Source organism: Perognathus longimembris, chromosome 19 (genome assembly GCF_023159225.1).
Source record: "Perognathus longimembris pacificus isolate PPM17 chromosome 19, ASM2315922v1, whole genome shotgun sequence".
NCBI classification, from domain to species: domain Eukaryota; kingdom Metazoa; phylum Chordata; class Mammalia; order Rodentia; family Heteromyidae; genus Perognathus; species Perognathus longimembris.
In genome coordinates this window covers 31299827-31432955 of record NC_063179.1, presented here as the reverse complement: position 1 = coordinate 31432955, position 133129 = coordinate 31299827, and the positions used below count along the sequence as shown (strand labels likewise).

The window sequence follows — 133129 nt, the reverse complement described above, 5'->3', positions numbered from 1 at the left end:
TAGGGATGTTCAACATGTTATAAATAAAGATCAAAATGAGGGCTTTCATATTCTTTTAAATTTTTTGCAGTATTGGGGTTTGAGTTTAAATTCAAACTTGTTTTCTAGGTTGCTTCTCTACCACTTGAACTACTCTCGAGTCCTGCTTTTTTGCTAGCTCTTTAGAGACAGAGTCTAGCAAACCTTTCTGCCCTTTCTGGAATTCCCAATCTCTATGTCTAGAAACTTAAGTACCTAAAATTACAGACGTAAACCACTGGCACCAAGCTTTTCATTTTCTTTTAGTAGTAAACTAAAGAGAATTTACTTACCTTCTTAGCCCTGCCAGGCCTGAAAAGACATTCAAAATGGGAAAAAGTTCTGTGGCTTCAGGTAAGCAATTCTTGCCCTCTTCACATATTAATTTCATTGGATTTTCCCTACAAAGAATTGCTCTCAGCTAAGTACTTGTTTGCCAAGTGTACATTTTGATTATATTTCCACAGTGGTATTATTAATGTTTGTGAAAACAACTAGAATGCTAATTTCCAGAAATGCCTATGCTGTTCCCTGTTCTACTTGTAATTTCCTTGGTTTTGACCTGCACTATCAGGATCATCAATTCAGAAACCCACCCACAAAAAACAAGAGCCACAACATAAGCGAAGAGTCTTGTAATAATTCTAAAACACTAAATAAACACGTTGCAAACTCTTAATAACTTCCAGGATTTAAAAAAAATTGTCACAGAAAGATAGTTTCTAATGAAAAAAGGAAGTGACTAAGCCACATTTTTAAAGGATGTTTGGGAAGACTAATTATGAAAGAAAAGTAACTCAGCTAAGCAAACCTAAAAAACAAACCTCTCTGAACATTTGTACACTACTAGGTAGGGCCAATTCACTCATATCTCTACCCTAGGCTTCTTCACTTTCCAACAGGCAACTCCACAACTGTGTTATCCTTTTCTATCATTTCATCTGTAGAACTGGGTGGCGCAGATGCCTCAGAAGAAAATTGTAAGTCAGTGTAAACTTATTTATGATTAGAATCACAATGAGTTTTCATCTTGCTTTGTAAGATTTTTTCATAACAACAGTACTGCCAGATACATTCTTGCAAAATCTTGGACATAGGCTTTACTAAACCATGAAGTAGGGCTTTCAGTTTGTGGAAATAATAGTAAATAGATGAAGGAGGTTAACTATTTGCAAGCAATTAGACAAATCTATGATGCTGACTTACTTAAAAACCTACTAGTCTTCTTAGTAATTCATAATGCCTAGTCTTATTAATAATTCATAATAGCCAAATCAATGTGCATTTTTTTACAATTGAAATAAAAACAAATTAATTGCATGGAGACGTTTCAAACATAGAAGTCTGAATATGGACTAGAGAGTATAATGTATTATAAAAGTAAATGCTATGGTATATGGAATTTGCTTTAAACTATACAAGCAAAATGTCAGTGACTGCAGCAAAATATTTATACCAGTTTAGTCAAAACACAGTATATTGGGACTCACAAAACTATTCTATTGTCATGGTTGAAAAAGTTCATAATAAAAACAAAAATCTAGGCTAGGGATGTGGCTCAGTGGAAGAGCACTTACATAGCATACATAAGGCTTTGGGTTGGAGCACTGATCTTACAAAAATCTATCCATCATTGTATGAAAGAAAACTACAGGCTTCTTCATAGACAAGCTTTTTTTTCATAGTAGTTACAGTCAATATGTGCTTCTTGCACAGATGACTTAAACTTCATCCTTTTCACTCAGTTTCCCATGAAGGTCCATAACAAGTAGGGTCATTTAAAAGAGACGAGCTGTGGATACCTGTTTTCCTGAAACCTTTACAGGAAAACTAGGGTCAAAATTCTTTGCATAAGAAGCACAGAATTTCATTTGCAGGAATGGTACAATGAGAATGGTGAAAAATTGCTATTTGACAAGGTGTTAGACTGTGTTTCCAAAATAAGAAAACATATTAAAACATTGTTATCACAATTAGAAAATTTCTAAACAAAACAGAGTACTGTTTTTTCATCATTCTGTAAATAAGAAAGATTTTAAGTGAGAGGAAAACTACTAGTATCATTGATTTTTAAAAAGTTTAAATTTGGGTACCAGTGTCTCATGCCTGTAAGCCTAGCTACCAAGGAGCCTGACATCTGAGGACCACAGTTTGAAGCCAGCCCAGGCAGGAAAGTCGATGAGACTCTTATCTCCAATAAACTACCCAGAAAAATTCAGAAGTGGTTTTGTGGCTCAGGTAGTAGAGTGCTAGCCTTTAGTGCAAAGAGGCTCAGGGACAGTGCCCAGGTCCTGGTTTAAGCCCCAGGACTGGCAAACAACAAAAAAGTTACAAGAATCAAAATATTACAAGTTCACCAGTGTTATCATTCTGTCAATTAATTCCTACTAACATTTTGTCTTTACTTTTCTTTTTTTATTTTTTTTAACTTAATTCTTTTTTGGTCGTGGGGCTTGAATTCCTGGCCTGAGCGCTATCCCTGAGCTCTTCAGCTCAAAGCTAGTGCTCTAGCCTTGAGCCACAGCAACACTTCCTACTGCTAACATTTTTACCTCTTTGGTTTAAATGTGTCTCAAATTCTTTCATCTGCTTACATACACATGTATGTGTGTATAAAGAGCTTGTTTCTGAACTATCTAAAAATAGATACGTCACGTTCCTTTACTCCTTAATGTATATTTCCACAAATACACTTTCACATTTACTAACAATAAACTTAGCTGATTACCTAATCTCAGTATTTCAGTTTCATCAAATTGCTAGCTGTGTTCTTTGTAACATTTTCTACTAGTCTAAGATCAGGCATTGCATTTAATTGTCATCTCTCTTGAGCCTGTTTAACTCTGCACATTTCTAGTTTTCTTTGTATTTTATGATGTAGAACTTTCAGTTCACCTGGTGTTTTGTAAGCTCAAGATGTCACATCTGAGGCTATCTGGTGTTCATTTGACTTCCAGTGGTAATGCTGCTTTTGTCAAAATGTTGTCTGACTAAAAAGAATACCAAGAAATTGAAACATGCCTGAGGGAAATCAGGGCCAGGGATGGAGGTGAAAGGAGAGAGGAAGAGTGGGCAAATACAGCCATAATACTCAATGTACATATGTGAAAATAGAACTAGAAAACATTAGGAGATAAATGCCAATGGTGTAGATGGGGAATAAGATAGATGAGTTAGAATGGATGACACCGATCAAGATTCACTATACTCACAAATGGCTGTTACATTCAAACGTCTTTGTAGAACTACTTGAAAATAATAAAAAATAAGCTACTCATATTCACAAAAACAAGATATTGTCTCACTCTTCATCGCCATTTTTACTATGTTTTTGCATGCAATAGTTGGGAAGAGAGTCAGAGACCATGCAAATCTACTCCAGAAACATTCCCACTATGTTTTTAATCCATTGATAAACCTTGCTAGATTCAATATTTTTCAAATGATTTTACTGAAGTATAGTCTATATATTGCAGAATTCACTCCATATACTTGCTTAACTTTAACAGTGTGGGCACATAATCATTACAGCCTTATTTTTGAACATTTCCAACATTCTTCCCCTTCAAATATCTGTGCCTTGTTTTTCACTTTTTTTTTTTTTACCTTTTCACATTTCTTAGGTTATAATTTAAATTTTTTCCTCTTTGATTTTTCCAAGGATGCAGTAATCATCCATAAGGGAATTGTTTCATCTCTGTGTGTTTGAATAGTTTTGGCTACTATTGATTCCTAATTTTTCTCCCATTACACTCTGGTAAGATAGAAGAAACTATTTCAAGTTTTTGTATACATGAAGACTTACTCTGTGGCCTAAAATAGGATATATTTTGGGAAAGGTCCAGGGGAAGTTGAGAATGTATATTTCACAGTTGACGGATACTGTTCTATAGATGTTTGCTGAGTATATTTGACCAATGGTGCAGTTTAAATTGTTTGGTTACTCCTCCCCAACATCATGCCTCTGGGTGATCTACCTATTGATGAGTGTGGTGTTGAAGTCACCCACTATATATCCAGTAGCATTTGTTTTATAAATGTAGTTACACCAACGTCCAGGGGATATGATTTGATATATCATGTATTAATAACATGTATTGATAATCTTTAGTTTTTGGTGGTATTAGGGTTTGAACTTAGAAGCTCTTATTTCCCAGGCAGGCAGGCACTATACCACTGAGCCATACCTTCAGTCCTTTTTGCAATGGTTGTTTTTGACACAATGTCTCACTTTCCACTTGTGCATGTGCCTGGATTGTAAACCTACCTATTTAGGCTTATCTCCATTGAGAGGAAGTCTTGTGAGTTTTTCTGCCTGGGCTTGCCTAGAACTTAACCCCTCCCATTATCAGCCTCTTGTGTCGCTTGGGATGACAATCACAAGCCACTGTACCTACCTCTGGGTTGAGAGGGGTTTATGAACTTGTTTTTGCCCAGGCTGGCCTTGAATCATGACTCTCCCAATACCCTCCAAGGTACTACTAGCACATAGCCATGTATCTTCTTGAGGTACTCCCTTTGTTAATACTTAGTAACGTTATTTCTCTTGATAATTTTGGCTTGAATTCTACTTTATCAGATATGAGTATAGCTACTCTTCCTTGCTTTTGCTTTCTGCTTGCTTAATGTATCATTGTCCACCCTTTCTCTTTGGGTCTGTACCTGTGTTTGCCAGTTAAGATGGGTCTCTTGGAGACAACCAACATTTGTATCTTGTTTTTGAATTCAATCAGCCAATCTAAATCTTTTTTGGGGGGGTTGGATGTTAGGTCAGTGCTGGGATTTGAACCCAAGGCCTTGTGCTCACTTGGTTAACTATTGCTCTACCACTTGATTAATGCCTCTATCCTAGCTTTTTGTTGGCTACTTTGAAAATATAGTCCTGTGGACATTTTATTCTGCCTGGTCTGACTTTAAATCACAATTCTCTGAATCTCACCCTTCTGCATATCTTAATATTATAGGCATGAACCTTTGGTGACTAACTTCATTCCACATATACTCATTGGCATGTTAAGACCACTATGACTATTGTTGAGAGATATTCACTAATTCCTGTGATTTAGCTGGATTTTTTTCAGGTTGAGTATTATTTATTCTTCTTTTCCTCCCTTACTCATCTTAGAAATTTGCTACTTTGCTGAACTAAATATTTTGATTCTTTCCTAAATTTTTATTTGTCAATCTGTTTCTTATAAAATTAATTGTTTCTTGAGTGTTCCTGTTTATGACTTTTTTCCTCTCCTGTGTGTAGGTATCTTCTTCAATGCTGGCTTAGTGGTCATAAATAAATGTAGCTTTTGCTTATCTTGAAAGAGTTTTATTTATCCAACATTTCAAAGGATAACTTTGCTGGATATAGTAATCTTAGTTGGCAGTTGTTTACTCTCAGGGCTTGAAATATATTGTTCCATGTGTCTCTGGCTTTTAGAGTTTGTACTTAGTGGCCTTGTATAATCCTGATTGTACTTTCTCTAGAAGCTTTATATATTCTTTCTTTGTTCTGTAGTCAGCATTTTAACTATAATGTGACATGGAGAGGTTTACTGGTCGTGTCTACTTGCAGTTCAAAATGTCTCCTGTATTTGGATGTCCCTATCTTCCTTAGATTTAATAATTGATTTCAATGACTATATTTTCTATGCTTTTAGTTTGTGTCTCAGCTCCTTCTACACCATACATTCTTAGATTTGATATTTTGACAATGAAGGGAAGAGAAAGATTTCTCATGCAGCATAGGTATGTCATGGGAAGAGGCAATGTAAGTATTTCAGCCCATCTTTTAGGTACAGACATGGAATTTAGATTTGAGTAAAGTAAGAATTAGGTAAGAGAAAAATATACATAATTATTAAACAGTTTGAGTCACAATGTGACTTGGCTGATTGTTACTGCTGTTCTGGTTCTGAGAGGCTCCAAAGAATTAATTTTCACTGTGTCACTCAATTACTCCTACTCCAGGATGTCCTCTCATCAGTTGAGGTAACTGTCCTCATTTAAAGATGAAGATCTGCTGTTCTTTTCTTTGGGAATAGTGTTGGTTCTTGCCTAAAGATGCTTTGGATCAATCTTTTCTTGATTCCAAGGTGATTGTAGGAGAGAGTATGGCTCAAAGCAAGGGTAACCAGATACAAAATGACAGGGTAATCTTTACTGTCCACATTTGTATCTCCCAAAAAAAGCTGAATTAGCAAGATGGTAGGCCTTTTCTAACCTTTCCCTTTTCTCCCGTCAACTAATTCTGAAGGCTTCTATACTTTGTTTCTGGTGTAGTCACAGAAATAATCTTACTTCTTGGTACCAACTTTGAGTGTTAGTCAACTTTCTGTTACTGTAACAAAATATTTGAGGAAATAAACTCATAAATAAGGAATGTTTATTCAAACTGTAGCCAGGTGTCTCTGTTCCAAGGTTGTATGTCATATCAGAGAGAGCACAACAGAGAAAAAAGCCACTCAGCTCATGGGCAGGAAAAGTCTAGGGTCCAGATACTCTCTTCCAAGTCATGTCCCTAAATGACCAGAAGACTTCCCACTAGTCTCCCTGTCTTAAAGTTTTTACCCCTACTCAGTAATCCCAATCTGGGGACCAAGGTATTAACACTTTGGGCCTTTGGGGACTATTTAAGTTCCAAGCCATAACACCCATCAAAATGGGATGAAGCCATGATATAGTTTTGTTGTTACTGTTCTTGCCTTTTTTCAGATACATAAGGGAACTTCTGTTTATGTATACAGATTTACTTACACACATAGCTGTATACATTCACAAACATATATTAGTTATCAGTTTATACTAATACATTTAATATCTAGGTCATCCCATTGAAATTCTTTCTCACCTTTCCCTATTTTGTATTTGTGTATTTCCCTTTATTTAACTAACAGTTTACCTCTCCCAAAATATCAATACACTTATTCAAATGCTCAGATACAGCTAATAAATCTAAATTTCAGAATTTTGTTGCCTATACTGAAAGGATATGTCCCAGCCATCCCAGGGGACCATGTGGAGATAATCACAGACAGGAGAAGAAGGTTCATAAGGAGGTTTATTAGTGGGGCCATAGTTCATATGGGAGAGGGAGCTACATGGCGTCTGCACCTTATCCAGGTGGCAGCTTCTCTCTCTGGGGGTAAAGGGGAAGTAGGTAGTTAGTGAGTAGGAGTGGTTCATTAGGTATGGGTGGATCCGGGGGCTAGTGGGAGGAGCATCATACCACCACGCTCTGATGAAAGATTTGTCTGAAATTCTTCCCCACTTTCCAACCCTATCCAGTATTATGGTTATAAAATCAAATAGTGTGCTCAGTGTAACTTGAATACTTTTTTCTTCCTCTTCACTGATAGTACACTTTCATCTAAAATGCACGTTGGAGAGGCTTTTTGTTTTTTATTTCCTTTTTTGCCTTTTCTCTCTCCTCTGTTGCGTTTTTTTTTATTTTTTTTTATTTTTGTATCTCTTGTATGTATGTTATTTCATCTGTTTGGGGGAGGGTAAAAGGGAACACAGAAATGGTGGGGGGAAAGGGTGAACAAATGCAACAGTTATACTCACTAGATATTATGTTGAAAATGAACTATATACAACCTGTGGGGGAGGGGTGTTGGGAGAGAAAAACTGGGATGGGAAGCTGGACAAAAAGTAGTGATTGTGTCATTTAGCATTCTCAACAGAAATGCTCAAGAAATGAGTGTGGTTTTTCCATAGCCTCAGAAAACAAGTACTGTTTGCTTTTTTGCCCATCAGATGATCACTAGAATAAATGCATCTTCCCATGCAGATATATAAACAGAAAACCAAATCATACCAAAAAAACAAATGCTTCATTAAATAAGGTATGTTAAGAATTTCATTTTGTTTTGTTTTTGTGCAATTATGGAAAACTAAAGTATCTTATTCTCTGGTGTATGCAGATGTCAATTTTGAGTAATACTTCTTCCAATATTTCCTCACTTTGCCTTGCTCTGCACAGACAGACCATCCTTGTTATTGTACAAATGATTGAGAACGAAAAAATCTGACTTTTAGATTATTCTATATGTGACTTCTAACACTATATTCCCAACTATGCACCCAATTAATTCAAGTAATTTAGATATGATACTGATTTCATCTGTTCTGTAGATTTCTGCTCTTGATTAAAAAGTTCTGTCACTGGGCACCAATGGCTCACATCTGTAATCCCAGCTATTCAGGAGGCTGAGATTGGGGATCACAGTTTGAAGCCAACCCAGGTAGAAAAGTCCCCAGTAGACTCTCATCTCCAATTAACCACTCAAAAACTGGTAGTGGAGCTATGGCTCAAAGTGGTAGAATGCTAGCCTTGAGCAAAAAGCGTAGGCCCTGAGTTCAAGCACGACAACTGACCCAAACAGTACAAAACAGGCCAAAAGATCAATGACTAGAAAACCCAGAAATGAAGTCACGTACACTTGTCTGGTATTTGGCAAGGGAGCCAAAAATACATGCTGGTAAAAAGATAGCCTCTTCAATAACTGGTGTTGGAAAACTAGACGTCCATATGGAGAAGACTAAGATCCCTGTTTGTTACCATGCACCAGTGTCAACTCAAAGTGGATCAAAACCTCGGTGTCAGACCCGAAGCTTTGAAACTACTGTAACATTGAGTAGAAGCATTAGAATACATGCGTAGGAATTTTTGAAGTCCTAGGGTCACAGTAAATGGAAGACTTGATAGATGGGATTAGATAAAAAATAAAAAGTTTATACATAGCAAAGGGCATAGTTACTAGAGAAAGGCCTAATATCCAAAATAAACAAGGAGCTTGAGAAATTAGTCCTCCCGAACTAACAAACCAATAAATAAATGGACAAAGAACTAAAGAGAGACTTCTTAGAAGAACGGCAAATAGATACATGGCAAAATGCTCAACATTCCTGGCCATTAAAAAAAAAACTGCAAACCAAAATAATTTGAGATTCCTTCTCACTTCAGTTAGATTGGCCAACAATGAGAATTAGAACAACAAATGCTGGCAGGGATGTGGGGAAAAAGGAAACCTATTGCACTGCTGGTGGGAATGTAAGCTAGTATAACCATTCTGGACAGTGGTCTGGAGAACTTCTCTATGACCCAGCCCTGTCACTCTTTGGCATCTACCCAGAACATTAAAAGTCAGGATATGGTAAAGACACTTGCACATCCATGCTCACTGCTGCACTATTCACAACAGTCAAGTTATGAAAACAGGCCAGATGCCCAAAAAATAGACGAGTGGATAAAAAAAAAGTAGTACAGGTACACAATGGAATTTTACTCATCCATTACAATAAGATTATATCATTTACAGGGAAATGGATGGACCTAGAACAAATCATGTTAAGTGAGGTAAGCTCAGAGAGACAAATGTTTTCTCTCATAGAGAGAACTAGATCCAAAATACAAGTAGACATAGTAACTTGCGCAAAACGTTAGGCATTCACCCATGAACAGTCAGACAAAAGGATACGCTTAGGGGAGGAACTCAAAGGCACAATTCTGCTAAACATTTAAAATACTACTTACTGAAAAGAATTCCAGGAAATAGAAACATGGTTTTTGTTGTTGGTGGTCATGTTTATTTTTTATTTTTATTGTCATTTTAAGGCAGAGCAAGAGGGAGGCACAAAAGTGGAGTAAAGGTGCACAAATGCACTTGTGGTATTCAGTATACACTGTGTGGAAAATGAACTATGCAACTCATGGGCAGGGACAGAAGAAGAAAGCTGGGGAAAAGTGAAGAAAGGGGTGACATTGTCCAGAAAGAATTATACTCATGACCTGACTTATGAAATAACCCCTCTGTATCACACCTTAATGATAATATATTTTAAAAGTACTGTATGTATGTCTGTTTGGTCCTTTTGGTTTTGCAATTCAAGTATAGTCATTCCTATTAATTTCTAACTGAACTATCCACTGTTAAAAGATACTGAAGCTCCCTACTATTCTTCCTACTTACCTCTCCTTCAGCTCATGAATATGTTTTCTATATTCAAATAGTTTTAACATTAAATGTATATGTACATATTTTTAATGGTTATGTTCTCTTAAGAACTGATTCCTTGGTCATTAAGTAAAGATGTTTGTCTCTTGTAGTTTGACCTTTGTCTCTACTCTGAGTTACCATCTGCATGGAAGATCTTGTTCTTTTCACTTTAAACTAGCAACTCATTAAAACTTACAAGGGTCTTTTACAGTCAGCATGTAAGCTGAGTCTTTTTTTTTTTTTTAAATAGAACTACTCTTTCTTTTGACTGTAGTATTTAAACATCAACATTCAAGGTTGTTACTGATAGGTAAGAAATTACTACTGCCATTTTGATGTGTGTGTGTGTGTGTGTGTGTGTGTGTGTGTGTGTTACAGATTTGCATGCGTGAGGTGGCTATGAATTGAGATCCTCAGATATCAGCCTTCCAAGTAGCTAGGGTTATAGTCATAAGCCACCTGTGCCTAGCTTTCTGATAAAGTCCCCTTTTCCTTTTTTCCTTCCTCCTTTTCTCCTTCCATTTCCTTTTCTGTCTCTCATTACTTTTAGCATTTTTGACTTTCAACCTTTGTAGTAGTTATACTGTTACACACCACTCTATTTAAATACATCTCAGCTTTATGCTTTCACATGTATTCATGACACAATTGTTGTCCTTTTACTTACACTCAGACTTCTGTAAGCATTTCTTATAATGCTGGTCTATTGGTAATAAATTTTCAGCTTTTGTCTGAGAAAGATGCCTGAATTTCTGAAAAACAGTTTTACTTGTTATAGTTATAGTCTGGCTGATTTTTCTTTGAACAAACTGTCATCACATTCTGTTTCTGTTCAGAAATCTGATCGTCCTAATGGTAATTCTCATATATGTGACATGATGCTTTTCTTTTGCTTTAATCATTTATTTTTTACTTTAAAGATAGTTTTCTTATAATGTGCCTTATGGAGTAACTTTTCAAGGTTGAATATATTTGAAGAATTTTGGGCGTCATGTACCTTAATATGTCTCCCAAGACTTGGATTTTTTTCAGCAGCTGATTTTGCCTGCTGTTAGAGCTCTAAATTGTATTTTTATTTCACCGACTTCTTCAGCTTTCAACATGTTTTGTTCTTCTGTGTTGAACTTCTCCTTCAGATCAAATTGCTTTTCTGATTTCATCAAGTATTTGTGTTCTCTTGTATCATTCAATTTGCTTAAGATCCTTAGTTTCCTTCCAGGACATTTGTAAATTTGTGTATCTCTGGAATCAGTTACTATTCCTCCGGGCTCCAGTGACTTATACCTACCAGCTACTTGGGAGGCTGAGATCAGGAGGACCATATTTCAAGGTGAGACCAATCAGAAGAGTTTATTAGACTCTTCAACCAACTTCTGGGCATGGTGGTGCAGGCCTGTCATCTCAGATGTGGGAGTCTGAAATTGGGAGGACCGACGTTCTATGCAATCCCATATAGAAAAGTTCATGAGATGTCTCAGCAGTGAGAATCTGAACATAAAATTTCACTCCTGTTATCCTAGCTATGATGGGGAAGCCTAAAATAGAGTTGTGGCTCAGTGCTAGTGCCCTTCTAGCAAAGACAAGGAAGTTTAAACTCTGGAAACACACACACACACACACACACAGAGGAAAGTTTATTGGGCATTTCTTTGCTTTATAAATTTTCTTATATTCTGTTAAGGTGGAAAAAAATTCACCTGAAGATGGGCCAAAGTATGTGGGCTGGGAAAGAAGTGGTGGTTCCTTGTGTGTGCAGCAATTGTGATCAATGTCAGCAACGATTGTGGGCATTGCAGTGGTCTAGGAGCTACAGGGCCTCTAAATAAGAACAGCAAGCACTTTCGAGATCTTTCAGTTCTTGTCTTCCTCATAGGTGGAAGTCATAGTTGAGAGATCACTCTTGATGTTGGGTCTGACCTTTTAGGACAGCCACAAGGGCCTTGGGGTTGAGTGTTCACAACAGTGGCTCCTGAACTCAGAATTTTGTGACAGTCCTCTGGGGCTTGAGTCCCAAGCCACGGAAGAGCCTAGGTTTGATGCCCTCAGGTACACTTCAGCAGCATAGGCCCAGTACAGTGGGAAGGAACCCAGTTTCTCACCTAAGAGGGCAGGAAATGGCACTTGCACAGCTTAGCTTCAAGGAAGAAAGGGCACTGCAGAAAGTTGAGATCTTTCTCACTTTTTTTCCTTTTTCTTTTGTTTGCCAGTCCTGGGCTTATCTTGGGACCTGAGCACAGGCTTCTTTTTGCTCAAGGCTAGCACTCTACTTCTTGTGCCACAGTACCACTTCTGGCTTTTTCTGTTTATGTGGTGCTGAGGAATTGAACCTAGGTCTTCATGTATGCTAGGCAAGCACCCTTCCACTAAGTCACATTCCCAACCCCCTTTTTCACTTTTTGATATAAGCATGTATTGCTTTAATCCCTCTTAAAAGATTTTGCTGAACAAGTTTTGTATGTTGGGATACTATTTTTTTCCTCAAGATATATATATATATATATATATATATATTTTAAGAGTTGTACCTTTTACTTTTATTATCTTCAATTACCCATTGGTTTGGACAGTAAGGAGAATTTTAATTTATGTGTATTCATACATTTTACAAATGTTAACTATTAATTCTTTACAGTAATTCCTCAAAAGTTTACCCTTCATGTAGAGCAACAATCTAAGAGTTAAAACATGTACTTTTTCAAGTAAATAATATTTTTTCAGGTAAAGTGTAAGATAGCCAAAACACGAATTCTAGTGTCTTCTTCACATATGTAATTATACAAACAATTCACTTGTAAAATAATATGTTCAAGTAATATGTAAGCTAAAATATGAAAGATCTACTGCTTTACCATGACAATTAGTAACCATTAAAATCCCTATTCACGAGTTCCTTTATATCTTTCCTGAAATATTCTGCCTACAGACGGAAGCATTTGCTGCCGCTCCTCACTCTTACATATGCCATCTATTTTTTATTTTTTGCACTTAAAAATATACCTTTTATATCATTTCAAAAAGCATATATATACATGCATACATATATCCTGTTGTTTTTAACAGCTATATTCAACTCTACATGTTTCCCATCCCTCTTTTAATATACATTTAAATTGTCTCAATTTATTAACTTTTAGAAAGAATTCTGCAGTAAATCTTTGTTACTGATTTCTGCATCAACTTTAGGCTAACAGTAGATTTTTTTCTTTTAGAATTAAATAAAGAATGTATTTAACATTTTGAAAAAGTACTGCCCATGTGTACACATTTGTACTCTGCTGCATTTACTTGAGATAAACATACTTTTTAGTTGGATTTTGCAAAATCCAACTGTAAACAATGTACCCTTTGAAAGATCATACAGAATAACAATGGAAAGAAATTATCTGTCATAATGAAAATCCCTAACAATGATCTAATTTTTATTTTTTCTGAAGCAATTCCTAAGAATAAAAAAGAAATTCTTCTCTAGAGTTGAGCATGGTGGTGAACATTTATAATTCCAAAATCTGAGTGAGGTAGGAGGTTCATGAGTTCAAGGCCAGCCTGCACTATTATAGCAAGACTGCCAAAAAGAAAAAAAAGATCACTGAAACCTCACATAACCATGAAGAAATTAGAATGGAACACAATTCAGTTTGACAGAACCTTAGAAATATAAAATTTTTGTACAGCTTAAAGAGAAGTTAAACAATATGGAGATTTAATTTTAGGTTTATCAGATTGTAACATGCAAGAACAAAAGTATTTCTAAGGTTTTAAGCAGCATTTTAACAATGAGGGCTGATAGTTTATAAACATTTTTAAGCCAGGGATGGTTGTAAAAAGCAAGCTTCAAACATCAAGGCTGCAGCTGATTTCAAGCATTCCTTTAACAGATTCTAAGTACCGAAAGTTCCTAGAGGTATGAGCACCTCAAATCTTCTCTCTATAGGGAATTTTAACATGTTCAATTTGAGACATCAAAAAACATTTTAAATAGAAACTGTACAATGTATCCGAGGTTTGAAGGTCAAATTTATTAGGAGATTAAGAGATGCATTATACATGGACTATAAATACTGCACAGCTGACTTTATTCACAGTCAAGCTAAGTTAATAGTCAGTGCCAACCTATTTTGTGGACACTCTAGTTCTTTTGTTCCAAGAAAAGTTTGCACCGTAAGACTTGGACTTGGGTTTCGGAACCTTCTTCTCTTCCACGTCATAGCTCCATCCTAGATGGAAAGAAAAACCCAAAACAAATGAACAAACAAAAACCAAACCCGTAGAAACAGAATTAATGAGGATACTTGAAAAACAGAAATTAAGAGGCTAAGTTTTATAAATGTTCATTAATCAATAGGAGTAACTGTTACCACATCTGAAATATAAATACTTGCTTAGTAATTTGTTCCCTTATAACCCTGTGTGGCAAGAGTCCATTGCCTGATGATGATTTATCGTATCTCAAATTAAAGATAAAATTATGATTTAATGTTTTCTAATTCAATATTCTTTGTTCTGATACTGATTACATTATCCCAAATTAAGATTTCTCTGTGACTTAACAAGTGAGGTCTTTAAAAACTACAATGAGGAAAAACTAGACAATATAACATATCTCACTGTTCTTTTAAAATCTGCTGTCTTTACAAATAGCTTGAGACTCATTTGAAATCAGAGGGGTAAAATATATAGCTGGACTCAGTCATGACAGATTATTACTTTCAACCTCTTTACTAACTAAATTCCCAGAAGGTTCAACAGTTGTTTCAGGGACCATCTTACTAGGTGGAATCACAAGAAGTACTCGATAACTGCAAATTCTCAGACCTGACCAAAAGCTGGCTGTGTGATCAGACACTTTGGTGGGTAGCTAAACTAATCTTAAAAGGTTACTTTAAGTGCAGAAGCTTCACTTAAGCTCTCAAGATTTTTATGCACAGAAAATTCTGAGCTACTGGTCAAAACTGTTTATTCTTTTCTGAGTTTTTAATCTTCTCTCTAAAGCCTTTTCAGTATTTTATAATTTTGAAAACTGGATTTACATGTCTATCTTCTCATTTAAGTCCTGTTCTTCAGTTCTCCCAAGATAAAGGTAACAACCAAATCAACATCCTCTGTCTTGAAAATGTATTAAGTGACTCACCCATTCTTTTCCCAGGTTAAGCAATGCCTGGAACTTAATCTTTCTAATATCTATTTTCCTAACCATGTAATCTGTTACAACTTTTTTTTTTCAGGGTTTTTTTTTCGGAAATCCTGTATAAAATATACAAGCTGAGCTTTATATTGTCAAAATAAGGGAGCTCCGAATCTTATATGTTTTAATGAATTTTAGTGTCTCTTTATGAGTATAGTACTTCCTGAAATGAAGCTTATATATCAACAATTTCTCAGCTGGAATTACATTTTGTTATAAAAACCCACAAAACTCAAGCTGTCAAAGCATACTACTATGATTTTCCAAAAAAGGAAAATTGTAACATTTAACACAATACTTAAAGCATACATTTTCACTGCTGAACAGTGTCCCTTGAGGAACATATTTACTAGTCTCACTATACATGAATGTAGTGTTTACAGAATTACCAATGAACTTTGGCTAAAGGACAAAATAAAGAATAAGAACATTTAAAAAGTCAAATATGTACTTAATGATAGGCAAGTTACATTAATGACACTCACCTTTTCTAGTTCCCATTTGAAATATGATTCTCAACAGGAATAATGTAATATATTTAGCAAGAAAGAGAGTATGGAAATGTATGGAAATGTGCAAAATGTCTACATTTCTATGTAAGAATATCATTTTCAATTCCAACCTTTTAAAAGAAATAATCCAAACTTGTGTTTTGAAATGAGGTCTTGGGAGTTGCACTCTGTGAAGAATGCATATATAAAGGTGTAGTCTATGACAATGGTCCCATATGTTGTCTTACAAGGATACTCAAAACCGGCTCCTGTTCTTCCCAGCTGTGCAATAGAAGATCAAAGCAACTAAGTCCAAGGCAGCTGCCCCAGAGATAGGGTAAAGCTCCCAGCACTGCCATCATTTCCCACTGTGGAGAGTAGCCATATGGCATGGATTAGCCACAAATCCAACCACTAGCACCTAATGACAAGACGCTGACTCGCTTTGCTGTTTCACACATTGGAATGCTTTCACAAAAATATTTTGAACTTTAAGCTCTAGTGTTAGAGAAGTACATCTGGTAAATTCTTTTAGCAAACTTAAAATGTGATCTGTAATATTCAATGCCTGTTCCCTCCCCCCTCAAGAATTATGTTAGCTTGTTTTATAGATCTCTTTACTGTGTTTGAAATATTCTATTTCCTTTGATTTTTCTTTTAATAATCTTTCAAACACCAAAAATGAACCGCAAACAAAATTAAACCATAAAAAATAACCAAAAACTTCTTCTATGAGACAGAAAAAGGAAATGCCCTTTATTTTTATTTACACACTCATTTCATTTAAGGATTGGTAGTGAAGAGATATAGGGGGACACTCATCAGTTCTTTTATTGCTTCTAGTAACCTCCATTCTGTTGCTGTGAAAGGTCCTTCTCCTTAATGATATGACCAAAAATCCTGACTTTAGTTTGGATGTGCACAGCTTAATAATTTGCTTTAGAACAGTATCACACATGTGACACAAAGTGGCATAAATGAAAGTGACTGCTAACCAACTCATGGACTCAGAAGCGTGAAGCTTGGGAAACTAAAGTAAGTTCACTGGTAGTTGGAAACTTTCAATGCTTCACCAGGTGCAAACTGATGTCATACCTAAATGAAAGCAAACCATAGCCCTAAGTTATAATTTCATGTCAGGAAAGAAAAAACAGCAGCTTTGTCAAGAATTTCACAATAAAAGCCCTTCAACTTTGCTTAGTACCTAATATGGGGGTTGGAGTAGGAAAGTTTAGAATAAAGATACCTTTTCTTTTTGAAAATACTATGGAATATGATTTTTAATAAGATCTTTGAAATATTGACAAAACAACTGTATGAAAATTACATACGATTCAAACAAGCAAATAAGACAAACATGGGACACTTGTTATAGCTGTGACACCTTAAGAAACAACAATTCAAACATATTACATGTGATCGTCAACGATCCCTTTAAATCTTATCTCTTCAAATAATAACAAATCTTTTCAAATAACATCGTTTCATATACTATTATTATGTATAAAGCAGTAGTTGGAACCACACTATTCAGAATTTTTAACAAAATGAATTGGGATATTAATTAATTATTGTAGCTTTTAAGTTGTCAGAGCATACAATGCCCCTTGGGGAAACAAACTATAATCAAGTCAGTCCCAGAGATTTTGATACTATTCATTGGAGTGTAAACTATACATAGGGATTCCCTGAGTTCTATTTAACCCATATTATACAAGAAACCACACTAAGCTACTACATATAATTCTACCATTATGAGAAAAAGTATTTCAGAGTTTTAATAGGAGATCTAAGGAATAGCCCAGTTTCTTCCCTCCTTCCTTCTCTGCCCTCTGCCCTTCTACATTCTAGGACAAGGGATTGGGAAGAAAGCTAGGGAGGGAAAAAAAAAAATCTTTACAAATTGTAGGTATTCACAAATCCTCACTTGCGAATTCAATTACTCATTAAAATTTATTTGTAACCCCAAAATTAATACCCGTGATACTTCTGTGGTTATTTATGACATGCACAGAATGGAAAACAATTGGGTTGCCCAACACGCACATTTCTAGCTGAGGTCAAGCAAGGTTGCAGCCTTGTTGCAGCTCTCACACTGTAAACAAGTGCACTTTTCAAGGTCTATTTAGAGGTGCATTTTTGTTTTGTTTGCTTCCTGATGGCTTCATTGTTTACAATGGTCCCTAAATATGAGGAGACTGAAGTGACAATACAGTATATATAAAGTAAGCTGTCTTTACATAAAGTATATAAAACAAGTAGTACTGTTCAGTTGCTGAAAGAATGTGACTAAAGGCTTGAAGGAATCTAGCTTAGCATTTTCTTCCTGTTCAGTATTTGCTAGTATAGTGTTTCTAGTGACTTTATAGAACACGATTATCATGAAAAAGGTGAATGGCTATAACTGGCAGAGATCTACTTCTGTCCTATCAAATTGTGATTTAATTGGCTCTTTTTCTATGGCCCTAATAAAATCAGTTTTGCCTCCATTAGTAATTTAGTTCAACATCCCCTTACTTCGTATACATTTGTATTGTGTTGACTAATTCTTTGTTTGGACAGTTTAAAACATCTTGCTTAGCTCCTTTATGTCACATGAGCAAAATAAATTCTTCAAATCATGCTCATTTTGTAATTAACTCATGATTGGTTTGTTTTTTTTTTGGACATTTTCTCTCAACCATTTTGGAGGTCTTCATGGGATGTCCAATACTCACCAACCAAAGGCAGGAAAACTTTTCTATCAAAGAGAGTGGATCTACACTTAATAAGCACAAACACATCTTTTTTGGTTACAAGAAGAAAATCTAGAGCATCAAGAAGTGTTGCTGATTCTGTTTTTTCTAGTTTTAATTTTGTGATTTATTTTGAGAATTAGTCTTATAATCTGACCATTGATGATCCAGGTAAACAGCATAGTTGTTTAAAGGGATTTTATTCTCTACTCCATGAGAACAAGAGATTCTATTTTGAGTTCAAATTAATCACAAATTTGTACTCATTGAAAAGACAACAGCTTTTTGCCATAAACCAGTTAAGTTTCACAGTTGTGTGGTTATTAACTCAGGTCTGAAATTCCAGCATTAAAGCTATAAATTCTGTGTCACTGTATATCATTAACATGTTTATAATTCAGAAAAGCCTTTACTTCTCATTGTGTGCAAAGGCTAGTATTTTTCTATCTCCAGATAGCATTAATAAATTACATTATGAAGTCTCTTCACAAAGAAGTTTGTTCTGATTGGCTCATATGAAAAAAGGCTACTATGTAAATTGAATAACCCTAAAATTCTTAGTAAATGAGAAAAATTTCTAATATCTATATTCTAGATTTTAAAAGTATCTTAAAGGAGCTAAGACAAGCATTTTAAGAATTCACGTTTGTATGATGTAGGTAGTATTTAGCAATAATATTAATTTAGTAATTTTGGTTTAATTAAAACCAGCTATGTTTTCTCTGACTTATCAGTGTTAAACAGAAGCACTGATTTTTATTCTACTTATATTCTTTGACCTTATTGAAGGCCAGCATTAATTCTGTTTAATGTTTATAATCATGAAAAGTTTTTAACTAAATTCATCAACTGTTCTGGCAATTTTATTTCAGCAGTGATTATATTCTGCAGTATATTTTAAATTTTTTCAAGATTATTAGTTTATTAAGTTAGATAGTGCTGTATATTTTTTAAATACCTAGATAATTTCTAAGAAAAGTGGAGTACTGAACCAACACATATTATTACATTCAGTACCTTGAATAAGCACCTTGGCATTTGAGCTAACAGAAGATAAAGAAAGGCCATGTCAAGCCCTTGTTCACTGAAGCAGATCATTAAATGGTTTTATGTCCTTCCTCTGAAAGAGGTCGTAAGGACCCTGTATGTTCTATATGCATGCAAAGGAATATCATAGAAAGATACAGAGAATAAGCTGAACAAATAGACTTGGCTAAATTCCCCTAGCTCATGTATCATTAGATCATACTCCCCCCAATACAACATCACTTTTGCACAGCTATGCACTACTTCATCAAACTTAGCACAAAGCACATATTGGAGTCAAAGCGCCAATGTCACATAAAATTCATATTGAATAAATTTTTGTGCTTTCTCTTCAATCTGTTCTTTGTTATAGTGGCCCTAATCAGGAACCTGTTGATGGTTAAGAGACCTTTATTCCCAATAATGACTAAATAAAAATTTAAGCTTATATAATCTTGTTTCTCACTTTTACTAAAATGCTATAGATAGATATTCCTTTTAGTTAATAAACATGTTCATTTTTGCCACTAGGAGAACTAGACCATAAGGAATCCACATGGCCACAGAAAGTAATTTTGTATGTACTGGTGATTTCTACTAGTCAACTAAAATGCTTATTGTGAAAGTTTTTCATTATCCTGGTTTTTCTATTAAATCAAAAGTAACTGTGATTAAAAGATGATCATTACATAGGTGAATTAAATCCTACTACAAGTAACAGTGGCATAGAGGTTATACTTTCACATGGAAGATAGTGAAATAACTTTGTAAATAAGGTTAATGTGTGATTTCCTAATTGTTAGTAAAAGGGAATTCTTAATGTCCTAAAGTAGAATGCCTGCACCAGAAAAGCAATTGTAAAGGACTAAACCTGAGTGGATTCAGAACATTATATAATTTTTGAAGGGAAGAAATTATATTTCCTTTGAGTTACATTTTTAATTACTACGTGCAAGAAGTAAGTTAAAAAACTATGATGTCTTAAAATTTTATTAAGGTTTACTCTATTTTGTTAGACTTTTTGCTTCTTTAAATTTACTATGTAATATGAAAAGTAATTCCAATATCTAATCTGCCTAGGATGTAAAAGTCCTGGCTTATCATAATAACTTTAAAAGCTTTCTGTTGACTTCATGTTTTTGAGATACACACACTCACACACACGTGTGTGTATATGTATGTATATATATGTGAGCAAAGGTCTTCTACTACATTACCCTCTGTATTTCTAAGTTTTATTATGACTATCATTTCATAGTCAGCTATATACTTTCGTAGTAGGCTATACACTTAGCCTAATGCCTATCTCTGGCAACTTCTGATTTATTTTTGTGGTGCTACAGGTCAAACTCAAGGCAAAGGTACATACTAGCTAAGTGCTCTACAGATAAGCTACATCTCTAACTCATAACTTTTTTTTGAATGTCACAGGGCTTGAACTCTGGGCCTGGGCACTGTCCCTGAGCTCTTCAGCTCAAGGCTAGCAAATGACCACTTGAGCCACAGAGCCACTTTCAGTTTTCTGGTGGTTAATTGGAGATAAGAGTCTCACGAACTTTCCTGCCAGGGCTGGCTTTGGATTGCGATCCTCAGATTTCAGCCTCTTGAGTGGCTAGGTTACAGGCACGAGCCACTCTAAGCCACCAGTGCCTGGCTTAGCTCATAAATTTTGATTTTTTATTTCCCTGAGCAATTTTGCTCAAGGCTATCACCCTACCACTTTGAGCCACAGTGTCACTTCTGGTTTTCTGGTGGCTAACTGGTAATAAGAGTCTTATGGACTTTCCTGCTCTGGCTGACTTTGAACTGTGAGCCTCAGATCTCAGCCTCCTGATAGCTAGGATTACAAGTGTGAGCCACTGGCTGGTGCCAGGCTATTACATCCAAAATGTTAAAAATAAAAAGCAAAGTAAAACAAATTTTAGATTCCACAGATGGCCTCTGGAAAAATCACAGAGATATATTCTCTCACTCTGTGAAAAAAAATAATAAACTAGGTTTATTAATTTATTAATAAATAAGCTAGGTTTAATAAATAAACTAGGACAAGTAGTTTAAGGTAAGGTATCAAGTCAGAAGAAATGATTACGCTGAGGTTAAATTTGATGGGTAAAAAGTGAACAAGTATTTTTGAAATTGTGTTCTATAAGTTAAATTCCTAGAATGTCAATATCCTTATTGTCTATGATACATTCCAACTATCAGAGCCCTTATATTGTTTTGCCTGATAATAAACAACTGATTATTTTGGTTATTTTTTAAAAACGTTTACATGGTTACATCTTTATTTCTCCAGTTTAAATCTTGCATCTTTAAGGCCACTAAATATTAATTTAAGAATCTACATTATTTGCTTGAATTTTATTAACACACAAGCAAATATTTATGACCTACTCTGGAGAAGGTTCGCTGAATAATCTCTTTAGTTAATGTTTTTCCTGATTTTGGTATATTCTGGGTATTTGTTTGGCACATTCATTTCTCAAGAATTTTTTCTCCGTAACGACTGAGAAAAATATCCTTAAAATACAGCACTTTGGCATGCCAAATACTTTGAATTGAGGGGCTCTGACACTATCTTTTTGACAAGCTCCTCACCTTCTATCTTTTGTTCCTTTTTGTCCCAAGGCAGGCAGGCCATAGAAACCAGAATTCTTCCCCAAATCTGTTCACAAAAATGAAAATTCTGTTCCACTCAAACTAGCCTTACAACTATTGAAATGTTACTCAGAACTCCCCCTACTCTTCTGTGTAAGAGCTAACCATAAGGATATTCTGAGACACTCCTTCCGGAAGGGGACCTGACCACTACCCAGGGAGGAAGCAGTGCCACATTGAGTAGCAAAGAATCTGAACAGGAAGACCTCCTGGATTCCCCTTTGAGAGTATAGGCTATATTCCTTTTGTTTAATCACATTTCTACAGTTACCGAATTTTTACCAAACAAAAGCATAAAATGTTTTCATTGAGTTTTTCAGTCTTCATGCTGTGTTATGCAAAATTTTGTTCTTTTCTTGGCTTTAATAGTTCCCTGGAAGTTCTTTCTAGCAGCTATAAGCCACAGTGTTCCACCCCTCCCCCCATTTTTTAAACAAATACTGTCATCACAGAGTCCTATGGAAAAGCACTGCACCAGAAAATTTAGGGGTTTAATACCATCAGTTAATTTTAGGACCCTATCACTAGATTATGTCAGTGCTTTCAGAACTCTAGTTAAGAAGCAGATAAATTTGTGATCCAGTAGAACAAGAATTATACCAGATTAAACAAACTGATGAGGGATAACTGTAGTTTTATGTTTAAAATAACAATGATACAGTTTTATTGTCTGTTTTTTGCCAACATATTAGCCTTTTCTTCTTTCCTCCTAAGGTAGCTATAGAACTCATTCTAATTAAGAAGTCTGCTTTGTAAACTGAAATATTTGTGTTCCTTCTCTGGAACTGGGAAATTTGTAGTATTCACCATTCTTATTTTCATGGCAATTAAAGCATCTACATAAGTTCAACAACAATTTGATGCATTGATTATTGCACCAAAGCCTTACCTAGAATGACATGTTTGAGAATGATACTCATTTGAAGATATGAACAGATACTTTTAAAGAACTAAGGTAGACCTTATGGAGCTAACACAAATCCAGGAATTTGTCCAGTGATTTGTCACTTGCCCTACAGAATTCTCAGCCTTCCAGGTAACCTTAATGTGAATATCTTAAGAAGGAAGGGATGATATACGCTACTCAACAGATATTGCAGAAGAAATCTGGTGGCAATTGGTTTGGCCTCCTAACAAGAGACTTAGAAAATTGCAATCTGAGATTTGTTATGAAAAGGACCAGTGATGCAAACTTAAGGTTGGACAAATGAACACATTTGCCTCACCTATGTAAGTAACCAAGGAAAATGGTATACCAATCTCATCTAATCATTCTTTGAAATTATTTTCCTATCAAAAATGGAAAAGGCAAACACCTTTAGAGTGTGTGTGCTGAGGGATACACTTGGAAGGTTAACTACTACTACTTGGGAGGCTGAGGTAGGAAAACCACTTGAGCCCAGGAGTTCTAGATTGGCCTGAATAACATAGCAACACGATATTTCAAAAGAAAAAAAAATTGAGGGAGGACAAAATAAAATATTTTACTTTAATAGGGAACTACATACCATCTCTAGCATACCTTTTCTCTTCTGCATTATCAGATTTTTGGCCTATCTTTCAGCTGCTTTGCAACTCTTTGTGCCAGTAGTGGGGCTTGAATTCAGGGCCTTCTACTCTTGCTTAGCTTTTACTGCTCAAGGCTGGCACTCCATAACTTGTACTATACCTCTCATTTTCTACAACTCTTTTAAAGTCATGCATACAAAAACTCTTGTCAGGTGTCCTACTGTTGGGATTTAAGTGCCATTCCCTCTTCTCCAAGAAAAAGACCGATTTTTATCTCCATTTTGTGTTCTCCTAAAATTCATTTTGCTTTTTATAACATCTGCTTTGTTTTGCGTAAAATAAAATCTTTCATTCACATTTTGTTTCTGTTAGGAGAGTCAAGAATCTTACTTGTTTGCCAAATTGTCTTTTAACAGCCATATGAAAGTGACATTCTCATAAGAAGTTAAGGTAGATCGAATAGATGCTACTGAGAGTATCCACTCCTGGGAGAATTCTAAGTCCTGAACTGCTTTTTCCAACTGACTTTCTTCAGGATCCTCTGCACTGTTTTCTTCTTGGCTTCTGCATTCTATTTCAGAGTTGGGTTTTCCTCCCCAATAGACTGACTGAAAACACAATGCTTTCTCACAGCTTGTCTTCTATCCTTATTCTGGAGAGAAACTTTGTTTGAAGAATTTCAAGGAGTTATATATACATATATATGTATATATATATACACACACAAGAAAAACAGAGGGGGTAAAATGCTATATTTGAGAAGAGTCACAAAGTTTCAAATCAGATCAAACAGGAGGAGTGAAATTTTTTTCTAGTTTTCATTAGTATGTAAATTGTAATAGTCTTCTACCATTCAAGTTTTCTACATCTGTCTTCTACCTCCTCTCTCCAAGATATATCTTCCTCCCATCCTTCACAAAAACACAAGGAAAGACAAAAGCCACCAGGGTGAGAAAGGTAGACCTTTTAGTTCACAAAGCACTAAAGTTCATCTACATTTCAGAAGAAACACCACATGTTCCTCTGTCTCTCTGTCTCTCTCTCTCTCTCTCAATCGCTCTCTCTCTCTCTCACACACACACACAAAGGCTATCTTTGAAGAGGTCCTTAGAACAAAGGTTGAGTTTAAAGGGGGATGATTAGGATAAGGCCCTGGGTTACAACTAGAAGACATCAGGATCTTCCTATATTCTTGGCTTTGTAAGTATGTTGGGGACTGGGAAAAGTTGGTAGAGTAGATAGATAACAAAGGAGAAAAAAGAAGACAGAAGCCATTCAGTCTTTTCTTCCTTCCCACTTCCCAATTTCAGAGAACCAGCCTTCCTAAAGAACTGAGGCATAAAAAGAATTATGTTAAAGAAGACAGAAGAAGAGGGAACATTGTAGGACCTATCAACAGCAGAAGGAAGAAGACTACTTTTTAGTTTTACAGGAAAAGGCAAGTGTTCATAAAAAACATCAACCCATACAATATCTTATTTAGTCAATATATAAAAATAGATTAACAAGAATGTTAATATAATATAGGTTTCTTATAATTATTGTATTTCATTATCATGTGTAAACATAAAATTTTACTTATCTTTGACTTATCAAGTAAGGTTCTAAGGAACTTCATTTCTTAAGATTTGAAGCCAGATGTGGTGACTCAGGACTGTAATTCCAGCTATTCTGGAAGCTGAAAGGAGGGGATCAAGTTACAGGGCCAATCCAGGCAAAAGAAAGTGTGAGACCTCAAATTTACCAACAAAAAACAGAACTCAGTGGTTCCTAGCTGTCATGCCAGATACAATGGGAAGCATAAGTAGGAGGATCACAGTCTAGGCTGCTTGAGGACTCAAAAATAACCAAAGGCAAAAGGGCTGGAGGCCATGGCACAAATGATAGAGCAATCTGCCTAGGAAACATGAGGCCCTGAGTTCAACCTCCAGCATAAAAAGTATCCAACTTTCCAAGTTGGATAACATTTTCTTATTTCATATATAGAATATACATATATATATATATAGTATTGCTAAAGACAGATTCAGTGCTGTCTAACAGAAATATAGGATGAGCCATCTATTTAATGTTTTCCAGTACCATGTTACAGAAAAGAGTGAAAAGAAACAATCAAAAGTAGTTTGAATCATAGATTTTACCTAGAACAAAATATTTAGAATATTATAGTTTCAAAATGTAATAAAAATTAGGGGCTGGGAATATGGCCTAGTGGCAGGAGTGCTTGCCTTGAATACATGAAGCCCAGGGTTTGATTCCTCAGCACCACATATATAGAAAATGGCCAGAAGTGGCGCTGTGGCTCAAGTGGCAAAAAGAAGCCAGGGACAGTGCTCAGGCCCTAAGTCCAAGGCCCAGGACTGGCAAAAGAAAAAAGTAATAAAAATTAACAATGACTCTATCAAATATTTGAAACCTACTGTGTATTTTTATATTGACAGCAAATCTCAACTAAGTAGGCACATTCCGAATGCTAAAGCCACATGTGGCTAGTGATTAACATACTGTACAATGTACATCTAGATGATTAATTTTTCAGTTTTATCAGCTTTGTTCTATCAAAGAAAATGCTATACTTGGAAGCTAAAGACTTGGACACTAACAATTGGTAGTGGTTGATTGTGGGCTTGTTTTGGTAACAGCTCTAGATGTCAGTATCCTTATAGAAGAAAAAGAGTTCAAAACAAGTAGCATATATTTAGAAAGAACTCACATTTTGACAGGTTCATCCTTAAGAATGTTGACATACTTTAGGGTGTTCACCCAAACCTCCCTTAAACAAACTCATCAGCAAAATATTTGTTTACTGTATTTTGCACACTTAACCCCATGCCATTGTTGCTCAGAAAGTTATACCACAAGGAAAAGTTCTTTAGCATGCTGAGCACTTTAAACAAAGAAGCAATCTCAGAACACACTGGCCTTCTCTGCCATATTCTTTGAATTTTCTCCTGGACATGTCTATTAAGGCTTGGATGTTACGCGTGCCCCAAAGGCTCATATAATAAAGGCTTGGCTGCCAGTAGGTGGCACTGGTAGGAAATGGTGGAACCACTAGGAGGTGAAGCATATTTGAAAGAGCTCGGGTCACTGGGGGTTTGCCAGCCACCATGAAGTTTCTTCCACTACACAATCCCTGCCATCACGTACTTCTTTACCACAGGCCCAAAAGCAACAGGGCCAACCAACTGTGGACTAAAAACTCTGAAACAGGATCCAAAACAACTCTCTTTTTATTTGCCCAGGTATTTAAGCTAACTAATGCACTAAAAGAAATCCCTACAATAGAACACAACTTTCATGACCCTTCCCCTTGGAATCCTATCAGCCAGAGAACATTAAATGTATCACAGGAAAAGAAACTTTACGTTGGGGGTCTACCATATTCAGACTTTGGCACAGCCTATCTATTACCTGCTGTTGAGACTTTATCTTCACAACAGTAAATTCCTTGTTGATTGTATATTTCCTCCCCTCACCCATCTATAAGCTATCATTACCTTCCCCTAAACACTAAGCTCTTACTCCTTTCTGTAGCTTAGGAAACGAAGATTCCCATTCCCTGGACGTTCTGTTCACCTTATACTTTATTGTCTGCTCATTTCATAGACTCATCAAACCTTCAGAGGGCAAAGAAAATTTTAATTAATTTTTCAATAGTTTTCTTTTCTTCAGATTTCTAATTAGAGGGAATTAACAGCTCTACTAGAAGATAAAAGCAGCAGCAAACTAAAGAGATTTATAGAAAAGTTTATAAATTACAGTGTCACTAAATTTACTATTCTAATTCACCAGTATTATATATTAAAAGGTAAAGATGAACAAGACTTGGTATATTCCCTGATGGGCAGGATAAAATATTATAGTTTATATATGCAGATTAGGCCTTATTTAACTTCTTCCTAGAGCCTAGCCACACAACACCAGTATACAAGAATACTCTGACCATTTGCAATGCCAAAAAATAAATTATAAAAGCATACTACAACGGTTTTAAGGGAGAAATTATTATAGAAATTTAAAGGAAGTGGGAATAGGCAATAGAGTAATGGAGAAGAGAAAGAAAAGGGATCAGGGAGCTGTGGGTACAACTATGTTATACTGACTGCCTCACGATGCAGGCCCCTGGGTTAAATACCTGGCAAAACAAAAATAACAAACAACTAGAAGCCAAACAGCATTTTCTATGAAGGAGAAAGTAGTAATTACTCTTAGGCTCTGGGAGCTATATGGTCTTTATTGCAACTACTCATTATCATGGTAGCAAAAAGCCATCACAGACAATACATAAATGAATAAACTGACTGCTCTCAAAAGTTCACATGTATGTAATCACATGTATGTAATCTTGTTCCTTAATTTTATTTATGTCTGTAAACCTGTTTCCTTGAGCTATAAAGTGAGAAAAACAGCTGTTCATGCTTCAGAGTTGTGAGGATTACAATATTGTGATATTTATTATCAGTCTCAAAATAAACTTAAGACACTAAACTCATTTTCTAAAAGTAAATTCACCTGAAAACCTTATTCCTTCTTGTACTGATTCTCTACACAATCATCTGTACTGAAGAATATGAGAACCCTGACTTCTTTTGTTGTCTTCTTCTATTTACTTTTTAACATTTAAACAAAAGGAAAATGAGGAAATTGTTTATTTTCAGGATATTCCAAGTATATAAATTATGCTGTTTTGTAATAACAATGATTTTTGTTTTGTTTGAAAAGCAATCATTTAATGTCTGTAACTCCACACATGACCAGTACCATCACAATTCTCTAGAGTATACAATGAGTAGATGACTCATTGGGCTGGAAGGTAAGAAAGACGTATGAGCTGGTCTATGGGCTTAACATAACTCTTTGAGTTTTACTGAATCCAATTTTTCAGGTCAAAGATGAAGAAACAGGTTTATCAGAACCTAAATGTAGTGAAGCATGCTTTATTCAAGTTCTCCTGTGAGACAGACAATAAAATTAGAATTCTAGTTACACACCTCTTAATCTTGCAGTCTTTACACTACTGGTTGTTGGGTTTTTGTTTAAATTACCATAACAATGGTTTATCCAATCTTCGAAAGCACAACCTCACAAGAAAATCATATTACTCAATCTGGGGAAGAGTTAATTTTTGTATTTCTCACCATGTTTATATACCCAGGGAGAGTAAATCAGAATGGAAGGGATTGCTGAGTGGTTTGGGAAAGATCCTCCACTCTGGTTTATTTAGATCTCCCTTATATGATAGCTGTAGAAGCAGGCCTTATCTCTTTACAGATACATAATGCTAAGTATTGAATAAACATGTAGGTCACAAGTAACACAGTGTCCGGCACTGGTGGTTCATGCCTGTAATCCTAGCTACTCAGGAGGCTGGGATCTGAGAATCATGGTTCAATACCAGCCTGGGCAGGAAAGTCAATGAGACTCTTATCTCCAGTAACCCACGCAAATCCAGAAGATTATCTACTAAGAAATCATATTCTCACCTTTAAATCTCAAGGATTTTAGAAATTCAGATTTTCTACATTTTTCTTAAACAGTGACTTCTATGAGTTTTCATTTTCTATGTCATTGTCCACTGAGCCTTTTCAAGTTATATTTTCTATTAACTTTCATACTGTTCTTCAATTATTTTTCATACCATCAATCAGATTGGAAAGCCACCTGACTTCAACAGTACATCACACCTACAATTCAATTAACATGGCAATGGTCAACATGCAGTTCTGTGACCACTTAGAGGAAGGCTAAGCAGGGATTTAACAGTTTAATTAGATTTACTGCTACTAAACTCATATTACAGACCTTAAAAGAGTAATTTTCAAGGTGTCAGACATAAAATATGGTAGGCTAAAAGGATGGAAAACATTTAAACTGTTTCTGATAATGTTACCAATGAAGTAAAGTATTTTCATTAATAAAAAACTGTTTTGATAGTATTATTTTAAATCAAAATACTAATTTGAAGAGTACATAAACACTTTGAAACAATGATTAAATTAATAAATTTAGAAATTGCCAAAAACATGTCAATAAGAAACTATACTTAGGAAATATTTCTTAGAGAAAGGTTGTTAGAAAAAACATCATAGTAGGATATATTTATATACTATTACTTACTTGCTGCCTGTTAGGCCCCATTCTAATCACTTTGATTTTTATTAACTCACTTAATTCTCACAGTGAATCTCATTTCATATGTGAGGAAAATGGAAATAGAAAGTAATAATTACCTAGAGTGGATTTGAATCCAGGTAGTCTGGATTTAGACTTTCTTTGTGGCACAGTGCTGAGGTCCAATCCAGGGCCTTGTATATGCTAAGCACATGTTCTATCTCCTATTTCTTACCCTTAGTTTTAGATTTTAATAAGCTATGTAACAGTAGAGGAGAAAGCACATGTCTTAGATAATTTCTATACTATGTTAATATGTGCCAAATGTATTACAAGTTACTATTAATATGAAATTTTTTAGTGCCTTATAGTAAACAATGCACTTAAGACATTATCTTATCCAACTAGGTAACTAATATCCCACTGAAATTTAATTTGAACAGCTTGAGTATCTTTATGCTAAATGGGAGTTTTTCTAAAATGCACTGTCATATATAATGCATTAGTGACAAATACCCAGTGGTGTGCATTTCAATCTAAGGGAACAAAAAGCACAAATACCAGGTGAAGAATGGAGAGAATGAGAACTAATTATAGCTAGGTGTCTGTTATATTAGGAACTATCCCAGATATTCCTATTTCATAAGGTTTCCTATTTTGATTATGAAGAAAAGAGTCCATTATGGAATTACTCCAAAATCACAGAGCTTCAAAAGAGATTAGAATTCGGGCTGGTCTGGCTCCAAGCTTCCTTCTACTACTACATGTGTTGATTAAACAGCAGAAAATGACAAAAAGGGATATTTACATTTCCGTTGATAACAAGATCAACATAAACCAAAGGAGTATCACATTATTAGTGGGGTAACATGGTTATCCCAAGAGCTAACATATTCTTAAGGCTTCAGTACAATTGTATTGGTGAGATTATGCTCATTATAAAGAAAAGCAGCAAGTGTAGACATTTAGGCTTAAAGGAAGACTTTAGAGTAAGTAATTAAAGAGCTGAATATCAAAATTGAGAGACAAAGGATAAAAAGACAAACGACTCCAAAAGCAATACTTGCAAAACTGTTTGGTGTAAACCAACTGAACAACTCATGGCGGGAGAGAGAAAGGGGGAGGGGGGAATGAGGGAGGAGGTAACGAACAGTACAAGAAATGTACCCAAGACCTAACATATGAAACTGTAACCTCTCTGTACATCACTTTGACAATAAATACAAAAAAAAAAAAAGCCGAGAAAAAAAATACTAGGCACCAAATTTGGGTTCAAAATAAGAAAATTAAATAATAGAAATGTCAAAACAGGAATAAGCCAAATAATGATATAATCAATCAAATGTTAGTGATTTTTCGGGGGGGGGGGGGTAAGTCAGAAGTAAGGCAGGTGGTAGATGAATGATCTTATTCCTTGCCCTACTTCAAAGTACAGTTTGTCTTTTACATGGAACATTCTGCATTACATTTTGTTTTTTCAGGGAGGTATTTTGATATAGTATAAAAATCTTGGGGCTGGGGATATGGCCTAGTGGCAAGAGTGCTTGCCTCGTATACATGAGGCCCTGGGTTCGATTCCCCAGCACCACATATACAGAAAATGGCCAGAAGTGGCGCTGTGGCTCAAGTGGCAGAGTGCTAGCCTTGAGCAAGAAGAAGCCAGGGACAGTGCTCAGGCCCTGAGTCCAAGGCCCAGGACTGGCCAAAAAAAAAAAAATCTAAAATGCTGAATCATAATTATTAGTAATTAATCATAAAATACTGAATTAACATGTTGAAGGATTTATTATAAACCAGGTGCCAGTGGCCCATGCATATAATTCTACTTACTCAGGAGACTGGGATCTAAGGATCCTGGTCTTTTTTTTTTTTTCAATTGTTATTGTCAAGGTGATGTAAAGAGGGATTACAGTCACATATATAAGGTAGTGAGTACATTTCTTGTCAAACTTGTTACCTCTTCCCTCGTTTTTCTCCCATTTTCCCTTTTTCCCATTTCCCCCCCTCCTAATTTGTACAGTCAGTTTACAACACATTGTCTTGTAAGCATTGCTGTTGCATTGGTTCATCTTTTACCTGTTGTCTCACCATTTTGATTTCCCCCTTTCCATCCCTAATTCAAACAAACATATATACAATACCCAGGGTATCAAAATCAAATACAGTGATAACAGGGGCTAAGCCATAGGGAAAATAAACAAAAGAAAAAGAAATGTTCACATAGTACGTTAAAAATAATGACAGCAATGATAAACTGCTTGTTTCCATATCGTGGAGTTCATTTCACTCAGCATCATCTTTTGTGATCATATGAACATAGCTATTGAGCTACTGTGATCTTCTCCTAGGACTATCCTAGACATTTACTAATAAAGGAAACCACATAGTCTATGTTCCTTTGGGTCTGGCTCAGTTGACTTAGTATGACTTTTTCCAAGTCTTTTCCAAGACTTTTTCCAAGTCTTTCCATTGTGCATACCACATACTACAATTTCTTGATCCAGTCATCTACAGAAGGGCATCTGGTTTGCTTCTCTCTCTCTCTCTCTCTCTCTCTCTCTCTCTCTATATATATATATATATATATATATATATATATTTTTTTTTTTTTTTTTTTTTTGCCAGTCTTGGGCCTTGGACTCAGAGCCTGAGCACTGTCCCTGGCTTCTTCCCGCTCAAGGCTAGCACTCTGCCACTTGAGCCACAGCACCGCTTCTGGCCGTTTTCTGTATATGTGGTGCTGGGGAATCGAACCTAGGGCCTCGTGTATCCGAGGCAGGCACTCTTGCCACTAGGCCATATCCCCAGCCCTGCTTCTATATTTTAGCTATGGTAAATAATGCTACATTGAACATGTTTGCGCTGGTAGCTTTAGTATGGCCTTGTTTGTGTTCCTTCGATTTTTTTTGTACTCCTGGGTCTTTATTAAGAAAGTTTTGACTTGTGCCAAAGAGCCCTAGTATTTCTCTTATTCCTTCCTGCAAGCAGGGTATCTGCTTTTACTTTGAGGTTTTTTGAGGATCCTGGCTTTAAGTAAGCCTGGACAGACAAATTAGTGAGACTATAATCTTTAACGAGCAAAACGGCAGAACTAGAGACATGGCTCAAGTGGTGGAGAACAATCTGTGAGTAAAACAGGAAAGAAAGAACACGGCTCCTGAGTTCAAACCCCAGTATTGGCACAAAAACTAAATAAATATGCTAAGTGAGAGTGGCTCATGCCTTTGTAATCCTAACTATTCAAGAGGCTGAGATCTGAGGATCATGGTTTGAAGTTAGTCCTGTGAGACTCTAATTAAGCATCAAAAAAGCTGGAGATGGAGCTGTGGCTCAAGTGGCAGAGTGCTAGCCTTGAGCAGAAAAGCTAAGTTAAAGCCCCAGGACTTGAAAAAAAATAAAATATAATAAAATGAAATAAAATAAAGTAAAAATAAATAACACTTTTTTCAAGTCAAATACTTTATTCCTAAGTGGTTACGAACATAAAACTGGTATGTCAACTCGTTTGCTTAAAAAAAAAAAAAAGGCTTAAAAAGTAAAGAGAGATCAATCCTACCATTTTTTTCTGCAAAAGCAATCGCATCTTCTTTAGTACTGAAAGTTAGAACCATGTTGGACAAAGGATCAGCCCTGTAAGAAAGAAACATTTTCTAAGATTTACCATTAAGCTTCAGCCACACAAATTAATGTTTAAAAAAAAATCAGAAAATATAGTTACTATGATGTCAAATAGGTACACCATTAGATGAATGCTGGTATATTAGATATAAACCTAGGATCTTAGTTGAAAGCTAGCCTGAGCAGTAAAGTCTGAGACTCTACCTTCCAAAATCAGCACAACAAAGCTGGTTTGGAGGTGTGGCTCAAATAGTAGAATATCAGCCAAGCAAGCAAAGACAAGTGAAAGGCCTGGAGTTCAAACCCCAGTATCAAGTCCCTTGAGTTCAATCCCCAGTAAATGCACAACAACAATAATATAAATATTTCTTTTTACATGAAATAAAGTATTTCTCTCAATAAAAGGAAAAATTATAGGCTAGGTATATGCCTTAGAGGTACATGCTGGGCTCAATCTCCAGTAACATACACACACACAATTATAAATCTACACTAACATATCTAGATATGTTAGTGATATTGGACCAGGCTCTAAATATTTTTCATATGCTCTACATACAAAATGATAAAATTAAATATAAGCAGATCGAGAACCCAAACTACAACCAAGCCATTAGTTTGAACTATAGATTCCTTAGTTAAATGATGAACTTATTAAATTGGTAATGAAACCTTTGTTTCCAATTCCAACAGTAGTAATTAATTATGAAGTATTTCAAAACGTAATTGTGCTATTTCTACAAATGTTATGATGATCATGTGAACATTTATGCAGGCATAGCAAAATGATAATTCTTTAATCTACTGAAAAGCGTTTAGGACATGCTACCCCCAAATATGGCATCTTGGCATTGAGAATATAAAGAGCAAGATCTCTATAGTGTTCTCTTGTCTTTCTTGTGTGAAGCAGGATATAACAAAATTCTCTGACTTTCCTCTGAAATAGGCTTTCAGATCCCCATTATAAAAGTACCTACTTGGTACCCAGAGAAAGAAATACCTTTACCTCTGAAAACAGAAGGATAAAATCAAGAACCTAAACAAATGGGCTTAGCTAAGTTCCCTCAGTATATACCATTAGAGTATAGCCCCTTTGCCATCACATTTCTATACAACTGCATCAAATGTATGTTGAATACCACTGACTTCTCTGTTTTTTAGTTCTTTATTTGAAGGCTCCCATGACATATAAAACAAATAAATCAGTATGCTATTCTCTTGTTAAGCTCTCATATATGTACCTCAGCCATGAGCCATTCATGGATTTGAGGAAAACATACTGTTTTTTCTACTTTACAACACTCTATCTTACCTTCCTCTCCTACTCTCCCTCCCTCCCTCCTTTCCTCTTCTGAGACAGGGTTCCACTATGTAGCTCAGCCTGGCCTCAAACTCTCAGGAGTACTAGGAATACAAAACTGCACGGACATACCTTATATACTTACATAGTGATTTACCCAGAAACAAGAATATACCTTGCAAAAATAAACAATGGCTTATCACTGTACTATGCTGAAAATACATTCTATAGTGAATCCTAGAATAGACAAAAACCCATTAAAATCTTGTAAACTCAAAATAACAAGAACACTTACATTTTGGGGTATAAAGAAAGTTATACAAACAGCTGACATTTCTAGAAGCATGTGATTTACAAAATGACTACATGTTGCCTAAGACATAAAATCTTAAAGGTATGGAAATACCTAAAAACTGTTTATATATCATTCACCTAATACAATTCTATCCAAACTGCAACATAGAATATTTTAACAAATGAGATACACTGACCCCATCTCCCCCCAAAAAATCCCTTGAGAATTTTCTAATCATTGGTTTTCTTCAAATTAGCTAACTTTTTTGTTTTTCATATATTTTTGAGATTCTATATCCAATTTTTTAAATTTATTGTCAAAGTGATGTACAGAGGGGTTAGTTTCATATGTAAGGTGGTAAGTACATTTAAAAAAAAAATCAAACTTGTTACCTTCTCCCTCGTTTTCTCCCACCTTTCCTCCTCCCCAGCTCCCTTCCTCCCTCCCCTGAGTTGTGCAGTTAGTCTACAGCATATTATCTTCTAAGTATTGCTGTTGCATTGGTTTGCCTTTGCCTCTCCATTCTGATGGTCCCCTTCCCTTCCCTAGTTCCAAGAAACAAACATACAGTACCCAGGGTAACAAATTCAGTTACAGTGACATCAGGAGTAAAACAATAGGGAGAAAAAACAAAAAACAAAAGAAAAAGGCCTAATTTCTCATAGTATGTTGAAAATAACAACAAAAATGATAAGCTACTTATTTCCATAACTTGGAGTTCATTTCATTTAGCCTATGTTTATATGTACATAGCTATTGAGCTACTGTGATCTTCTGCTGGGACTATCCTAGACATGTACTAATTATTAGCAATGAGAGACACCATAGAGTCTATGTTTCTTTGGATCTGGCTTACTTCACTTAGTATGATTTTTTCCAAGTCTTTCCACTTCCTATGAATGGGGCAATGTCATTCTTTCTGATAGAAAAATTAACTAACTTTTGAGCTCTGATGCCAGTACATCTCTAGTAAAATATACATTAAAATGAGGTTCTACTTTTAATTTAAAAACACATCAAAATGATACTAAACTATTAATACCATTCATGTAATACTTCAGACTAATATATGGAACTTGAATTCCACACTAACAATACTTATGCAAACATATTTTAAGAAAATCATATATGCTATCTATGTCTTTGGTTAGAGTGAAACCTAACAGCATCAAAAAGCATGGTGAAAATGTTATACATAAAAGTTTGAACACTGGAAGAAGTGACATTGATCAAGATACATTATACTCATAAACTGATAGGTTGAATTGAAACGCCTTTGTACGACTGCTTAAAAATAATTTTGAAAAATTAACAAGTTAAGAAATTAAGTTAAACTTGTCGTTTTTCATGGGTGACAGTTTTGGGGCTTGAACTCGGGGCCTGGGCATTGTCCTTTAGCCTTTGTACTCAAGGCTAGCACTCTACTACTTGAGCCACAGCTCCATTTCTGACTTTCTGGTGGGTAATTGGAGATAAGAGTTTCATGGATGTTTCTGCCTGGGCTGGCTTGGAATTAAGATCCTCAGATCTTAGCCTCCTGACTATCTAGGAATCCAGGCATGAGCCACTAGCATACAGCTCAAACTTGTCTCTAAACTACAAGAAAATAAGTATTTTCAAAAGAAAAATCTACATTGAAAAAGAAAACTGAAAGCAAGATTCATTTTAAACCAAAGTACTTACGTTGAGGCCCAACCCATCAAAGGATTTTCCCATCGCTCTCTGGTATCAAACTCCATCTTCCATTTCTTTGTGTTGTTTACACCAGACTGCATGTTATTTCGAGCAGGAACAAATATCCTGACCTTTCTAGTTGTGATATGCTCTTTTGGAACACCAGTTAATGCTGTGATATCCTAAAGAAAACAAGCACACAAGTTTCAACAGGCTACATAGTCAGTGTTGTAGTTTTATTACTCTATATATTTATGCAATTCTCTCTAAATGTTTATGAATTGGGATAGACTTTCTGGCTTATTTATATTATTATCCTGATCCTTCCTCCCTTCCTTTTCCTTTTTTCCTCCTACCCTTTGTCCCTTCCTTCCATTTATTTACTGACTGATGGTGGTGGTGATTATTTGAATCTAGGAACTCCTGTACACCAGGTAAGTAAGTATTTGGTCATTGTGCTACACCCAACCTAGCATTTCTATAGAGAGTTTGTTGGTATAAGAACCTATTAGTCAATATTCTTTTGTACTGTGAGCAGATATAACTCACGTTCTAAGATTTAAAATGTTAAAAGATTATTAAAAGTAAAGGAATACAAGAAGTAACTAAATTTTAAATAGAAAAAAATCCAATAACAATTTTAGTTGGCATTTTATCTTCCTTTGGTGAAATATATTGAGGATGATGTGGTAAATCTGACTCAAAGTCTGATTTATTAAGCCAAAAAGTCGTACAGTTTTTGCAGAAATGTGAAATGAAAACAATGGTAAGTTTCTTAACTATAATTTTGTATACTTTTATCCACTGTTTGCAAAACATTCTAACAAAGTAAAAACATATTAGGATCATCCATTTTATTTTTATAAATGAAGCATTTAAAAATCATCAGGGCTGAGGGTGTCAGTGAGAAAACAGCTGAATAGCACATGTGAGGCTTATCAGCTAAAAATCAAGAAAGACTTGGCATGAAAATGATTAAACAAAACTAAACAAAAATTAACCTTTTCACTTCATCATTATGTACCCTCTACTTCTCTCTTGTAGTTTTAGACTATCAATGCTATTAACCATATAATTGGTATGAATACTTAGTGCTTCATTAGATACTATGGAAACACTAGGTACATTTGTGAGGTGATTAATTTTCCATGTATGTACAAGATCCAAAATAGAAATCTTTAAAGTTACTGAATTGGTAACCAACATTCTACTTAACACAATTATGTCACCATTTGCACCAACAAGAGGTGGTTACTTTGTCACAGCTTGTCTATTTAGAGAAACTACCAAAATAATCCATATAAATATTTACACAAATATAAAACTTTGAATATGTGCCTATACTAGTTTAAGTTTCTGTATATCTGTGATGAGTAAAAACAAAATAAATGCAAGTGGTACAAAAATTTTAAGTGTAGGGCTGGGGATATGGCCTAGTGGCAAGAGTGCTTGTCTCGTATACATGAGGCCCTGGGTTTAATTCCCCAGCACCACATATATAGAAAATGGCCAGAAGTGGCACTGTGGCTCAAGTGGCAGAGTGCTAGCCTTGAGCAAAAAGAAGCCAGGGACAGTGCTCAGGCCCTGAGTCCAAGCCCCAGGACTGGCCAAAAAAAAAAAAAAAAAAATTTAAGTGTAAATTTAAGATTTAGTGGGTAATTTCTAATTGCCAGGTTCAATTTCAACTAAAATTCTAAGTATGCTAGATTTTGGCAGTCAGGAATAATGCTCAAGGGTACAGTGCTCATCTACCATGCACAAGGTCCTGGATTCAATCCCCAGCACTAACCAAAAAAAAAAAAAAGAAGAAGTATTACATTCTGATGACTGAGTATCTAAAGCATAGTCCTATATACAATGGCTAGAAGTGACTGTTCCTTGGAAGGTCCTCAGTGTTCAATCCTCTCTGAATTTACGACTATATTTTCTATCTGAATATTGACTTATTGTTTAATGTTGTTAAACTAAATAGTCTTATTTTCTCAATATAGTTGAAGCAAACTATATACTAACACCAAAAGTATGTTATAGAATTGTGGGGGTGGGGTGGGGCATCTTCACCAAATTCCACAGCAACCTCTCCATTCTGAGCTAAATTCCAAACAAAGAAAGTTGTTATTTGACTCTTTTTTTTAACTACATGGAAAGAAACATTAAATTCTTAACACAGGTTAACTCATGAAAATGAGATGATAGTAAATATTTGCTTTTTTTCTTCTATACTGGATGCAGCATGATAAAAATATTCTCAAAACAAAAGCTTTGAAAAAAACTGAAATAATATTTCTCATTTTTACTGCATGTAAGTAGAAAGGGGACAGAATTGAGTTTTAGATTGAGAAGTATCTCTAAAATAAGTGGCTATAAAATGTTGCTAAGCTCTTTATGTTCAAAACTCATAATTACCAATCTTTCATGTAACTTACTTATTGATATCTTCCCCCAATTTAAAGTTGGCATTAAAGCAATGAGTTTCTGAATTTTAAAGCATACATTGTCTTGTCATAGAATCACAGTTTTTGCCTGCAGAAGACATGTAAGGCATTGCAGCTCAGTTGAGCTGCTGCCAAAGACAGAAAATAAAAGGCTTGGCATCTCTCACACACTTGACACCTAAAGGGCACAGAAGCCCCAAGATTTCTGGTCCCTATAGACACACTTTCAGTCTAGACAAACTGGTTTCTCACACTTTTAAAGTGAACTAGGACACTCCATTGTTATCATTTCATCCACACAGCTTCAGTTGGTGAAAGAAGAACCTATTTGCTAAATGGACACTTCAATGGCTTAAAGCTCCTACTCCAAGATTCCATTAAAACAATGTAGCACTTGAAAACCACCTACACTCTACTTCTGCCTGAAATACTTTCCTCTCCCCCTAGGTTCTCATTGAGCTACCTGTGACTTAACTTCCACTACCAAGAAAAAACACCACAAATTATTTAAACTATGTTGATTAATGATATTCTCTCTACATACATATATTACAATATACAGATTAACTGAATTTTCTAAAAATCAATTTAGAAAAGAAATGTATGTGTGGAAGCTGTCAATAATGAGATTACTCATTGGTAAACAAACAACTTATAAAAATTAATTCATAAATCATCTACCATTATAAAACAGTTAAATCATACAACATGTAAGAAGCCTTCAAGCTGACACCTAAGAACCTTAAGCCTCACTAGTTACTAATTATCTGTAAATTCTAAGAAATTCTGTTACCTTACAGATAATACATATGGATTTACTAAATTTTAAAACTTAAGGATCAAGCATGAAATTTATGTTTCAATTATTAAAAGATGTCATGCTAACAAAGTTTTAGAGACTGCCTGCACAATATGCTATTTTATAAAACAGAAATTAGTAAGTCAAATCATAATTCGTGAATCAGGCACCTGGTAAAAAATTTGCTACTGCAAAGATGCATTTAATAGTTCAAATACTTTCTAGCATCACCCTCCCATACTTTAAATTGTGGAAGAACTAATACTTGAACTTTTATTTCTATAATTTAGTTAAAAGAAAAGTAAGATTTTAAAAATCATTAAGAAGGTATGTACCAGTATAGGTATATAAATTTTGCTCTTTAAGATACATACCAATTTTCATTATAAAATATTACTTTTACATATAAAAACTACGATTCTGTTATCAACTGTCCCCATTTGTCTTGTGTGAATCCAAATTTTTTCTTTTTTAACAAAGGAAGCAAGGAACAAGCAATGGGAAGTTGGTGTCAAAAATGCAGAAAAACCTCCCAGCAAGCTTCTTGCAACCACCCAGGATTTAAAGTCTTGCTGCCCCTCTCCTTTCAATGCCAGAATTTCACACATTTCAATGACTATTATGACTTCAAAGAATCAAATTTTCATCATTGTCCATCATCTGCCCATTGATTTGTATAAAGGGTTCTTCTGCATGCACCCCAAACAAAAGACTCCTTACTTTTGTGGCTATATATCAAGTTTAAAAGTTTTGTTTGTGACAGTTGTGTCTTTGGTAAATTAGGGTAACACTGAAGGAGTGCAGCTGCTCTGCAGGAACCTCTTTTTTGGCACTATTTCACTTAAATAAAAACTGAATAATTAGCTTCTGCCTTTATTAAACCACAAAAGTGCCATGCCCTTAGTAATTACTTCCGTTTGCCCCACCCACCTAACCTTAACAGTTTACATTTGTCATAAAGAGAAATAAATAAAAGGGTTTTGCACTTCTGGATGAATTTTTACTAGATCTCTTAGTATATATCCAGAAAAGTTAAAAAAAATTACCAGGAGTTTTGGTAATGTTAGCTAAGTTGTATTTGAATGGGTCAATGTTGAATGTTTTGAATACTGAATGTGAATAAGTAAAAATATCCCTTCTAGAAATTTTTTTTCTGTTCAGGCTATTCATTACCAATTATCTGCTGAAATAAATTTTTTACAGAGCTAGAAACTGATCCAAATTTGATTATTGTGTTTATATTCTACTTCAACCATGACAGGCGATAAAAGAAAAGCAATGTTAGATCTATAATAGTACAAAAAACAATCCTTAAAGCTGGATGTAGTGGCACATGCCTGCAATTCTGACACTGAAGAAGCAGAAGCCAGGCACCAGTGGCTCACGCCTGTAATCCTAGCTACTTAGGAGACTGAGATCTTACGACTGGGTTCAAAGCCAGCCCAAGCAAGAAAGTCTGTGAGACTTTTATCTCCAATTAACCACCAGAAAATTGGAAGTGGCATTGTGGCTCAAGTGGTAGAGTGCTAGCCTTGAGCTGAAATGCTCAGGGACAGTGCCCAAGCCCAGTATTCAAGCCAGATGACAAAAAGAAAGGAAGGAGGGAGAGAGGGAAAAAAAGAGGAAGGGAGAGAGGGAGGGAGGAAGGAAGGGAGGGAGGGAGGGAGGGAGGGAGGGAGGGAGGGAGGGAGGCAGGGAAGGAGAAACAAACAAATAAATAAATGGTACAGGGCATGTGGCCAAAAGGGAACCCTACTACATTGTTGGTAGGAATATAAACTTGTTCAACCACTCTGGAAAGCAGTATTGAGGTTCCTCAGAAGGCTACATAAACATAGAGATCTGCTACGACCCATCAGCCCCACTTTTGGGCATCTACCCAAAACATTAAAAGCAAGATGACACTAAAGCCACCAGCACAACTATGTTCTTCGCAGCACAATTTGTTATTGCTAAAATATGGAACCAAACCAGATGCCCCTCAGTAGATGAAGAGTATCAAGAAAACATGGTATATCTATGTCTCTATCAGAAAGAATGCAACTGCCCCATTCGCAGCACAATTTGTTATTGCTAAAATATGGAACCAAACCAGATGCCCCTCAGTAGATGAGAGGATCAAGAAAATATGGTATATCTATGTCTCTATCAGAAAGAATGCAACTGCCCCATTCATAAGGAAATGGAAGGACTTGGAAAAAAAATCATACTAAGTGAAGCCAGACTCAAAGAAACATGGACTCCCTCATAGGGAAAAATTAGTGCATGTCTAGGACAGTCCTAGCAGAAGATCACAATAGCTCAATAGCTATGCCCGTATGAGCACATACGATGATCTAAGTGAAATGAACTCCAAGTTATGGAAACAAGTGGCATATCATTGTTGTAATTATTTTCAACATACCATGTGAAACCATACCCTTTATAAAAAATGTATTTTCTCTCATACTCCCTTTCCATGTTTTTACCCCTACTATCACTGTAACTGAACTTAGTACCCTGGATACTGTATATATGTGTATTGGAACTAGGGAAGGAAAGGGAATACCAAAATGGAGACAAAGGATAAAAAGACAAACCATTGCAACAGCAATACTTACAAAACCATTTGGTGTAAACCAACTGTACAACTCATGGTGGGGGAGGGAAATGGGGAGGGGGGAGGAGGGGAAAATGAGAGAGGAGGTAACAAATTGGATAAGAAATGCACTCACCTTACATATGAAACTGTAACCCCTCTGTACTTCACTTTGACAAGGAAGGAAGGAAGGAAGGAAGGAAGGAGGGAAGGAAAGAAGGAAGGAAGGAAGGAAGGAAGGAAGGAAGGAAGGAGGGAGGGAGGGAGGGAGGGAGAAAAGGAAGGGAGGAAGGAAGGAAGGAAGGAAGGAAGGAAGGGAGGGAGGGAGGGAGGGAGGGAGGGAGGGAGAGAAGGAAGGAAGGAAGGAAGGAAGGAAGGAAGGAAGGAAGGAAGGAAGGAAGGAAGGAAGGAAGGAAGGGAGAGGCAGCAGCAGCATAGTGAATTCGAGGCCTGTCTGGACTTCACAATTAAGCTCATCTTTAAAAAAGAGCAGTCAACAACACTCTTCCTTTCAAGTAATGCATGCATACTTAGAACAAGAAACTCATTAAAGGTCTAAAGTTAGGGACAATTAAAAATTTTGTAAAGATAGTTACTGAAATTTGGCAAGGGAACTCAAGCAAGATGTGAATGTAGTGAAAGTGACAGGTAAGTTTACTGGCAAGAAATATGGCAGAGAAAAGAGACTTTTACATGGCAATGATGTCAAGAGCAGACAGCACTTCAGTTCAGTATCTGCCACATTCAGGGTACACATGAGAGATAGGTTTAGTAAGAATTAGGTAGAAGGGACAAAAGTATGCATAGTTTAAGAGTTGAAGTAGGTGTAGTCTGACTGGTCATCATTTCAGTTCGGATTGTAAGTTCCTATTACAAATATACTTTCAATAGACAAAGTGGACTATATCTAGGTTACAAACATTAGCCTTAGGGGTTTGAGTGCTTACTGAGATTGCCTATGAGAAATTCCTACTCCTAGATCCAAGCTACAAGGCTGACACTACTTGACTCTCTATATGCCTTTAATTAAAATATTTTTCAGAGACTTTGTGATAGCATCCTCCATTTTAGATTCTTTTTATATGTAAAGTGTTTATGTTGCAAAAAAGACATTTTCTAATTTATTCAACAGGGTTTTCAGCACCTACTCATATATAACACATTAAACACATGGTTTAACAGTACAAACAGCTTTCTCTGTTTTCAAGAGAATTAACTATTTGACATTTTCTTAAAAGGACAGGATGAATAAGCAACTGGAGGTTCATGTTGAACCAAATTCTATCCTATCTTTCTTAAAAATTATGACTAAAGTCCTTTATGAAGAAAGTTATAAAAATTTCTGAGGGGTACTGACAAGTCAGTTGTTTAAATTCTGTAATAAACTTATACCTCTAAAAATGTACAACACAACCTTCGCATACCATGTTTGGCAGAATTAAATCAGAAAATGCAATAAAATATATGACAAATGCCACAGGGGCTAAACAAAATGGAGATTACTCTAAATCTTAAAGATGGAAAGGTGTCAGACCAAGGAAGAAGGCATAAGATGATTCTCTGAAGATACTAAACATTTTTTAAATGATACTATTAAAATATTACAATATTAAAGAGAAATTTTTAAACAATATATTCATATACTTAATACTTATCAGCTGTTATCTGAATTAGCTTCCAATAATTATCATACAATAATGATAACGAAGTTATTTTGCATAGATTACTCTCAAGTAACATAGCATTCAGTTACCAAATCTTCATACTTCTTGTTTTAACAGCCTCATTAATAATCTATTAAGTTGTCAGCACCAGTGGCTCATACAGGAAGCTGAGATCTAAGGACTGTGGTTCAGAGCCAGCCTGGCAGCAAAGTCCCAGAGTCTCTTATCTCCAATTAACTACCAAAACACTGGAAATGGAGCAGTGGCTCAAAGATGTAGAGTACTACTAGTCTTGGGCACTCAGGCCCTGAGTTCGAGTACAATTTCTTAGCTAAATTGTTTATATGATAAGATCAAGTTATTGCTTTTAAAGTATAGATTACTACAATGAAAATCTCAGTAACAATTCTTTTAAAAGTTAACACTAAGATTATAACTAATTGAAAAAAAAGTTCTAAGAATTTCCATGGTCTCTGACATGTTATCCAATTAGCTTTCTAAAAGAGAAATAAAGTACAAATGTACAACTAGGCCAACTTTTACCATGTAATCTTAAGTCAGAGAAACATGTATATGTTAATTGGCTTGACTTTATTTAGTGTTTCCATTCAAAATTACAAAGGAGAGAAGTTGTTTGATTTTGACAGGTGGGAACAACTATAAAACAATTAACAAAACTGACCTAATTAAATTCCTCTTGGAGAAGTACTGATAGAAAAAAACATGAATGTAAAGGACTCACTTAAAACGTAATTAACTGCTCAAAAATGATTCCAGAATATCATACAGATATGTGATCCTTTATAAATTGTTTAGGAATGGCAAATCTTTCCACATGTTTAATTTATGAACCTATATTTTACAGTGTCAGAGTCAGAACACATTACCTTAACATATGGCATATTAGCTGGACACCAGTGGCTAAGTCTAATCCTAGCTACTCAGGAGGCTGAGATCTAAGGATTGTGGTTTTCATACAGGGCAGGCAGAAAAGTTCCTGAGGCTCTTATCCTAATTAACCAGAAAAAATGCCCAAGTGGAGCTACAGCTCATGTGATAGAGCCTAAAGAAGAAGAAGAAAATGTAAGGATAGTGCTCAAGCCCTGAATTCAAGTCCCGGTAATAGCATACATACATGCATGCGCACGCACAAACACACATACATGCACGCGCACACACACAAATATGATGTACTAGAAGTTATTCTATGATTTTTCCTTGAAGTACAATTAGTGAAAGAAAAAAATCCTGGCCTATCTCACCTGAAAAACAGATTCTAAGATTCTCTCACTCTAGAGGGATCCTGTTCTCAGGATCCCCAGAGAGGTCAAGAAGAACCTAAACAAGAAGAATCTAAATAGGAATAATCTGTATGGGATCAATGGTATTTGGAGCAACTGAGGCAACACACCTTTGTGAGGAAGAGTTCCAAAGAGTCACTGTTAAGGAAGATGAGTGAATAGTCTGTACATACAATCGGACAATGAGTAGAATTGGTAATGTGAAGTTCTAACAAGCTAGAGAAGGGCCATTTTGCTGAATACTCCAGGCATTCAATTGAGGCACAAGAAAGGTCAAACATCAGAAGCAGAACAACTCCAAGTCCACCCATGCAATGACTAATATCAATCACTAAAATGACCAGACTGATCATTCAGTAAATGGCTATCGACAGATACTTTTTAAGAAAAGTATCAAAATCATTAGATGAGGAAACACAAATTGTTTAGAAAAACTGAATATCCGAATACAAAAAGGAAAAAGTTGTATGCCAACCTTACACCATATTAAAACTAAAATTTCATCAAACATTTGGGCTAAAGGTATGGCTCAAGTAATAGAATGTCTATCTAACGAGTATGAAGTCCTAAGTTTAAAACCAGTACTGCAAAAACAGAAACCACCTCAATGTAAGCACAAACTATAAGACTCTTAGAAAAACACATAGGGAAAATATTCTTGATACTGAATTTGATAAAGATTTTCAGATATGAAAACAGAAGCACATACATAATGAAAGAAAATCTAGATAAATTAGATTTTATTAAATTTTTGTGTATCAAAAGGCATCCTTCAGGCAGAGTTATGATTCAGAATACACCAAATAACTTTTTTTTCTAATATTTATTATCAAAGTGATGTACAGAGAGGTTAAAGTTTCATACGATAGGCCTTGGGTACTCTTACAACTGAACAAAAGCATCCCAATTCAGAAGGACAAAGAACTTTAGCAGAACTTTAGAAAAGATGATCAGCAGCAGGAGCTGCTAAGAATATGTAAATCAAAACCACAATGACATATAACTTCATACTTCATAGAACCACAAGTTTCAAAAAATAGGAAATATTAAGTACTGGCAAGGATGTAGAAAACAGGAACCCTTTTGCACTGTTTTACAGTGTGTTGTAACTGTGCAAAACAGTATCAACAGTTCCTCAGTAACTTAAACATGGAATAATGAACGATATGTTTTAATAATTCTACTTTGGTTATCTACCAAAAAGAAGAAAATGAAAGAAGGACTTCAAAACCATTTCTTAGACATATAGCAGCACCATTCACAACAGCCAAAAGGTGTGGAGACAACTTAACAGTCTGTACATCAGCAGATAAATGTATAAACATAACGTGGATATATTACATACAATAGAATGTTAGCCTTTAAAAAGAATGAAATTCAGAAACATGATACAACATAAACTTTGAAAACATGCTAATTGAAGTAAAGTAGTCACAAAAGGGCAAATATGACACTGCTTACATGAGCTGCCTCAAATGGGCCAAATTCACAGAAATAAGTCTAGTAGACTTTGCGAGGGGGGGGGGGGTGCTGGGGTTTGAATTTAGGACTGACACTTGGCTTTTTTGCTCAAGGATAACATTCTAATGCTTGAGCCACAATATGATAGATCTTTGGAGGAATGGGGAGGCAAAAAAAAATTACTGATTACAGAGTTTGTATTTGAGAGAAAAAAAATTCTAGAAATAAAATGCTAAAAATAAAAAACCTTAACCTAGAACTATACCTCCAATGAAAAGTTTATAATGGGCTGCATATTTGTCCCTTTTAAGATTCATACCTTGAAGGTGAAACTCAAATGTGATGGTATTTGGAAATGGGGCCAATGCGCACAGATTAAATCATGAGGGTGGGGTTCTCATCTTCAGATTAGTGACCTCAAAAAGATTAGAACTAGGAAACTGAAAGGGAATACCAAAATTGAGAGACACAGGGTAAAAAAGACAAATGACTACAAAACCAATACTGGCAAAACTGTTGTAAATGAACTGAACAACTCATAGGGGGGAAAGGGAAAGGGGAAGGGGTGAGGGGAGAATGAGGGATGAGGTAACAAACAGTACAAGAAATGTATCCAATACCTAACATATGAAACTGTAACCTCTCTGTACATCAGTTTGACAATAAATTTTTTTTTAAAAGATTAGCCCATCAGAGAACTGGTTCTCTTACCTTTTCTCCTGTCCATCCATGTAAGAATGAAGAAAAGTGTTCAACAGAAACCAAATATAATGGCACTGTGATGTTAAAACCTCTGAAAAATTGTTTTGTTATGGTAGCCCAAGCTAATAAAAATCTTTTAAAAGGTGGAGGCAAAATAAAAGCATTTTTTTTGGTGTAGCAGAAGCTGAGATATTCTACCGCAAGAGATCTAAACTGTAAGAAATATTAAAGGAAGTTCTTTAGACTAAAAGAAATATTTATCAATTATAAAAAATTAGTTATTTTTTATTTCTTCACAAGAAAGCTGTTTAAAAAATAATTTATTATGAGATTACATGCAACATATAACATCTATAATATGAATTTCAACATGAATACAAAAGTCTAGAGTGATAAATGGTTGTCATGTAATATATCATTATCTCATGGTATAGTATTGAAAGTAATCCCTTAGAAAAAAGAAACCAGAAATAAGAAGCAAACAGAAAACAGTAAGGTAGTAAACTTTTATCATTTCATTAAGTATGTTGCATGTAGATGTTTTAAACACTGAATTAGGAGCAGTTATTGTCAAATTAGATGACAAGCAAGACCCAAATAATGTGCAAGGATCAAATATAAACTCACAAATAAGTTAAAAGTAAAAAGATGAAATAAGATATGCCATAAAAAATTAAGAATTAAAAAACAAAACTGGAACAGCTATAGTAATATCAAAGACTTCAGAACAAGCAGTAGCACCAGGATAATGGTTCTACCATTATCCTGCTATAAAATTGCTGCTTCATCCTTAAGTGACATAGGTTTGTGTAAGTAGACATTATGGTGATTGCCTATGACACAACCTAAATGATGTACCTCTTGGAACGTGCCTCTACTATTTACAAGATGCATTACAGTATATAGGCATTACTATTAAAATCAGTTTTTTAAAAAGTTAGGGCAAGGAATGTGGCTTAGTGGTAGAGAATTTGCCTAGCATGCATAAGGTCCTGGGTTCTATTCCTTGGAACCACATACAAACACACATCAAATAAATTATTATTTTTAAAAAAGGTTAATTACATACAAAGACCTAATATAATAATGTTTAATAATACTAATTTAAATAAGGCCTAAAGAAACCCTGGAATAAGCTGTAGATGTAGCTCAGCAGTAGAGCATTTATTTAGCATTCACAGGATCCTACGTTCGATCTTTACCATATCACACATACACACAAATACATTTTACATTTCTACCATGAAACACAGTTTAAACTGTCAATTTCTTTTTGTATTTTCTGTATAGTACCATCTAGTACAGGACTGCAAATTTTCAAAAACTATGTATGAGACGTAAAATATCATATAGATTAGTTAACTGTCATAGACTACTGGAAAAGACAAGTGACATGATAAAAACCATTAGCAAATGTATCTATTTCTGTTTATATACAAATGAATACACATGACTGACAAAGCACTGTAACTGAGGCCAATATTTTTTTCAAGATCCCCTAGAACACAATACCAAAACAACAGATACACTCAGGAAAATAGTGTTCTCAATTCAGAATCTACTAAGGATAACAATTAGGTTTTCAGGTTGCTTCTTTCTTCAGATAAATAACATGGAATTATTACTGAATAATGAACATAAAGAAGGCATTGTGTTCTCCTGTTTAATGCAGGTATTCTCAATTTTCAAAGAAAGCTAAAAAGGCATTTTCATCTTAGAAAATGACGACACTTGGAAAGTTAAACTTTGAGGTGGTACAGCTAAGAGACAAGACTATACATCTAAGGCCATATTTGCAAATAAGTCTTTTTTTCCCATGATTTGTAATTTTACAATGAGAATTTAAAGTGATATAATAATTTAAGTATAATAATATAAAATATGATCATAATATAAAATATAATGTAAAAATTTTAAATAATGTAGAGTGCTTCTCTTTCTAGTTAGTAAAATTTTCTACAAGTCCTATATATTTATTGAAAGAGTAAAAGGGAAAAACATGTAGAGTTATCTTCTATCGCTCTCCCCTCTAGTTGTGATGTAGCTCTTTAGTCATTTTTGGAGAGGAAAAGGAAGTTGAAAAAAGAAAAAGAACAGAAGAATCAGAAGTATGAAGGAAAGAAGAGAAAAAGGAGGAACAAGAAGGAAGCAGAAGAGACAGGAAAATGGAAGAGGAAAGGAACCATAAAATAGGGGAAAAAAAAGTCAAATTCCAAGAGATACAGAGAGAAGTATAAAGATGAAGGCAGACAAGGATTACCACCAGTCACACCATTGGCAGAAGCAAGGTACAGAGACTACATGTATTTGTGCTCGTCAGCACCTACCAGATGGACAGCAACTCAGCCAATTTTCTTTCTTTTTCTTCTCTTTTCCTTCTTTTCTTTCTCTCTTTTTTCCTTCTTCCTTCCATCCTTCATTTCTTTTTTCTCTTTTCTCTCTTCTTTCCTTTCTCTTCTCTCTTCCTCTGTAATCTCCTTTTCTTTTCTGTCTGTCTCTTTGTCACTCCTTCCCTCATTTATTCCCCCCTTCTTTATTTCCTCCTTTCTGTCTTCCTAGACCACTTTCAACAAATCTCTGTTACCTAATCCCTATTGGTGGTGGTAGTAAAGGAGGTAATAGGAACAGGAAATTAGATAAGGTTAATGCTATTATTCTAGGTTCCAATATGCAATTTCATGGACTGGAGTATGCTCACTATGTGCAAAGCCTAACGTTCAGTCTCTAGCACACACACACACACACACACACACACACACACACACACAATACATAAATAAAAATAAATTCAAAGTATTAAATTAATAAAAAATAATTAAATTTGTTATTTGATATATAAAACCAGAAATTCGTAAATTAAAAATTGGGCTGTTTAAAAGAGAAGTTAAGAATTTAATCACTTACACCATATAGAAAGCTTCATGAAACCCACAAAAATTATTTTATAAATATAAAAAAGGATATTTGAGCAAATTAAAATGATAAGGCAATGATCATTTCCTATGAGTTGTTCTGAAGTGATAATATAGCTATACAAAGTATTTTTCAGTGTTTTCTGATCAAAGTCAAATCAATTCTTTTTTAAATATAGGTTTAAAAACTCTATAAAGACTTCTGGTAGCTAGGTGTCAGTGGCTCATGCCTGTAATCCTAGCTACTCAAGAGGCTGAGATCTGATGGTCACAGTTCAAAGCCAGCTGAGGTTTGTGAAACTCTTATCTCTTAACTACCAAAACAAGCTGGAAATGAAGCTGTAGCTTAAGTGCCAGAGTGTGAGCCTCGAAAAAAAATGTTCAGGGACAACATCAGGTCCTCAGTTCAAGCCCCAGGACAGGACCAAAATAAAATAAAATAAAAATAGTAGTATACTGGATACTGTATATACTGGTATTAGAACTAGGAAAGTGAAAGTGAATATCAAAATCGAGAGACAAAGGATAAAAAGACAAATGACTCCAAAAGCAATACTTGCAAAACCATTTGGTGTAAACCAACTGAACAACTCTTAGGGGGAGAGGGAAGGGGGAAGGAAGAAAGGGGAATGAGGGAGGACGTAACGAACAGTAAAAGAAATGTACCCAAGGCCTAACGTATGAACCTGTAACCTTTCTGTACATCACTTTGACAATAAAAAAGGAAGGAAAAAAAAAAGAGAGGAAGACTGCAGATGCTGGCCATCGGTATGTGCACATACACACACGTGTGTGTGTATTGGGAAAAAGGCAAAATATATATGTATTTGTAGTTAAGTTCTGTCCCTTTAGAATAAATTGAAGTCTGTAAAAAAGAAAAAAGAAAAGACTTCCTGGGCCTTCACATATATGAGATACCTGAAAGTAGTGTACTTTATTTTTTATTTAAATAACCTTTATTTTTTCCAATCTCCAGCAACTCTTTATCCTATCATATAGCTTTGTCTTTTTCTATAACATTCAGTCTATTAAATGAATTTACATAAGATTTATTTAACTATTTTCATGTATAGGCATAAACAAACTATTCTCATTTATAATATTTTATGTGTAATTATATTGTCTTTTACTCACTGTATTCCAGGAACCTTGAATATGGTATGTAGTAGGTGCTCAAAACATAATGACTGAATCCGAGCACCTGTGGTTCATGCTGCAACTGTAGCTAAGCTGAGACTTTAGGCTGAGGCTGAGATCTGAGGATCACTGTTGTAGCATGATATTTTACAATATAAATAATAGACTAAAAACAAAACAATCTTAATGATCTTTACAAACTTGAGAATATCTTAGTTGAAAAACATCAGCTCTAGAAAACTTTTAACCACTGAATAGTCTAATGTTTACAGGCCATTCAGCCATTCATCTTAATGAACTATTCAGCCATATTTCATCTTTGGATGTTGATTTCAAACTGCTCAGTTAAGTTTCATTTTTTTTCCATTAGTAGATTATAATTAAAACAATATATAGCCAGCAGCCGGTGTAATAGAGATAAGTCAGCACAATAATCTGAACCTCAGTTCTATTTCAATTAGCCTTTCCAGAGCAATATTTGGGGGTATTTCTGTGTCCTAAATTGCTTAGGAAACATTAAAATTGTTTTTGTGTCTGTATTATTGGAGCATTAAAAAATTTTAAAACACTCATTAACAAGCAAAACAAAATACTTTACAAGTATTAAACAGGATATGGCAATTGAACAAAAACCCTATTCACACATTTTGAGAAATGTATAGCTTACAAAGAAGCATAGTATAGTGCATATAGTAAAAATACCATAACAATGCCCTATTGGCACCCATTCTATAAACATGAATATTTGCAAACTTACAGATAATATTTTGAAGAGTAGAATCAAAGTAGATAGTAGGTTATATAAAATTAGAAATCCTAAGCACAGAAACAAAATCAGCAGGCTAGTCTGAAACTCTGATGTCTACATTTTATTCCTTTGCTCTAATTCTATTCCCTGAGATAGGTCTCTTAAAAGAAAAAGAGTAATAACTGTCACCAAAACATTCTACTGTTTCCCTACCTCCTTTCACTCCTACCTTTATAGAAAGCTATCAAATTATGGACATGAATGGTGGTATCTGAATGTATTTTTAATTTTTGAAATTATCTGGTAAGTTGGCCAATTAAAAAAGCAGCAACTCTAAAAATACTCTATTAATAATGAGATCAAAACCAAAAACTTACACTAAAATAACAGTATCTATATTTTCCACTTTAAATTATGATCAGCTTAGCAGTCAAATAAACTTAGATAAGCAATTTGCAAGGAGATAACATACAGCTTACATAGTCTGTATTCATTAAAAATAATAGACTAACAATGTATTTTCACATTTGTCTGTGTAATCTTTAAAATACAAAAAAATGCCTTTATCCAAACAAAACATTATCATTTCAACTTTATTGAAAGCCAAAACTCCTACATAATAACATGCAAGAATTTTAAATTCTTGAAAGCAAGTGTCAAGTACTATACACAATTTCCATACACAGCAGGTAGTAAAGCAAGAAAAGAACGGACACAGTTACTTTCCTTAAAAGAGACATACAATGGGGAACTGTTACACAGTCCAAGCATAGTACAGGTCTATGCACTAAAGATGTTGTGGCTATTTAACAGTTTAAACCTTTACTGTATTTTGCTAATTGCTACATAGAACTTTAAAGCTTCTGAAACATAAAACATTCCCGGTCAGTTCAATTCTTCAGCATTGTTCAAGTGTTCCACAGAGGAACAAAGAGGAAAATAAATCTACTTTAATTACTGAAAAATCACAGATAATAGAAATGGCTGAATACTGTAGAGGAAGGATCTTTTGTTCTTTAAACAATTTAAATATAGAAAGATAATTTTCTGTTTTAAGGTTTAATGGTTCTTGTCTGCATATATTATTAATCTTAACATTCACTTCATAAGTATTTTAAAACTGTTAGTTTTATACAGTCTGACAAAATGTACAAATATTTTAATTAGTACATTTGTTAGAAAACAAATACGGGATTTAAATAGCATTCTATCTAGAAATAATAAGTGATAAGTAATTTTACTTGCTTAATGATCACTATTGTTAAATGAAATGCCAGATAACTGTATTTATTTTAAAACTGCTGCAATTTTAGAATAAAATATTTCTATTTTAAATAACCCAACAATCCTATTTTGATAAATTTTCAATATTTTCACAGCAGGTCATCTATAAACACAAAAGAAACTTTTAATATTAGTCCATACACCTAAATATACAGATCATATGACATGAACATAAGATGTAATTTAATAATTACCTAAAGATATAAGCAATCACTTATGTGATTAACATTTTTGGTACATAATTCTATGCAAGAAACACACAAAAAAAGATCCAACCTTTCCTTTTTACTTAAATCTTAACATTTTCATAACTTGAGTCTTTGTTATTCTTCAAAATCAATACCCTCTCTGCCAGCATGCATATTAGTACTAAAAAAAATGCCATTAAGGGATAGTTATTTCATGCTACAATGTAATTTCAAAATCATTGTTCATTGCTTCTTCCTCAGAATTATAGTCAACAATATCATTGTGGTCCTAAAAGATATTCATCCATTATTTGTTCAGTAGCTGACTAGAGGTTCATAGAATCTATACTGCAAAACACCACAGTTGCTTTTAAAATATAAAGTGTATTGTGTTTTTTCCTAGCTTCTATTTATGCATTCTCTTTTCTTTTTTAATTTTAATACTAAGTGAAAGAAAACAAGACTTGTATAGACTGAAAACCTGAAGAAACACCCATATGTAGTGAAAGTCTTAAAGAAAAACCCTACATGCTAAACTGCCACCATGGTAGGTTCTCAAAGACTGCTATTCTTTGATGTAAAATGAAATACTACTTAGTGAATAAAACATAAAAAAATTCCTGTCTGCCCTTCAAAGAGCCATATCCTTTGACCCAGAGCTCCAGACTAAAGCCTTGAAATTTTTGCACAAGAATGCTGCGTGAGTAAAGTCCAGACAAAACAGACACTTGAGATGCTAGAAGGCTGTATAACCTCAATAGCAGACACTACTTATAATCTAGCAGAGATAGCACTGCTATACACCAAAAGAAAGTAATCTAAGCAAAAGAAAACTGACTCCTTAAAAAAGAAGCAAAGAGTGAAAGTAAATGTAAGCTTTTAACAGAAGTTTATCTTTTGTGAGGGTTACCACTTAATGGCCAGTTTTTAATTTAGGTTGGCAAAGTAATATTAATAACCTCATGCTGCTAGCACCATGTGCTTATTAATCAAACAGCAATTACTTATTGCAAGTAATAAAGCTTTAACTGCTGTTTTATTGTTATTTGGAAGAAATTGTTTTAAGCAATAAAACACAACTTGGCAACATAAGGAGACTTACTGCTTTACATGCATACCTAACGTTTAATAAAGATAACACACTACTAAAAATGTCCAAAATGTTAGGATTTTACATGAATAGTAGTGTATTGTAATTTCTCAAAAAATGTTTTAAATGAAAACCACCCTCCCCTATTCTGTATACCACAAGAAAGGTTTATGATTTATTAATTGCCAAATGAAAGGTTTCCTTTTCCATATGTATGTAAATTGAAGATATGTGTATAACCATAACACATTTGTAAAAATTAAAACAGGTGGTACTTAGTTTTCAAATAAAATAATAAAGCACATATATTAATCACTTACTGTCAATGAAAATATAGAAGCACAGTATATGGCACATGTTAAACGCTCAAGGCAATTGTTGATTAAGTTTAGGAATAATAAAGGAATAATAATTAGTCAACATACTTTTGCCAAAAATACACAAATACCAAAGCTACTTAACTCATTTTGTATTATTTTCACTAACATAAATTTTAAAAATTCTTACATTTTATGAGAACACTTAAACATTCTTACATTTTATGAGGACACTTATGTTTTATTACTATTTTTAATGCATTAGTAAGCAATGTAGGGTAACTGTAGCAATCAGTATATTAAAAATGAATATCAAGAATGATTTAAAAGCAATTCAAAAGTACACCTGTAGGTCTAATTTTGTGGTTTGGGGGAGAGTGCCTCTACTCAAAATACTTAAAGAGCACAGCAAACTTAACTTCTTTCTTTCGAATAATTAAAGGGAATATAAAAAAACATGTTCACTGGACATGGACATGGGTATTCATCAAATGTACTGAAAGGAAACTGGGATAGGAGGATGCAGAAAGGGGAATAAGTTGCCCTCTTCATAAAGCACAAGGGCAAAGACATTCTTTATCCAACCTCCATGGTACAGCTCCTCCTACAACAAAAGGCAAGGGCCAAGCAAACAACCATTTGTAAGCTTTCTTATTATCTATAGGAAGTATCACATATTTGGAAAAAATGATAGTGCAACCTATAAAAAGGTTTTTTAAAACAAAAATCTTGTGCTTCTACATGTTTACAGGATTAAGATAGGGTGACCTACCTTTTTATTATTTCATTTTATTAGTGAAAAGATCAATTAGTTTATGCATAAGAGAAGACATTCTTTAAAATGACTGATTAAAAATGTACCATGTGCTCTGATATAAAATTCCTTATAAATAGTAACCCATGAATTACTATACATTTTTTCCTCTGAAGATTTGTTTTCTAACAATGTCAATATTGTACACAATGTCAATACTGTACACAATGCCAAAATGAGAATGGATGCTTTGCACTAAAAAACCCTACCTAGGCAGACTTTTTCCTTTTTATATTCTATGCCAAGAATGACTACATGTGTATGTAGTCAATCTACAACTGATACTTGGAAAAAACAATGCTTTTTAAGTGACTTTTTCCCCCCAGAGCTAAGGATCGAACTCAGGACCTTGCATTTGCCAAGCAAATATGAAAACAATGTTTTTTCTTTATATATCTGTATTAATCTCCATAAAAACAGTATAGAAATTAATTTATTATGAAAATTTCATTAATTTATTACATGCTATATAGTACATTCTGCATATATATACATATATATATATATAACAGTTACAAACAGCTTTACTTAATAAAATCGTCTTTCAGTGAGTCTGAAAATAACAGAAATAATAGCAGGATACATCTAAGATGGCAGAAAGAGTATGACTAGATAACGGTACAAACCAAGAATTGTCTGAGGTTTTAGCTCTCCATGAAATCTGCATAAGTATTACAGCCTACATATTAAATGATCTTGCAAGAAGGAATAGTGGCAACAACTTTCCCCCACATACCATATATCACATTAGCAGTATCATAAGAAATCCTTCAAACAACATTTATTGATTCGATACTGGAAAGTATCAAGGTGGTGTGAAATAAAGAAAAGCTCTGGCATGTTTAGCTCAGAAAATAGAAAACTTAGGAGATTGGTTATTTATTCTTTGGTCTCAAGAGTACTCCTAAAAGTTACTGAGAATTCAACTGGGTTTTGTTAATAGATTTACATAGATATTTACCATATAATACATTTAAATAAAATTAAACATATACTTAACATATAAGACTGTCATTGGTTAATGTTATTTATGTTAACTGACATAAATAACATAAACAATGAGAAATCAATGAGAAAAACTATACTCTCAAAGGTAAAAGTCAAGTGAAGAATGGCTCTCATCTGCAAGCTTGAAAATATCTTTAATATCCAGCTTAATAGAAGACGAATTCCATAACCTATGCTTATATCCATCTTATGCTAGGATGTTTTGATATACCATATGAAGAAAATTCATTATCATACAGAAATCTAGTTAGAAAACCCAATACCTCAATAGCCTCAATAGTTTTATACTTGGTTACATTAAAATTTATTGTTCTATCTTGTACTTTAAATGAAATGTTATTCATACGTGGCTTCATAATACCATACATGGTCATATAGAGAATATTGGTTCATAGAGATATGTGCATCTTCTAAGTGTTAATATAGTTCATTACTGGTATAAAAAAGTAACATTTGCTTTGGGCACTGGTGACTCATACCTATAATCCTAGTAGTTACTCAGGAGGCTGAGATCTGATTATCACAGCTCAGTCTGTGAGCCTCTTAGCTTCAATTAAGTATCAAATAAGCCAGAAGTGGAGCTGTGGCTCAAGTGGTAGAGCACCAGCCTAGAGCAAAAAAGGGACAGCACCCAGGCTGAGTTCAACCAAGTACCAGCACCAAAAAAAAAAAAAAAAAAAAGGATGAGGGTCTCATATTTGTTAGTGCCACCTCCAGTTCCACTGCAGTCTTCTTTAAGGACTAAGAAGGTGTCAAACTTAATCACATTAGTGGCAGAATCAAACTTGACAAAACTTAGAATTTTCATTTAGAAACTTAAAAGTTCATGGTTCATTTCTGAGAAAAATGTCTACCACATTCCAAAGACGGGATAACTATCAGTTGTCCTCTGTTGCTCTTTTTTTTTTTTTCTTTGCCAGTCCTGGGCCTTGGACTCAGGGCCTGAGCACTGTCCCTGGCTTCTTCCCGCTCAAGGCTAGCACTCTGCCACTTGAGCCACAGCGCCGCTTCTGGCCGTTTTCCGTATATGTGGTGCTGGGGAATCGAACCTAGGGCCTCGTGTATCCGAGCCAGGCACTCTTGCCGCTAGGCTATATCCCCAGCCCCTCTGTTGCTTTTTCAATGAAAGTTGTACCATAAAAAGTGATTAATCCAATTTGTAATAACAACTCCAAAGTATACAAGAGATTTGTCTTATTACAATCATTGTACTCTGAGAAGTAGTAGAAGAGTTTTATGCATACTTATGCTTTGCTACATGGAGCAGAAAAAGATGTGCACACATAGTTGAGATTTTTTTAATTTAAAAAAATGCAGGTATGACTAGACCACATCTTTAATCTTAACTACTGCTAAGAAGGTTGAAACACAGATGGCAGTGACCTGAAGCCAGCTGTGAAGAAAAGTCTGTGAAACTCTCTAAATTAACCAGCAAAAAGCAGAGCTGTAGGTTTGGTTCAAGTGGTAAAGTAGTAAGCAAACTGACAATATGAGGACCTGAGCTCAAACTCTAATACAGACCCTTAACAATTAACATCTCCATTAAATTGAAAAAAAAAATTAAAACTTGGACTGAAAAGGAAGAGGATAGAATGACTAGTAACTCAATGTCTGGGTTTGTTCTAAAGTGCCAACAGTTTTACCACGATGACTTTGTACCATTAGTGTAACACAAATTAAGACATGGGATAATTATGGAAATAGTTGGACTTTGGAGGCCTAAATAGTCCTTAGGCACCCTTACAGATACTCTTTTTTTTTTTTTTTGCCAGTCCTGGGCCTTGGACTCAGGGCCTGAGCACTGTCCCTGGCTTCTTTGTGCTCAAGGCTAGCACTCTGCCACTTGAGTCACAGCGCCACTTCTGGCCATTTCCTATATATGCTGGGGAATTGAACCCAAGGCTTCATGTATACGAGACAAGCACTCTTGCCACTAGGCCATATTCCCGGCCCCAAGATTCTCTTTTAAAAACCACTAATTCAGGAACCAAAGAACTGGCTTCAAATTCAGTACACAAGGACTGTCGTGTAGAAAGTGGCATATTGTATATACTAGGGTGGACTTGAAACCAATGGATAGAAGATGCAAAAAAAAAAAAAAAAAAAAAAGCCATGCTCTGGTGCTCTGGTGCTCTGGTGGTAGCTCCCGCTACCTGTAATCCTGGCTAGTTAGGAGGCTGAAACCTAAAGAATGCAGTTCAAAGCCAACCTGGACAGGAAAATATGTGAGACTCTTATTTCCAATTAACCACCAGAAAATAAGAACTGGTGTCCAGGCCTGAGTTCAAGCCCCATGAGTGACAGGGAGAAAAAGAAGATGCAAAAAAAGTAGGCTAACATCAGACTTTAAAACAGTCTTCATTCTCTTTTTAAAAATTGATATATTAATATATACAGGGAATGCTGCTTTTTATTATACAGCTCTATTTTTTTTTTTACAAATATAGATAGGTTTGACAAAAGAATTACCACCTTAAGCAAGAACAGTTAAGATCACTCAACAAAAGTTCATGTTCCTTTATTGTTAATCCTTGCAGACACAACCCAGTCCTGACAACCACTGGTCAATTCCTACTCCTAGTCATTTGCCTCTTCTAGGATGTTAAATAAATGAAATCATACAATATATACCTTTATAGGCTGTTTTCTTTTGTAAGTCTTGTTCATATTTTCTAGACCTAATTCCTTTATTAAATATGTGTTCTGAAAATAAGCTGTCCAAATCTGTGACTTGCCTTTCCTAACAATGTCTTCCAAAGAGTACAAGTTGATGATTATGAGGAAGTTTAATCTTATAAAGGTTTTGGCAACACTATATAAACTCATGGCCTCTTGACACATGCCTTAGTCCTTTGCCTTTTTTAATCATTTATTTTCTACTGCTTTGGCAGGCTTTAGACCACCATCATGCCATTTCCTCCATCTAAGTAGTTTGGATTCGAGGCACATACCACCATGAACAGACCAGCTTGTTTCTGCCTTACAGTTACATGAACTTTTCCCAGGACTGGCCTTGAACTGCAATCCTCCTATTTCTACTCCCTGAGTTGCTGGGATTATGGCATGTTGCTATTGCTCCCAGTTCCAATTTTCGTTTTTTTAATGGATTACATCTTCTTGGTATCATATCTAAAAAGTATTTTTCTAACCATGTGTTAAAACTTGAGGGTTAAATTTTACATATGTAGACAGGTACCTGTGGATCATGTTTATAACCCTAGATCCTCAGGAGTTTGACAAGGAGAATCTTGATTGGAAGCCAGCCTAGGCAAACAAATCCAAAATACTCTTGTTTCAATTAATCTGGATCTATCGGTGTGGCTCAAAGTGGCAGAGTGCTAGCCATAAGCAAAAAGGAAAGCTTAGCAAGAGCATAAGGCACTGAGTTTGAGCTCCAGGAAAACACACACACACACACTATATCCAAAACAAGTGATGAAAGGGTTTTATAATTTTGCATAATTTGTCAAAAAAGGCCAACTATTTCTCCATAAGAAACAGCTTTCTAAAAATTATTGCTGATCAGTATTATGAAGAACAGCCTCAGAAAGAAATGAGAGTTACCTGGAAACATTTTTGAAGTTAAAAGTTGGAGAACCAGCTGTTCAGTTAAAAAAAAGATTAAAGTATGTTTCCAAATCTCACTCTCCTTAGAAGGTTGTCCTGAAGCTAACAAAACTTTCTGCATATTCTGCCCTCAACATTTACTAGTTTCTCCTGTTTTATTATTTATTCAATTCCCATGTAAAATTTCTCTGGAACAAAGGGATAAACCATTTTAAAAATTAAAAACAGGGCTGGAAATATGGCCTAGTGGCAAGAGTGCTTGCCTCCTATACCTGAAACACTGGGTTCAAGTCCTCAGCACCACATATATAGAAAAGGCCAGAGTGGTACTGTGGCTCAAGTGGCAGAGTGCTAGCCTTGAGCAAAAAGAAGCCAGGGACAGTGCTCAGGTCCTGAGTCCAAGCCCAAGGACTGGCAAAAATAATAATAATAATAATAATAATAATAATAATAATAAATAAAAACAATTAGTCACAATAATATTAGTAGGTAACCCATAAAGTTATCTTCTAGTATTAAATACTTAGGATCCTTTTTCTGGAAATAGAATTAGAAAAAAATCATTAAAACTATCTTCCAACTACGAGTCCTCAGATGTCTACATTGATTTCGAAAATACATTATGTATCAATGCCCAACAAAGATCGTAAAAGTAGCTAACTCCCTTAAACTCAATTAATAATCTAAATTCTATTCTATTTCAGATGCAAACATGCAATTACCTAATTCAGAGTGGCTAATAAAAATAGTTTACTGGGGATGTAGTTGAGTAGAACATTTTGACTAAGGCCCTGGATTCAAACCTAGGTATATTCAACAACATACATACATACAAAAGCTTACTAATTAATAAATTAGTTTATATGACACCATAGTGACATTAAAACACTGTTTCTAGCCAAGTGTTGGTGGCTCATGCTTATAATCTTAGCTACTCAGGAGGCTGAGATCTGAGGAATGTGGTTCAAGTTTAGTCATGGCAGGAAAGTCCATGAGAGTCTTATCTTCAAAGAAACAGCAAAAAGCTGGAAGTGAAGCTGTGGCACTAGTGGTAGTAGAGCACTGGTGCCTTGAGCATGAAAGTTTAGGGACAGTGCCCAGACTCTGAATTTGAATCCCCAGGACTGGAATTAAATAAATACATATATAATAAACAATAAATAAATGCTGTTTGCATATTTACTTTAAGGAAATACTTCTATCTTAATGCTTAATATCTCCATTTTTTGTTCAAAATACAATTATAATCCATCCAATTATTCAGTATTTCTGTAAATTCTCTGCTGAGCCCCTAATCTTATCATTAGGTTGATCTATTTAGTCCTCCATTAGAACATGAGTAGAAACATGACATGAAAATCAAATCTGGATATAAAACTGAAGAAAGGCTGGGAATATGGCCTAATGGTAGAGTGCTTGCCTCGTATACGTGAAGCTCTCGCTTCAATTCCTCAGCATCACATATATAGAAAAAGCCAGAAGTGGTGCTGTGGCTCAAGTGGTAGAGTGCTAGCCTTGAGGAAAAGAAGCCAGGGACAGTACTCAGGCCCTGAGTTCAAGCCACAGGTTTGGCAAAACAAAACAAAACAAACAAAAATAAAAATAAAACTGAAGGATTAACTAAGACTCAAAGTTTGAAAATTACCTATTTGTTTTAATTACTTATGCTAAAATCTGAATTGATTTTGGCTAAAATGAAATATTGACATTTTGACTGAGAACTTCAAGAAAAATATATAGCAACTAAATTCATAAAAAAAGAATACAACTGTTTTATGAACAACAATAAACCATTAGGCTTCACGAGCTTATTTAGAGCAATATGTTTACTGTTTGATTTGCTCCTTCTTTAGCAAGAGAACTAACCATTATTAAGGGACTTTATAAAATCTTGAGATTTTATAGTGAGTAAACCATACTGGAACAATATGTCAGCATCTGGAGGTTTAAAATAGATGGCTCTAAGAAATATTGAAATAGTAGTACTTTCACTGACTGATGAACACAAAATGTAAGAGTCCTTCTATTTATACATACATTTCTTTTGAACTTGACTATGCAAGTGATGTTTGAGTAATATCTGAAGAGTAAATGCATAATGATTAGATGAACACCTTGCCACTGATTAAAAGCATGTAGAATGTGAATAGGAACTCTAAATCCTCTGAGGCAAGACAAAGAGCAGAATAGACTTTGTGTAGGTGAATCACAGAAAACTGTATTAAGGATAATGGTACAAGATAAACCTAAAAAGCAGGAACTAAATCATGGAAGACCTCAAAGTCCATATTAGAATTTTAGTAGTTACTTGAAGGCCAACAGAAAACACTCAAGGGTTTTTTACAAAAGAAGATGACAAAAATCAGCACTTTAAACTTTCTAAAATCAGCACTTTCTAAACTTGGGTACCCATTGCTCCTGCCTGTAATCTTAACTACTCAGCCTGGACAGGAAAGTCCATGAGACTCTTATCTCTCATCATCAACAATTAAGAAGTGGAGCAGTGGTCCCAGTATAGAGCATGGTCCTTCAGCAGAAAAGCTCAGGAACAGTAAGTACCCAGGCTCTTAGTTCAAGCTCCAGGACTGGAACAAAACAGACAAAACAAACAAACAAACAAACAAACAAACAAAAAACCAACAACACTATATTCTAGCTGTCCTGGAAAAAGTGATTCAAAGGAATACTAAAAAGATTAAAGAGAATGGGGAGGTCAATCGGGTGACTACTGGCAGCAATGGGGGTAAAAGCTGATGTAGTTTAGAAGATGATAGGAATGTTAAAAAGATGCTTAAGGGATGATATGAAGCTAAGAACCAGTTGGTTTTTGAAATGAGAGGTAAGTTTTCAAATTTTCTGTGTGATAACACACCTGTAATCCTAGCTACTCAGAAGGCTGAGATCTGAGGACACCCAGTCCAGGCAAGAAAGTCCACAAGATTTTTATCTCCAAAACCTACTCAGAAAATGCCTGAAATGGTGCTGTGACTGAAGTGGTAGAGCACCAGCCTTGAGCACAAAAAGGCCCAGGAACAGTACCTAGTCCCAGAGTTCAAGTCCCTGAACTGGCAAAAATACAAGACTTTGGATTTGAAAAAAAAAAAAAAAATTTCTGTGTGATAACTTTTCCATGTATTTATCTCTCTAGATCTTTTATGGTGCAATAGAAATTCAAGTAGGACCTATTAGGTTGTGCGTTGTTGGGGATTATTATGGCCTGGGAAAGACTGCCCTTCCACCAGCCTTGGGACAATAGAAGCCCCTCCCACCTTTTGACCTCTACCCCTTGGGAGGTGAACACGTGTGTGTGCCACCATGATGGGATTGTCCCGCCCACAAAGGGAAGTTTCGTGATGTCACTTGATGAACGTGACCCCTAGCCTATGATTGACCCTTTGGCCAGCCCCCTTTCTTTCCCGCCATTACTTCTATATAAGTGCCCTTCCATATTAAAGTCTTTGAGACGCATTCCACCACCGCAGCGTGTCCCTGATGCCTTCCTTTCGCCTCCGCCCTCGGTAACATGTGGGGGGAACTGGGGGGAGGGGAAGCTTCAGCAACCCGTCCTCTACTTAGCGTTTGCCCATGTGAGCACGCCTTTGGCCTTCCGCTGGCGGAGGGCCAGGCTGGGTGCTCTTTCATAGAGTTTGTGGTTACCATTCTCCCCGTGGGGGGAGAAAGGGGGTCCAGAACCCCAACATAAATGGCGCCCAACGTGGGGCCGAATTGTACGGCCGAGAAGTTCGGGGTACAGTATCCCCACAGATTTTGCTAAGTAGGGTTTTAGAGGAGGGTCCTGCCCATCTTGACGGGGCAGAAGCATGGAGACATGGGCTCGCGGGACGCGGCGCCAGAGAGTTGCCCCGCCGTGGCGATTTGGCGCCGGGCGGCGGAGGGAGCGGGGCGCGCTTCCCGCGGAAGCATGTCAGTGGAGCAGTGGGGCCGGAGCAAGAGGAATGCGACCCCGGGCTGGGGTCGGTTAGTTCTGCTCTGTGCGCCCCGGGCCAGACGGCAGGCACCCGCAGTGGCGCTTGAGAAGCAGTGGGTGGCCGAGCGCCGGAGCGGTTTGGCTCGCGCGGGCTGAGCGTGAGTACACTGTGCTCCGCGCCACCCCGGGTTTGCGAGGTGCGTGGGCTGGGGCTCGTGTGTCCCCGGGCGGCACCAGGCGTCTTTTGCGGCGGCATTTCGGCAGCCGAGTGTGGCGGGCCGAGCACGGCGTGGCGGAAGCGCGGTTCCGCCATGTGGGAAGCTGTGGCATGGCGGCGGCAGAGCGTTGGGGATGGCTGCTGCTTTGGCCAGACTTGTATTTACAATGGCTGGGCTGGAGCCAGTGTGGCCCCAGCCCGCGGATGGATTGAAAAAAAAAAAAAAAAAAAAAAAAGCGTGGCGTGCAGTTTAGACCATGGGATGGTGTCCCAGTTGGGGTGCGTGGGCTGCTGCAGCCCGGCAAACTGCTTTATGCCCGCCAATGGTCGTTAAGCTCAGAAATTCGGGTGAGTTGGTTGAATCCTGATTTCTCTGACTTAACACACACGTGGAGCACAATGGGGCGCGCCATATTGGAGGCGGGGCCCCACCCATTCCCCCCAGGTGAGGGGCGTGCCCAGGCTCGCCTGGGCTGGCCGATTGCGCTGCAGCTGAGAGAGGCAAGCACCCCGCTGTGCTTGCCTGCACTTTTCTCTCTGTGTCAGCTGCAGACGGGGTTGGAGACAGGAAAGCCTCAAATTATAAACTAAAATGGAATATTGAAAGGAAAACAAAGAGTTTTGATACAGCAATAGGTAATTTGATTGAACTTCCATGTTTACCAGTTCAAAGAGATAAAATCAACTGGAGTTTTCTAGATGGATAAAAGGGTTTGCTTGTCCACTGTGATTTAAAAATTGTCATGTTGGGAGTGTGTAATTAACAGGTTTCCCTTTTGTTTTTTATTCAACCACGTGGTTCTATTATGGGCAAATTAATATCATTTGCCGCTGGAATTCCAGAAAATTTAAATGGCCAATCAAAGCAATTTTAAAGAGCGCTCAGGTATTTTTGTGTGTGTGTGTGTGTGCGCGCGCACGCGTGTGGTTGTTGGTAAGATTTAAAGGCATAACAATAGGTTTCCATCCCGGTGTTCGATGGAGATAAAGGTGCCTATAAAAATTTCCATAAGGTTCAAATATGCAACATGTGGTAAAAGTTCACCAGTATGTTATTTTATATTCAGTGTGTTTCCATAAGGTTCAAATATGCAACATGTAGTAAAAGCACAATGGTATGAAATCAGCATGTTATTTTATACTCAGTGTGTTAAAAGTTAAGTGTGCATGTAGCCTTAACAACTCTTTGGCATAAATTAAGATTTTACCTTCCCATTTTCTCTCCTGTGTTCTCATAAACTCTCAAGATCAAGAAATTGAGATTGCTTCATACAAATGTGACTATTAACCTCAGCTTTCCTGACCCAGGATTAATATATTGCTTTCTAGGATACAGGTGGGCAGATATGCTAGACGCATGGACGGTGGCAGCTCCTGGATATAGGAAGATGCCACCACAGTCTGTTCCCAAACTGCCTTGTTTCACTACTAATGATTCTTTGCTCTCTCTCCCATTGGAAGCTGCTCGAATGATTTATGAGCCTTGAGTAGGATGTGAATAGTTCCATCCTAACAGTTACTCCAGGTTAAATCACCATAGTTATGTTAGTGGTCACAGCTAGCCAGGTAAAATTTTGGGATTAAGAAAGTCTTTGAATTTTGTGATCAAGAAAGTCTTTTCACCCTGCTTAAACCAGAAGGGCATCGATATACCAGAGCCAAAAGTGCTGAAAAATTTTGAACACTCTAACCAATCCATATAGAAATTTTGCAGGCAACCCAGAGCAAGATGTGAGCAAGAGATACCACTACAGCTTTGCCTCGAGTTCCCCATCGCATGGCATGGAACTTGCCAAATGGGGATGAGGGACGCAGCCACTTCCGAGACTGAGGATTCCACAATGCTTTAACCCTTTGCCCTTGGTTGTCATTTATCTGTGTTCTCTTTCACTTGCCAGTGGGATTCAATGGCGTGATTCAAGTTGATGGCATGTAAATCTCATGTTTTCTAAGTGTTATAGCCAAACCTTCACAAGCAGTTTTTGGTCAGTTCTCAACGGGTTACAAATGGATTATCTCTGTGTTTTTTCCTTGTTGCTCAATTGGGAATAAAAAGGGCTTGTAGGACTATGACTCCCTGGATAGTTCAAAGCCAGCCCGGGCAAAAGGAAAAATTTCTCCAAAATCCCACCTCCCAGTTAAACAACAAAGAGCCAGATTGAGAGCTCAACCACAGAGAGCGAGCAAAAGGCTGAAGCAGCACCATGACTCAAGTGGTAGAGCACTAGCCTTGAGCGAAAGTGCTCATGGACAGTGCTCAGGCCCCGAGTTCAAACGCGGATGGAAAATTGCAATTCCAGCCACAAACGTTGAAATTCCTGGGACTTAGCCAGTCCAGGAGACGGAAAGGTGGAGTGGAGTGAGAGGAGAATGGTGCCATATTATCCTAAAGGGAGATGCCTTGTTTCACCCTTTCAAAATGGATCAGAGCCGGGAAATCGAGAGAGATAATTCCTGTCCATTTTCTTCCTTTTTGCCAGTTGTATAGAGGTGTATATATATATTTATTTATTTTGCCTCTGACTGGCTATGCCAAACCAGTTTTCTATCATTAACCACTTCTTTCAGTCGTTTCTCCTTACTCGTTCACTTTACAATTGGGTTTATGCTCCAAAAGGGAATTGTTCCTGGCTTATGCCCAGGGTGTGTTCTATGCCATTCATGCCAACCAGCTCTGAGAACTTGTCGATACTTTGCCTGACCTTTTCAAAAGTGTCTTTTGACAGAATAACATCTCTTGCTGAGATCACCAATGGGGAATTTGCCGTTCACAGTCGTCACCCTAACACAGGCCTGAACCCTGGAGGCACCAGCCTTGGAAACTTCTGGGTATGCCCAAAGACTCAGGGGGGGCTGGAGAAAACCATAGCGCTCTCTGGCCCTAGTGACCATACTCATGGTAATGATGGGGACTTTTTGCCAGCTACACCGGACTGCCAGGCTGACCAGGGGCCCTTGATTTACGTCGCCCCCTTGACAGCAGGAAGTAGCTACAGAAGACGAGACCTCCATCCATACTCCCTGCCTGGTGGCCGCCGGTGTCATAATTTAAAAAAAAAAAAAAAACAAAAGGGGGAGGTATTCCCCAGGATTAATTAAGGATTCCCTAGGATTAATTAAGGATTAGTTATGCTTATGTTAATTATCCAGAAATTTTAAATCATCCCGAATCAGTGTGGGATGGAGTACAGTATATGTGTTTTTCCAGATTGGAAAATTAAACCCAGAGCACCCACTCTGGAGAAATATTTTCTTGTTCTCTCCAGGAAAAGGAGGACCATGTTGGACTTCTGCTCTCCCATGAAAATATGGAAAGTAGGACTGCCTACGGTAGGAGGCAACCAAGCTTCCTTTCCTTGTCTGCTTTCTAGATTCCTTCTTGAGCATCTCATGGCTCATGGAAAGTAGGACTGCCTACGGTAGGAAGCAACCAAGCTTCCTTTCCTTGTTTGCTTTCTAGATTCCTTCTTGAGCATCTCATGGCTCAATGTTTTGCTGTGGCAATACTGCCTACAGCGTCACACAAAGAAACCAAAGGAATTTTGCACCGTGCTTCTCCTTTCCTCTCCCCCTGCTGCTAGACTTGGGGAGTCCCGTTGGAAAGAAAATAGAAGCTGAGGGTATTGACACTCAACCCCAATGTTTTATGATAGAAATGTTTAAAAGGGTAAATGCAAAGGTTTAACACCTTGGCTTCAATGTTTATATAAAAGAATGTTTTACTAATCACTTATGTTTGAGTTATCAGCTACTGTGAACTGCCGGGAATGCCAGAGTTTCAGCTTCTACCTCACCAACAAAAGAGGGCTGCTGTCTGCACCTTCCTGCACTTGGCAGAAACCAGCTGAGGATTCTGACTTCTGGACATAGCCAGATGGATGGACCCTTACCTACCCCTCACCCCAGTTTTGTGGAAGGGGCCCCACAGATCTTATGTCAGCATTTGCCTTATGCCCACACATGCCATGTGTTTACAGCATCCCCTGCTTATTGAAAAAACAAAAGGGGGAGATGTTGGGGATTATTATGGCCTGGGAAAGACTGCCCTTCCACCAGCCTTGGGACAATAGAAGCCCCTCCCACCTTTTGACCTCTACCCCTTGGGAGGTGAACACGTGTGTGTGCCACCATGATGGGATTGTCCCGCCCACAAAGGGAAGTTTCGTGATGTCACTTGATGAACGTGACCCCTAGCCTATGATTGACCCTTTGGCCAGCCCCCTTTCTTTCCCGCCATTACTTCTATATAAGTGCCCTTCCATATTAAAGTCTTTGAGACGCATTCCACCACCGCAGCGTGTCCCTGATGCCTTCCTTTCGCCTCCGCCCTCGGTAACATGTGGGGGGAACTGGGGGGAGGGGAAGCTTCAGCAACCCGTCCTCTACTTAGCGTTTGCCCATGTGAGCACGCCTTTGGCCTTCCGCTGGCGGAGGGCCAGGCTGGGTGCTCTTTCATAGAGTTTGTGGTTACCATTCTCCCCGTGGGGGGAGAAAGGGGGTCCAGAACCCCAACAGTGCGTAAAGGCTCAAGGCTGAGTAATAAAAGACTATACCATTAGAAGAATAGTGCTAGGGATACAGCTCAGTGGTACTTGCTTAGAACGAGAGTAGTTGAAAAGCATAACTATATATTAAATGATTATTAATAAGATATAAAAATCATTTTATATCTGGTTTACTATTACTTTATGTGGAATATTATAAGCATGCTTATACTACCCATTTCATCACAGATGTATGCTACTGTACAATCTAAGCATAAATACTGAATAAATTAAAAGGACACATGAAAAATTACGTGATAGTTACTAAAGTTCTATCTTCTGTTGATGGTAAGAATATTAAAACAGTATATGCACATGTGTTTATATGTAAACACATAGTTATACATAGTAACAATAACACTGAACAGTTCCAGGAAAACCCAACATACTTAATTTTAGATAGTACTACTAAGTATCTTCTAACTTCTATAGCAATGTTACCGAGAAAATAACAAAAAGAAATGTCCCAATCACTACTTATAAATACCTCAAGAACAAAAGCTTTCCATTAATTTTTCGCCTCCCTCCCTCCCTCCCTCCCTCCTTCCCTCCCTCCCTCCCTCCCTCCCTCCCTCCCTCCTTCCCTCCCTTCCCTTATTTTTTGTGGTACTGGCATTTGAACTCAGAACCTCAAGCTTGCTACAAGGCCAGCACTCTATAATTTGAGTCACATCATCAGCTCCACCCCCACTTTATTTTGCTCAATATTTTCAAAATAAGGTCTCATGAGCTTTTTCTGCCTGGCCTTGTCTCAAAAATCAATCTTTCCACTCTCACCCTCTTGACATGACTAAGAATTACCAACATGAGTCACAAATGCCCGACTTCATAATGTTAATTTTTAATATTTGTATATGACAAGATTTGTATATAATATTTGCATATAATAATCAATACAAATTATCTCAAATTCTTCTTCTAAGAAGTCAGAATACCATACTGAATATCTACTGTACAAAAATAACCCTAAAGACAGAATCATAACAGCATGTAGTAGAAAATTCTTACCAATTTTTCATCAACTGTTATAAGTTGCTTGTCTTGAGTTTGATCCTGTGCCAGCCTCCATGAGGATATGCTCAACAACCTGCAGTGGGAGACTTGAAGTTAAAAAGTGATCCATTTAATGAAAAAAGGAGGAGACAAATCTTACAAAAACAAGCTAATTCAACAATATATGTCTCATACACAATAAAAAAGAAAGGAAAAAGAAGACACAAAAGTCCTTTTTCTCCTCCAACTAGTTCTTGTCTGCTGAGTTTCTGGCAGACTCTCACTTTATAGTTCACAACAGGCAGTACTTTATGTCAGTCTAGAGGCTCTGCCACATAAAGGCCACCAGTGTGTTCTGGAATGCTGATTCCTAGATGATGGTATCAGAAATGGAGGGTAGAAAGGAAGCTAAATTATAATTTTCTAAAGTGTCTTCACTCCAATCTCAAGCCCAAAGTATCTTAATTAATGTTATAGTTTAGTTCTGCATCTGGCTCATAAAAGAAGAGAAAGTCTGGCTAAAATAAAACTATTACACTGGCATTGAAATAGGCAAAGAATCTAGCTCATCTGTATTAGCATATTTCCATATCACCACACATTACTTAAAATTAGTAGCTTATAAAAAATTAGGTAGGTTATTCATCTCATGTATAAATTGTAAATTCATGTACAAATACTTTAGTTAGTTTGGATAAATCTACTAATAAATATCCAATTATCATATTTTATAGTGATGAAAAAAATCTCATGTTTGTGTCAAGCTGTATGTGAAGATAAAGACAACAATAACAATCCTACCAGAAAGCCCAAAATCACAATAAAATTTTTTGGTAAAAGAAGATTTTTAAGATTTGGTAGACTGCAAAGACAATAATATTTCTCATTTTTTAAAATAATACATTCACATAATTTACTGAAGAAAAATACCCTAGGTAAGAGAATGTGTTTGTGTTGGTTATATAGGTTATATGCCAAGTAACTTTCCCCTAAACAAAGAGCAATTTATAAAAGTATTAAATCTCAAATGAGTGGAAGATTTCCTCTAATTTTCATTCTTAAGGTAGCAATAAAAAGCCAGACTTAATTATGAACACATTAATAATTATATCTAGAACAGGATGTAGCTAAGTGGTGATATACTTGCCTAATAATGTATGAGGCCCTTGGGTCCAATTGCCAGAATTTTACCTCCTCATATACTTAAAGTACATAATATTTTCAGTCAAATGTATTAGGAGAATATATTTACAATGTAGAATTATAATAAATCAATATCCAAAATAGGTAAAAACTTTTACAAATCACATAGAAGCCCATTTCTAAGTTTTAAAAGATATACTCACCAACAGCAACTACAATAAAAATAGGCCAATGATCTATATTAACATTTACCCAAAAGATTTATAAAATAGCTAATAAGCACATATAATTATGATCAGAATTTCTTTTTTTATTAAATCTTATTGACAAGGTGATGAACAGAGGGGGTACAGTTACATAATAAGGTAGTGAGTACATTTCTTTTCATATTTGTTACACCCTTCCTCATTTTTCTTTCCCTTCCCTAGCTCAAGTAAGCATATATACAATATCCAGTGTACCAAAATCATATACAGTAAAAATCATATACAGTAAACATGTAGGGTACACCAAAGGAAATTCACCTAGAACATTAAACGTAACGACAATAGAATCCTCCTGTGTTCTCTTGAAGTTCTTTTTCCTTATCCTCACCTTATATAATCATGTGATCAGTATTTCTAAGAAATCAAGGAAATACAAATCAAAGCATAAAAATAACAAGGGTGAAAGGGTATGGACAAGGGTATATATATTAGTAGAATTATTGAAATTGGGGGGGGGAATGAAAAAAAATGGTAGTCACTAAAAACCTTAAACACAGAATTACATGATCCAACCGTCCACACTATTGTATATATACCCAACAGAAGTGAAAGCAGGGACTTGAATACTTTACAATCACATTAACAACAGTATTATCTAGACTAATTAAAGGTAAGAACATGCTAAATATTATCAAACTTTACTGGGCAATATATGGAAGTGTGCATGCAAAAATGATTAATATGTACATTAGAAAATGAATGTTAATTTGGTGGAGGTGAAAGGAGAGGAGATTGCAGAATTACATAATTCATAGTTTCAGTTTGAGATGATAAAACGTTCTAGAGATGGATAGTGGTAATGTTTATGCACAAATGTGTATATGTACTTGACTTCAATAAATTATACTTAAAATGGTTAAAATGGTAAATTATGTGTATTTTGTCAAAACTAGCAAAGAGGTTAACTGTGGTGGCACATGCCTGCCTATATTCTAGCACTTACAAAGCTGAGGCAGAAGACTATTAATTCAGGCCTTCATGCCCTAGATAGCAAGACCCTGTCTCAAAACAACAACAAACACAAGAGTATGCCCTGTAGAAAAAGTGCTGAATCCTGCCTTATGCTATCAATCAGAAGACACACAAGTTTGTCGAAGTCGAAGGTTTATAATATTTTCTAGAGAAAGTCACTTCATATATGCACAGAAAAATATTCTAACAGTATATATTAATCACTCATCTCAAAAAAATTTTAAAGTGCAGAATAAAGCTTCTAAACTTCAAAATAATTATTTTTCTGTACCACATCATACACTAAATTTCCCAAAATTATACATTTAAAACAAATCTGGTGCATATTTATAATATAGCACATAATAAGGTACTTTTTGATTCACTATGTCCTACCAATAAGCAGCCTTGTGATTCTTCAGATCTTGCACTGAAACCATTGTCCAACACATTTTGCATAAAAATAGTTGATTTTAAATCTTCCTTTATGCACAGATTTATATGACAAGCAGACATAAGAACAAATAGTCTTAAATATACTTATGAAAATGTAATGAAACAAAAATAGGCTCAAATGGACTACTCAAATAACTAATGGACATTTTCATTTTTTCCTCATTTTCAGTAATTCACCTTTTAGTGTCAAAATCTTAAGTTGGTGATAGAGCCCTTGCCTCATATGCACAAGGCCCTCAGTGTTACCTTTAGCATGGAATAGGGAATCAGGGAGTAATCTCTAATTCAATGAAGATAGGATTACCACAGAAGTTCTTGGCATCCTTTACAAAAATGTAGTGGTCAACCATAAATAATCCTGCATAGTACTCATAAGGTCTAGTCATTAGAACTATACATTAATATTCCATTTTTCCCTAGCCAAAAGATAATGCTCTCTTGGATGTGAAGGTGTGGCTCAAATGGCAAAGCATAAACTTTGAGTGAAAAAGCTAAGGTATAGAACCCAGGCCCTGAGTTCAAGCCCCAGGACCAGCACACATATGCACACGCATGTGCACACACATGCATGCACACACACACACAAGATTATGTTCCCTTGCTGTTTCTAAAGTTAAATATAGGCATGATACATATATTAACCAATGAAATAAACAAGAATTGACAGAAGATGTTTTAGGTCAATAAATCATTAGTTGTCTTCTTTCCTCTGCAACCAACAGTGCTTAGTAGAGGTCCCCAAGTGAGGCCATGAAGAATAGTTTCCAGTTGCTCTACCTGGCACAGGCAGCATAAGAAATAAGTCTTTGTTAACTTTAAGTCACAAATACTTTGGGGTTTAGTATACCAACCCATAGAGCTTCATAATCCATTGTTTATACGTGCATTTTTTAAGGAATGCCATATGAAAACTAAGGTTATATCTCACATTGACACTTTAAAGTTCAGAATGTTGTATACTGACAGTTTACTATTTTCAACTGAATCAAGATAATCACTTTCTAAAAGCTTTATTTTTTTCTTAAGGGCAACATAATTTATTTTCTTATGCCTTCCAAGCTTGGAAGGGTCAAAGAGCCATAAGATACTGTGCGTCACAAAAACTCTACATACTATTTCATCTTGCAAAGCTCACCTAATTTAAATTTTTTGAAATATTATGCATGTATCTGCATTTTAAAAGAGTTCATTTTTGCTTGTTAGAAATCTTTTTGTTTAAAACATCTCTGTACACACATAACACCACTGGGATTATGCTAGTATCAAAAATATTTTAAAATAAATGATTAAAACAACAGAAAATATGCTGGAACTGTAGGACACAATATTAGAAAAGACTAACAATACTGCATCACCAGCAATATGACATCAAAGATAAAGTTCATTGGTAGCTGTTCAAAGATACATTGTCTATCAGAAAAGCTGGCTTCTTTGGGCACTGTATTTTTCAAACACTATGATGATCACATGATTAAAAACAATAAGAATGTATCTAGAAAAAAATCACTACCATTTATATATTTTTCACTTCACAAAACAAACTGGAGATTATCCTAAAATGACTCTGACTTATAAGCTAGTCAGATCATGTTAAAAGTCCAGATCTGCCACTTAATGGCAATATGAATTTGAACAAATTACTTCACAACTCTACACTTCAATTTCCTCATCTGCAAAAATAAGGATAATAATACCTCACAGAGTTGAACTGAATCACATGTAATTGGCATCCACTGTCTAGTGTAGAAAGAAACAAATGCTCATTTATTTCCTTCTAGTAACAAGCAGGACCAATCCACTTAGTGGTAAGACAAAAGAATTCTACAAAAGATGAATAAATACAGACTTCTGAACAGACATAAACAGCTGACTTTTATTTTTTTCTTGGCCCATTAACTACAAAGAACTACCAGATCACTGCTCCGCTGCTGCCTTCATTTTTTCTCATCTGAGCCAATACAATATAGACAACAAAGTCTATTTTCCTCAAAGGCATCCTCTCTAATTACCACTGTTTTGTTTAAAATTCATCATTGATTAGGTAGTTGTCTTTCAAAAAGAACATATTTAAGGAAGATTATGACATTTACAATTACCTCAAATATTTTACCTAATTATATGTGTATTTCTTCTTTTGGTAGGGAGAAGTAAAAGAATGAAAAAAGAGGACGAGGAGGAGGGGTAAAGGAGCGGGAGGAAAAAGGGGAGGAAGAGGAGTAGAAAAGACAGAGGACAGAGGAAGGGGAAGAAAGAAGGAAGAGGAGAGGGAGAAGGAAGATGATTCTGGCTGATCTCCAAGTGGCCACAGCAGTACTGGAGCATTCCAAATGCAGAGAGTTGTGTACCATGGCACCTGACTGCATAAACATTTTGCTCATTTATCTGTCTGTCTGTCTGTCTGTCTGCCTGCCTGCCTGCCTATCTATCTAAATGTGCAAAGTAAGAAAAAAAAACAGCAAGTTATTAATAATGCTACATTAAATCCAGATAGTATGTTTGTCAATTCACTTTATTCAACTTTTATGCATGTAAAAATTTTAATAAAAAGTAAAGCTGAAATCAAAATGAAAAATATGATTATATACCTATTTGGAAAAAATTAGGAAGAAAAAGAATACGTTATCTTGAAGACACACAAAACTTCAAGCATGAAAGACTATTAGAAATGATTTGGTGGTTGGTGAGCAGATGGGTTAGAGAAAAGAGGGATTGGATAGAATTTATTTCACAAATAAAACTTTGACTGAATTGGCTCTTTAAAATACTAGCCTGATAAGTAATGTGGTCCTTATTTTCATTATGGCACATAGGTACTATGAAGATTAAATAAGGCAATTTATATAAAAACCTTCATAAGGGCCTGGAACTTGGCTTAAGCAATATTACCTAGGTGTTAATGTAATGAAAATATTCTATATCAATATACTGTGTGTTAATTTAAAATTATGCTTTAATAATGCTAATTTACACTCTATAAACCAGGATCCTCAGATCTCAGCCCCCTAACTAGGTAGGATTATGGGCATGAGCCACGGGCATCTGCCAAAAAATAAAATTCTGATGGTCATTAATCAAAATTGAGATTTTCATGATCAAATGAATAATGGTATATGAAATAAATATTATTGGATAGAAAATCTGCATAGACACCACTGCACAAGGTTTCAGGATTTAGGCAGCTCAGTAGCCTAAGAGTACCTCTCAAGAGTTCCCTTTTGAGGGAACCCTACTTCATTGTTGGTGGGAATGTAAACTGGTTCAGCCACTCTGGCAAGCAGTATGGAGATTCCTCAGAAGGCTCAATATAGAACTCCCCTATGACCCAGCAGCCCCACTTTTGGGTATCTATCCAAAAGACCACAAACAAAATCACAGTAATGCCACCAGCACAACAATGTTCATCGCAGCACAATTTGTCATAGCGAGAATCTGGAACCAACCCAGATGCCCCTCAGTAGACGAATGGATCAGGAAAATGTGGTACATATACACAATGGAATTTTATGCCTCTATCAGAAAGAATGACATTGTTCCATTTGTAAGGAAATGGAAGGACTTGGAAAAAGTTATACTAAGTGAAGTGAGCCAGACCCAAAGAAACATGGACTCTATGGCCTCCCTTATTGGGAATAATCAGTACAGGTTTAGGCAAGTCATAGCAGAGCATCACAAGGCCCAATAGCTATACCCTTATGAACACATAAGATGATGCTAAGTGAAATGAACTCCATGTTATGGAAACAATTGTTATATCACAGTTGTAACTACTTTCAACGTCCTATGTGTATCTGTAGCTTCTATTATTGATGATGTTCTTGTATCACCTTCCTATGGTTGTACCTACACTATCTCTGTAATCTTATCTGAGTATATTGGAAACCGTGTTTACTGGTATTGGAAGTAGGAAATTCAAAGGGAATACCAAATTTGAGAGACACAGGGTAAAAAAAGAGAAACAACTACAAAAGCAATACTTGCAAAACTGTTTGGTGTAAGTGAACTGAACACCTGGGGGGGGGGAGGGAAAGGGGGGAGGGAGGGGGGTATGAGGGACAAGGTAACAAACAGTACAAGAAATGTATCCAATGCCTAACGTATGAAACTGTCACCTCTCTGTACATCAGTTTGATAATAAAAATTTGAAAAAAAAAAAAAAAGAGTTCCCTTTTGGCATATGATCTTTCACTTTGTAAAAGACATTGCTCTCAGATCTTGCCAGTTTTATCAGTGGAATATGGGTTTTATTTAGCTCACAAACAATCATAGGCCCTCTAACCCACCATCATAGGATCTTCACAGTAATATTGTAAATTATATGGATGATATGATGACTCGTGTCAGAGTCATCATAATATATATATAATATATATATATTATATATATTATATATATATAATATATATTATATAATATATATTATATAATATATAATATTATATATAATATTATATAATACATATATTATATAAATAGGTTTTTAGCTTAGACAACAAGTTGTATTGGGTACAAGTAACTCAGAAGGAAAAGGAGACGAGGGAAAATGATCATCAAATTGTCATGCTGAGATTAAGAAGCCTGGGGAGAACCAAAGTAGAGTTGTCCTGAGTAGATCAAAGTGTCCAGAATTCAAGAAAAATTCAGAATCATGTCTGAAGTAAAAAGTAGGCCCTAAACCTACTGTTCAACATGGACAAAAGTCAGCTAGGCAAAATATACAAAGACTAAAAATTCCTATAAATTCTTTAGGCAGGAACTCCCTTGTAGACCCATGCACACCATCACTTAGTCACTCCTACAAATTAAGTTGCATGGTTGAATGCTAAATGATCACTAAGTAATGTGGTTATCAACTTGTAGATGTTTTTAAAACATTTTCTACATTTTTCTAGTTGTTATGTATACGTATTCAATTCTTTATGTAAAGAGTACATATGATGTAAGTAAACTATACACATTTAGACATTAGTGAAAACAGATGGATAATGAGATGAAGAACGTATTAGTTTCCTATACCTGCTATAGTAAGTTACCATAAAGTTGGTGTATTAAACCAACATAAATTTATTTTCTTAAGAAGTCAGATGAGTTTCACAGGGCTACTTCCAATGGGTCAACAGGTCTGTTTTCTTCTGGAGGATCCAGGGCAGTAGTAGTTGTTCCTTGTCTCTTCTAATTTTGTGCTGGAATACTTTAGTGTACTACATTCTGCTTCCAACTTTACATTGCTTTTTCTTGAGTTTTCCTGGGTTCTTCTTATAATGACCACTTTAATATCATCAGGCCCATCTAGATATACTAAAAAACCTCAACTGAATCATATCCGAAAAGACCCTTTTCCATATGGTAACATTCCTACATTTTAATCTGGACATCAGTGTACTTGGGGAACCATTATCAGCCTGAGAGTATACAAAGAATAAAAGTACTTATAATTCTCTAATACTTAAATTGAATGGTGGCATCATAACAATACATTTTGCTGTTATGCTTCCTAACATATGTGTATATAAAATACTATACAATTTAAAGCAATTTTAAAGATGTCAAATTACTAATCAAATTCTAAAGAAACAATGACAATTCAACAAATGAGCAAAAGATGATAGTATCAAAGGGAATTCAGAAAGAAAAAGGCCAAAACTGAAGTCAACGAAAAAAAAAATATTTCAAGAGTAAAAAATTCATCAGTTTAGACTGTAAACGTTGTGTAATAAAAGGACTAAGAGGAGGAGTCCATTCAATTTAGCAACAGGGTCACTGCTGACCTTGATGAAAGTTATTTCAGTGGAACATTGGATACCAAAGATAGATTTCTCTGGGTTGACAAGTGCATGGGAGGTCACAATCAGGGGAAAAAGCCAGGTGCAGAAAATTCTCTTGCATACTCATGAATAGGTCGATAAAGACATGATTTACTATATTTATAAGAGGATAATTTAAAAAAACAAAAACAAAAACAACCCAGGATATTCTAATAATCTAGGAAGATGAACTGATGCTGTAAATCAGTGGTAGTTCTTAACTGGCTTGCACAAGATCTGAGCATGCCAGCCCTTTAGTTGTATAAAACTATAATTGTCAAGTGATCATCTAAAATGTGATCATTTTAGTGAGATAAAATAACATACACCAAGAAATTATCTCAGTATGGAAATGCTCAATAACTGATAGCAGTCAGAATCCTTACTAGCACTCACCCGCTCAAAAGGAAGCTACCTAGTTTCTTAAGTTCAAGGATATAATAGATACATGTATTGCTTATGTCCTGTTCCTTTGGCCAAATTTTCATTTCAGCCATAGCTTAAGGAGAGACTCCTGTCATCCTCCAGTATCTCATCTCCAATAAATGTTTCATGCTGCAGGGTCTTCAGAAACACCAGTACAGTTCAAATTGCAGAAGATTTGACATTTTAGTCAAAAGGGAATGACATAAAATGTTCAAGCCTTCCATCTTCCAAATGGGCAATTCTCAAAAGAATCTTCTAGGTTTCTCTGAGTCCTAGTAGAACTGAACCTCTACTGCTGTGATGGCAATGTTCATAATCTAATTGCAGGGTCCTCACTTGTCCTTGCTAGATTATTAAATAAACCACTGGCCCCATGTTCTCTTAACCTCCAGGAGAAGCCAAATGAGACAATGTCCTTCACAAGACTTGGAAAAATGAAAATCTTTGTCTTTATTCAAACACTGCTAACACTCAATGTAGATACTTCAGGAATTATACACTACTGTATATACTCTATCACCACATAGTCTGCTGTATATATTCTACTGTCTATAGAAATGCAGCCCTTTGAAACTAGAAAAGAAACAAAAAAAATTTTTTTGGATGAGTGAATAAACTTCAAATAGTCCTAGCAGCCAGGTGCTGATGGCTCACCCCTATAATCCTAGCTACTCAGGAGGCTGAGATCTGAGGACTGAAATTTGAAGTCAGCTGGGTCAAGAAAGTCCATGAGACTCTTATCTCCAATTAACCACCAAAAAGCCATAAGTGGAGCTGTAGTTCAAGTGGAAAAGCTCAGGGCCAATATCCAGGCCTTGAATTCAAGCTATAGGACTGGCAAAACAACAAAAAAGGTTCTAGAGTTAGAAAAAAAAGATAGATTAGTATATTCACACGTTCCCTAAATATGCAATGACATAAAATATTACGATTCTCATTTTTTCACCATGGGACAGTTTTCATTATATCTGACTTCCATGGTTCCTAAGATTCGTATGCATATGTTTCAACAGTGTAAGTAAAATTACAAACACTAAATACTTTATAGTAAACCCTGAGGTAGTTTAATCTGAGTTAAACCAAGCATTTTACTCAAGACTTTTTCTTTTCTTTATTTTGTAGTTCTGGGGTTCAAACCTTGTACATATTAAGCATGTTCTTTAACAATGAGCCCCTCTCTGGGATTTTTAAGCTTGGTATCAAAGAAATATTTTTTTCAGTCCTTTACTGGTAATAAAACTACTCAATGTAGACTTTCCTTTGCTGGTTTAAATTTACTAAATGTAGACTTAAAAAAAACTTGCATCAGTTATATCTACCATTTAAGAAAAAATTGCTGGGTGCTGATGGTTCAGGCTTGTAACCCTAGCTACTCAGGAGGCTGAGATCTGGGGATCACAGTGCAAAGCCAGACCAAACAGAAAAGTCTGGGAGACTCTTATCTCCAATAAACTACTCAGAAAAAGCCAGAGGCACTGTGGCTCAAGTGCACTAGCCTTGAACTCAGGGACAGTAGCCAGGCACATAGGACTAGCAAAATAAAAGAATGATCTGAATTAGTAACTATCACTGTCTAGCAACTTGCAGCCTTGTCTCACCTGTGACCAAAGTTTTGACACAAGAGGTAGTTAAACTATAAAATACCATTTATGGAAGGTCTACAATCCCATAATATAAATCTCCTAATAATGTAACTGTATGACACATATCATTTATGGCATGTATATAAGTGTACATATTTCTAGAGCAAAGTCACCAAAGATCAAGACAGATGTCCATCCTTCATTCATATCCCATCAAAGAGGTTAAGAATTACTGTTTGAATAATGATGAGCGAGACAAGCCTAGAACACAGAAAACAAAGGGGCATGATCTCCCTGATATATGACTGTTAACAAAGGGAGACGGAGAGACAGTAGAGACCAAGTCTGGGAAACCAAAAACTGCTTGTCAAATAGTATTCCCCACAGGATTGGGGCAGCGACCCAACAGTATGTAACTAAAACCAAACAATTACTCAACATATAAAGGTCAAAAATTGACCTCTCAGGGGAATACAATAGCTCAAAAGCTAGGTATGTACGTTCATATAAGACTACTGTCGACATATGGTCTAATATCGACATTACATTTAAAGCCCTAGGAGAACTTTCTTGGGTGTGGCCACGTGGCTACTGTATATGTTCGCGATACATTGTATATTGTATATATGTCTACCTGACCTAGAGAAGAGATAGAAAAACAGGACGTAAGATATCACAAGAAATGTATACACTGCCCTACTATGTAACTGTACCCTTTTTGCACAACACCTTGTCAAAAAATTTGTGTTCAATTAATAAACAAATTTTTTTTAAAAAAGAGAAAAAAAAAAAAGAATTACTGTTTGATAGTCTTCAATGTCTTTTTCTGCCTCTCCACCACTTATGAGCACCCATCTGTTTTGGGGGGAATAAGAACATGATGACCTTTATTGAGCTTGTCCACCAGAGTGGAAATGTCTATACAAAACCAAATGTTACTGTAATTTCCACATCACAATTAAAATCCAAACAGTTTTTTGAAAATAGTTAATCAAAGGCCACTACTTTAAAATAGCTTCTCTGAAGCCACATTAACACTTAAATTTAGTTAAGATTAGAATGCAGGGGGCTGGGGATATAGCCTAGTGGCAAGAGTGCCTGCCTCGGATACACGAGGCCCTAGGTTCGATTCCCCAGCACCACATATACAGAAAACGGCCAGAAGCGGCGCTGTGGCTCAAGTGGCAGAGTGCTAGCCTTGAGCGGGAAGAAGCCAGGGACAGTGCTCAGGCCCTGAGTCCAAGGCCCAGGACTGGCCAAAAAAAAAAAAAAAAAAAAAGATTAGAATGCAGAAATTTGGTAGGTTAGAAAGCTAAACTTTCAATCTTTTTGTAATTACAGAAAGGCAAAATTGTGTTTCTTCACAGAAATATAGTCCCCAGGAATCACTAACAATGGACAGTTATTTGAGCATTTAGAGCCCTGAAATAACAAGGAATTCAGGCATCCTTTGAAGAGTTCTCTTTAGTCATTTCTTCTGAATAAGAGACCTGTGGAAGTGAAAGGATGACATTACCACAGCAAATGTCACCCTGATGAGAGTCTAATTTATCTCCATGAATAAAGTTGCAAATGGTAAGGGGTAACATGCTTTACCTCTAAATCTTCTAATGTATTTCTGCCAATTCAAGGACTTCTGCAGTGAGGTATTCCAGGGTTGCTGCACTGTACACAGCGGCAGTCAGGCCCATGTGTCCGTGGCTGGTTGTCCTAGACTTCAGATATCCACTACTACATGGCTAACTAGAAACTGCTGGCTTTCTGTGAGCAGGAAACTGCCTTTGTCTTAGCTTTTCTGGAGTTCTTCCCAGTCTTACCACCAGTCATTTTGAATTCTGCTGAAGCTCAAACAAGCAAGGCAGAGAAAAGGCTAGTCAGACACACAGCAAGATCTCAACTACCTACTCTTTCCCCACAAAGTGATTCAAACTCATAGCCATTTTTTTATTAACTGCCATGACTATCAATCAAGAACACTAGTTATCTGAAATTCTATCTTCGACTCATTTCCAAGATTACCGTATAGCCCTCTTTCCCACACACTTTAAATCAACAGGTTAAGAATTAAGTCATTTAAGAAACTTCAGGTCATTTTAAGGTGAACTTAAATCCATTCACATATGCTAAAGTACAAAAAAGATTAAAATTTTGGCTTGAAAATAATTCATCCTAAAATGGCTGATTCTAGATAAAATACAGTAAAGTTCATTCCACCCTATCTTGCCAGCTGATTGCAAATATAAAATCTGGACAGGATGCATGCAGCACGATTTGCAGGCTCTCAGTCAAACCAAAATTTGAATTTGAAGTATCACTAAATCCAAATAATTTACTTTTTTCTTCCCCTGGGAGAGTTTCTTGTTGATATTTAACACAGCTGAAAAACCAAAATGAGCATTCTCTAAGACTTGTCTCTCAGCAGAGATTGTGGAAACTGCCTATTTATCTTTTCTTTACAGCTCTGTCACACACTGTGAACCAACCATAGGCAGTGCTGTGACCATATGCAGTGACAACATGGAAATCTACAAGAGCCAAAACTCTGAAGGAATCTTTCTCTCCATTCACTGACTGAAGTCCTGGCTCTGAGAAAATGAGACAAACACCCACTGCTTTTTCTGTTGTTGTTGTTGTTGTTGTTGTTTTTAAATATATCTCTATCATCTAGTTCTTGAGCTCCTACTTAAGATGTAATATGGAACTGTACAGTAGAGCAAGGGAAGGAGAGCCATAAATTTTAATACTACCTGACCCATGAAACTGGATTTTTCAGAAAATAATGGAATTAAATTAGAAATTTATTTTTTAAATTAGAAAAATCTGCAAATACTTGGAAGTCATGCAAAATGTTCCTATTTTACCAATCAACTTATTTGTTCATTCATTCACTCATTCAGCAGTGCTACAGGTAGCATTCAGAGCCTAACACACCTACTAGGTCAGTGCTCTACCACTGAGCTACCTATGAGACCTCAATAATTCATCCATGAACCACAAGAAAGACTTAAGGAAATATTAACAAAATGAAAATAAAATTCAATATACGAAACTGTGTGAGCTGAAGTTAAAGCAATTCAAGTCCTTCCATTTCCTTACGAATGGGGCAATGAAAGAATGACATTGCCCCATTCGTAAGGAAATGCAAGGACTTGGAAAAAATTATACTATGTGAAGTAAGCCAGACCTTCTATTATTGATGATCCTCTTGTATCCCTTTCCTGTGGTTGTACCAGCACTATCTCTGTATCTTATCTGAGTACATTGGAAACCGTGTATACTAGTATTAGAACTAGGAAACTGAAAGGGAATACCAAAATCGAGAGTCACAGGGTAAAAAGATAAATGACTACAAAAGCAATACTTGCAAAACTGTTTAGTGTAAATCAACTCAACAACTCATGGGAGAAAAGGGAAAGGGGGAAGGGAGAGGGGGGAATGAGGGAGGAGGTAATAAACAGTACAAGAAATGTATCCAATACCTAACATATGAAACAGTAACCTCTCTGTACATCAGTTTGACAATAAAAATTTTAAATATATATATATATAAAATAAAGCAATTCAAAAGAAAATAGATGAAGTTAAAGCAACTCAAAAGAAAACAGATGAAGAAACATTTCCAAGTTCATTTTGAGTATGGTATAACCATAATAGCAAATTTAACAAATACAGAACAAACAATAAAATAAAAGGTGTAAAATACTCCAAACTTTAGCAAATCAAATGACAATACATAAGAAGAATTAAAGAAATGAAATGGATTTCTTCTAAGAATGCAAGTTTGGTCATATATATATATATGTTGTTTTTGCTTTTGTTTTTTTTGCGGGGGGGCAGTCCTGGGCCTTGGACTCAGGGCCTGAGCACTGTCCCTGGCTTCTTTTTGCTCAAGGCTAGCATTCTCTCACTTGAGCCACAGCGCCACTTCTGGCCATTTTCTGTATATGTGGTGCTGGAGAATCGAACCCAGGGCTTCATGTATAGGAGGCAAGCACTCTTGCCACTAGGCCATATTCCCAGCCCTGGTCCAGTATTTTTAAATCAATAAAAAAGTTAATGCATAAAATGAACTGGAAAAACTATAACAGCTATTCAAGATAAAAACAAGGTTAGAAGTAGAAGGAATTTCCTTATCTAATATAGGGATTTTCTACCACCCCCCCCAAAAAAATAAGTCTTTAGCTAACATTATACTTAATGGTGAAAACAGAGTATTTTCTCTTAATAAACAGTCTGTTGGAAATTTTTTTTAAAAAGATATAAAAGGCCTAGAGATTGGAAAGGAAGAAATATTTGCTCTAATTCACAAATTACTTGATTATCTACTTTAAAAATCCCAAGGAATCTACATAAAATTTATGAACAAATGAATTTAGCAAAGTTAATACATAACATTATTTATGTATATGTATTTCTATACTCGACAAAATACAATCAGAAATGAAAACCTAAAAATAATGCCTTTTTACTTTAATGCCCCCAAATTAAAATACTTTAAGGGCAAATCTAACAAAACATGCAAAGGAACTAAATTTACAATACACTCATGAAAGAAATCAATAAATAATCCTCCCAATAGCAATAAATAAATGTCACACATACACCATAGTAATTGGAAAACAAAATGAAAATGTCAATTCCCCCAAATTAACCTACAGATTTAAAGCAGTACTAATCATGATCTCATTAGGATATATTCATATATAGACAACTTGACTGTAACATTTACATGGAAAGTAAAAAGCAAAATGTGTGTATGTGTGTTATGTACATAAAAATTGAAAGACAAAACATATTTAGTAGAAAGCTACAGTATAAAAAACTATGTGGTACAGAGAGTACAAAAACAGATCCAAACAAATACAACTACTGAAAAAGGGGAAAGCAATTAAATAGGCTGAAGCAGGCCTCCATGACAGAATACTTTCCTAGAATGAAGGAGGCTTTAGATTCAATCATCAACTGCATAAAATAACAACAATAAGAGGAAGAATACAATAAATGGCATTGGAATAAAGAACATCTATAAAAAAATTAACTTTGACTCAAACCTCACATTTTATATAAAAGTTGGATTAAAATGAATCAAAGATCTAATTGTAAAACATAAAACTGAAAGTTTAAGAAAAAAATATAGAAAGGGAGTTTGTAATTAGGCAAAGAGCTCATAGATAAATAATGATAAAGGGGGAAAACTGGTAAACTGGTAAGAACATTTATGTTGTGAAAATAATGAAAAGAAAAGCTATAAAGTGGGGGAGGAGGGAGCAGGGAGTAGGAATAGCAAACCACATTTCTGAAACATTATTCCAAAATATGCTACCTTGCATGCTAAAAAGCAGCAGGAACAGAAAGATCTCTGATCTCCTTCCCTGCAATCTTCCCAGAAGCAGATCCACAGGCTCTTAATGTGAAAGGTGCTTTCCCTATAACAAGAAGAAAGGAATATCTCTTTTCTCCTGAAGAAGGATACAGAGAAGAATACGAAAAATAACCATGCAAAGTTTCTTCCAATTTATTTCCATTTAATTTAGATCTCATCTTTTTGCTGTGGCAATCCAATTTTCATCAAGCCTAAGCATAAAATACACAGGTTTAACTGTGACTCTGGGTCTTTATGAGAACTTCTAGGTCAGGTAAAACTTACATTTAAGGATATGTTTTTCTTTTATTAATCGGTTGGGTTGTTTGTTTTCTGTAATGGAGGCTTCCACCACAAACATAGGTTAAGCAGAGACAAAGTTTTTCTTGACTTTGAGCAATAAACAAATAAACAACCTAATTAAAAATATGTAAGAGCAATAAACAAACAACTTAATTAAAAATATGTAAGAGATATGTCAGGTGAAAACAACCCCAACTTACATCAACTCTTCAGAAAAATAAAACGTAGTATGTCCATACAATAGATTATTCATCAATAAGAAATAATGAAGTACTAATACATTCTACAACTTAAATGATACTTGAAAGTACGATACTAAATAAGTCAACCATAAGAAAATCACCAACTACTGACTGCATTTGTATGAAATGTCCATAACTGGCACAATTATAGACTAGGAATAGATTAGGAGTTAATTAAGGATTAGGTAAAGGGAGAAGAGTAGAGTGACTGAAAAGATAGGGTTTTAAAGGAATTATAAAAATGTAAAACATTATGTGGTTATGGTCACAATTCTGCAGTTATGCTAAAAACTATCAAATTGTATACTTTACATGAGTAAATTTAATGAGATTTGAATTTTAAGTCAATAAAGTTATTATTAGCTCCCATAAGGAACACTATTACACACCTACTAGAATGTCTGAAACAACATTAATGGGGATGCAAAACAACTACAATTCTCATGTATTAATGATAGAAAAAAAATAGTGCTATTCTGAAAATCAGTTCGATTTTTTTGTTTTGCTTCATTCTAAGACAAGGTTTCAACTAGGTAACTGAGGCTGGCCTCAAATACGTGATCTTCCTGCTGGTTTTTGAGTTTTTTGTTTATTTATTTTTTTGCCAGTCCAGGGACTTGAACTCAGGGCCTGAGCACGGTCCCTGGCTTCTTTTTGCTCAAGGCTAGCTCTCTACCACTTGAGTCACAGAGCTACTCCCTGCTTTTTCTATATATGTGGTGTTGGGGAATCAAACCCAGGGCTTCATGTATAGGAGGCGAGCACTTTACCACTAGGCCATATTCCCACCCCTTCCTGCTGGTTTTACAAGTATGTTTCACTATGCCTGGCTTGAAAGCTTCACACAAAGTTAAACATATACTTTCCTATTACCTCTCCAAATCTTCTCCCTAGGTATCTCCCAGGTAAAATCATGTTCATGCAAAATCTTGGGCACAAAGGTTTACTGTAGCTCTATTTTTAATTTTCAAAAGAAATAATCCAAAAGGATTGATGTGTAGCTCAGTAGCAGACTGTCAGCCTAGCAATCTCAACCCCCTCAGTACTGCCAAAACATATAAATAATCCAGATACTCTTCAGCAGGTATAATGATAAAAAATTAACAAATTTACCAATGGATTATTACTGAACAATTGCTAAGCAGTATTAAGTAAACAGTGCAATTAATATAGAACTTAGATGAATCTCAAAAGGCATTATGTTGAGGACAATAGGCTAATTTATATTCTATATGAGTCACTTATTTACAGTCTCAAAATTACAATATTATAGATACAGAAAAGACAAATGAGGCCCAGGATTATAAGGAGTTCAAGAAAAATAATATGAGGAAAACTTTGGGTGGGGAGGAGGGGTGATGAATCATTTAGTATTTTGTATTCTGATTACCGTAGTGGTTATAATAATCTATACATGAGTGAAAATCCTAAGAATTAGGATGTGGTGTGGTGATTTATTCCTTTTAATTATATGAAAGGCAGAGATAGAAGGATCATAGTTCAGGGACAGCCCAGGCAACAAGAAGTTCTTAAGACCTATCTCAAGAGAATAAGTAGAGTGTAGTGGTGTATGCCTATGATCCTAGCATATCCGGTAATTCTAGCTACTTGGGAGATCAATTTAGGAGCATCATAGACAGAGGCTCACCTCAGGCCAAAAAAAAAAAAAAATTTGAGGGCTTACCTGAAAAACCAACTAAAACAAAAGGACAAAAGCATGGCTCAACTGGTAGAGGTCACCACAGTCTTGAGAACAAATCCCAGTACTGCCTCCACTGAGAATTCTAAGAATAATATACCACAAAGAAAAAGATAAATTTTGTAATAATTTGTCTGTCTGTTTCCTTCTTTCTTTATTGTTTGGAATTTAATTCAGGGCCCAAAGCTCTGAAGAAATTAGGAATAGAAGCAATGTATCTCAACATAATAAACTATATATATATGGTGCTGGGAATATGGCCTAGTGGCAAGAGTGCTTGCCTCCTACACATGAAGCTCTGGGTTTGATTCCCCAGCACCATATATGGAAAACGGCCAGAAGGGGCGCTGTGGCTCAGGTGGCCTTGAGCAGGAAGAAGCCAGGGAGGGTGCTCAGGCCCTGCCTGAGTCCAAGGCCCAGGACTGGCCAAAAAAAATAATAAATAAATAAATAATATATATATATGACAAATGTACAGCAACATCATAGTAAATGGGGAAAAACTGAAACCATTTTTCTTAACGTCTGCAGCCAAGGTAAGGTATCTACCTACTCTCTCCTAACCTATTCAATATAGCACTGGAATTCCTAGCCAGAGCAACAGAGGAGAAAGGGAAAGAAAAAAAAAAGGAGAGAAGAGGAACCAAATAAGGAAGGAAAAAAGTCAAAAATATCCCTGTTTGCAGATGATATGATCCTATACCTAAAGGACCCTAAAGATTCCATCCCCAAATCCCTAGCTCTGATAAACACCATATCCCTTGCCCTTTCTGTTTTTCTGCTTTCTAGTTGACATGAGGAAAGCAATTTTGTTCTTCCAGAGCCTGCCTCACCACAGGCCCAAAACAATTAAGCAAGCAGATCATGGACTGAAACCTCTGAAAGTGTAGGCAAAACAAACCTTTTCTCCCTTTTAAGTTGTCTATCAAGTATTTTTTCACAGGTGTGAAGAGTCTAAGTTACTAGAGCTACCAGAAATTCATAATCAAATAAGAATCCTAGAAATTCTTACATTAAATAAAAAGTTGTAATGGATGTTCAACCTAAATATTATTTGAATCTCTACAAACCATAGCTTCTAGAGCTAGAGTTAGTAACTGATAAAAGGTAAAAAAAAAAAGTATTCAATATACAAAATTCTATCCCTTTCAACAAAAAGTATCACTTTTCCTTGTATAAGGCATTTTAAGTTCCATTTTTAAAAGACTCAATAAATATAAGATCTTAACAAAAACCAAATTGTGATGCATTTTATTTCTCCAAATTGCATTTGTAATAAGAACATTAAGAATTAAATTCAAATTACTAATGTCTACTGAAGCTTAATTTCATTAGACTAAGAAAACCAACAAAGTTATAAATTTCATGCAAAGTTCTATAAGTATATTGAAAAAAAAATCTCTCCAAAATGAAGTGTTTTCTCCATTCAAAGAGTGGTGGTCCTCAAAAGACTTAAAACATCTGCATTCACTTTAAAGCTCATCAAGACAGAGTGACATTTTTAGGAGAAGCATATGGCTCTCTGAACAGTCATCTAGAACAGGATCTTTTGTCTAGTAAGCCCTATTGAAGGACCCTTTACTTATGTATAGAGTGGCTGAATAAAGGAAAGAACATATTTCTGAGCCCTAGAAAACACAAAGAAATGGACTCTTCATCTAGCTTTGTTAAGGATACAGCAAAACATACTACAAAAGCAGTCAGATCTTTTCTCTCAGAGACAGTGAGAGTGCTCCCCAACATTTGAAACAATTCTATGAAATCAATGAAACAAATGAACTCCAAAGAAGCAAGAAACTTTCTTAGAAAACTATATGCTGCCAAAGACCACCTCTCTTAAAAACACATTTCCATTTTAAAGGATAAAACACTTTCTTAAAACCTTGAAGGGCAGAGTTCAACAGCTGTGGTATATTAAACCTGAGCCCTTCCAAAAGGAAGAACAGGAGCCTCCAGAGAGGAGTAACATGGCCTGCTTTTTCCAAAATGACCAAAATGCCTTTAAGAAAATTTTTTCATTAAAAAAAAAACAAGACAAAACAAAACAAACAAAAAATCATCTCTGTAAAGTAGAAAGCACAAAACTTAATTTCGACCAAGAAAATAAGCATTTTTGTTTGGTTCTGGAAATCTCCCTTACTCCTCTCTCAAGGAGGGTGGTGATGATTTTTAAATCTTTCAAGATACAACATGCAAGGTACCGGGAAAAGCAAACAAATAAATTAAAAAAAAAACTAGTCTTCAGGTGTAGCTTCCTATCAGAATCACCAATGAGCTAAGCTTGCACCTACACTTATTCAAGCAATAAATTATAACGAAAGCATTTGAATTTGGGATGAATACAAACTGTGACTTTGATGAACAACAAACATTTGGAAAAAAAATCACAAAACTACAGAATTACCCCATTTAAAAAAAAATATGTCTAGGGCCAAGCGCTGGTAGCTTACACCTGTAAACTAAGCTATTCAGGATGTCTGTAATCTTAGCTACTCAGGAGGCTTGAAATCTGAGGATTGAGGTTCCAAGCCTGCCTGGGCAGGAAAGTCCCAAAGACTCTTCTCTCCAATTAACCATGAAAAAGCTGAAAGCGGGCTGGGTGCTAGTGGCACAAGCCTGCAATTCTAGCTATTCAGGAAGGTGAGATCTGATGATCACTGTCAAAGCCAGCCCAGGCAAGAAAGTTCATGAGACTCTTTTGGAAGTAGAGCTGTGGTTCAAGTGATAAAGCAGTAGCCTTGACCAAAAGAAGTCAGAGACATCACCCAGGCCCTGAGTTCAAGCCCCAGCACTAGCACGAGCAAGCAAATAAAAAGTAAAGGTATAAGAATTCAAGTATCAACTATAATAATATGTCAACCTTAAAAGAGTTCAAGGCTTTAATCACAATACTGTAAACTTCAGTTGTCATCAGATTAAGCCTACCTGATCTTACATAAAAGTCAAATGGGTAATAAAAATAAATAAATAAAGTGGTGAAAATTCTAAAGGAAAGCAGGCTGGTCAAGACAGAATACAAAAACACTACTCAAAAGAAGACACATGAACTCAGCATAGCAGACACTGGGATTTTTAAAGACAGCTGATATACAGTACCAATTTCTTAATTATCAATGAAATCAATAAAAGATGTTTGGCATACTTCACATAATACATGTATTGTATGCATTTTGTTTTAAAAGTAAAATAATGTCACCTATAAGAAGTTTCATTCAATTTCAGGAAAAAATCCTTAGCCTAATAAAACTAAAAAACATAAAGTCCATTGGTTATATAAACAAAATAGTAAAAATATAAATAAAGCATCAGAGCACTTTTCAAATAAAGAAAAAACTTAAAGATTTAAAAATAAGAAAACACTGCTGTGTACCAATGACTCAAGCTTGTAATCCTAGCTACTCAAGAGGCTGAAGATCTGAGGGTAAGAGTTCACAGCCAGCCTGGGCAGAAAAGTCCATGAGATGCTTATCTCCAATAAACTATGAAAAAATAAATAAAAGCCGGAAGTGGAGCTACGGCTCAAGTTGTAGAACACTGGCCTTGAACAAAAGAAGCTTAGGAGCAATGATAGGCCCTGAGTTCAAGACCCAGGACCAGCACAAGAAACAAACAAAAACAAATAAAAACCACCAAAGTTCTAATTAAACAATATTTGTCATTTTTAAAAGCCAGCCTAATCAATTATAATGCATGGCTAAATCAAACTACTCCTAGTGTAAACTTAAAGTATTTTATTTTAGTACCTTTTTCCTCATTTTTCAGATGAGGATAATACCTGAGTTTGTAGAGTTGTTATGGGTAACAAAAGAGATAGTATAAAGGAAATTCTGGATACATGGACTCATACACATTGTTAGAAATAAATGTAGCTGTTATTTATTTTTGCTCAGAATGACATTCAGGCTTTATCAAAGATGCTTTTCTATTTAAAATTATCTCTATTTAATGAAGATAACCTGTGTTCCATCTGAATGCTAATATTCAATCCATCCTCAAATATACTTCTTCCATCAAGTACTACACTTGGGAATCAAGTTGCTTCACCTAGCTCCACAAACCTTACATATTAAAAACTTCAAGTGAAGTTGGTCACTCTAATTCTAAAGAAGCCCTCGTGTTTGAACAAGCACCCCTTTCCAAATCAACTCATCCCCACACCTTGGGTATGGAAAATGTGGATACAAAAGAGCTAGCAGGTTGACTCAAGCCTATAATCCTAGCTACTCACGAGACAGCTCTGAGAATTGTGATTCAAAACCAAGCTGGGCAGGAAAGTCCATAAAACGGTTATTTTCCATTAACCACCAAAAGTCAGAGGTGAAGCTGTGGCATAAGTGACAGAACATTAGCTGTGAGCTAAAAAAAGATCAGGGACAGCACCTAGGCCCTGAGTTCAAGCCCCAAGACCAGCACACATACACGCACAAAAGAAGAATCAAAGCACTTGGCAAAGTATATGACTACAAATATATGTATAAGACAATTTAAACCCAGAAATTTAACAGGGCTCCAGATTAACATCCTCACTTCAGACCACTGCAAATAATAAGAAAAAAATATGCATTGCATACATTTTTATTCACATTTACATGGGTTAGTGCCTGTCTGGCTTTCATTGATCAGTCAAATATCAGAATATCTAATATCAGCCTGTCAGAGTAGGAAAACAGGTTTCTTGCCTTTTCTCACAAGCATCACATGTAAATGTGCCAATCATTATGCATTAGAACCTCTGAGGTTCTACTACACTATGAGCTATGTTTAAGGAAAATGCAAGAAGTGATTGTACAGGACTGAGCTAATTATATGTTAAAACAAATAAACAACACTATACGTAGCACTAAAAATCCTGAGTCCAACTACTGCTACTTTAAAAGAGAGTACAAAGTTTTCTGCTGATTAACAGGCTCAATAGTTAAATTTGGGCCTGGTGAAGTAGCTCACACTTTTAAACCTAGCTATAATTCCTTGCTACCTAGAAAGTAGAGATTGGGGATGGAAGTTTGGGAGACTCTATCCCAACCCATGGCTGGGATCAGTGGCACATACCTCAGTGACTTCACAGCTACAGGAAAAGAACAATAGCTGGACCTAATGGTGCATGTGTTTTATGCCCAGCACAAGTAGAACGGCAGCACAAGGAAGCACAAGTAGAAGAATGGCAGTTTGGGCTGGCCAGGGCATAAAATGAGACCCTACCTCAAAAAATAACCAATGCAAAAAGAGGCTGAAGATGTGGCTCTAGCAAAAGGGTCCAGGTTTACTCCTCAGTATAGGGTAAGTGTGGGGTTTAAATTTGTTCTGAAAAATCTCTTAGGGGAAAAAATAAATAAATGTATACAGTCAGAATTTACCTGTCAGGCTCTGTCTTGGGAAATGGAAAAGCACCATATAGTATAAACTCAGCAGATCAGCTAAAATCACTCACCTTATTTCAACAACTTTCCTTCTCTCTTCAATCTATATATTATTTTCCTTGTTACTTTTTTTTATTGATATGTAATAAATTCAAATGTTCATGTAGTAGTTAATGGCTTCTTTCCATTGATAGTTCCTTTTCTTAGGTTCCCTACTCACTTCATTACCACATGACTTACCAATCTCATTCTCTTGTATTTTACTCAAGACATCTGAAATGTTATGCCATTTGCAAATGTCTTTTTAAGGATTACAATAAAATGAACTTTACATGTGCGATTCCATTATTTGGTTCTTTTTCCATTAAACTTTTTCAGATCCTCTGTACTCTCAAATCATAATGGTAAGAAGTCCTTCCAAATAATATATAAGGAAAAGGAAGCATAAATTTCCTCTAAGTAAGATGCATATCATAAATTCTTTGGGTTGAAAAACAAAGTGTATTTTAAAATGTGCTAGCTTGGATTTAAGACTATTTTCCTTGGCTTTTTAAGGCTTCAAGATGTGAAATAAAGGTCATCATACACAATTTAAATTTTTATTTTCAAATTGCTTACAACACTTAAGCAAGCAGAAACTAGTAAATCTGTATACGAAGTAACTTCACCAGACTTTTCTAACATCTAGTATCATCAAAGTCTAACCACTATTAATTGCTGACAAAATGGTTGGCCTAAAATATAGGCATACAAGATATGGTTTGGTTATCATACACCAGTGGTTCTCTCCAAGTTGTTTTCAACTCTAGGCTACCATAAGTATATTATTATTTGGGGATGCAAAATTAGTTCCCTTAATATCTTCGGAGAAAAGAACTACACTGACACTACATTAGCCTTAAATTACTCAGAGGAGTATTTCACCTTAGAAAGCTCCTGGCTACTCCTCATGTTCCCCATAGGTAGAACACTTAATTACAAATTTATCCTTTTTCTGTCCCCAACGTTATAACCATCATGTTTCAGTGACTTTATGTTATATATGTATTGTTCTATTTATTGTATTCAGAAAGCCTTTTATAAGTTCCAGACCCTTCTACTTAGGACACCCTATTTTCCCACCATAACACCGACTACTGAAAGCCTTAATAAAACTCCTCCACCAAAGTTAGTTCTAATTAACTCTTACTAATTCTATTTATCCTTTGTATTTATTCAAAATAACACTGAATAGGTTCTGTTTTCGAGTTGTAACTACTCACTTTTCTGGGGGATGGAAGGAGCTTTCCATATTTAGCACAGTCTCCAAAGCATGCTGTAGACACTTAATAAAGTCCCTGGTTAATATCTATACTAACAAGTTGTGAAGAAAAGAGAGAGATAAAACATAATTACTAAACAAAAATGCTATACATGTATGTGTGTGTGTCTGTGGTATCCCAGGAAAATTTAGAGAAATATGGAGATGTAGCAAAAAGAAAAAAAAAAAGGATCCCAAAACTGCTTCAGGGCAACACAATAATAATCACCAATGTCTGAACTACTGTGATGGCCTTTAGTAAACAGTGGATGGAAAACCTCCCCAGGACTACCACCAATCTTTTCAGAAATGACCTTGCTGATGTAGCTGAGGGGTAGAGCCTCAAGCTCTGGCATCCAAAATCCTGGATTCCAAGGCTAGCCAACCCGCCATTCCTGGAAACATAAAAGAAAATAAGAGTATGATGGACCTCCCAGCATTGCTATTGGTAGTAATAAGGGAGTGGGGGAACTCACATTAAATTCCTAAAAAGTTTTCCTCCTTAATGCAGATTGATGAAGAAAAGAACCCTGCGGTTCAGAAACGCACTCAATACTAAATAAGCCCACGGGCAGACGGGCGAACTGACCCAAGGATCGAAGGACAGTGCGGGCGGGGAACAAACGCGAGGCCAGCACCCGAGGTTCGCACCTAAGAGCCGGGCAGCTCCGCCCCGAGGCTACGGGACGGCTCGGCCCACAGCCGCCGGCTCCCCCCGAGACTCTCGCCGCCCGAAGACCCGCGCGCCCCTAGCCCCTGGCCCACGCCTCTCGCCCCAGACCCGCGGCCGCACCCGCCCCGGGTCGGCCGGGCCTCTCGGCAGGAAAGGGTCAGCGAGAGGACGCTGGCCCCGGGCCTCCTCCGCTGAGATTTAGGCCGCAGGGGCTCCTCAAAAGTGACGGGACCTGTAAGCTTGAAAAAGAAGCCAGACAACTCTGTTACCTGGACGGAACTCGGGAAACGGCAGCAGCCGGGGTCCCCGCCGCTCTGGCCCCCAAGAACGCCTGCCTCAACGCCGCTGACATTGAGGCCGCCGCCATGTTGCCGCGGGCGAACGCCAGGACGCGGCGACGGGTCCCCGCGAGGGACACACTTCCTCCGTTTCCAGGCCCGCGCAGCCCCAACGCCGCACAGCCCTGCGGGGCCTGTTTTGCTTTTGAACCCTGGGGTTTAGACTGGAGTTCAAAAGCCTGGTTGAAAGAGCGAAGAAGGAAGTTGCAGAAGCCCATTAAAACAAAGAAAAGAAGAAAATGAACCGTTGTTAGTCCGCAGAGCTGATGATTTACACTGGTTCTGAACAGACCAAAAGAAAAGATTTGAACATTGAAACACCTGCAACTCATAATTTTTCAAAGCACGCAGGATATCTGGGGCTGAGCTCACTGGCAGAGCCCGAGGGCTCCTCCTGCCCTTGAGAAACCAGACTGGTACTTTCCCAAAGCGTTGCCAGATTCTCCTTGCAAGCCCTCAGATCCATTTAGTTTGATGTTTTATAGTTATAATGATAATATTTTTTTTCACACGAAAAATCTGGCCTGACAAAGGAGTTTTCTTATTCTGTTTCCTAACTTTCTCACTTGCCTCCCCTCCTTCCTTTCTTTTCTTCTTTGATGAAGGACTTGTATGAAACCCAATGAAGCATAGCACTTTCAAAATGGTTAATGTTGCATTTGATTCACATAATTGAAAATATAAGTGAGGAATGTATACTTTATGTGTATAAACATTGTTTAAGGAACATAATATTCTGTGTTACAAAACCGTTACAAGAAAAGAACATTTTACTATGTTCTGAATGTGTGACCATAATCCATAGACATCAGAGTTATTATTGTTCTTATTACTATAATTGTTTTGGTAGTAGGACTGAAACGAGGGCCTTGTGCATGCTATACACACACTCTACCACTTATGCATACCTCTAGCCCTCAAACTATTCAAATACTTGATACATATAAAACAAATGTTGGAAACACATTTGAACTGTGGACCGCTCACCTGAAAGAACAAGATTTACTATGGATTATAGAAAATACAGTGGAGGTTATTTTGGTTGTTTTTTTTTTAAGAAATTTGTTTGAGAAAGAATATTGCTGCTTTCAAAATCAACCATGTGCAAACATTAAATAATAACAATTAACAAGTGGATGGAGAATAACTTGATTCTGTATTATGACAAATTAAAGGACTTGTTAATACATAGAGGAAAGATAGAAGAAAAAAAAAGTGCCTTTAAAGGTAAGGAAATCTACATGATGAAGGAAGGCAAGTGAGAGAGATAAATGCCCAGAGAGTTTTTTTTCTTCCAACTTTTTCATTTTGAAATAATGATGGAGTCACAAGAAATACAGATACAATACTGAGAGGTTTTGTGTACCTGTCACCCTGTTTTCCCATTGATTATTATGTAACTAAACACAAAATCAAAGCTAAGAAACTGATAATGATGGAATGGATGTCACTCTATCAAAAGGACAAAGTTTTCTACCACAACAAAGTTCTATTCTAGAACCTTTGGTAACAGCTATTATTTCCATTTTTATAGTTTTGATATGTTGAGAATATTATATTGACTTATGCAATGTATGGCCTTTTGAGATTAGCTTTTTACGCTCAGAATAATGTCGTTGAAATTCATCTAAGTTGTTCCAAGTTCATAGTTTGGCCCTTTTTTATGACTGAGTAGTATTCCACTATGTAAGAACCACAAGTTGTTAAGCATATACCTACTACAGCATACTTCATGGGCTCCCATTTGGAGCTATTACATGAGAAGCCATGTACAGGTTTTTGTGCCAACAATTTTTTTTTATTTTTCTGAGATAAATGCCTCAAAATGCAATTGCTAGGTTACAAGCTATGTATTTATTTCATTGTTGTTGTTGTTTTCCAATGCTGGAGATGCACCCAAGGTCTCAGGAATGTACTCTTCTACTGAACTACATCCTCAGTCTCCTTATAATTTTGTTTTTAAAAAGAAACAGTTTTATTATACTATCCAGGTTGTCTTCTAATTCATGACACTCCAACTTTAGACTCTTAAGTATTGATGAAGCTTTTCATTCACATAATGTCCTTAAACTTCATTTCCCAAATTATATTCTGAAGAATGCTAATTTTTAGAGTATAATAGATATTCTTGAAACAGCGATTCATGTTAATATATGCCTGACTTGGCTATTTACAGTGTCCTTGCAGTGATTCTTAATTCCTCTCTTTCATGAATTCTTCACCTCAATCTTTCAAATAGATCCAGAATTTGACTATGTCTTCTGCCTTGACTGGAACTACTCAGATCCAAGTCACTACCACCTCTTGGATGGATTTGTCAATAACCTCCCAGCAGTTTCCACACAGCAAACACAGGTATTGAAATAGAAGTCAGATCAAGTCACTCTGTGTTTAAAACACTCTCAGGGTTTAGAGACCTTATTATGACATTTAAAGCCCTACACAGAAGCTGGGAGTACAGCTTAGTGGTACACTAAGTATAACTTAGAGCACTTGCCTAGTATGAGAAGCCTTTGGGTTCAATTCCAACACTACAGGGGAAAAAAAAATCTTAAAAGACTCGCACTCACCGACTTCATGTATTACTCTTGACACTGCATCCTAGACCAATTAATCTCTCTGATATTTCTGGAATATACCATCTACATCTCTGTCTGAAGGCCTTTGTACCTGATGTTTCATGTGCCTAGGATACTATGCCTATGTCTGAAATACTCTTCTCTTATTCTTCTCCTCTCTTTTCCTCACTCTCTCCCTGCAGCATCCTCTCACTTGCTCACATGTCATCTCCATAGGTTAGCTCTTTCCAACCACCTTGTTTACAATCGTGACTCCACTTTGCTATTTCAACATTCTTTCCTGCCTTAATTTTTTCTACCTAACAATTTTATGTTTTACAGCCTCATTATATTTCTATGATTAATGTAACTGGTAAAGTAAGAGCAAAAAAATCCTTTCATAAATAAGAACAGTCTTTCTCTAGCTAGGAGTTAACTTTTCTTTGCCTTCACAGTAATGCTTCCAGGAACAATTGTTGTGACTCTGCAACAATTGTTGGCCAAATAAAGAATTCCTTACTTACCATTCAATAACTAGTAAATTAAACAATTTAATTCTCTCTTTTATCTTCTACTGTGATCCCTATTGGTTCACATATTCATTCTGGCCTCCAGTTTGTAAAATATTACCTTTAAAAATCCCTCAATGGCTTACCACATCCCTCAGGATGAAGACAAAATTCCTAATTTGACAGGATCACATGGTCTGTTCCCGATCTCCCTCTCAAGCCCATTTTGCACAGTACCCAGAGACTGTCTTTTTGTCCCAACCTTGATCTTTTTAGAGTCTGTGACTCATTTCTTCCTTATTTCTTCTCTAGTTCTCCACCTTCCTCTTCAAATCACGTCCTCAAGTTACTTTCTTTAGACTTCTTGCAAGTAGTAGAATCTGAGTATCTTACAGGCTCTACCAACCTTCCATTCCCTGACTGATAGAGCCCAACTCCTACAATAGACAAAAATTGCTATATACTTACTTTCTCATGAGTTCTTGAAACTAGCATATGATCATACCCAAGGCCAGTAGAATCAGAAGCAAGAGAGAGAACAAAGACCAACCTACTTGCTGATACATAATTCCTCTGTTTAGGAATGAGTGAATGAAGCTAACTCGATGACGTACGTAGGGCCTTCTACTTGCTAGACAAATTCTACTAATTGATCTATCTGTAAGCCCTTTTAAAAATGGATTCTTTTTTAGATAGATTCTTACCTTATACTCAGGCTTGCCTGGACTGGACTATAGTTCTTTTATTTATGCTTTCTGTAGTCTCTAGGAATAAAGAATGCACATCGCACATCACTATATCTAACCTTGGTGCTTACCCTGGAGTTTGGGATAGTAGAAGACTGTACCATATCAAGCTATTAGTTGAGATGGAGTCTCAAGAATTTTTTCTTCTTTATTTTGTCCCAGTTAGCCTCATATTGAAATCTCCCAACCTTCACCTCCCAAGTAGCTAGGATTACCTCAACTACAAACTTTTAGAATGTCAAAAGTAAGAAAAATGGGGGCTGGGAATATGGTCTAGTGGCAAGAGTGCTTGCCTCATATACATGAAGCCCTGGGTTTGATTCCTCAGCATAGATAGATAGATAGATAGATAAAACAACCAGAAGTGGCACTGTGGTTCAAGTGGCAGAGTGCTAGCCTTGAGCAAAAAGAAGCCAGGGACAGTGTTCAGGCCCTGTGTTCATGGCCCAGGACTAGAAAAAAAAGTAAGAAAAATGTCCCTGCAGTTATTTTTGCTTAGAAAAAACAAGTGCAAATTGTATTTAATGTAATTGTTCTCTTGAGTCTATGCATTTTACTGGTTTCTAAAATTTTATCTTTGATCAAATATCATTTCCTGAAGACCTTAGCATATCTAGGTCAAGAACTCTATTGCTGGCAAGAAAACTGAAGCATAAATCTTTTTACTAAGTTTGTGTTGAAAGTAAAAATAATTATCCCCCTTTATATTTCCTTAAGTGTTACATTTCAAACACTGGATATAGACTAGAGAATGGATTGAATGGAAATAATGTGCTGTGTACATTTTAATAATTTCCCCTGAAATATAGGTTTTACCAATAACTTTAATAGAATGGCTAAGACCAAATGCCATTTTGTTGTTTCAAATAGGAGTAGTAAAATGTGAATCAACTTTTTGCTTGCATTTCATGCATGGTGGCCAAAAGAAATATTTAGCTTAATCTTTCTGATGGCATGTGAAATTTACAGTGGATCTGAAGTTGTCTGTTTTTAATTTTCCCCTTACATATGGGTCTTTAATAAAACATCCAGAAAAACTTAAATTAAAACCAGATATTTGTATTAGAAGTTTTACACACAATCATTATAGACATGACAAAATTCCACCATAACTTACTAGCTACAAACAAAAATTTTAAATTGCATCTTATTTTTCATGGCTACTTTAATCAAAAACCTTGAATTAATTCCTTGTCAACCCTAAACTGGAGATATGGCTTAACTTTTAGAATGTTTGTCTAACAAGTGAAAAGCCAGGAGTTCAAACCCCCAGTTCCTCAGTTCTCCAGTTTCCCCCCTCCTGTTCTCCTCTCTCTCTCTCTCTCTCTCTCTCTCTCTCTCACACACACACACACACACACACGCACACACACACACACATGCATCAATCCTTATCATTCTGAAAATATTACCTTGGCAGGTTGCTAAGACCTCAGTAGCCAATGAAATAATTTCTACCTATAATAAAGAACTGATACAATCAAAATTCCTATTTTTTCTACACCAATTTGATCACATGTCTCTTCAGACTCCTGAGTTTCAATCCTAAATTTTCAACCAGTATGTGCCATTCCCAAACTTACTATGTAAAAAACAAAACTAATTATATTCCTTCCCCTTCTCCTACTCCAAGCAAATCTGTTCCTTCTCTTCATATTCTCTATCTTGGCAAAACACTACCATGCTTATTCCAGTAGAAGATGTCATCAACTATAAAATGCATCATTATGTTCTGTACTATTAAGAAAGAAAAAATGCAACAGCTGAGCCAATTGTATATCTTTATTTCAGAGGTAAAATGTGGGCAAATGCACATATCAGAAGAAATAGAATGTTTCAAGCCTTCTCCTCTTTTGTGTTTAGGAATAAAATCTGTTTATATATGTATATATGTATACGTGTGTATACATATATATGTATATGTATCTATATATTTACCTCTGGAATAAATATTTTTTTCCTCCTGTCTAGACCTGTTGAGTGTTAGGATTACATGTATGCCCATTACACCTTGCTTGGATAAACTTTCTTTTTCCTTTTATTTTTAAAATATGGCTACGAATAGCCATATAACTAGTTTCTGGACAATGAAATAAAAGAGGAAGTGTCATACAACAACTTCTGAGCAATCTCCTTTAAACATAAATAGCAGTCATTTTTCATTGCCCTCCTTTTCTTTCTTCCATTTTTCTGCCTGGATGTGCATGTGAAAATTAGATCATGAAGACAAGATCTGCACTCTGTGGTGAAGAAAACAGGAGGTAGAAGGAGATTCCAACTCTTCTTTAATCCTGTAAGAACTGTCAGTCCATTGAACTTACATTTCCCTGTTGCTCTTCCCTCCTTTGATATTCATTCCTTTTTTTTAACCCAGATTAAATTCTGAGGTCCCAGCTATGATCTTTTTCTCTTAAACTCATAATTTGCTTGCTCCTTTCACTTTTTATAGGCAACAAAATTACCACATATGTTAAATCCATCCAACTTTATGTTGTTCACCCACACACATGCAGCTGAACATAATTGGAGAAAAGTACTGACCTTGACTGATTTGTCTGATTTGGCTATAAACTTGAGGTTGGCACTAATGCTACTTGGGTCAGAAATTTAAATTCCTTGCATTCTTTTTTCATCCGTCTTCTCACTTTAATAGATGGATTTTCCCCAATTTCTTTTCTTTCCTCAAGCCTCTGTGGCTCACTTTTATGCCCACTTCTTGCTGATTTCCTTCTCACTGGAAAAATGGAAGCCATCAGAAGAAGTCTTGTTCAGACCTTCCACAAGCCTATCACTCAGCAGCGGTATTCAGGTACAATAACTTTCTACTTGTTACCATATATTAATTATTCATATTTCTAGTTAAGGCTAATCCTGCCTCTTAGGCAGGAGATGCAACCCTATCCTCAACCTCCTATCTCTGATCTTTCGCTTCTCTTTTTATCCATAAATATTTTACTCACTCTTGGAACATTACTTTGATTTATAGGCATAGTGTTATTTTATCCATTAAAATAAAAATAATTTTAAAAAACTAAACTTACTTTGGCTCAGTTTAACATGTCAACTGCTGCCTCAGCTTTCTGTAACACATTCCTTGAACTATGTCTCTCTATTCTTCCCCACCATCTGTGTGTGTGTATGAGTGTGTTTGTGTGTCATGCGATTCTTCTCCTCCATATTCTTTCCAAGAACACACCAGTCATACCTTGCCTTTAAGTTAACCAATGTTCTCCATTTTTCTAAAACCAAGAATTGGTGCTCAGATTTTATACTATTTGACCTATCATTTGGCACAGTAGACTTCTCAGTCTTTAATGCAGTTGCTTCACTTGGTTTACAGAACATCATAATGTTTGGTTTTCCTACTATTTCATTTGAAAGCTGCCTTTAAAATTTTTGTGTTGATTTCTCCTTCTCTTCCTGGCTTAATGTTGGTAGGTCTAGGACTCAATCTTTGGTCTTCTTTCTTTTCCTTAGATATCTTTATAAATCTCATATTGCACATATATGCTTGATAGGATGGTACACACATATTACCCCCAAATCTAGAAAATGGAGACAAGAGAATTGCAAGTTTGAGACCATATAATGAGATCCTATCTCAAAACATCCAGGGCTAGGGATGTAGCTCAGCCATAGAGTAGGTGCCTAGCATGGGTAAGACCTTAGGTTTGATACCCATAACTGGAGGCCAAAATCCCCCATATAACAACAGCAATATATCAACTATATAACAACAAAAAGTAAAATATGTATCTCAATCTCAATCCTCTTTCATTATTTGCAGAATTCTATTCCACCTATTTATTTTCTTACTTGCATAGTTAGTAGATGTCAGAAGCCTAACATGACTAAAACAGCTCCCAATTCTCCCCAAATCTGTTCAGCCCACAGCTTTCCCCCTCTTTTTTGTTTGTTTCTGTACTTCTTAATTACTCTTTTATCTTCCACAGGTGGATTGTTTTTCTTCTTCCTTCTGTCTATATTATTCTTTATTCTGACCAGCTTTCCCCATCTTAACTGGTGATAACTTTTTCCTTTCAGTTATTCAAACTGAAAACTTTGGAAATTTCATTGACTCCTCCCTCCTGTTTTGGAATACTAGTTTTGAAACAGCTCCCAGGAGTTATTTTGGTGACTCTCAACCATTAACACTGAAAGATGTCCAGAAGAATATAGGAAAAATAAAATATGTGCCAATATTAGAGGGGCACAATGATATTTACATCATCATTGTTATTATCTGTAACTCCTCTCCTCCCCCCCCCAATAAATTCCTTTGTCTCTACCAATAAAGTGAACTACATATGATCATGTCTCACCATGTCTGTAAAGGGCACACAGAAGCAGGCTACCATGACCTTGGACCTGGATTGCTGAATGTCTTTAATATATCTCCCTTTTATCCTTTTCCTCTCCATCATATTTTCAATATGCCTGCTAAAGTGATTTTTCTTGAAATATAAGGCAATTCATTCTTGCTTAAAACTTAGAGTGGGGCTATGCATTGCACCTGATTTCTGCTTTTTCCTCTCTTTCCCTATCTGCTATTAATTACTCTTTCTCTTTTCAAGCTGATGTTTTCTTAAATATGCCAGACATGTTCTCACCTTAGGGCATTTGCATAAATTAGTCCTTCTGCTAGGAATATATTTCCCCTACAAATCAACATGATTATTCTTCTCTTCCTTTAAGTCTTTGATCAAATGCCACTTTTTTTTAGCAAGCCTTTCCTTGATATATGTATTAGTCAGTGTTCTATCAAGAAAATGGACTACTTTAAATATTTTACACAGAGGACATTTAACTCAGGGGAAATGTTTATTCAGTAGGTTGCATTGCTAAGAAGACAAATCAGGAAAATTATGAATGAACCAAGATATTAAAATTAGCAAGATGGGGTAGTGCCCCTAGGATTATAAGCACCACATGGAACAAGTGTTGTTGCCAGAACTCCAAAGCTGGGGTATTTGAGAGGATCTGATACTATATGAGGACTGTTTAGCAAGAGTTAAATTCAAAAAAGAAGAGGATAATCCAAAGGACCATGGGGAAGAAAATGCAAACAATAACAAGGATAAACACTCTCCTATATACAATGGGATAGAGGTTAGGATAGGAGAAGGGGACAATATTTTTATATAAAAATATTAGTGGGGGGTAATGGGACTTGAAGTCAGGGCCTCACACCTGCTAAGCCAGCACGCTACCACTTGACCCAGGGAGATCTATTCACCTGGGTATCTAGGTTGTAATATTCTTAAACTTGCCTTTCAGTCTTGCCAGTTCCTTTTACTAGCTAAGCCTATACAATCTAATGCCAAGCTAGCAAATATACAGTACATTACCCTACCACAAACTATGAGTTGCCTATTTATATACCCTCTACTTAGTACTAGTCCTTTTTGCCCTACTCTACTTTCTTGTCTCAATAAGCCATAGAGACCTATTGTGGTTATGGAAAAGGAAGTTATTGAAAACATAGTGTGAAAGAAAAAACATCATAGGCTGTCTCAAGAACAAAGCTACAGTTAGTAGGGAAAAGCTAGGCAGAAAGCAGGACCAAAGCCAAATCATGCCATTAAAAAAAGTCCAATGAAGATTCTAGTAATGCACTGAATGCAGCTGCCTGGGTCTTACTGATAGAATCATTGTCACTACTGCCCATGAAAACCATCATTGCCACTACTGTCACCTGCCTTGGCAATAGACTCTTCTCTGCCTTGGTTTCCTGTATCCATGTTTCCTTGTCCATAATCCAGGATGAACATATCTAAGTACTTGAGTTTGAGCATATTTGTTCACTTGTGTTAGCTTGCAAACAACAATCATATTTTCCCCAGTCATTTCCACATGGTTCAGATCCACTGATTCAATCGAGGGGTATGGTTTTTGTTCAAGTTCTTGCAGACAGTCTTACCACATGTTTTGCTTTTACGTCATGAATCACTGTCTTTCCAGCTTCTTGTATCATTTTCCTTGTGTAATGTTCAGTCTGTAAGTCAGCATAACTAAATTCTTGTTTTCAACAGTATTTCACTTGCATCGTGAAATGTGTACTGCTTCAAAAAATGGTATGAAATTTTTATATAAAGTCTCTTCCTGATTGGTGATTCTCCTGGACAATGTTTCTGGAATCACGGCTTATTTTAGATTGTGGCTCAGCCTCTTTCAGCCTAAGTTTGTAAAGTCATCATGCATTAAACCAGGTTGGCATTATGGAGAAAGGAGCTTAGAAGATCATGTATGAGAGACTTTGGGTCAGGCCTAGCAGCAAAACACTTCCTATTAGTTGAATACATCCAATTTACTGAAACTCAGATACATTATTACACTTAACTGCAAAGGATGACTAGATATATGACTAGCTGTGTTTTGGTGGGATAGGGTAAGGAGAACAGTCTGCCATTCTCTAGCATGGAAGGGACAACACAGGCTAAATTGTCATTGTTTGTGAATTTCTGAAAAAAATGTAAATGTCAGTAGTTGAAATAACATTGTACATTTGACCTTTGTATTTGAGAATGTTTGTGGATGATAGTGGTGGAATGCCATCTCATCAAATAACATGCACTATATAGGTCTTATTCCCATAAATGCCCAGAAACTGTTCACGATTTTTTGTCTACTCTCCTTGTGAATCATATACAGACTCAAGTATACCACCTCTCAAATCCTGAGAACTAATTTTGTTCTTTTGACCAATGTACTAGTAAGCAAAGGGTATAATAAAATAAGTAATTAGTTAATATTACTAGTCACAGTCAGAAATCATCTGGTCTACTTCCTTTCATTTCAAATGACTGTTTTGTGTGTATTCTTTTGTTAACTATGCATGCTGACAGTTAATAAGCATGAAAGGAATATTTTCAAGAAGTGAAAAAGAAGCAGTCTTGGGTATAAAAGTAGCCATACAAAAATTACATTTTTATTATTAATTCTGCTTTTGAAAAATTGTGTTTAATATCTGATTGTCACCAGTCTTTGTAGAATTTTTAAAAATGAAGAACATGATTAAAATTGTCAACAGGTTCTTTGAACAGATTTGTGTTCTTACATTCTTAAAACCTAATTATGAGAACAGCTAGTGATTTTTGTTTCATTACTCTCCTCCTTCCTCATAAGCTCTGGATTACCTTTTTTCGGGCCTTAATAACACTGAGCAAGAGAATTCACTAGCTTATATTACCAGAGAGAATATAAATTTCTGGAAGACATGAAGATTACAAAGCTTGCCTTGAAATCATCAGTCTCGTGGCCCAATTGCAACAATTGAGGAAAGCAGGATGGAGCAATCCCATGCCACTAAAAGGCTTAGCATACTAATGGCCCTTTGACACTACCAGCCATTCAGAAATCAGACTTTGTCATGGTGAAGAATAGACCACTCACCCCCAACAGGAAGCATTGCGAGGCAAACGTGACAGTAATTCCCTGTCAGATAAAACTGAGGTATTGTTTTGGATTCCATCATATTCGAAGGGAATTACCCAGACATAAATTTAAAATATTCTTTCTCTACCTGTTAGCCACTTGTTCTTAGAGTTCAGTATTTGTGGCAGATAAAACGTGTATTTAGAAAGTGGATGTCTTTGAACAGGTCACAGAAATTGGAATAGAGCTACCTGCTATATTTTGGTAATCTCAGTTTTGTTAAAGTTTACAAATACAGCTAGGGAAGAGGAAAGCTAATCAAGATTCAATGACTTCTACTTTTAATTAGTTAGAAGGCAGAAAACAGTGTGAGAAAATAAAGGGAGGGATGAAATAATCTGCTTCAATGTTACTTTTCTCTGTATTTACATACTTCTAATTGAACTGTGTTAATGTGCTACAAAACACTTGAAACAATTGAGCACAAAGGCCAGCATAGAAACTGTATAACAAACAGTCCTTGGAAACTTAGAGAGGTAAGGAGACTCACACATTAACACATCAAAACTAATTTGAAGGGGATTTAATTGATCTGTGGGTTGTCAAAGAAAGACTTCAGCTTGTAAATTACAAGTGGTTGGCTGCCTGCTCATTACCTTCTATTTTTCTTTTGAAAAATAGAGTGGAGAGATAGAATCTTGTTTTATCTGTTTGTATTTATTTATTATTTCCATGTTCACCATGTACCTCTGTACCTTATTTTGCCCAATTATCTTTTGTGTGAATCATTTTTCAAAGGGAAAATATTTATTTCAGAGTGATTATCTCTAGTTCCATGAAAGAGGAAAAAACAGGTTCAAATCAGGGGGACTTCATCAAAGAGAGTTGTAATCCCTATTGTGTCTGTGTATTCTTCCCATCAGTTTCAAGAATGTGATAAATATCTCTTTGAATCAGGCTTGGGCACTTACTTTTTCAGAGCCGACAATTTGAATGTGGTGCAAAAATAGGATATTCAGATACAGTGATTTATTTATTACAATGAATTTCTCTTGAGTATAAAAAAAATTCCTGGAGTTCTTTTAAAAGTGCCTGTCTGGGTAAAGGTTGATTTTTTTCAGTCACTTTTTATTTTGTTGCACTGTGATTTGGGAGTGGAAGGAAGGAAAAAATAAAATAAGATCATCTCTTTGTGATTCCAAACATTTCACTGAACCCAAGAAAATGGATAAGTTGAAAAAGAAAAAGGTTCCACTTAGCAATGAAAACATTCCCCAGACTATCAGCTCCAAACAACATTCTGCAAAAACAAAGATGAGAGTTTTTGAGCAGCACAGCTTTACAAGATAGATTTCCACCAATTCAAAAAATTAATTTATAAACCTTAATTCTGACCTGGTGTTCTTGCCAAATTTCCACATGCTTTTTATTTAAGGTTCATTAGTTGGTATTTTTATTCCTTTATGCCTCCTTTTCTTGAGATATATGGAATATATTTTTCCACATTTGAAACAAAAGGTGTAATCACAGGGTAGAATTTGAATTATCTTAAGACTTTAATAGGAGTTTCCTTAAAATTTTTTTTGAGGATTTTGAAAACAGTTTTCCTAGGAGAAAAGTTTTACAGGGTAGCATTATTTTTTGAAGAATAGACATGCATTTAAAACTTTGGCTATCTGGAGGGAGAAAGCGCTTCTTTTGAAAATTAATTTGATATTGTGAATTATTTGTAAATAGTGGGACTCTATTTATTTACTAATGCTTGTAAACATTTTAAAATTTTATGAAAAAATTGCTCTATATACCAAAAGTTTAGTAACAATAGAATAGCAATGTGTTCATCATACACCCAAAGTCTTTTGATGCAAAAAAAAAAAAGTAGTTTAGCTTTATTTCTAATTTTCTTCTAGGTGTACAAAAAAATCAAAGCACTTGCTGAGTACTTAATGACTGTTTTACTTACTCTATAGGTCTACATTTTTCTTTTTTAAAATGTTGTTTTGATTTTAAGAATTTGGATGCTGAAAAGAACGGTTTAGTTTGGGGAAAAAACTACGCTTGAAGTAATGTTAAGTAAAAGTGTGTCTCTCTATGACTTTCTCCTCCTGTGCTTTCCATCCTTGCTCTGCCATTTTCATCAAGGGCTGAGAAGCCCTGGGTAAAGCTAGAGCCTATTTTTACAAGAACAACTGGGTAGTTTGAGATGCTGACTTAACCCGCTACACTTTTCAGGCTGACTTCCTTCTGGAACAGAGAATGATTTCCCCCATCCTCGCAGCCTAACAGGTAATCAAAATGCCAACAAAAAATGTGTCCAGCTTCATCATCAGTCTTTTTGCAGTGAATATGCAAACAACATGGACAAATATAGGTGTCTCCTAATGGTTTAAGATTTTAAAGAAATATCTAGGTTGTAGAGATCTTTCAGCTATCTTCTCAGGTTTAATCTCCCCTAAAATGTTAGCACACCTAAGTACAGGAGTGTGAGCAACTCTGAATTAAAACACAGGGTGTGAAATTATTGTATTCCACCCCCCTTACTTTATCTGAGTTCACATATTTACCAATATCTTCAATGAGTTTTCCTCTTCTAAATTCTTCTATTGCTGAATCTTGAGGTTTTAAATAAGAGAAATCCCCAAACGGGTATCATGAACTCTATGTTGGAGATGGAGGAAACAATCTGGGTTGTGCAAGAAACCTCCCTCCATATGGGATGGCGGGGGGGGGGGGGGGGGGCGCGGAGGTTGAGTACAAAAGGAGTACATTAGAAGCCTGCAGTTTGGGGAAGGGGTTTGAGCGCACAGGAAAACTTATTCAGAGACACTGGTTGAAAGTGACGATTAAGAGCTGTAGGCCTACACAAACCAAGCAAAGCAGAGCTTGGGAGACCCCCTGAAACATCGCTGGGATAGTGTTTGAGAAAGTGTTGAGGAAAGGTCTGAGAGTTCTCTGCTTGTTTTTTTTTTTTTTTTTTGGCCAGTCCTGGGGCTTGAACTTAGGGCCTGATCACTGTTCCTGGCTTCTTTCTGCTCAAGGCTAGCACTCTACCACCTGAGCCATGGCACCACTTCCAGCTTTTTCTGTATATGTGGTGCTAAAGAATCGAACTCCCGGCTTCATGAATGCTAGGCAAGCACTCTACCTCTAGACCACATTCCCAGGTCCCAAGGTCTGAGTGTTCTCTAAATTAATATAGTTTGCTTTCTTTTGTTTAAAGCTCAACGTTTAGGTACATTTTACATGTCAAAATTAAAACTTATTGTGCACATGTGTATGTAAATATCTTCAGGAAAGCTTATTGCGCATATGTGTATGTATGTATATAATTCTAGCTCAAGCCAAAGGTCTAAAATAACAACAAGGTCTTGAAATCTGGTTTTTCGCAATGTGTATTGATCTTAAAAAAAATGTTAATCATTGCTGCATTAAAGAAAGTTTAAAGTGGGGCTGAGGATATGGCCTAGTGGCAAGAGTGCTTGTCTCATATACATGAGGCCCTGGGTTCAATTCCCCAGCACCACATTTGCAGAAAGTGGCCAGAAGTGGCGCTGTGGCTCAAGTGACAGAATGCTAGCCTTGAGCAAAAAGAAGCCAGGGACAGTGCACAGGCCCTGAGTCCAAGCCCCAGGACTGGCCAAAAAAAAAAAAAAAAAAAAAAAAAAAAAAGTTTAAAGTTGCTTTCCTTCCAGGACAGAATATTTTTAAAAAAATTTAAGTTACTTCAAAATGTGAATTTTAAAAAAGAAGAAGGGGGCTGTGAATATGGCCTAGTGGCAAGAGTGCTTGCCTCCTATACATGAAGCCCTGGGTTTGATTCCCCAGCACCACATATACAGAGAATGGCCAGAAGTGGCGCTGTGGCTCAAGTGGCAGAGTGCTTAGCTTTGAGCAAAAAGAAGCCAGGGATAGTGCTCAGGTCTTGAGTTCAAAGCCCAGCACTGGCAAAATAAATAAAAATAAAAAAATAAAAAAGAGGAAGGAATATCAGGAAGTAGGAAAGAGATGGGAAGTTATAGGGACATGTTTTTAGAGTAGTTAAATAATGAAATCTAGGGGAGGGGTGGGGGAGAAAATGGTGAAAAAGGGGAGGGAAAATCTAATACCTCGGATGACTGCTTAAACTCAGACAAATTCTTAATGGAAGGGCAATTGTCAAACCTTGCCAAGCATGACTGCTTGAACCTCATCAAATACCAGACCAAGGTTAGACAGGATCTATGAGAAACTACCTTTGGGACAGGTGACAAAAATTATGGGCAGTTCTGCCCAAGTAATTGAACAGATGGGAACCATCTGACCCTTGTTGAGTAAGGCTGACTACTTAATAATTTATTATAAACATCAGAGTTTTTTAAAAATTATACTAGAGAAACAGTCAAGAGAATAACAGTAGAACAACTAGATGCCACTAGCAGAATGGCATGGGAAGACTAGTTATAGATAAATTAAAAAGGCAAGATACATGAAGGAACTCTTACAAGGGATGCTTCTATCGGTGCAAAAAGGTATGTATTAAGATATCATTCTAACATTGCCCCATTTATAAGGAAATGGAAGGACTTGGAATAAATTATACTAAGTGAAGTGAGCCAGACCCAAAGAAACATGGACTCTATGGTCTCCCTTATTAGGAATAATTAGTACAGGTTTAGGCAAGTCAAAGCAGGATCACAAGAGCCCAATAGCTATACCCTTATGAACACATAAGATGATGCTAAGTGAAATGAACTCCATGTTATGGAAACGATTGTTATATCACAGTTGTAACTACTTTCAACGTCCCATGTGTATCTGTAGCTTCTATTATTGATGATGTTCTTGTATCACCTTCCTGTGGTTGTACCTACACTATCTCTGTAATCTTATCTGAGTATATTGGAAACCGTCTATACTGGTATTAGAACTAGGAAATTGAAAGGAAATACCAAAATTGAGAGACACAGGGTAAAAAAAGACAAACAACTACAAAAGCAATACTTGCAAAACTGTTTGGTGTAATTGAACTGAACACCTCATGGGGGGAAAGGGAAAGCGGGGAGGAGGTAGGGGGGGTATGAGGGACAAGGTAACAAACAGTACAAGAAATGTATCCAATGCCTAACGTATGAAACTGTAACCTCTCTGTACATCAGTTTGATAATAAAAATTTGAAAAAAATAAGATAATCATTCTAGTTTTACTTATTTTACTGTCCTATTCTCAATCCATTAATATGAAACTGGACAAAAATTTGGTACATTATGTAGACACTAGAAAATAATAAATGGTTCCACATTAATGGATATGAAAAAATATATGTGAAAGATTCTAGTAATGAAAAAAGAAAGCAAGAATAGAATAATTCCACTTATTTCAAATTGAGTACTGAAATGGTAAGCTGGAAGAATGGTAACTGGAAATACAAATAAAATAATATTACCAGTGAAATCAATAGCAGCAGTTAATATCAGGTGTCAGTGTTGGCGTCTTCGGTTCTCTTTCTTATTTGGATTTGTCTGTACTGCCTTAACCTTTAAAATCAATACCTATAATATGACAACAAGATATAGCTACAACAATATTTAGCAAATTATAAAGAGATTAACTAGTCTGTGTGAAGACTAAGAGCAGGAAATCTTGCCAGGCGAGGTAAAATTGGATGTCATACATTTATTATGTTACTCATGTTAGTGATGATATATTTTCTATAAGGGCTCTATATACTATTTTCTACAGACTCTTTTTAAAAAAATCTCATGAAATCAGATCCTGTTTTCCCCATAATACACAGCAAAAAAAAAATCATGGGGAACATGAATAGGAAAAGAAATCATTTTTTATTTTTATGTGGTGAGAAAAGAGGAAACAGATTAGGAAGGGATGAAAATAGAGAAAAGACAAACATTAATTGGGTCCTTGGAGATTTGGTAAGCCACCAGCCTGGGCCTTGGACAAAGGAAGGATATAACAAAATTGTAGTGACTTTAGACAGGTCCACAGTGAATCTGAGTAACTCTAGGCTTGTGTTCTTCTTTCCTATGTATTGGCATAGCTCTAGAATATTAGATCTGCAAAAAATAGAGTGAGGATTCTAGGAAGATGATCCTGGAATACAGTTTGACCTTCATGTCCTTAGTAGTAAAAGTGGAGATGTTACAATGACTGGCAGATAAAGTTGGAGTTGGTGGTAGTTTACAACTGAAAGCCACGATCAAGTTCATGCCAGTAGTTAACATGCAGGACGAGACACTCCTCAGTAGATGTCAGTGCACACTGAGAGGTGGACTTGTATTGGTGATGGAAGAACCAGAATGCTCCAGGTGCTGGTGGCTCATGCCTGTAACCCTAGCTATTCAGAAGGCTGAGATCTGAGGATTGAGGTTTGAAGGCCGCCTGGCTAAGAAAGTCTGTGCTACACTTATCTCCAATTAACCACCAGAAAAGTGGAAGTGGAGTGGCTCAGAGTGGTAGAGCACTAGCCTTGATTTCGGGGAGGGGGGGCGGGGACAAACAAAAAAGAATTTGGAATTGTGCAGTCCAAATGAAATATAATGCAAGCTATACATACAATTTAAGATTGTGTACTAGCACATTTTAAAGTTTAAAAGTTTGAAATGAATTTTAACACTAACATTTTATTTAACCCATTTTTTACTCAAACCCATAATTAACATAGACATCAGTATTTATATATAATATTGATGAGCAAGCACACACACACAGACACACACACAGACACACACACACTCCACAGAGCTCTGCGCCCCTTCTGGTCCTTGCTGCACCTCTCTCCATAGTCTACTGATGCTGTAGGGAGGCATAAGTCAAGATCACTACAGGCATCAAAGTTTCTTTTCCTTCCTATCATCAAAAACACCTAGGGCTGGGGATACAGCCTAGTGGCAAGAGTGCCTGCCTCGGATACACGAGGCCCTAGGTTCGATTCCCCAGCACCACATATACAGAAAACGGCCAGAAGCGGCGCTGTGGCTCAAGTGGCAGAGTGCTAGCCTTGAGCGGGAAGAAGCCAGGGACAGTGCTCAGGCCCTGAGTCCAAGGCCCAGGACTGGCCAAAAAAACAAAAACCAAAACAAACAAACAAAAAAACACCTAGATGCTTCCTTCTCTACTCAAACAGTCTTGGTAGAAACAGAAGGGGAGACCTTATTTTCAGTAAGTAATATCTGTTATAAATGGCTAAAATTACAAATTAAGAGGCTTTCGGCTAGAAGAGATAGTTTTAACTAGACGCTGAGTTTTCTTCAATTATTTGTTACTGGCAGTGGGGACTCAACCATGAAATGACATTATTATAAGTAATGGGTAAGTCTTACATGTCTAAGTAATGCTGGGTGCATTCCATCCCACATTGCACAAGTTCAACTTGTTTTTACTGGGAGGAAGCTGAGAAACGACTGAGCATGTGTTTAAGTACCTGTGCCTTCCACTTCTGACTTTGATATTAAATGTAAGGAAAGATACTTTTTGGCTTTAAATTGCATAAATTGTATAATCAACAATGATTCAATTAAAACTTTAAGTAGCCAAATGTATCCATTTTAGCGTAGTCCTATCTGTCTGCACAAGGATGTAGTCATGGAAAAAAAAAGTCTAACTGCAAATAGATGTGTGTGTATCCTGAATGTTTTACTAATTATCTTGATTTCATATTTTTTTATTTCCAGATGTGGGGCTTGAACTCGGGGCCTGGGTGCTGTTCTTGAGCCTCTCTGTGCTCAAGGCTAGTGCTGAACCACTTGAGCTACAGAGCCACTTCCCGTTTTTGAGTGGTTAATTGGAGATAAGAGTCTCACAGGAGCTTTTCTGCCCAAGCTGCCTTTGAACCACATTCTTCAGTTCTCATCCTCCTGAGTAGCTAATATTACAATCATGAGCCACTGGCACCTGGTTCTTGGTTCCATCTTGAAGAACAATTTTCTACATTATATTTATATTCTTCGATCATACATCATGAAACTACATTAGTTTTACACAGACACACACACACACACACACACACACACACACACACACACACACAAAATACCTCATAAGCAGCAGCAGTGCTATCAAAGCAGAGAATTCAAGAATGTGTGCTTCTAGTCCTCAGGGGTCATTTTATTCTTTCGGACACATTATAAGATAATAGATTTATCTCGATGAGATGATAACCTTGGTTTGATTTAGAATGACTTTATAAACCCTTGAGCTTATCATTTGTTTTGAATCAAAGCCCTTTACCATTTTCCAGGCACATGGCTATCTCTCCTGTTTTTCTATCTTGAGAATTTTGATATTGGTGTTCTGTTGTTTAAACTATATTCCTGGTGCTAGGGGTATATAACCCCATGGTAGAGCACTTGCCTAGGTTGTATACAACTCCAAGTTCAATTTTCAGCAAAACAAAATAATCAAATCAAATAAAATGAAATGTATTTTTATGGTTTTCATTGTAGCGTATGCTGAAATCAGAGTTCTTTGACTATAAAGCTGTCTTTACTTTTATTAAGCAATGGAGTTTAAAAAATCAGTGAAATAACTTATTCAATGAAATTGACTTATTTACTCATGAGTTACATATTATAGATACTTATTCAAAGAAATAGACTAACAGTCATTGTGATACACATGGATGGATCTCATTTAAAATACATCATCTCAGAAGTTTCATAGAATGATTTTAGCTGAGTAATGTTCTTAAATGTGGCTCCAACTATGTGGACATATTATAAAACAATGCACTGGGCAGGAATATGATCATTCTTGGGCTGGAAGACTAATATACAAAAGTTTATGTAATGATGAAATGTAATGATGATGACCAAGTATGGCTATATCACAAATACCTATTGAAGGTTTATTATTTTTCAGATAATCTCTTATATGATAAGAAAGTAGTAATGAAAAACAGATCATCTATGATCATGGGTGTTTAGAATATACAAATTCTAATATACTAATAATAGAATAAGAGACTTATAAACTTATTATCTCAGGTGATCAGAAGTTTGCTAATGCAAGGCAATATTACTTAGATGAATAAAACATTTAATTTAACTCTTAAGAAAAATACCTAATTTCCTTTTTCATATCATATATTCTTTTTTTTTGGCCAGTCCTGGGCCTTGAACTCAGAGCCTGTGCCCTGTCCCTGGCTTCGTTTTGCTCAAGGCTAGCATTTTTTGCTCAAGGCTAGCACTTTGCCACTTGAGCCACAGCACCACTTCTGGCCGTTTTCTATATATGTGGTACTGAGGAATTGAACCCAGGGCTTCATGTCTACAAGGCAAGCACTCTTGCCACTAGGCCATATTCCTAGCCTTCATATCATATATTCAAAGGGATCAAAGGTTGTATAGCATCTACAACACATAAAATTAATGTCGCAACAAAAAGAAGCACAGACCTGAATTTCTTGACTAGCTTAGGTGCTGAAAGTAAAAACAGTTTAAAGTTTTGCTTGGATTTCTTTTCAGCCTAAATAATATTTTATAATGGATGCATTAAAAAAAAAGCTGTCAAAATTATTTCATTATTCACCCATTTCCAGAGACATTAGACAAAACTTTTAGTATTGAGAAAATTTGGGACCTATAAATAAAACATTTTAATTCTTTAGCTGCTACTTTAGAGAAACCAAAGAACTAAGATGAGGGTCAACTATGAGGTTGAGGGAGCATGTTATGCCCATAGAGACAAGAGATTATAAAAACATGGAAAAGTGTTGCAAGGTTTATAAACTCACTCTTGGTTCAGATAAAATTCTATGAATATGACCTTCATTTGAATCTGAAGCTTGTTGCAAATCAGCATAGAGAAAGAAACATTTAGAATTTAAAAAATAATATCTCCCTTATTTGAAAAAGAAAAGTCATTATAGATGTTTGGCTTTATTTTTAAAAATGATGTTTCAGGTAGAACAAAATATTGAGAAAATAAAGGAGAAACAAAAGGCAGTGAAAATCAGCAAGTAGATGGATAAAAAGTGACTGGGAAGGTGGATGGTTAGGTTGCACCTGGAAGCTGTCTTTCTACCAGGAAAACAGTGGTGAAATCTCTCTGATGTAATGAATTTGAAGCTATAGGATCTATTGAAGCTTTACAACCTCCAAGGGAAGACATGAGCATAATTTATAGAGTATAGCTTCCAGCTTTCTGCACCCCTCTGGAGTCAGAAAAGCTGTGCATAGGTTCTAGGGATAATTTGAGAAGAGCTTGTGGGAGCCAGGGGGCAAAACAAACTATGTTTTCCAGTAGGAATCTATGCTTTAATCACTGATGGCTTTGATTATGGATGGAGACAGAGAGGTGGGAGGTCATGATGTCACACCTCTCTCCATTGCTTCAAGCCTTCCAACCCCAATCTGAATTAATTTCCAGCAAGGCCCTATAACTCATGTACTGCCCTAGTTATGTTCTTGCTCCACTTTCCAACATAACCACTAAAGAGAACATGCAACAGCAAATTGCAGGCAAGAGCTAAGATCTTCAGTGACCACAATGAGCTGATCCCTAGCATAGAATGGCACATGGTAATAAATTAAAACAAAACTGGAACGATTACGAAAAACACAAATTAATAAAAACCCAGCAAACCCTAGGAAAGGAGGAGATTTTATTTCCAAAGTTATCACATTAGTATATTCAAGTGTTGAATTTTCAAATAAATCACAAAGCATATAAAAGAGAGGAAAGTATGGCCATATTCAAAGGGAAGAAAAGTAAATAGTAATTGCCCATGAGACAGCCCTGATGATGATTCTACTAGGTAATTATTTTAAAGGTACTCTCTTAAAAGTATTCAGAGAATTAAAAAGATATTTGGGAAAGGTTTTTAAAAAAGATCCAAGCAATAACAACAATTGTGTCAGTTTGGGTGTTGTTACTATATGCCAGTAATCATTTGTCCTCAGGAGGCTGTGATTTGGAGGACTGAGATTTGAAACCAGTTCAAGCAGAAAAGTTCATAAGATTCTACCTCTAAAATAACCAGAAAACAACCAGGCTGATGGTGTTGCTCAAGTGGTAGTGTGCCAGTGTTGCAAGTAAGCTAATTCAGTAATAAAGCTCGGAATTCAAAGCTCAGTACCAGCAACAAACAAACAAATAATAACAACAAAAACAAATGTGTGAACAAACTGTAAATATAAATGAATTATAAAACCTAAAAAATTCTGGAGCTGAAAATGGCAACTGAAATGAGCAGTAAACTAGGAGTGAAAGGCAGATTTGAGTAGACAAAAGAAAGAATCAGTGAGCTCGAAGATAGGACAATGGAAATGAATGAGTCCAAAGAACAGAAAGAAAAAAGATTGAAGACAAGTGAGCAGAGGCTAAGGGATTTGTGGACTACTATCAAACATATCTATGTATCAATTGTGAGAGTTAAAACCACACAAAGATCTAGAAAAGATATTTTAAGAAACAATGGTAGAAATCATCACAATTTTAATAAAATACAAGAATATAAACATCCAAGAAGCTTAATAGCCCCAAAATAAAATGAAGTTTTAAAAGTCTCACAATAAAACCCATTTTAAACAAACTTTTGTTGTTGTTGATTAGTCATGGAGCTTGAATTTGAGGCCTAGGTGCTGTTCCTGAGCTCTTTTGCTTAAGGCTAGTGGTTTACCACTTTCAGCCACAGTGTCACTTCCAGTTAAGAGTCTCATGAACTTTCCTGCCAGGGCTGGCTTTGAACTGTGATTCTCAGATCTCAGCCTCCTGGGTAGCTAGGATTGCAGACATGAGCCACCAGTCCCTGGCTTAACCAAACTTTTGAAATTCAAAGACAAAAGCTAAGGAAGGACAAGACTTATCACAATAAATCAACTAGATCTAACTGATGTATACAGAATATTCTATTCAAGGACAATAGCAACATATTCTTCTCAAGTAAACCTAGGACATTTTCCTGGATAGATAATATGTTAAATACACACACACACACACACACACACACACACACACACACTCACACCCCAGGCAAATAATCCAACAACCACAACACAAATGTCTGGCCAAAGAGAAGCTCTTAATGTGATAAGTTAATTGGTGAATTAAGCAAAATGTTTATGGAATTAATACCAACTGTCATGATTTTCAACAATAATTGAAGAGAAGGAAGTACTTTCAACTTAATCTATGAAACAAATAATGCCAAACACACTCCAAGACTTGAAAATGTTAATAACCCTTATGAACATTGTTACATATATCCTCAGTAATATATTAGGAAACTGATTTATCATCAAATTACAAAGATTATTATCTAGCATATCAAACACTGTGAGCAAATAGATCTCAGAAGGCACCCTTGTGACGGTGCTATCTGAGCATTTGAAAAAGAAATGCTTATCTAGTGAAGACTACTACAGACACTAAGATACCTAAGGTAAATATATAAGGAGGTATTCTGTTCTTACTGGGTTCAAGAGCAGACTGCAAGGCTGGGAAAGAGTAAGAAAAAAGCAGAATAAATCGTAAGAGGAAAGTTCAGAGAAGTAGTGGGAGGCCAGATAATAGCGGTTTGGCCATTATAGTCATTACACAGGACTTTGGCTTTTAGAAGGAATAAGATAGGAAGCCATGACATATTTTTTGCCAGCAAAGTAATTCAATCTGACTTACAAATATCTGTCTACTGCTGTGTTGAGAAATAGATTAGGAAGCAGAAATGGAAGCTGAAAGGGTAGTTAAAAGACGGTTTTAATTATCCAGTAGAGAAATGATAGCAGGTAGTCTGGACCAACTTGGCTGCAGAAGAGGTGGTGAGAGGTCACTGGATTCTGGACATGTTTGAAAAGTAGAGTCACAAGGATCTGTGGACAAATTTGATCATTGTATGAGAAAAAGAAGAGCCCAGGTGACTCCAACCCTTCTGACTACAGCCATATGAAGTAGAGAGTCATTGTTTACTGGCAGGAAAAAGACTTTAGGAACAGAGGATTGAGCATGGAGCAATCAGGACTTTGATTTTGTACAAATTAAATCTGAGGTGACTATGAGGCAGGAAGAGATGCCTATAGAAATATGTTAACCGATTCAATGAGAATAAACAGAATTAGAGGAGCTGGCTCACACCTGCTCATAAGAACTGTTTTTGATATATTCAGGAATTTTTTGTGGTAATTAACAAGCTGTTATTTAAGTTATGCAAATGTATAAAAAAGTTACACTAAAACTAAGGTAACTAATATTTTAAAATCTACTTCCTAATTATTTTACTCCATTTTATGATTGTCTGTGGTGATGATATTTAAGTTCAAGTAACACTATAGAACAGTGCATATCTCTTGAACAATCTGTACTCAGGGATAGATAGATAGCATAGAATTGACTAAGGTAGACTAATGAGCAAGTGCTATAGATTAGAGTTCTTTTTTCTGGAGAATTGATGGTTAGAAATTAGCACATCACTAAAAAATCCTCACTGGCTGCAATCCTCACTGGCTTCACCTTCTTTAACAAATGGCTCCTTCTAGGTAAGGCAAACCAAACAAGACAGAAGAAAACTGCAAGGGAAACATTGATGTCTGGCATGTACAGGACACTCAAAATAGTGAGAATCTTTGGTCACATCCTTCATTGCTCAAATTGAACACATTATGTATAACAGTTGAGCATATTTTATCATTGACTATGATCTTAATAAGGTCATTATTATTGTTATCATCACCATCCATTCTATTAGATAAATACTGTGAGTTGACTTATTGATTCCAAAATGAAATACATTCTGAATCTAGAGTTTTCTCTAGATTCAGAAATAAAATATAAAGAAATAAAATGAGCCAGGTGCCAGTAACTCATGCTTATAACCATAGCTACTTGGGAGACTAAGAATGGGAGGGATGTAGTTTGAGGCAGAAAAGTTTCCAAGATCCCTTCTCAACACATGGCTGAATATAGTGTTGGCAGCCTATCATCCTATGTGGGAACTTGAGCTTGGAGAGATCAAAGCTTCTAACAAGCCTCAGTAGAAAATTCCAAATGACTTCATCTCAATGAAAGAAATGGGTACAGTATATGTGCCTGTCATTCCAATCACAAGAAGCATAAAACAGGTGGACTGTAATTTAGACTCCTACCTGGGCAGGAATGAGAATCGATCTGTTAAATAATCAGTGCACTAAAGGGTTGAGAGTATGACCTACTAGAGCACTAGAGCACTTGCCTACCAAGTGGGAGTCCTTGAGTTCAAACTCTATTACCATTAAACAAGAAAAAGAAAAAGAAAGGGAAACAGAGAGGGAGAAGGGAGAGATGAAGTCAGAAAGGAAAGAAAGAAAGAAGAGAAAATGGCTTATAGTTTATAGTGGGCTAATGGATTCATTGTTATTTTTTGTTTTTGCTCAAAAAATGTGTCTTCAGACAAATTGGTACTTCAGTCCTGGACCCAAGTCTGAACAGGAGATAGAAAAATAGATTTCTTTAGCCTTGAAACCACAGTATGTGAATACAATGATTGAAGAGATGCCATGAAATATGTTTTGGTGTTCAGTGGGTGTTGCCTATCTTTGTTACTTGTTTCTGGTATGTGAAACTTCTGAACTTTCAAAATTAATTACAAAGCAATAGGCAAACACATTTGAATGTATGGTGTATTTTGCAGCTGTTTGAGTTTCTTGTATGCTCTGGCTATTAGTCTCTTGTGTAGTGAGTGAATAGCTTATACAAGTTTCTCCTATTTGTTAGATTGCCTTTTTACTATCTTAATTGCTTTGAAGGGGCTTTTGAATTTGATATAGCTTTATTTGCCAAATTTTTGCTCTTATTACCTGTATGTGTAAAGTTGCATTTCAAAAATCTTTGCACAGACCAATGCCTTGAAGTATTTCCCACTGTGTTTACTTCTAATAGGTTCATGGCCTCCGATTGTAATTTTCCTATTTCAAGCATCTGAGATCACAGATTGTTATTTTTGTTCAGGATGTTTGCCTGTTTACTGTCTTCTGTAGTTGCATATATATATTTTAAAAGTTAAAAAATCCTATGAAGAATTACACTGGCACACTGAAAGTGATTGCACGGACTGAGTAGATCACTTTGGGTATACTAGACAGTTTAGTATTAATTCTTCTAAGCCATGAGTATGAGTTATTTTTCCTTTTTCAATCATTGACTTTTTTCCCAGTGTTCTAAAACCAGGAAGTTTTCACTGTGTAGTTCTTTTACTTCCTTGGTTAAAGTCATCTCATTTTTTTATTCTATCATTTTGTGTAGGTATTGTAAGTGGAATTGCTTTCTTGACATCTTTTACAGGTAGTTCACTATTGTATAGTAATAATTTTTGCGTGCCAATCTTTTCCACAAAAGTGGTATTTCTGAATGCTATAAAATGAGATAGATCTGAGAAACAGTGACATCAGTCTCTGATAGTGATACTATTCTCTCAATGTGCTTTTTTCTCTTTTTTTATTTCTTTTATGTATGAATTGATTAAAAATGAGGTCTAACAGAGTACAATTTGTGGTTAAATTGAACCAAGATTTATCACTGGATACATAAAGGGCTGAGCTGGGGCTAAAGACAAAGATTCTAGAATTCAAGAGGTAGGACACTGAAGATGACTGTCTTCATGTCTATCCCCATGACTGTCTCCGGGGCAGTCATGAAGCAAAAAAGGCTCTTAGGCAGAGCAGAAACAGCTCTCTTCTCAATGGCTTGGCCAAATCTACATGGAAACCAATGCCCACTGACAAGGTACTGAGCCATTCATGCCAGAAGAGAGAAGGATAGAAAATGAATGGGGATGGCAATGCAAAAAACAATCAGCATACTCAGCCTCATGTATTAAAACTATCTGAGACCAACACAGGCTCTGTTCTTCTGTCATATAAATTCCTAGGACCCTTGCTTTGTCTAACTCTCAATTGTTTTCGGATAATGATTGCAGCCCTCTGTTAACTGAGGTAAAGTTTTTTAAGATTTTATCAGGATATTTCCTCATTATATATGCATGTATCTCATTGCTGTAGTGGGTTGCAAATAGAGATATATGATTAATATTCTAAATAGTCAACAGTGTGCTTGCATAAATTCTCAACTTTTTCCCTGGAGAAATTAAATTAACAAATTAAAATATCAAAAAAATGCACCTCCAAATTTAAAGAGTAAGAATCTAAATAATATTGAAGGAAAGCTATAATTTTAAAACTATAATTTGTGAAAAAATGTTAAATTAGTGAAAGAAAATTAACATTCAGATGGTTTCTAAGTGGAATATAACACATATGTATTTTAGGTGTGAAAAATTTTCTTAAAGAAAGAATAATATACTCTTATCCAAAAAGAGTGCATATTCATATATTTGCAAGAAAAAGTTGCAAACTTTTAATTTCAAAGATGAAGTAAAAGAAATAAAACAAAAATAATGGTACAAATCAAATTGTACTATACTGGTAATTCTCATTGCCAGCACCAATTTGAACATAAAGGAGGGGAAAACAATTTTTGTTTTGATAGATTTTAGCAGCACACAAATAAAAACGTTTGATGACATAATGGCTATAAATAAATGAATGAGACCAAACTTATTTCTGATCCTTTGGCAAATTTTTCATAAAAATTTGGTGGTGGTGATTTTTATTTTACAATCGAAAGATCTCAGAACAAAAGTAGTATGTAATAATAAGTGAAAAAAAAATTCCCTCTTCATCTTCCCTCATTCCCCTAAATAGTTCCATAATTAGAATAATGCTCTCTACTGTCACTTTAAAAGGCAGTTTTGTTGTTATCATAAGCAGGATTCCTTTCTTGATTTCTCTTACAGCTACTTCACTCTTGGCACACAGAAGTGCTACTTATTTTGGGGTGTTGATCTTTTGGGCCTTACTGATGTTGATGAATTCCAAACTCAGTCTTTGGTTGTAACCACTGTGCAGTTCTTCTTTTACTTTACATGAATCTTTTATTTGGATAATCTTGTTGGTTCTACTTATCACTGTGTGTGTTATCATCTTTGGGATGTCCTCAACACATTCTCATTCTTTATGTTCAATTCCATCATCCTAGCTTAAAACATAAGTTACATATTAGATGCACTCCCCCAGATTTTGATTTGGAACAATTGTAGGTGGAGAAACAAGCAGAGTGATGGGCATCCCTGTCACAGGAGTAGTAGGTTCTGTGGTGTATGTAGAAGTTCAGTGTTCTGGTCATAGAGGAGAAAGTGAGAGCTGAAGTTCACTCAAACATCAAAGTTGACCACAGAGATCTGTATTATCAGCATGCGTATTGCAGTTTAATCTTTCTTGCTGGTGGAATACTGTTAAATATACAGAAGGCTGTGTAGTTTGACAAAGGAATGGAGACTGGACCTTGGTCTACACAGGGAGTCAGGTAGCATGGATAAATGAAACAAAATGAAGCAAACTAGAGAAGGCAGTCATAGTCTGCTCTGCTCCTGGCAAAGATGTCTCTCTGTTGTGACCCAGGCCCAGTGATGTCTAGTTTTCAGGGGATTTGGTTGTTGTTATTTTCAAGGGAAAATAGAAATTGAGGATTTTTTTTAGGGGGAATATAATATTCTATGTTTTAAGGATTATAAACAAATTAAAAAAAACTTCACAGGTCTTGTAGAATAAAAAGTCTTGTCAGATACAGTTTGTGAAATGCCATGTTCTAATTCCAGATCTGTGGTGAGATAAAAAGGAGTTCATAAAGAAGAGAAGGCACAGTGGCACAGGAGAGGTACACCTACCAAACTCTGGAAGGTAACTCAAAAAGACTGGCAACATAAAATTCAGAGACGCCTTGCTAGATAAGGGTTAAAATATATCCATTGCGTTCATGATATCATACTCTTGCAAGTCTTTTGTAATTTTTGTCAAAGCTCTTCAGGAGGATAGGACAGAAGAGATTGTATTGCCATAGACAGAAGGATGAGAGACAGAAGAGGAAATGGAAACAGAATGAGCACATACCAAGCCCAAAGTGCATCTATGCATACAGCGGCTATTCATGCAATCTTTTGGTTTAGGTAATCTTTAGTAATCATGTTATTTCAATTTGCTCTATCCTTTTACAATTTTGTAAAGCATATATATAGACTCAAATGAATAAAGGAAGAAGGTAAAGAACAAATGGAATGAAAGCTGTCAATGAGTCGATTTCCCAAAGGAGGAAAGAGCAGCTGGAGGAAAAACCACAGATATGAAAATAGGATTTTTCCACTACCAGAGGGAAGGAGCTTAAAAATATGACTGAACACTCATATAGTTAATAATGGTAGTAGAGGAAAATGAGGTAATTCCTTTCTAATTTAGTAAATAATCAAAGTTCACCAATAGTGGGGGCAGTAGGGGTGAATATAAGACACAAGATTGGAGACACTAGAGAAGGGAATGGGAATAGGAGATGTACATAAAATTCATCTTGAGCAGAGGCCATCCTGGAATGCCAACAAAAGCTCACCCTTGGGAATTGTGGCCTTTGGAACATCAGGTACACTGGGGCTCACTCAGAGACTTTGAACTGATTCCAGGGAAGTAATTGGTTTTTTTTCCTTGGTTGTTGTCAACTTTATTTTGTCAATGATTATATATATTTACACTGGGGTTTGAACTCAGGATCTCAATCTTGCTAAGCAGCAACTCTGTCACCTGAGCCATGCTTCCAGCTCTTTTTGCTTTAGTTATTTTTCCAATAGAGTTTTTCCCCTGTTTGAACCTGGATGACTGTCTTCCTCTCTACCCATCTAGAACAACTGGGAATCCAGGCATGCACCACCATTGAGATCTTGCTAAATTTTTCCCTCTCCACCTCAATCCATAATGCTTTTGATCTCTGTCTCCTGAGAAGTTGTCACGAAATTTAAAAAAATTTCTTATTTATTGTCAAAGTGATGTACAGAAGGGTTACAGTTTCATACGTAAGGCCATGGGCACATTTCTTGTACTACTTGTTACCTCCTTCCTCTTTTCCAGGGAAGTAATTCTTAATTGGGTTGATTTGAATTGCCTGGAAAGCTTGTTTAAGCACAGGTTCTGGGAGCCTACTCTTAGTGAATTTGGTCCAGTGATGTGGAGGCTGTACTCACAAACAATATTTCTAGTAACTTCTCAGTATGACACTGCTGCATTATACTGTGTTAATTTGTTGGAGTGTTTGTTCCATATGTTCAGTGCATGAATGGGCTTAAGTTTATTTTGATGAATTCTGGGGACTGATTCTATGAAAATTTTTATATAGAGAGTTCCGGGAATTGCTACTTGCTGTCCTTGAGCCTTAAACTCACAGTAATACACTAGAGAGATTTTTCTTCACCTGGGTCTTTAGTGATATTACTACTTATTACTACTTATTGACTATATAACTATGAAATCATCCCAGTGATTTTAAGTCATCTTGGCAAAGATAGAGATTTATACATATCTTTCCCCTCCTTGTTCTTCTTCTTGAAACTGGAATCAATGTGTAGGCCCCTCTTTCTTACCAGGATTATAACTTCAGCTTCTAAGTTCTTGCTAGAGCTACAAATTCTTGAGGAAAAATTTATACTCTGTAGCCAGAGACCTGAGTCCTTGGAGAAAGAGAGGCTTGGTGGGAGTGTATCTGGCTCTGAACCTTGCCAGTTGATTTCTTGGCCATAGTCTTAAAATAGAAATGAGAAATTATACCTCTGCCAGGACTACATTGGTCTAATCCAGAGAATATGTTTTTAAGTGTCTGAAGGGCTCTGCCACAGGAATCTTGATAGCACTAGCCAAGATAGCTGAGGTCCAAGGATGGCAAACCCCAAGTTGCATCCAGTACACAAGGGGGGGATTCCAGCAAAATAGAAATTGGGATTTGGGCATGTCTGGGCAGGTCTGCTGACTAGAAGGGCAAGTATGCCTGGAGTCTATTTACATAACAACTTTTGGCGAAGAAGGGCTGTGTGGTGCTCTGAATGGAAAGTGAAATGGGAACAACAGATACATGTCAATCTTAGGACCCACTTCTGAATAGCTTTCTTTAACAAATGAGTTTGCCCGTTAAATAACATAAGAGTTTTTTACATCTGGTAACTGCACAGTTTATATTAGAATAATTTGATGACTTGTAGCTTGCTCTACATTTGGGGAGTTGTAGGCCTTATGTAGGAATTTATATCAAAATTAAAGTTGGATTTAATTTATTTTACTACCAGAAGTTGTTTTGAGTTTGTGAATGAAAGAGAATAAGGCACATGTTGTAGCTTTGGAAATGTTGGTGCGTAATTCTTTTCTTCTAAATTTCCATGGAAAATATTACATCTAAATTTGTTTTTATGAATTGTGTACTTTGGTGATGGCACCTAAAATTCATATTAGTGAACTTTTGTTAAATATTAATATGGCTAAAGTATTTAAAAATCATATCCAACTTCCATTAAAGTGTTTTTATATTCCTGATTCTGGTCTCAAGTGGTATTATTTCTTCATTTTGTATTTTCAAGGCAGGGTTGGGTTGATTAGTCATACTATTACTTTTATCTTTAATTAATGAAAATGATTATTATTCTAGCAGTTACTTATTTACTGACTTTTTAATGCAACAGTAAGTGAAATAAACATTTTACCCATCTCATCTCTTTTAATTTTTATAACATTGTTAGACAGAGGCACTTTCATTTCTCTTATTGCATAGATGAAGAAACTGGAGAACGGGGTATTAATTGACGTGAAATTATACATAGCAAGGACAATGGAGGTGTTGGGCACTTAGAATGTTTTCATCATTCTAAATTTTAAGATGAATACAGAAAAACAAAACCTGTTTCTTAGTATGGATTTAGTTCAATTATCAGAAATTATCTCACTGCCAATTTTTATTCTCTCAGTAGGCTTGTTAAAGTCATTGGAATTATTTCCCAGTCTTTTGGTCATATAACATGAGGTGTTTTATTATTTTTTCTTTATTTCCTAGAAAATGAGACGTGGCCTGCAATGTACCTCTTCCTGTTGAGAATGATCTTTAAAAAAAAACCAAGCTTTTGTTTGGATGAAATTTTCAGACTTATAGGAAAGATGCAATAATGGATAGCAGTGCAAATACTCACAAACCTTTTATTCAAATTCACTTGTTAATACAATATATATGAAAATAATGCTTTTTCAAGTCACTTAAATTTTAGTTATATTCATCATATTCTTTTCTCCTAAATGCTTCAACAGGTATTTCCTGACTATCAGTATTCTTTCACATGAGTATAGTGCAGTAATCAATTCTAGCAAATTCAACTTTGAAATATCACTTTTGGACATTATTCTGAGCTTTTATGACCAAAGGCAATGCTCTACCAGTTGAACCACAGCTCCACTTCCAGCATTTTGATGGCTAATTGGAGATAAGAGTGTCACTGATTTTCCTGCCTGAGTGCCTTCAAATAGAGATCCTCAGATCTTAGCCCTTCATAGCTAGGATTACAGGTGTGAGCCACAGACTTGGCTCCAATGTTGTGATTAGCATTTTCTTTTTTAGGTACAGGATTCAGTCTAGGATCAGGTACTACATTTGCCTGACATGTTTAATGATTTCATTATGCCAGATTTTATTTTTGCCATAGTTGAGGAACTGCATTTTATATAGTATAGATATATCTTAATTTAGGTGTACATCTGATGAAAATTAGACTTTCATTTTGCACAATCACTTTGTATTTTGCAATTCCTAATGGTAATTAGGATACGGTTATGCTAATTACACTAGTTTCTAACGATTGTTCTTATGAACATAAGCAAAGATGAATTTGAGGGCTGGGGATATAGCCTAGTGGCAAGAGTGCCTGCCTCGGACACACGAGGCCCTAGGTTCGATTCCCCAGCACCACATATACAGAAAATGGCCAGAAGCGGCGCTGTGGCTCAAGTGGCAGAGTGCTAGCCTTGAACGGGAAGAAGCCAGGGACAGTGCTCAGGCCCTGAGTCCAAAGCCCAGGACTGGCCAAAAAAAAAAAAAAAAAAAAAAGATGAATTTGATCTTTTGAATCATAGTTGAAATTCTAACAATAATCTAATATTATTAATATAAATTTCATTTTAAAAGAAACTTCTAGGGTAAGGGATGTAGCCTAGTAGTAGAGCCCTTACCCAAAGATTGATCTCTAACTTTCTAGTACTAATTAGGCTAAGGTATGATGATTGGAAAAGGATGTAACCCCAAGAGAAAAATGAGACAATAGTGTTTAAGAGGATTGATTAATGTTGACAAATATGAAATAAAAATGTAAACTAATAAGGTAGGTTTTGCTTAAAATGGAGACTGTGGATTTTTACTTCTCTTTGCCTGTTAAATTTTATATTTCTGCTCTGATCATCAATGACAGTTTTAAAGCAGGATCAAGGAAAAAAAATCAGCTTTAGGAAGAACTGTGAAACCACATCTGCTCATCTCTCTCTCTTTTCCCACGAGTCCTCCTGAGTACCTTGGGAAAGTTAGGAGAAGAAAATGTTCTTTTTGTTTTGCTGGTCCTGGGCTTGAACTTTCATCCTGGGCACAGTCCCTGAACTTCTTTTGCTCAAGGCTAGTGCTCTACCACTTGACCCACAGCTCTCCTTCCAACTTTTTCTGTGTTAATTGAAGTTAACAGTCTCACAGTCTTCCCTGCTGGGTTGCTTGTGAATGGTGATCCTCAGATCTCAGCCTCCTGAGTAGCTATGATTATAGGCATGAGCTACCCACAGCCTAATTGATTTCTTTCCCCACTTTCCCTCTTTCTCCAGGAATCCAGGACTGAAAGGTAAGAAAACTCTACAGGGCTTCTAATCAGTAAACTGTTGGCTACTTCTGACTCCATCAGAGTTCTTATGTGGCAACCAATTGAAAGCCAATGTCTGATGGTAATTTTTTACTAAATGGGTCTTCACAAAAAGAATCAACTTCCCCCCCCCCACTTTTCCCTTTTATTGTCAAAGTGAAGTACAGAGGGGTTACAGTTTCATAAAAATAACTTAGATTGTGATGTTTGGAAGAAAGAACCTGTTTCCTTAGCAGTACTGCAAACTTTGGCTCTACTCTTTCACTCCTAGAGTGTTCATTTCTTTTCATTTTACATTGCTTTGGTATTTTTCATATAGTTTTTTTGTGTATGTAGCACATACTGAATTGGAAACTGGTGTTGATGATCTACCTATGTGCTCTTATGTGTTCCAAGAACCACAGATTGTTGATCCAAACAACACTGAGAGGTTTTAAGAATGCAAAACATTAACTGTGAAATACTGACAAACTTTCTCTTCCCCAGAGAGTGTCATTATTTAATCCCTATGAGCCAGGGACAACTTTTTGGTCTAATCTCACCAAGCCTCTAGAACTCCAGCAAAACAATGGCCATTTCTGCAGTTGATATTTGGATTACTAAAATGTGCTCATCAAAAATCATCAGTCTGTTTTTGCTTTTCCCAGTGATGGACTTTTTTTTTTTTAATTTTAAAGATTGGAGGCCTACTTTATTTAGATAAGGGCAGTAGGAGAGTCCTGGCTGTGTCTATAGAACCAAGATAACTGAGATGTTTTTAAGGGAGCCTTTAGGTTGGGTGTGTTGTAAAGAGGAATCCACACCCACAGTCTGTTCCTTCTGTGGCTACTGATGCACACCTGTTTCTACTGCAAAGGAGTTGTTGAACCTCAGATCCCTTATCTTTCAAGATCTTTAGAGATGATCTGGCTCTTTCATCATTCTGCAGCTTCTATCTCCCTGGCCACTTAATTTCAGGAGGTAAGTACATCCCTCAGCAAGTGTATGGTATATATTTTCATATAGGCTTATTTTTCATTAACAGGAAATTAGACCATTGGCTTTTAATTTTTTTTTATTTTTTCACTCATCATTTATTTACAAATACACATTATAACTTTTATATACATTGCACATTTACATGGTAGAAAAGTACAAAACTATATATTTAAATGAATTTATATTTAACTTGCCATGTTTGAAAATATAAAATTGCATCAGAAAAAAGTATTATGAAAAGCAAGAAACTTGAACTGATAAAGCTTTGATAGAACTTTTAGTGAGTGACACATTGGTTGAAAAAGAATTAATTTTAAAGGTACAGCTGACTAGCTTAAAAGGAAACACCAAAAGGGCCAATGTCTAGCCTTCACCTTCCTTTAGTCTCCTGACACCCCAACACTTTCTTTGGATCTGTGACATTGTAAAAGTGTATTCCTAGAATTCTAACATTGCATTCAGTCCCCCTTCACAAATATTATCAGAACAAGAGGACTGAAGTAGTAATTTTCTCACAGATGTCTAGCCTCTGTACCTCGTGTTTGAGTCGGAGTTATAATGCCTTTTGGTCAGTCAAGATTCCTTGTAAACAAAACCCGAGGGATCATGTATGTACAGATCAGGCAGCAGAGAATCCAATAAATAAATATGACAGAAACTGACATGCAAGTTTGTTAAAAGTGGAAAAGAGTCTAACCAACAGTGAAATGATGGGCGACAGATGAGTGGGTGGAGAGTTAAGGAATGGACTTAAATGGTTTACAAGGAGAAAAAAAAAGCTTTTACTTTACAAGCAAGAGACCTCACAATAAATAACAACTGCTCTTTCTTTCACTAATAAATTTCTTCAAAAACAAGGTGTACAGTCAACCAGACATTTTATGTATAAATTATAAAACATGACACAGTATAAATAAATGTCTACAAATCTCAACTATGGGCCTCATCCAGTAGACCTCACAATGACCACCTCTCTGTGCCCAGTGAGTAACAAGGTGGCCTGGGAGAGTTTTAGGACAAAGGTCCTTTAATGTATAGTTTTACCCCCAAATAAATAAGCATACACTTATTTACAGTATGGACAATATATATTTTTTCTTTTCTTTCTTTCTTTTTCCTTTTTTTGTTTTGTTTTTTGTTTTTTGTTTTTGCCCAAAGGCTATGTTAACACTGAACACTGTTGGAAGCTTTACCACTCTAGAATGGAAGATATAGGAAAGCTGTAGTCCTGGTCTTCATCTTCCTCCTCTTCCTCGGTATCTTCCGAAATGGCTAGATGGGGGAATACAGGGGAGCTGTTGTTTAAATATGGACAACAACAGCATGGAAGCAGCTCAGTGTATGTTTCAAAGCCCTCTGATACAGCCATGTTATGGCGTTGCATTTTTTATGTGACTTGCAGTGTGATGCTGTTTGGTTTGGTTTTGGTATTGCATTTTTGACATATGCAATTAGTTTAAATTTGATTTATTAAATATAAAAAACATATTTATGAAGTCAAAAACTGCAGAAAGTTCTGAAGAATCAATGGCTCAGGTTTTACAGGCAGATTCCTGAAATTAGATAAAAAGCGCTCTTGTGTTCTATGTGTAACTACTTTGGGTCCTTAATTCAGAGTTAGTAGAGGCAACTGCAAAAAAAAAAAAAACAAAAAAAAAAAGCAGCGGCCCATGTGTGATAATATAAAGTTGTCTTTGGAGAAAAATACCAACAACAACAACAACAACAACAACAACTTTTGAAGCAGTTAGTTTAGACTCAAGTGTTAATCAAGCAACAGCAAAAGCACACAATTAATGCATAAGACTTAGGGGTGAGCAACTGGAGATAGGCAACCCAATTGGTGATCACCAGCTTAAGTCTCCAAAACCTGGGAACATGGCGAATTTTTCAGTAGGTCACTGAATTGCCTGTGAAACACAACAGCTACCAAACTTAAAACAGGGCTCAGATGGGGAGGCCTGTGGTGCTTCTAAAGTCTCCATTGGCTAGGAATTGCCTGGGAAAGACTTACATTGCAGCTAGGTTAAAAATTGGCACTTACAGTTGCAAGATCCGGA

General features: G+C 36.0%; 2 protein-coding genes across 5 annotated transcripts in view; both read right to left on the bottom strand.

Moving 5' to 3' along the window:
- Window positions 1-14007: 14007 nt before the first annotated feature.
- On the bottom strand, window positions 14008-96272 carry Ndufs4 (NADH:ubiquinone oxidoreductase subunit S4). Its single transcript, XM_048368086.1, has 5 exons — window positions 96131-96272; window positions 70315-70393; window positions 36622-36794; window positions 33282-33355; window positions 14008-14224 (listed from the first exon to the last, which is right to left on the bottom strand). Exons 1-5 carry the CDS (start codon window positions 96226-96228, stop codon window positions 14121-14123), a joined length of 528 nt encoding a protein of 175 aa, XP_048224043.1. The 5' UTR covers window positions 96229-96272; the 3' UTR covers window positions 14008-14120.
- Window positions 96273-131127: 34855 nt separating this feature from the next.
- The window catches only part of Fst (follistatin), a 6903-nt gene continuing 4901 nt past the window's right edge, over window positions 131128-133129 (bottom strand). For 3 of the 4 annotated variants that reach the window (XM_048368393.1, XM_048368394.1, XM_048368395.1), the window contains exons 5-6: window positions 133114-133129; window positions 131128-132341 (exon numbers count right to left, since the gene is read on the bottom strand). The exon at window positions 133114-133129 is cut by the window's right edge. In XM_048368393.1, coding sequence (XP_048224350.1) covers window positions 132259-132341; window positions 133114-133129 — 99 coding nt within the window. In that variant the 3' untranslated portion in view covers window positions 131128-132258. Of the gene's footprint in view, window positions 132623-133113 lie in introns of all 4 variants that reach the window. The other variant, XM_048368396.1, reaches the window with a different exon arrangement.

What these genes read in the sequence shown, in the direction of transcription:
- Ndufs4 (XM_048368086.1), bottom strand. Translation starts at nt 96,228, where the DNA reads ATGGCGGCGGCCTCAATGTCAGCGGCGTTGAGGCAGGCGTTCTTGGGG. An exon ending in TTGATGGGTTGGGCCTCAAC is followed by an intron (nt 33,356 to 36,621) that starts GTAAGTACTTTG and finishes TCTTTCTTACAG; the next exon opens with GGCTGATCCTTTGTCCAACA. An exon ending in TGCTTTTGCAGAAAAAAATG is followed by an intron (nt 14,225 to 33,281) that starts GTAGGATTGATC and finishes CTTTCCATCTAG; the next exon opens with GATGGAGCTATGACGTGGAA.